Source organism: Lethenteron reissneri, chromosome 21 (assembly GCF_015708825.2).
Source record: "Lethenteron reissneri isolate LAM-NWPU_2019-01 chromosome 21, ASM1570882v1, whole genome shotgun sequence".
Lineage (NCBI taxonomy): Eukaryota > Metazoa > Chordata > Hyperoartia > Petromyzontiformes > Petromyzontidae > Lethenteron > Lethenteron reissneri.
In genome coordinates this window covers 9,261,307-9,405,485 of record NC_083799.1, presented here as the reverse complement: position 1 = coordinate 9,405,485, position 144,179 = coordinate 9,261,307, and the positions used below count along the sequence as shown (strand labels likewise).

Genomic DNA, 144,179 nt, shown 5'->3' with positions numbered 1-144,179 from the left:
GTGTGTCTTTGAGCCCTGCAGTAGAGAAATAAAACACCTCCCATTCCCCCCCCCCACTCCCTCCACCTTCATCCAGACATAGACCGACAACAAGGCTTGTTGTCACATAAAGATCCCCCTGATACAGACTAAATATAATGTTGGGGCAAGGGCTGTTATAACGAGCACCTCCGAAAGGCCGGAACGGTCCATTAGGGAGTGGGTTGGACAGCAGCACGCCCGGCCGCCTTTGGAGACACTCATTTGAGGCCGAGTCGACTTAGGGAAGGCCCAGGACCGGTTCAGATAATCGTCACAGATGGTGTTGGTGGATGTGGTCGGGAATAGAACTCGGATGGCCGGGTTCGTAGCGCAACGCGCTAACCGCTACGAACTCGTTCCCCGTGCGATCCCATCTTCGGACTCACAAATCAGACCGAATCCTTTGGCAAACAGAGGCCTGTGGAATATTATTGCGTGAAGTGCATTCATTGTACATCGTAGCGTAGGAGAGAGAGAGTGAGAGAGTCTCAGGTAAAGTCACCTGCACGCTTGCAAGAGATTGCGTGCACATGGCCACCTGGACTCTGCTGCACACGCGGCACGCATTAGTGCAGTGCGAGTGCAGTGTGTACGTGTGCAGCCAGTACGCGTGCACTATGTATGAGTGCAGTAAGGGGCCATCCATTGAGTACGTACGCAAACATCTGTCAAAACTTGACCCCTCCCCACCTCCCCTACCTGCGTACGTACGCTTGACCACCCCCCCCCCCGAATCCTATAAAACCGCCGATATTTAATCCACGCAGAAACGATAAAGGATTAACAATATTAACGTGTTTAAGCAAACAGACAGTCCACCGCCGGCTGCATTGAAGAATTAAGTTGCGTACCTGTAAAACGTTTGTCTTGTGTCCGCTCGGTTCAAACGCCGACTGAACCCAGTCGGCCAGGTGACGTGTCCTAGGGGTTTCGTCAACACGCGCAGTGTCAGGCTTGAAGCACAGCAGCGTGACAGCTAGCAATCAGGGGCACGGTGGTGGCACACGAGTGACACCTCTCCCACAGTCCCACTTCTCCCGGTAGTACTCGTTGTCTGACAGCTGAAGAAACTGAACTGTGGCTCATTTGAAGGACAATGTAGACAAATTATTATCGAGGCTTCATCCCCACCCCCCCCGTTTCCTATGCTACATACATTGTCAGTAGACCCCCCCATACGCAAGCGTACGCATTTGGGTTAAGCCCCCCTCTCCCCCCCTCCATGCGTACGTACTAAATGGATGGCCCCTAAGTACGCGTGCAGTACAAGGCCGTAATTATAATATATATTGGGGGACAAACATCCCCCCCAATATTCAAATATGCTCAAAATGTGCCCCCCAATATATTGCTATAAAATAAATTTCTGTTTATATTATTGTGGTTATGGTTGTACTTTATTAATCCCTAATCTCTGTCATTACATACAATGAAACAAGAAATGGTAAAAAAAAGAAAAAAACAGAGCAATGTAATACAATACACTCTTAGACATTATTGTTAAAAATAAATAAAAAGTCCATCCTATGTGTTAGGAAATGGCAGGAAATTCATTTTTAAATTTAGATTTTTTTTTTTCTGGGGGGACGACGACCCCCAGACCCCCTGGAAGATGTGGTTCCCCCCAATGTTGACTCCAATGCTACGGCCTTGGTGCAGTATGTACGTGTGCAGTAAGTACATGTGCAGTTTGGACGTGTGCAGTAATTCTGCGTGCAGCATGTACTGCACTCGTGCAGTATATGTGTGCAGTACGGGTGTAAGTATTTGCTTTATGCAAGCTCGCCCGCAAATGTCTTTAAATACACGTTGAATGCATTAATGTTTTAAATAAAGATCCATTAAATACACCATGAAATCAAAATTTACTTCACGTCGCTATATCGTTATCTATATATAATGTTACAATTGCTTCTGCTGCTGTCATATGTACGTATATATATAAAATACAAACACCGGCTATAGAGCTTATCTCAGATAGTCAACGGTAGTCGATAAAGTTTGCTGCCTGCGTCTCCTAAAACCCCGTCCATGTTCAATCCACTGCTAGACGAAAGGCTTCCCCCACGGCTTCCCAGGTCGCTCGGAGTAGATTTCACCACTTGTGTGTCACCGCACCATACTTCGCCACGCGGGCCCGCGCGCGCGCTGGCACGTGCGCATCGCTGTGAGACCTCGCGATTAGTATAATGCTAGAGGAGGAAAGGGGGTTGGGGGGGGGAGACTGGCGCGGGGCCTGGCAAGATCTCACGATTGGTTGGCGAAACATCCCGAGGTGAAATCACCACGGATGGCGAAGAACCGTCTTCTGTAGGCGAAGCATATTTCCTCACTCGCAATTGTTTTGATGTCCGGGACGCGTAACCATCTTTACCAAACGGTCGAAACTAAACCCAGAACCTCCCATTATTGCAGGTGATAGATTATTGCATACTTCTTCGGATTTGTTTTAATGTTTAGTGTGTTTTGGCTCTCCACCGCACCTCCGATTATCACGGTTGGCTACGTACGGTGCGAAAGAAATTCAACATACATACGGTGATCAATTTAGAAACACTGCGCTTAGTGGTACAGAGAGTAATCAACATGTATTAAATGTTAGTATCCTCCAAAGCAAACCTCCGTTCTTATGTATTCTTCACCAATAATGCTTCACAGAAACGAGACCCAAACAATATAACGGATAATATTGGTTTGGAAAGACAATGTCGAGTGAATAAAGCGTAGTTTATTTATATGTGGAGGTACGGAATTGAGTTATGCAAAACATTACACATTATATTTATAAACGTTATATATTCGGAGGAGCTTCCGTGATGTAGTGGTGAGCGCGCTGTACTGGCAATCCAAAGGTTGCCGTTTCAATACCAGCTTCTACTGCGACAGTAGAAATAATAAAATTACTTAAAACACAACACCGTAAAAAAACACTGAGGCCTTAAAAATGAAAAAAATGATAATGATAATAAGTGGAAATTTCGATCAATGACCCTTCTTTGTTGCACATACAATAAGAAATAATAGGCGAGTTCTTCAGCAGAGACCCTTCAACCATGCATCAGCAGCAGCACCGAGCGAATAATCAGCAATGGCAGATTCATCCAGCACGTGCGTAATCGCCGAGCCACGCGGTCGCGTCCTCGCTGGCTGCGTGTAGCTCACTCGGTAGCCATCCGGTGAACCTAATTAGAGGGCCATCATTAACGATATGCCACGTTGCGTGTGTTTTTTTTTTTAACAGAGCCACAACTGCATGTCTGGAGATCGTCATGAAGGCACCAACGGTGAAGGTTGGCCGCACATCGGCCTTGCTCCGTGTCGGGAACCTGTCCAGCAGAGCCCATCGATGACGTGGCAGTGTTGGAACCTGCACGTGGACAGACTTTGACCGTACGATCCGCAATAATGAACTGGCTAGGTGCTGATTCACCCCTCCATTCCTGCGGTCTCTGCCAAGCAGTCCTGGCCGTGGCAGTGGCTGTCGTGATTACGGGAACCGTGTGGTAACCGGTGGACGTCGGGGATATTCGGTGTAGCTGTGAAGGGTTCCGATGGTCGGCGTTGGTCTTCACCGGTGGCTTTTTTTGCTCGTTGACAACTTCCCCGTCGGGACTGAGGGGAGCGGCAGCTGCGAAAACTAGGTCGCGTGATCGACAAGAGAAGAGACGTTTGCGTGACAAGGGAAGGATTTTGCGAATTCGCCGACATCACGTGGAGCGACGCTTCTACAGCCCCGTATACTTTTATATTTATATTTATTTTGACTCGGTAGTTTTTCTCAAAACACATGACTCTGGGCAGCACTTCAAAGCGACCGAAAATTAGAAACAGATTTTCCGGACGAGTTGCCACGTGATGCCGCTACGCGCTCCGTGCTCTCGGTCCGTGCGCGCGCTGTGCCGTGCCGTGCGTGCGTGTTTGCGTGGTGTAAACTACGCACGACCTTCCAGCGGTATCATCGCCGCGTTACGTGCGATGCGCCCAAGTGCGCTCCATTGACATAGGCACGGCTGAAATTGTACACCGCGTGAGATGAGTTTTTTTGTAAAACATATTTTTATATATTTATAAACTATCCGCAAATGTTAATTGTGATAATAAAAACAAAATATTGGAGTGTAAACCCCCTCCCCCCTCATTTTGTAGTCATAATTATGAATCGTAATAACCAACCTTGATGAGTGCATGGATGTCACGTGAGTCGTGCCAACATACGAAAGAACGAATTGTATTAATGTCAGCTCCTTCGTCAATTCACGGACGGGATGAGGACCTCCCTCGTGACGGTTTGCGCTCGGGGGTAATTACGCGAGCGTATGAACGCACGGGGTTCCTGGCGTGGCTAGCACTCCGCCCCAGTTGCTGATGTGTGCACAGAGCACCCGGCACTTAATTTTTTGAAGGCTGTGTCAAATTAGAACCGGTTCAGATAGCACGAGCCACTGATGTTAACCGTGGCCGGGATTCAAACCTAGATGATCGGGTTCACAGTGCGCCGTGCTCACCACCGCGCGTGTAGTAACTACACGCGCATATACAGTATACGTATACTGCATAGTAATAGTAATTCTCTCTCGCAGCGACGGACGGGGCGCGTTGCAGCGACGCGTTAAGTTGGCTCTAGCAACTGCCCAAGCTCTGCGGCGCTCCATATACAGATACGTGTGTACGGCACTATATAGCGTGTAGGCAAGAGGCGGGTGGTATGCAGCAGGAGACAAATGCCAGCTGACATGATTTAAAGAGAGCGCGTATCTTTATTAATGCATCGATTCGTAAATGGTGCAGTCTGTGAGTACATCGACAGGATGTTGCTTCATCGGCAGCAGCAGTAGCAGCAGCTATGTACATCGTAACCGAAGTGACGGGACGCCGCTTCACAAAAAACAAACCAAAATTAATCGGCGAGTTCCGTAACAAAATCAAATCGCGGCGGCACTTAAAAGGAATCAATAAGTTACATGCAAAACATCGTAATGCGCAAAGTGTTGACATTTGTTCCCCCCCTCGTTCAATCTCAACAATTGTTCTCTATGTACATTCTTGTATTTTACAAAAACGATGCGAGTACACGCCGATTAAGTTAGAAATTCCATGTACAACCCAAAAAAGGCACTGCTGGATCATTGTACAAATGAGGCTCCATGCGTCTTTGACACGAGCTCCGCGTAGCCCGCGTGTCTGTGTGTGTGTGCTCCTACAGTCTGTTAAAACACCTTCACGTGGGATCTTTGCCTTTGAGTATGTATGTGCGTGTGAGCTAGGAGCAGCAACAGGCGGTCCATGTGGTGATGATGACGCTGCCTCTGCCAGTTACCTCAGTCAGTCATCCCATAACATCTGGGTCTGGCCTGTGACCCTCTGCCTCTTGACACACTTGACCCCCCCCCCAACGTGCACCTAGCCTGGTGCGGCGAGCACGGAGGTGACGTCGCCACCACTTAGCGGCGAGTCGTATCTACGTGCAGGAGTGGGCTCGTTGTAGAACATCCCTTCCCTGAGGCTAGCAACGCTAATAACCAAGACGGACTCATTAATCCACTCACTCTATAATTATAAACGGGAAAGTCCTGTCCTCAAAGTGAGCACCCTTCCTCTTGAATAAGAACGACGCAGTGGTTGTTCATCTGCCGCGTGGGACAATTGTGGGGGGTTCATGTGGGGGGTTCATGCGGGGGGGCAGGGGGGGGCTCTCGGGATAGGAGAGTTCACCACGCGAGCACCGCGGGTGCTAACACACAGCTCCATGCTGCACACAGCCTCGTGTGCACGTGTATGTGTGTGTGCACATGTGCGTGCGTACGCACACGTGCGTTAGAACACCGCGTTGGTTAAGTTAGTACACTGCCGAAGTGGCGCCACTTACATTCGGCTGCGCTAGCGCCAGCAGTGACGGTGGACTGTGCCTGAACGCGGTGGGACCTCCGCTCTGCTCCTGTTGCTGCTGCTGCTGCTGCTGCTGTTGATGCTGCTGGTGCTGCTGGTGCTGCAGGTACCAGGGCGGCACGGGTGAGTAGGGGTGCTGCGGGAGGTGGTGCGGGGCTTGCAGCGCGGCCGATGGGACCCCTAGACCCCCAGCGGGGCTCAAAGGTGACTCCCAGGGCGCTGGCACTCCGTGCAGGTGTGGGGCGGCAGAGCTGAGTTGCTGGTGTTGTCGACCCGGAGATGCGGGGGAGTTGCAGGCCATCGGATCGCTGCTGCTCGGGCTGGCGTGTGCAGGCGCCACCTCGCCGTTCTTGCCCAGCTTCTTGAACTTGGAGCGCCGGTTCTGGAACCAGATCTTCACCTGTTGCAAGGATGGGATGAATTGGGGGGTGAGGAGAGTGAGATATGAGGATGTTGATGATAATGCTTTGTAAATTCTACATAGTCGTCATTCGTGCCATGATGCATACATCGCCATCATCAATACATGCCATTATTTTCGTCCAAACAGCAATCATCATCATCATCATCATCCATATATCCATCACCATTCATACATCCATCATATATCCATCGTCATCCATACACACGATACATCATCACCACTTCAATTATTATCATCATCAAGCAAACGTCCATCATCGTCATCATCATCATCCATACAACCATTCAACGACCAACACCTTTCATTCATAATGCACAATGCAACATGTACAACACAACGGAGACGCATGCTAGAAGACAAAACAAAGTATGTGTTGAATATAAAAGTTGTGTATCATGTAGGCCGACTGCAAAACTAAGTAACATAAACGGGTACCCAAGTAATATATATGTAGACGGCTATTTCACTAAATGATGTACTGTCTGTGTACAATTTGTATTCATCTCGCATTAAGATAAATGGGAAAAAACTCAATACCTGCGCCATTAACACCATCCGATAACAGAAATTATTTACTAAGCTGACGTTTTGGGGAATGCCCCTTCTGCAGAGCAAATAGAGGCAAGAAGGACTGCGTTTGATTACTCTCCATATTATATTATTTGGGGCCTTGTGAATACTCCTGATACGTTGTGCTATGCTGTCCATTATCTTGCAGGTTTAATGATGATGTGATATTTTTTTTACTTGCACAGTACTTGTACAGCACTGCATGACGAGTCTCCATTGTAAAATTTTCAACAAGTAAATAATTAGTGCAATGAGAGTTTACCGGTCTTTTCTATGGATGGGTTAATAGAGCAGTGCCCTAACCTCACCCACCCCCGAATGTGGTTGCTTGTACGAAATTACAATTACGCTTGGATACAAAAAAAACATTTCAGCACTGTAATTAATACAGCATTGTATACTGTATCTAATGAGCGGGGTTTTAAATGTTGCATGTCCGAGATGATATTCTCGCGTACACACAGTACTTATACAGCACTGCATGACGAGTCTTCTTTGGCGCGAGCACGTTCATTATGCACGTGCGAGTACATTTCAACATTCCAGTTCGTGTGCTCTTGGCGACATTCATATATCTCAACGGAAAACTCGATTGCGTGTCCTCTGGAGTACATCTAAATATGCACGCATAACGCGTTGCTGTCGAGTGTGGAACGATCCCACCATGAATAAATGACACAGCGCGAAGAGAAATTCATTCAGCGGTGGATTTGACAAAGGGTTGAAGAAATTGCAATTGCTATGCTGTACATGTGTGGTATAAATGTGTGTTATAAAGGCGGTCGGGCGTGGTGTTGGCTACCCACCCCCTCGTGCGCCGTTCCGGCCTTTATCAGGTGCTCGTTCACAGCACTTGCCCCAACCGACTTTGTGTGATAGTTGTGTTATTGGTATATATATATTAATTTTGTCCTTAATGTGCAAATACGCGCCATATTTAGTATTCACAATTATTGTTTTGCAGTCTGAAAGTACATTGACATTTTTTAAATACAAATGCACGTTGCAATGTGATACATTTTTCGTCGTTAAATATACATTTATGTAGATAAATTAAATAGTGACCAATGTATAAGCTGGTTAAATTAGGTACGTTCATATATATATATATAAATGCACAGATATACACAACATTAAATCGTCTCGGTCACACATCTTAAAATATTAACATTTCATATCGTATATTTAGAGTTAATTGCGCTGTTATCCACAACATAGAAATATAATATTGAAATACACATTTTTATCGCAATTATTACGCGTGCGTGTAAGTAGTAAGCCTCGCCTGTCCGACAAGTGACGAGTCACGAAAGCACAAACGTGTGAATAAATTACTCCGTGTATTCTAGCGCGGTCCAATTTAAACCGCAAGCATCGCGTTGTCTAATTACGGCGATCTTAATTCAGCGCACGTCTCAACACAGGTGGCATGCCCCGCAAATAAACACGGCTGGAAACTGCAGACGGCTATGCGCAATGTTGCCTACAGCACGCGGTCAGCTATTTACACCCACCACACACACAAAGACCAAGCAGACTGCTGGGGCAAGTGTTGTTGGCGAGCACCTATGAAGGTCGGCAACGCACACACGAGGAGGTGGGTTGGCCAGCATCACATCCGTGCCGCCTTTGCCTCCCCACTGCGCAATGTTTTTGACACACCGCACCAGGTACTCGTCTGATGCTGAGTCGGACTAGGGGAGGCCCAGGACCGGTTGAGATAATCGTCACTGGGTGTTGGTGGACGTGAACGGGAAGTGAATTCGCGAACTCGTCGGGTTCGCAGCGTGGCGCGCTAAGCGCTGCACCACCGCTCCCCCACAACGACGGACAAACAAAGACATACACACAAGCGCGCATATACGGTACATACACACACACACAGCCAAACGTGCACACGGCTAAATCTTAATTTTAAGTCACAACCGTGAGTTTCCTGACTCGTCAAACCCGCGTTCGCGTTGCGCACGAATTGGCCATAAAAGTTCGGCAAAAAACACTTTAAGAGCTGCATCCTCCAACTTGCCCCTGGCAGGCAGCCCGCCTGCTGCTGATGCTGCTGCTGCAGTAACGCACGAGACGAGGCGGGGACCAGGGGCTGAGCAAACGCCGGGAATGAGTAGGAGCAAAAAAAAACAGGTTTCCGAAGGTAACACTGTAGCAGTGCTGGTGATGATGCTAATAATAACAAAACTAATCCGTTTTAATATCGGTACCCGAATGTGCTTGTGTAAGTTGTAAATCAGCACAATCGGTTGGCCCAGGATTTATCTCCGCAAGTAAAAGTGTCCAAAGCGTCTCTCTCCTCGCACGCAAAGCAATGAATGGGGCGCTCGTAAATCGTTGGCGGTCCTGGGTAAATGAGTGGAAATTCCACATTCTCGCGGCGGCGGGGAAATGGGGGGGGATTGCTATTTATTTAATATTCCAAATGTTGAGTTTATTTTCTAGACAGTATGGTAAACTCCACCCGCGGCGTCAATGGCGCTATAGGATGGTGGTGTGTTGGAGTTGCGACGACCGACAGGACCGGGTATTAAACTCATACGAAGCGTCTCGACTGTGTGAGAGTAATGGGCGCGCGTCCCTGACTACACGGCGAAGCTTCCACGGAAACCGCGACACGAAAACCAAACGCGGCCGAGAAGAGACGCCCATCGCGATACGTACCAATGCAACGCGGTACGTAACAATGCAACGAGCTTTAAAATATTGTACGCACACGTAAACGTATTAATCAACACGCAAACAAATCAACACACAAACACACAAAGCAACACACAACACACATACACCAACACGCAAACACATAAACCGACACACTAACACATACACCGGCACGCAAACACATACACCAGCACGTAAACCGACACACAAACACAGAAACCGACACGCTGTCGACCCAGGACACAACCTCGCATGTATACACACAAACGTTACATTGTACGCGTGATTCCTTACGAAGCGACATCACCAATAACCAAACCACCGCTGGATCGATCGTACTTCCCGACATCCGTCTCCATCGAAAAGCGTCGTATCGGCGAATGTATCAATCGTGTATGATGATGATCGCCGACGGTGATGATGATGACGACGTCGGTTTATATATGTGTATATTTAAATCTGTGTGCATTTGTTCATAAATCCCCCCCCCCTCCTCCACCCTCTAAATGCAACAGCTGCCAAGGGGTTCATCAAGACGCCCAGCGAGGATAAATTGAATCAAACAACCTTGAGCCTTGTGTCTCCACTCCCTCCACCACTCGCGACCACCGGGGCCACGGCGCATTTCACAGCGAGTCTCGAGACGCGAGCCACTCAAACTAGCCACGAGGTGGCAGGGCCTGGATTCGACTATTTGAATCAATCTGTGCGGATCTTCGGGTGTTACTGCCCTCCCCTGTGGTGTACCGTGATGGGTGTACCCTCCCCGCGTACACTCCTCCAGTTTCGTCCCGCATGAAGCAAGGCAGCTCATTGCTGGCAATTGCCAAACATCGCGTGAAATATAAAGCCCTCTTTTATAAAAGGTCTTGGTACGACTCAATGACTATTTTTATGAATACATTAATAAATAGCATCGGTGATGTGATCTATATGTATAATATGCGTTCGTCGCTAGACGGCCAATATGCGTTTGTCGCTTCTGGTAGAGATTCTTTTGAATTCTCTTTAACTTGTATTATTGTCCAAAGTTATTCTATTATCACGCACACAAATATCTATTTGGACATAAGCGCTCACGACGTATATATATACGCGCGCAACGTTATGAATACACGCACAGACAAGCATAGGATGGGCACATTTGTGAGTGTCAGAGAGATACAATGCCGTTGATGGAGACTCACGATACAGATTCGTGTGCTTAGGCTTCAGCGTCAATTCCCGAGACTGGGAGTGCCGTGTTAAACCACGAAGCGGTCATTAATTCATTTCGAGTGCTTGGATGCTATCGTTTGCGATAGTCAGCACGCTTCTGAAAGAGAGCTATAGTGGCGAATTGCCCGATGATGCTGGATGCAATTACCAGCGAAACGTCGTACTCATAAATTGTAAATGTTGTGGTTTCACTCTTCAACACACCGGTGGACTAAAGTAGTGAACTATTTGTCTTTTGTCAACGTGACACTTTTTTGCTGATTAGCCGTGTCGGGTGGTGGAGGGTTACGACACATTTATAAATAACGCGATCTAACCCAAACACATTTATTATGAATAATATTGGTCGCGAAAGCCTACGTGTTAAACAGAGCTATAGTATAGCTCAGTGGTGGGCCTTACCTGGTAAAATAAAATACAAATTGTAGTGTCGTTGATTCTCGGCTTAACCTGCTTGCCCAAAAATAACTCTAACCCCCCCACCACCCATATATTACTGGACTTTTACTAATTTCACACAATTATTGCTAACTCTCAAGAAAACAAAACAATAAATGAAGAGGAAGAAAATTTAACATTCGCAAAAAAAATCTCATGGAAGCTATTTTTCATCAACACATTCGTCAATAATACTGTGGCATTAAAAGGAAACACAACTAGCGGCGTTTCGGGCATAGGCCCTTCTTCAGGAGCACATATATTCCCATAAGATCAAGCTGTGGTTAAAATATCTGGCTCACTGTAGTTGTGTTTTTACTTATCGGTCGACGATTATCTGAACCGGTCCTGGGCCTCCCATAGGTGGACTTAATAACCCGTCATCTGTGCCATCGTCCCCTGAGCTCCTTTCACTCGGAATGAGCCCTCGCTCAACTCTGAGTGACATAAACTTAACTGACGGATCGACCGTGACGAATATACACACTCGCAAAGGCGTACAACAGCGAGGCGTCTTGCCAAACAAGAGTACTGTTATCCATAAGCAACGCACACGTTACAAACCAACCATTTAATTTATCAGCCTGTTAGCTTTTCAGATCCAACATCATCAAGCGGAATGTGTACCAGGGAGCAAACTGTACACCGGTTTAGGAAAATCACGGGGGTTCTAATCGGCAAACTCACACTCGTTCAACAGACAAACGCCGTCGGAGTTAGCGGATGTTATTGGCAAGAACTCTCCATATGCTTATACACACACAGCGAGAGCATCCCGATTCACGCATGCAGAAGCGGCAACGCACGGAACGTCGCGGCGCGTTATTGGGGTGCGGGAGGGGTGGTGTTTGGTTGGGGGGTGGCGATGAAACGTTGACATCTTCTTCCCTTCACTCCACCGCGCCGGCAGAAACATAAAGGGGAGAGTCGAACAACTCACTCGTACCGCACCTGAGTCTGCGTGAGTCCCATGGAGGCAGCGAGTTCGGCGCGTTCGGGCAACGCCAGGTACTGCGTCTGCTGGAAGCGGCGCTGCAGCGCGGCGAGCTGGAAGCTCGAGTAGATGGTGCGCGGCTTGCGGATCTTCTTTGGTTTCCCGTTCACCATGCGCACTCCACTCTGCCTCGACTCCTCCTCCTCCTCGTCGTCTTTGTCCGCCGCTGCGCCGAAGGCCACGGCACATCACGCGGGACATGTGAGTTCGAGACCGTGTGCGAGCGCGAGTATGTGCGTGCGTGGCCAACGCCAATGATGATTCTTATCGGAACCGGTCCTGGACATTCCCTAGCTTGACTTAGTCTCAAATGGGCACCTGGTGCGGTGTGCAAACATCGCCACTCGGGAGACAGAGGCGGTTGGGTGTCGTGCTGGTCACCCATCCCCTCGTGTGCCGTTCCGGCCTTTCATAGAACTTGCCCCAAAAGTATGTTGAGGCTATACGGGGGGTCTTTGTATTCTGAGCGTACAATGCGGTGGCGATTAGAGAGATGGCGCGTGCGATTATACTCTTGTTGTTGTTTAGCGTCTTGAAATAAAAAAAAACATTCTGTGCGACCTCTCTCGATTCTAATAATACGTATTAACTATTTTCGACCGCATCTTCTAAAGTTCTTCTTTGTTGCTATCCGCATAGCGTTGTGGGCCTTTGAGCTTGCCCTTCAGCAAATGTGTATTCAATTTGAATGTGCGCGTACCTTCGCGACTTTAAATCACGTTGTTTCGTGGTGAGTTTAATCGTTGCAAATAGGGATTCATAAACACAGTCCGGGTTTCCTGAAGGAGGCCAGTCGACCAAAACGTCGAGATGCAGATTTTCTCTGAGCGGCAGTAAACAAACCTGCTCACTGAAGCGGAGAATGTGCACATATATAGTTGAAAATATACTGCGTGTAATAGACCACACGGGTGTCCACTTAAACAAAAATAAACAAACCAGCATCCCACGCATGGTCATATAAACTGTTGGTGACAGTTAAGTTAGCAAGCACCTATCAAGGCCGGTACGGCGCACAAGCAGTTGCTATTATTCCCACAACAGCACACCGTACCAGATAATTATTTAAAGCTGAGTCGACCTAGGGGAGGCTCAGGACCGCTTCAGACATCACTCATCAGTGATGTTAACCGTGGCCTGGAATTGAACTCATGTCGCCAGATTCGAGGCGCAGCGTCCGATCCACTGCGCCGCCACTCTCTGCATACGGTGCATCTTGCTCGCGCGAACCGCACTTGTCCCAACAGAGCGATGTCGCCTTTACGGGTGATATTTGTCTTTGTGCACACACATGTACGCAAAGTCCTTCATCCAGCAGTGGATCGATCATGCCTGATGACGATGATACACGCAACATACTGTTGGGACAAGTGCTGTCAGCGAGAACACGCGTGCGGGCACACACACACACCGTGACGTAAGCCGAAACACATTTGTCGGAGATGGATGTTAAAGTTCAGATAGCTCTTCAAGTTTAAGAAGCTATTGCGGCTACTGACGTGGGTCTCGCTTTGCGACGAGATGCAGCGTCTCGGCTGAACGCGTGAGTTTGGCGAATTGTGGACAACACCTTGGAATGTTCGGTGGCACAGATGACAACGGGTGCGAACGTTTCAAAGATAAACAACCCCCGTATAGACTGTTGGATCAAGTGCCGTTAGCGAGTAGCAACCTATAATGTACCAAGGCCGGCATGGTATACACGAGGGTGTGGCTGGCCAGCACCACGCCCGAACGCCTTTGTCTCCCCAGTGGCGACGTTTTAGTTGTCCTTCCTCCGATTGGCATGGTTGGCTACGTACGGTGCGAAAGAAGTTCAACATACATATATCGCACAAGCTACTCATTTGAGGCTGAGTCGACCTAGAGGAGGCCCAAGACCGGTTCAGATAATCGTCACTGTTTCTGGCCGCGAGCAGGAATCGAACTCGGGAGGCTGGGTTCGTAGCGCAGCGCGATATCCCCCCCCCCGCCCCCACACAAACAAGATACACGTACACACAGATGCATCGGAATACACAAAGAAGCACGCATCTAAACATGCGGACTCACACAAGCAGACACGGCGACAGACAGAGAAACACATACAGATGGGCATACAACAGACGCAGGCGTGTAGACACACGCGCCGGTAGTATACGACACAGAACGATGCAAATACAAATACCCCCCCCCCCCCCCCCCATATAAAAATTTAACAGACCGTTGGGGAAAGTGCTATGAGTGTATGAGTGGATATGCACGACCAGCATCATCATCACGCGCCCGGCCGTCTTTGCATACCCTAGTCGCACCAGGTACTCAATTAAGGCTGAGCCGACTTAGAGGAGGCCCAAGGACAGCTACCCCTCCCCGCCCCACTACACACACACACAGTGACTGACTGACTGACTCACAGCCCACACACACACAGTGACTGACTGACTGGCTCACAGCCCACACACACACAGTGACTGACTGACTGGCTCACAGCCCACACACACAGAGTGACTGACTGACTGGCTCACAGCCCACACACACACACAGTGACTGACTGACTCACAGCCCACACACACACACAGTGACTGACTGACTCAAAGCCCACACACACACACACAGTGACTGACTGACTGACTCACAGCCCACACACACACAGTGACTGACTGACTGACTCACAACCCACACACACAGTGACTGACTGACTGGCTCACAGCCCACACACACACACAGTGACTGACTGACTGGCTCACAGCCCACACACACACAGTGACTGACTGACTCACAGCCCACACACACACACGCGCGCACCTTCATCATCTTCGCTGGTCTTCCCAGCCGCGTCGTGCGTGAAGCCCTCGTAAGCGTTGCCCCCTCCCACGGCCGCTCCTCCCGCGGCGCCGTAGCCGCGCTGTCCCGGGAACGCCTTGACAGCGCCGTACCCCGCGTGAAGGGCATCCGCGCCGCGCCCCAGCTGGTGGTACGCGTAGGGGCTCAGCGGGGTCTGGTTGTAGGCGGCCGGCGGGCAGTAGGGTCCGTACGCCTGATAGGCGCTCGACGGAGACGGGTGGTAGTAGCAGCCGGAGTCGGTGGAAGACGACTCGGGCAGCGTGGGCGACGATTGCGCCTGCGGGTGATGATGATGGTGATGGCTGTGGTGCTGCGGGTGATGATGATGATGAGGGTGCTGCTGCTGCTGAAGGTGTTGTTGTTGTTGTTGGTGGTGGTGGTGGTGGTTCAGTCCGTACAGGTCGGCGTCCCTCTTCATGAAGTCCGGCCGCGGGTCGGCTGAACTGCACTCGAACACCTCGGTCATTGTGACGACGGCTGGCTTCGCGTGACAGACCGACGGCACAGACTTCGCAGGCAGGCAGACAGGCGCGCCTGTGTCCGTCTCGGTGTCTGTGCGCGCACGCGCGCGCGTGTGTCAATGGAAGAGCGAGCCTCGTGTAAAACAGCGGGGCTGGGCTGTGGCGTGTGGTTCCCGCTCGCTGCTCGGCACGAGAGGGGCCCCGTGGCTCGGACACTGGGGTCTGGGTCGGGGTGTTCGCGCGGCACGGCCCCTTTTATCGGGGGCAGAGCAGAGCGGAGCGCCTCCTCATTGGCCGAGGCGGCGGCGGCGGTGGTGGTGGCGGCGGCACGGCGGCGGCCCCGAGGCTGTGCGCGCTCCCATTACCACACAAAGACAAAGGTCCCCCGTGTCGCCTTAACAGACCGGTGGGGCAAGTGCTGTGAGAGAGCAGCTATGAAAGGGGTTAGGGGGTGGGGCGGACACGAGGCGGGTGGGTGGCTAGCACCACGCCCGGCCGCTTTTGTTTCCAAAAGTTATAATGTGTTTTTTTTTTGCACACCACATTCGGTACTAATTTAAGGCTCAGTCGATCTAGGCGAGAACTACCCAAGACCGGTTTAGATCATTGTCACTGGTTGTGGAACTCGAACGGCCGGGTTCGTGACGCAGCGCTGCACGGCCGCTCCCCACACACATGTTCGCATGTACAAATAAAATACAACAGTTTTTTTCCCTTTTGCCTTTAACAGAACCGTTGGGGCAAGTGTTGTTAGCGAGCACATTTGAAGGCCAACACGGCACACGAGGGGGTGGGTGGTCAGCACCATGCCCGGCCGTCTTTGTATCCCCAGTGCTATTGTGTTTTTTAAACCAGATACTCATTTAAGCTTGAGTCGATATTGGCCCTGAGCCGAAATCGAACTCAGGTCGCCGGGTTCGCTGAGCAGCGCGCTAACCACTACTCTCCCGCACCCCAAACATACTACACATATACATGATACACTTATGCAAACTGTATATACACGCACACACAAAGGCACACGCATACAGTGCGTACATATATGTAAATAACTACACAATACACACATACACACACATATGTACACGTTTGTGACTCAAAAGAAAACGTGTGAGTGTGTGTACGAAGCAGTGTGTTTGTGTGTTTGGGTCAGTGTAAAGTGTGAGTGTGTAAGGAGTGTGAGGTGAGTGTGTGATTGTGTGAGTATAGAGTGGACGCGTGTAATTGTATTCGTGAGTGTAACGAGTGCGTGTGATGTGTGTGTTAGAGTGTGTGTGTAACAGAACTTGCCCCAACAGTCTGTTAAGGCTATACGGGAGGTCTTTGTCTTTGTGTGTAATGGAGCGGTGGCGCCAGTAGTGAGCGCACTGCGCTATGAACCTGGCGACTCGAGTTTAATTTCGACTCATGATCAATAAAAGTGGGGCTCATCTGAACTGGTCATGGGCCTCCTCTAGGTCGACTCAGCCTTAAATTGCAGTGTGTAGTAAACATTGACACTGGGGAGACAAAGGTGGTCGAGCGTGGGGTGCTGGCCACCCACACCCTCGTGTATCGTGCCTATCTCGCTAACAGCACTTGCCCCAAAGGTCTTTGAAGGCTTTAAGGGGGAACTTTGTCTTGTGTAATGGAGAATGTATGTGTATTTCAAAGTTTAAATGAGGTGTCGGAATCAATGTGGATGTGTGTAAAATATAGTGTGACTGCATGTGCATGCGAGTGCAAAACGCGTTTGTGATAGTGTGTACGTGTTTTATAGTGTCGTGTAAGTTTGCGTGAGAAAGAGTGTAAAGGGTTTATTGTATTGCGTGTGTGTAAAGTCATCTCAGTCAATCAACCCATGGCACATGGGTCTGACCCACGACCTCCTGCCAGCGGGCGTTCGATGCACCTAGCCTGGCACTAGTGCCGTGGTGACGTCACCGCCACTTCGTGGCGAATGATTGTTGTTGTTGTTTTTGTTGCGAAGTGAAGAACGGGAGAGAGAGTATGTGTGAGTGTGTAACATCGTGTGTACATGAGTGTATCTGTATACGTGTTTGCGCACTATACGCAAGGTATTCATTGAAGGTCGAGCCGACCTACTGGAGGCCCAAGACAGGTTCAGACACCACTCGCCACTGATGTTACCCACGACCAGGAATCGAACTCAGCGCGGTGCGCGAAACCACTGAACCACCGCGACAAAGACAAATATTGCCCTGTAGGCTCAGCAGACTGTTGGGGCAAGTGCTGTTAGCGAGCACCTATGAAGGCCGGCACGGCACACGAGGGGGTTGGTGGCCAGCATCGCGCCTGGCCGCCTTTGCCTAATGTTTTGTTACACACCACACCAGCTATTCCCACTCACGGCCAACACAGTGACGATTATCTTGTGTTTGGTCTCCCCTAGGTGTACTCAGCCTCAAATGAGTACCTGGTGTGATGTGTAAACATCACCACTGGGGAAACAACGGCGGGCGGGCGTGGTGTTGGCCACCTACCCCATCGTGTGCCGCGCCGGCCTTTATAGGTGCTCGCTAACAGCATTTGCCCCAACAGTCTGTTAAGGCTTTATGGGGGATCTTTGATGTGTATGTGTGGATGTGTGGATGAGAGTGTGTGCACGTGTGTGGGAGAGTTTGTGAGAGTATGTAAGTGGAGTGTCGTGCGTCTCTTCTTTGTTTTCTTGCTCGAGGCTTGTGTGTGCATGCGGGTGGCGTGCGTCGCACACACATCAGTCGGAGACGAGGTGGTCGCAGGAGGCACCGTCCTCCCCTTTTACTGTTGTTGAGTTCACGCCACCAACTCGAGCCCCCTCTCTCTCACGACCACGCTGCCGCACGACCAGTCCCAGACACGACCCTGTCCGCGTTGCACCGACTTCGTCGAACGGGACAGCCAACGACTGTCCGGCCGCGCAATGATCGGGCGAAGGCGGCAGCTACGAAGGTGGTGGCGACGACAGCGACGAAGAGACGAGTCCACTTCCACAACCGACAGCCCAGGGCTCTCACTCTCAGCTGCTTTTATGCCCCTCGGCGTGGCTTGGTTCCGCCCTAGCCTCGCCTCCCTTCTCGAAGCCACCAGAGGGTTCCAGGGGCCTCCCCACGAGGTCTACCATGACCCTTGACCCAGTTCCTCCGCCCTGCCGGCACACACACTGTGTATATGCTCAACGGCGTGTGCGCTAAGTGACCACCTGCAGTTGCAGCTGCTGTACAACAGTCAGTGCTGTGTCACTACATCTGTATGCTAGTATGTGAATATGTCTGTCCGTATGGAAGTATGTACGTGTATGTATTTTTGTATGTTTGTACCTGGGGGATTATTTTCCGACAAACCGATGTAAATTTAAATAGTTTACATTTAACGAGTGTGTATAACCCCTGGTATCAATATACTGTAGGCCTACATGCCCTTCAGTTTCTTGAATTGGCAGGACGCTTGTTAAATAGTCTTGGGACTCACTGAAGACTTCTTGCGTAAACATGCGTCGTTATAATAACAATAATGTTTAGCAATGACGCTAGAGAGAGATAACGAATTTAAAAAGAAAATGTCGAATAAGACTATTTAACTTTTTTAAAACAGGCCACGGTGAGATTGTGGCTATACAACCCAAACTATGGACCGTGTAGTGAACCCATAGAAACACACAGAGATACACAGAGACTCTCATAGAGATACATACACCCCTAGTATAGATACATTGAAGACAGACCACAGTAGTGCGATTGTGGCTATGCAACCTAAACTATGGACGGTAGAGTTAGCCACTGCCACCTGCGCTCCTTCAATAGAGCAGGAACAGATAAACGCAACCAACTTTTTGATTTAAAGCTTTCGTGACTGCAGGGATTCATCTTCTTGGTTCTTTCGGTAAAGTCACGTAGAAGGGAAATAATAAAATAATAAAAATAAAACATCATAAAATAATTCTCACGACGTTTCGGCTACAACGCAAGCAGCCGTCCTCAGGTGAAGAATGAAACACCAGCAGCTTAAATATACGCTCCAAGCTTGGTGGTGTTTCATTTTTCACCTGAGGACGGCTGCTTGCGTTGTAGCCGAAACGTCGTGAGAATTGTTTGATTATGTTTTATTTTTATTATTTTATTACTTCCCTTCCACCAACTTTCTCTCCCTCTCCTGAAGCCCTCTCATCGTGACCAGGAGACCTCGGCATTGGCATTTAGGATTCCGAACATAATTGCTGCCATACACAAGCGTAGAATAAATTGTAACTCTCAAATAACGAGATAAACACGACGTCTGTGTAAGGTATTTCGAGTTTAACGAGTGCAAGTGTTGTTGGTGTATTTGCACACTGCGCCAAGAACCCCGCAAATATTTCCACCCGAGTGCGAGTCCCTGCCACGGCTAACATCAGTCGCGAGTGATGTCCAAGCCGCTCCTGGGGCCCCATCTTCACCAACCCGCACTGACCTCGTAACGGTGGCGGATGGAACCAACAATCCACGTGACCAACTTGACATGGGAGGTGGCCTTCGTTCAGCGTGGGATTGACAAATGGCTTTGAAATTATGATGGTGGTGGTGATTGTTATTATTCACGCGTGTTGACGCAGTACCCGCGTTGTATTAATCAATTGTATCTGGTAAAGGCGTGTCCTTCGCAGCAACATGTGCATTTATAGAATTATAGTAATATTCAGCGTCCGCAGTCCTAATTAACATGTACCCTAAATAAATTATTCAGGGTACATCTTTTTCAGGTCAAGCGGAGGAGCAGGTTGATCGACTAATGTTTTACTGTACAGTGCAGTCTTCAACAATTATCATTATTCATTCTCATGTCCCTGGTATCTTTGTGTCTGTGTGATAGGAAGTAGGGGGATTGCCCGAAACGTCTGTGTTGGGTTTTTGGCGACCGCACATTTATACTGTATACTGTGATTACCTGAGAAATCTGTGGTCAGGGTAAGAGAGTTGACAAAAGTCAGGATTGAGTATCCAGTCACAAACAGACAATGCCAAATATGTAGCATGGACGAGTTGAATCTAAACTCTATTTACGTATCTAATTATCCATCCATGTCTATATATTTCCTGACAGAACACCGTCATCAGCAGCAGCAGCGGCCATGAACAATCCACTGCTGGATGAAGGCCTCCGAAAGCCATCATGATCCTGCGATGCATCAAGCCACTTAGCACTGGTACACGAGCTGATGCCATCGCTCCATCTCCCCGGCATAGAAGAATTCGCAGACGAAGCTCCATTCCTTGACAGCCTCTCCTTCACTATTCCTGACCTCACCATCATCCATAATTCGTGGCCGAGCCGGCTTCTTCTATCTTCACTCACGCGACTGCGCACATTCGTCCGTGTAATTATAATTATAATAATGTACAGCGCCGTTGTCAAATCCACTGCTGGATGAGGGCCTCCGCCTCGAATTCTGTGAAGAAAAATTCAATATTTCAATGCACGTGGTGAATAACGTCCCAGAGAAGGGAGTGATTCAAGAGGCGCGTGCAGTTCTGGTGCTGCACGTTGCCCTCCCGTGGCCATGGGTGGTTTTGTTTGTTTGTTAGCCGTGCTGCAATACGGTGGTCAGTGCCGGTGAGTGAAGGGACGTGCGTATTACGCTGTTTTCGACGCTAAACGTACGAAGAACACAACCGATGCTGCGGCCACATAGCCTCACAACACGATATGACGTCAGGGACGAGATACACACACGCATGTCAATTGGAAATCCAATTAAGTCTATTTTTCCACGTCGGGGCAATTATCTGAGACGAAAGCCCGGCAGCGATTTCATCTGCTGCATTGATGCTTTCAAAACGCATTCTCTCCATCTGTGTGTCAACGCCGGGCCGGCGACTTTAAGCGGCGTGGACCCTTCCCCGCTTGTTCTCCACGCGTGTACACTCATTGTGCGTTGTGGAGGGTGGGGGGGAGGAGATAGGTCCATTATCATCCGTTGAAGGCGCATTCATAATTTTGATATTCTTGCCGTTCCGTTCTCATAGCGGCGTGAAGGCTATCACGAAACAAACCGGGGCTGGTGGATTGAAATGTGTTGTTGTTGCTGTTGTGGTAATTGTGGTTAGTAACATCACTCCGAACGACATTGCAAGGGGCTACGACGCTGGGCAGTGGTGGCTGCGGCTGCAAGTGGCTGCCCTGTGACCCAGCAGAGTTGAAGCGGCCGTGAGGGTTGGTGGATGATCGCGCACACGGATGGGCTGTGAAACTACCTTCAGATGGCAGTGCCGTAACCCTGGCTCGCCAGAAGGCAGTGCAGCGAGTGGACTAATCGCCATCCGTTTCTATCTCTACGGGGATGGAGTGTTGATTCCCCCCCCCCCCACATCTCCTATCGCGCGCGTGGGGTTTTCTCCGGGCGCTCCTGTTTCCTCCGACACGCACAACAATAAAACATCTTCTTGGTTCTTTCCGACAGACCTGTTCTTCACCTGAGGTCGGCTGCTCGCGTTGTGGCCGAAACGTCGTGAGAATTGTATTTTATTATGTTTTATTTTTATTTCCCTTCTACGCGTCTTCACCGAATGAACCAAGAAGATGAATCCCTGCGGTCACGAAAGCTTTAAATCGAAAAATAAAACATTCATCATTAATTGGCTGAAAAGACACGGGAGTCGGTGGCGGTTTGAAGTATAGGGAGGCGGGTGGACGGGTGGCAGAACCGGTTTAGATATCACCAGCCACAGATGCGAGCTGTTGTCGGGAATCGAACTCAGATGACCGGGTCTATGGTGCGATACCCTTACCACTGCACAGTCGCTCCCCGCCACCCCCCCGTAAATATACAGTGCATGCTTTGAAATGTTTCCTTCACACGAGCAATGCGCGACCCTGAAGCCAGTGGATGACCCAACTGGGACCGATGTTCTAAAGAGAGGACCTGCTGTATATTTGGAGTTTGCGGTGTCTCTCTCCCCGTGGTCGCGTGGATATATTTTTTCCGGGTCCTACGGGTTTCCCCTCCACAATTAGAAAAATGCATTGAGATTGTTTAGATTATGTTGGTGCAATAAATGTCCAAATGATGGGCCACTTGTTGACATATCGTTTGTGGCCAGGTCGCTTCTGAAACATAAGTAAATACCTTCAGTGGGCTTTGCCTGCTCGGATGGGGATGGTTTAGTGGTAATTGTATGTTTTTGGGTGATTTGTTTACCTTTCTTGTACTTTACACTCCTGTCATGTTTTTGTAGCGTTTGTTGTTGGAACGTTCTTATTGGACATCTGTGAAAAGTGCTTCATCGTTTATCGGATTCCTCCAGTATGAATGTATCTTCTGATTCTGATGGTGATCTGGCAGTACACCAGAATAGGTAAAAGCAAGCCTGACACTGCTGTTGATGTGACACTGGGTGTTCAGATATGTCCACAGAATCTGCTTACATTGAATCAATTCTGCTGAAATTGTACACTCCAAAAAAGGTCCCGTGATTGAAGTGTAAAGTTTCCTTTTAACATTTACACGAAGGGATATGTGCATATATGAAGGATATATACTGTACAGTCTGCTTATTTACTCGTATCGGTCACGGGGAAGGGGGGGGGGTATTGTTTGACCATAATTCACCGCTCTACGTTGTGTTATCACTTAAACACTATGTGTGTATCTCGGGGCTTCGTCTGAGACAAGGGCTCTTGACGCCTTCGCGTGACTGTACAATATTCGACTGTTGAGCAACAGAGGGGAGTGACGAACCGGCCGCCCGCGGGCAGTAACCCAGGCCCGTAACTTCATTTCACACTCACTCGCGGCCACCTGAGGTCTCTTTGCCTCCTTCGAAAAAGGGACGCCGCACAAAGATGTACAATTACCCGGCGCTTGCGAGCATCTCTCAGTCGCCAATAATAATAATGTCATTGGCGGCGATTATTTGAACCGGTCCTGGGCCTCCCCTAGGTCGACTCAGTCTCACATGAGTACCTGGTGTGTAAAAAATTCCACGGTGGAGACAAAGGCGGTCGGGCGTGGTGCTGGTCACCAACCCCATCGTGTACCGTTCCGGCCTTCATAGGTGGTCACTAACAGCACTTGCCCCTACAGTCTGTTAAGGCTATACGGGGGGATCTTGTTTTATCTTTGTTGGTGTCTGTTCGCCGACCAAAGGACTTGAAAGTCATATTCGGCTATAAGGAAAAGGCTCCCTTCCCCTGATTTAGTTGGAATACATTTCATACAACGGGGACGCTATGGCCAAGTATCCTCGTGGGCCCAAAACCTAAAAAAAACACCGCCCTGGGAGAAATTGGGGAGGGGGAGGGAGATGGATTTTTGAGACGAAAGGTCTGCCTTGCGTATTCATCATACTGATCAGCCATTGTCTATCCATCTCTCCCCACGCTGTCGCCATCTCTCACGTTCCAGTGTTGCTGACCGCGTCTTCCACACCTCCGATAAGCACGGTTGGCTACGTACGGTGTGAAAGAAGTTCAACACACGTACATACTCTATCCCCACAGTGGTCGTCCTCTCGGACGCGTTCTCTCCTTCGGCTGTCGTGGTTAAAAAGTCCATTCCCGAACACCGACTCAATTTAATCTTTGAGAGAGATACTTTGAAAAGCATGTACACACTATAGGGCTGTATGCCTTTATATATGTGTATGTGTAGACACACCGGTGTTGCAGTGACATAGTGAGTCACATACTGCGCTTTGAATCCTGCGATCTGAATTCGAATCCCGGCAACAGCTAACTTGAGTGGTTGAGATATGTCTGAATTGATACTGGGCTCCCCTTTCTCCGTAAATCTGTACTGACCAGCGTGGTGAAGTACGGTCAAAGTAGTCCCCGTGACCGACACCCTGTGAGGACGAACTCACCCACCAATCCCGAAACATGTTTCATTTTCACCGGATTGTAAGACGCTCCGGAAAGTAAGCCGCACCCCAAAGATGTGCCCGGTGTCAATAAACTTTTACATATGTGGTCACGCACACACACGCATACACACGCATACACACGCATACACACGCACACACGCACACACACGCACACACACGCACGCACACACGCACACACACACGCACACACACAGCTACCGTATTATAAAACGCAGCCCCCAAACTTCGCCTTTAAAATACAAAGTGCGTTTTATAATCAGGAGAATATGGTAACGTGTCGCCTTCACATCGCGAAATAAGCAAACCCACTTTGAACTGAACGTCTGGAAACTTGGCGATTTAAATGCCAACTCGTGTTTACTAGGGTTTTGTTACTACTACACGAGCATGTTATGTCGTCTTGAAACCCATTCGTTTATTTATTAATAACTGCTCAAAGTGCCTCGGAGGTTTCTTTTTTACAACGATGCGAAGCGTGGGCACGCTTGGGACACGTGGGCGCCACGGTGCCATGATTCACGATCCACGGCGCCGAACACACACGCTCTGTTTCACGAGTGCGTTATGAGTTTTCCAAATAAACGAGAAATCAAGGGTTTATTCTTCGCGAAAAACTGAAACGCACCCTTCCGTTGGAGTGATGTAATATCAATAATAATGTCATTTATATCCTGAGGAACGCGTCACTGAGTTTCAAGAAAAATATATCAGCAGGGGTTCCTGGTCTCTCTCTCTCAAGCTCCATTTGCGATGTTCGGCCAATGTCATTAATAGGCGTTTGGATTCGTGTCGGGAGGAAACGATCATAGAGAGAAATTCACCAGGCACACGGGGGGATAAAAACTCAACGCTCCGAATCCATTGCTGCCACTGTCATCTTCTGGCCACCCTTGCAGCCCAAGTCCACAATGATTGTGCCAAACTTGAAATGTGTCTTGTAATAATATTAACTGACGAAACCTCACTGAGGTTCAATATTATACATGATCACGTCCTTCACTGGGGAAGTTTGGTCAAATGGCACACAACACTGTGACTCACACAAAAAAATAACAAGTCGTCACTTAAGTAACAGTACCCCAGTGCGCGTGTTGGCGAATATTTCTTTGCGTTTGACTTTGAGAAGGGGGGAAAAAACCTGGCGATATAACCAACACATTGGCAAATCACCCAAGACCGTTCGACGAGTTGGGGGAATCTGGCCAGATGTTTGTGTTTTATCGTTGGTTGTCTGGAGCCGAAGGACATGTGTATTTTATAATCGCACGGGAATCCAATGGGAACTACAAATCTGTCCTGAAAAGTGGCATCCACGACCCATTATGCGTGTTGTTCTTGAGCGTCGATGATTGAACTTATACCGCACGTACGTATGTTGAACTTTTTTCGCACCGTACGTAGCAAACTGCGCTAATCGGAGGTGCCGGGAAAAGACAATAAACTAAACACAAAAAGCAGCTCTAAAAGGAAATTAGTTTAGAATCTAGATTTAAAAGTGCACAGCTCCAGTGGATTCCCAATATCGGAACGAAGAGCGTTCCAGACGACCGGCAGAAGCGCATCTGAAAGCACGCGATGCGGTGACCGCCTTCGTTCGATGGGCAGCCAAGAGCCAGCCATCGGCGTATTTGGATCTGCAGGCCAATCGAGTCCAACAAGCGTTTGCTCTGAACAAAGTCGGCACCGGTTTCGATCAACCACTGCTGGGCTTGCCAGAAATTATTGGCAAGGGCACCTCCCCCTCTCACCCCTCCCGCGTCTCTCAGACAGTGCCCCGCTATTCAACGCAGAAGCTCCGCGTGTGCGGCGGAAAGGGGGGCGGGGGAGAAATGAGAAACAGCCGCACGCACCGCGGGTTCCCTCTGCCCTCTGCTGACACGAGACTGGTACTGAGGGTCTCAGAATCGGGACACGTATTTGTACTGAAGGGAGGAATCCGATGCTTGAAGCGGTTCTGGTGAACTGTCCGATTAGCATCAGAAGATTTGTTTACGCTGGAGGGATCCAATGAGCTATAAAGCTCTTTTTCACAGTTTTCAGAAGGTTACAACAACAGACAATACAAAAACATAACACGAGTGAAAAGCACAGGAAAGGCAAACAGATCACTCACAATATACAAATAAAACGCAACATTTTTTTCCATCCTACCAGGCAAAGCCCACTGAGGTGTTAACCTATTTGTCAGAAGCGACGTGGCCGCAAATGATTACTCATCACGTGGAAATGTCAAGCAGCAAAAATCGTCTCTAACTGTGGAGGGGGGGAAGAATCCCCGGAGAAAAATCCACGCGACTCCGGGGAGAAAATGAAAACTCCAAATATACAGACGTTAGAATCGGGATCGAACCCCCGACCTCATCATCATGTATACCAGACGAGGAAGACGACATCACAGCACCGGTTTAAAGCGCAGTCATAGGAGCTGTAACGATCTAACCACAGCGTGTTTTACTCATTTTCAGAGAGTTTGGAGGGGGGGGTGACACTTTCGCCGATAAGACATCATCAGTGTCAGGGCCGCCACGCCACACATTTGACATCATTTGGGGAAGTTTGTCGGGGGCCGCACTAAAGGCCGCCAGTGGCCCGCGAGCCTTGCAATGAAGAACACTGATTTAGCCTCTCCCGGTATCGCAGCAATTAAATAATCGATTATTTTGTTTAATTATCCGCTTTGCGTCGTTGTCTACACACCGCGCGTCTCGTTGGCACCGCCCGTCCTCTTTTGTTCGGTTCCCTCTCGTTGGTTCCGTCTCGTTCTGTCGCGTGCCTTGCTTTGCTTGACAAACGCAACGATTGTGCTGTTTGACGTGGCGAGCAAATGCCGCGGCACGCGCGGTGGTAGCTGAGTGGAGTATAGTCTGCCCGTTCCACCACAAGAGTCGGCGCGTTCAATACGCCTGGCGCATCTCAACGGCTCCGGACACGCCTGTGGGACGATGTCGCTCGGCTGGGACTGGGACGCCTGGGAATTCCCCAGGAAGAGCTCGAGCCTGTGTATAGGGGCCGTCCATAAATGACGTCACGCAATTTTGGACGATTTTCGACCACCGCCCCCCCCCTCCCTTCGTCACACGGCGTCACAAAAGTCAGACCCCCCCCCCTCAAATATGACGTCACAAAGCTCTGCCCACCCCCACCCCCCCCAAAAAAATAAAGCATGCTTCAAATCGCTTTAAACTATTGCGTATAAAAATCAATTTAAGTGGAACGTGTTGTCTATATTTATTTAAAGTTGCGCATTTTGATGCGACGTCACATTTCTATTTCTCAAACCCCCCCCCCCCCCCATCGTCACACATCGTCACAATTGTCTGACCCCCCCCCCCCTCCCTAGGTGCGTGACGTCATTTATGGACGGCCCCATAGTAGCGTATAGTAATGTCGAGCCATAGAGTCTGTCGCCAGGGAAATGCGAGGTCTGCACCGCCCTACTCAACACGCCCTCCCCAGCGGACTGAAAAACGAACGCACGCGCAGCTTGAAGAGAGTTCTTTGACTGTCTACGTTCATGTTGTCGTACCAATGTTACTCGTCAAACGCGAGTGCTTGTCGCCCTCTAGTCGTGAAAAAGTTTGCTGCGTCGCTGTGACAACTGCCTCCCGACGCGGGGTTGTTCATGATTATTATGCGCAGCCTTTAACAGAGCACCAATGAAGGCCAGCAAGGCATACGAGAGGGGGTGGGCCAGCACCACGCCGCCCGGCCGCCTTTGTCTCCCCAATGCTGATGTTCACACCACCGCGCCAGCCACTAACTTTAAGGCTGAGTCGACCCAGGCGAGACCCAGAACCGGTTCAGATATTCGCCACTGTGATTAGTCGTGAGCCGGAATCGAACTCGTGTTGCCGGTTGCGTAGCGCCGCGCGCTAATCACTGCGCCACCACTCCCCACGATCATTCTCGTGCGCGCACAGCGCAGCTGTTTATGTTGTCATTGCGATTCGCGGCTCAATTGAAGAACGACTTTGTGAACGTTGCAGGGGGTTAGGGCCGTCCATAAATGACGTCACGCGCCTAAGGGGGGGGGGGTCACACATTTGTAACGATGTGTGACGAAGTGGGGGAGGGGGGGTTGAGAAATGTGACGTCACATCAAAATGCGCAAATTTAATGATAGGCAACCCGTTCTACTTAATTAAATATATTTTTTAATAAATGTTTTCTCCTACAACATCAGAGTGCAGCGCCACATTAAATACGCGCAACAATGGCAATAGTTTAAAGCGATTTGAATCATGTTTCATTTTTTAGGGGGGAGGGGGGCAGAGCATTGTGACGTCATATTTGACGGGGGTCTGACTTTTTGTGACGCCGTGTGACGAGGGGGTCAAAAATCGTCAAAAATCGCGTGACGTCATTTATGCACGGCCCCATACATGAATCGCTTCACATTCGGCAATACTAACATAGCAATACTAACATTACAATACTAACATAGCAATACTAACATAGCAATACTAACATTACAATACTAATATAGCAATACTAACATAGCAATACTAACATTACAATACTAACATTACAATACTAATATTACAATACTAACATAGCAATGCTAACATAGCAATACTAACATTACAATACTAACATAGCAATACTAACATTACAATACTAACATAGCAATGCTAACATAGCAATACTAACATAGCAATACTAACATTACAATACTAATATAGCAATACTAACATTACAATACTAACATAGCAATACTAACATTACAATACTAACATAGCAATACTAACATTACAATACTAATATAGCAATACTAACATAGCAATACTAACATTACAATACTAACATAGCAATGCTAACATAGCAATACTAACATTACAATACTAACATAGCAATACTAACATTACAATACTAATATAGCAATACTAACATTACAATACTAACAGAGCAATACTAATGTAGTGGGGTTCTTCAGACGCCGTAGACGGATAGTTGAGGCAACACACTTATTTATTATAACACCAACCCGTGAACACAACACAACACCTTCTAACAGGAAGGGTAACGGCCCCTCCACCCTCTAGCTAAGGGGATACACTTCCCCATGGAACTCGCCCTATCCCTGCGCTAGGGTCTCGGCTAGTCTGACCTGACCCCGCCAAGGTGCAGGTCTCGACCACTGCAGGTTACACGGACCCGGCCCTGACAAGGACTGCGGGTCAGACGAGTCCAGGGTCCTAGGCTAGCCGGCCTTCTGTCTTCAACTGGTTCTTCTGTCTTCGCTGGCAGCACTCCCCGGACCCTCTCGGGGTCCAGCCTTTTATCCCGCTCCCAGGCTTGCTCCGCTCTAGCCACACCTCCCTTCCAGAGCCTTCCACCAGGTTCTGGAAGGGTGACATCATTCCCCCACAGCCCCCCCCACCTGGGGGTTGGCCCATTCGCTCCGGGATCCGATCTGCCGGTTGACTGTTTGTCCCTTGAGCCCTACTCCCCTGGTACTGGCTCAGCCCGTTGACTGCCCCCTATGGGACAGATGTGGGAACCCCCCCTCCGAGATACGGTGTACGTCCGTCCAATAACACCAGTTACATCACCCCCTCCGTCGCAGCACGCAGCCGTCCCAGCTGCAACAATGTTAATAAAAATGTAAACAAACCCGAACTGTGTATGCCTCAATAGCAACAATAACAGTAACACCCCCAATAAATACCCCAACCCACCTGTACAAATGAACACTATGTACAAATATACACATCAACGCCACCAGCCCTGACCGAACGCACCCTGCATAAAATCGACGTATAATCCACAGCGAGAGAAGGAACACGTGAATGGGTAAGTGATCACCACGACGAGCGTGTGGGTGCGATGGTTCCACTAATAAAAACATCATGAAAAACGGTGCAATTTAGCACGAGTCCGAGTGGCTGCTCCATCGTAAGTGGCAGGGCTGGGTCACCCGGTGGCGGATGCGGGCTGCCCCTGAGTGGACGAAGCAGGCTGCCCGGTTGCACCCTCGCCATCGGGATTGGGCGGTGGGGCGTCCGGGGAAGCCGTCAATTCCGAGGCATCTGAAGACAGGACAGTTAGTGGCAGGCGAGGATCAGGCAGCGGCACCACATTCTCAGAGTCAACGGACACATCACATGCTCGGCCCTTGTGATATGTAGTAGAGGTACGTGGCGCGACGAACGGTTTTAGACGCGAAGGGGTGGACATACCAACAACGTTTTCCCCACCTAATCCGGACACATTGCGACAGGCCCCCGCCACGGCCGAAGCAGTTTGGGCGATGTCGCCAATGGCACCTGGGGACAATGTAGCCAGGCCTTGTCTTCCTGCTTCCACCCATGTGTGTGTGACCGGAGCGCGTGCAGACGTTCATTCGCCTTCTGGCGAGAGTTCGAGTTTTGGATGGCGGCCTCCCGTGCCTCAGCCAATTTCAAAACGTTGAATTTAACAGAAACCCGCAGCTGGGCCTCCATGGAGGGGTCAACGTCCCGCCAGTATATCAAAAAGAAAGGGGAGAACCCAGGTGCTGCGTGGGGGGCCATCCTATAGGCGGCCAGAACTCCGGGAATTCGAAGATCCCAATCGATTTGTGAGTCGCACACCTGGTGGCATAACATGGACGTGAGTGTCCTGTGGAGCCGCCCCACCATCCCGTCAGTCTGTGGGTGGTATGGAGAGATACAAACCTTTTTAGTACCCAGGAGGTCACATACCTCACGCAGCAGGGAGCTAGAGAAATTCTGTCCCTGGTCGTTCAGCAGCTGCTCCGGAGCACCCTTGTCCAGGACATAGCCGTGGACGAAGGCCTCGGTAATGGCTGTGGTCAACTGGTTGGCGAGCGGACAGGCCATGGGCCATCGAGTGAAATATTCTATGCCAACCAGTAGGTACTTATTACCCCTATAGGTGTCGCGGGAAACGGCCCTAAAATGTCGAGCGCGACGAGCTCATTGACGCGGGTGACCCGAATTAATTGCAGAAGCAGGACTGGACGCCTTCGGTGGCAGCTTCCGTTGGGCGCACTGAGTACAGCCCATAAGGATGTCTGCCACATCCCTTGCCATGCTCAGCCAAAATAAATGAAGCTGGAGCATAGCAAGGGTCTTGTGAGTTCCCAGATGCAGGAGTCACTCGAGCACAGCCAGAACAGCCCTACCCCGCAGAGCCGAGGGCACAACGATTTTATAACGGAAGGACCTACCGTCCCATTGCATGAGAAGGCCACCACGCAAAACCAGAGAGTCAATCCCTACCACGTCCTCAGTGGATCCACTCCCCCGACGACGCAACGCAAGTAGGGACACGTCCTCCATTTGGAGGCGGCCCCATTCGGCAAGGGTCAAATCGAGCAATGAATCCCTGCCTTCTAGCACGATAGGGACCTCAGGAGGCGGCACATCAGCAACAGCAGCCAGCACTGTGGACGAGTTATCACCCTGCGGTTTGCAATGTCTTGACCCAAGGAAATAGGCACACTCAGTGCCGGGTGCCAAACGTGACAAGGCATCCACGTTCTTGTGACGAATGCCCTTACTGGTAGGTGGTCGTAAAATTGAAGTCTTGGAGAACTTCCAGCCACCGAGACAATTGGCTCGATGGATGGTCAACACGAAGGACATATTGTAGTACCGCATGGTCCGTACGGATGGTGAAATGCCGGCCATATAGGTATGGCCGATATTGTTGAATAAAAAAGAACGATGGCTAACCGCTCGTGCGGGTGACACAGTAGCGCTGCTCTGCTGAGGATAACACCCTACTGCCATAGGCGACGACGCGTTCGACTCCCCCAATGACCTGCGAGAGCACTCCACCAATGCCGGTGTTACTGGCATCTGTGTCGAGCGCAAAGGGCTCAGTGAAATCAGGGTAACTTAGAGGCGGAGCACTCACCAGGGCATCGCGAAGGGAGTGAAAAGCAGCCTCCTCCTCTCCTCCTGACCCCAATAGAATTTTACACCTTTTGCCATCAAGGTGTGTAAGGGTTTGGCAATGGTGGCAATGTCGGCGACGAACCGTCGATAATATGAGGCAAACCCAATGAAACTACGGACTTCACTGACCGAAGTGGGAGTAGGCCAAGAACTGACACACTGCATCTTAGCAGGATCTGTGGAGATACCCGACCGACTTACTATGTGTCCCAAGTAACGCACAGACTACCGGAGGAGGTTGCATTTCTGCGGCTTAAACTTTAAATTAGCGGACCTCATCTTCAGGAATACAGCCCTCAGACATTCCAGGTGTTCCTCGAACGTCCTGCTGAAGACAATGACATCATCTAAGTAAATCAAGCAGGCGTCCAATTGGAGCCCAGCTAAAACCAATTCCATTAATCGCTGGAACGTCGCAAGAGCTGAGTGAAGGCCCATGGGCAACCTGTTAAAGTGGAACAGGCCCTGTGGCATTCGGAAAGCGGTCTTGGGTTTTGATTTGTCATCAAGAGGGAGCTGCCCAAAGCCAGATAGCAGGTCCAATGTGGAAAAGAACCGTGCCCCTGCCAGAGCATCCAGTGACTCATCCATTCTAGGAAGAGGGTAAGCGTCAGCCACAGAAATTTTATTAAGACAACGGAAATCTACACAAAACCGCAAGGACCCATCGTGCTTTTTCACGAGCACGATGGATGCTCCCTAGGGGCTGGTGGAAGGAGAGAAAATATAAGCAGCTAACATGTCATTAACATCCAATTTGACATGATCCTTTTTGGCGGGACTAAGCCGAAACGGATTCTGGCGGAGGCAAGGTCGAAGCGTATGAGTTATGATCTGAACAGAGGAGCCAGGGTCGGAGTGGAGGAACCAGGGTCCGAGTGGAGGAGCCAGGGTCCGAGTGGGGAGCCAGGGTCCGAGTGGAGGAGCCAGGGTCCGAGTGGGGGAGTCAGGGTCCGAGTGGGGGAGCCAGGGTCCGAGTGGGGGAGCCATGGTCCGAGTGGCGGAGTCAGGGTCCGAGTGGGGGAGCCAGGGTCCGAGTGGGGGAGCCAGGGTCCGAGTGGCGGAGTCAGGGTCCGAGGGGGAGCCAGGGTCCGAGTGGGGGAGCCAGGGTCCGAGTGGCGGAGTCAGGGTCCGAGTGGGGGAGCCAGGGTCCGAGTGGGGGAGCCAGGGTCCGAGTGGGGGAGCCAGGGTCCGAGTGGGGGAGCTAGGGTCCGAGTGGCGGAGTCAGGGTCCGAGTGGGGGAGCCAGGGTCCGAGTGGGGGAGCCAGGGTCCGAGTGGGGGAGCCAGGGTCCGAGTGGGGGAGCCAGGGTCCGAGTGGGGGAGCCAGGGTCCGAGTGGGGGAGCCAGGGTCCGAGTGGGGGAGCCAGGGTCCAAGTGGGGGAGCCAGGGTCCGAGTGGAGCCGCATTCCACTCTGCCTGGAATAGTCTGTCTGTTTTCATTTTCCCAGCCCGTGTCTCCAGAGTGTAACGTAAACAGATTAATCACACAGAACCAATCATACTCCGTTTCAGGGTTTTTCTTTTTGCTCACTCTCCAGGTCAGGTCATGAGCCCCAAAAATATGTAGAAATGCATTAAAAAGAGGAATTCATTCGGTTTTAAAAGTGTTGGTGCATCAGTCACCCTTGTCCTACTTTACGTGCTGGAGCTATAAACGGAACGACGGACTATAAATAAATTCGTGTCACTGATAGCGTCTTCGACGACACGGACATCCATGACGTGACCTCATGCCTCACCTCCAATGGCACTTGGTCAGAGTTGGCAGCGCTATTGCACCTTTGCCCAGCTGGCTGAGATTACTGTCTGCAGTAAATAATGTAGTTCGTGCTTAAGGCACACGCACACAGATATGTTTTTTTTTACTTTAATTAAATAATTTATTTGTCTAACATTGCTAATATTGCAATTTTTTTTTCAGATTCAGCATAATTACTTAAGGTACGGTTTACGTGATACGTAATGGCCGTGTCACGCAACGTGACGTCATGCGCGCTGGGCGGCTCGATGACGTCATGTCTCCTCGAGTACTTAAGGGGGACCCAGTGACGAAAGCGGGGTCACTGTGGGAACGGGTAAGAGTAGAAGAGTGAAGAGGGAACCAGCGGTCGAGGAATCGAGTAGTGAGTCTGGAGAGAAGCCGGTGGTAGCTGATAGAGGTGCTTCTCTTTCCAGTCGGTGGAGTTGGCAGAGTCCCCGATCGGACACGAGAGAGACCGGAGCTAGCCGGGCAGGGACCAGGACTCAGTGTAGGACCCCTAACCCCTGGGAGTTGTTACACCCTTGTGCTATTTGGAATATCTTTAATAAACCTTTGGCGAAAGCTCTTAACCTTCAAGCCATCTCCGAGTCATCGTCGACTAGTTCTCAGCACATGCAACAATCCATCTCGCTCCTGCATTGGAGTTGAACTTATCGCTCCGTCTCTAGCGGCGGACGTCCTCTTCTCAGTCGTATTTCCACTCCTTTGTCTGCCACTCTGTTGTTAGTCTCGACCACCGGCCTATCATCCCTTACCTCTGATAACACTTTGAATGATGTCATTGACCGGTGTATGTTCTGTAATGCACGTATTCCTCTTTCTGTGTCTCGGTAATAATTCCAAGTGCGCACCTCTGCACGCTTCTATGCACACTTTTCAGCTCACGTTCCATTTTCTTTGTCCGTATTTCTCAACCCATTCAGCCCATAATCCCCCATGTGGTCAATACAATAGGCCCCACTTCGTGGGGAACTTACCAGTGGTTGCCCTGAGAGTCGACTGGCCCCCACCATAGGAATATGGAATTTCCACCACTGGCTCGCGGCTGCAAACAGGAGCCGAGCACCGCGTCAATAGCCATTTGAGCAGGGAATCACTTTGACTTGACTGATCACACGTCACAGGAGGTAATAGGCACTTGTTAAAAAAAAAAGTTACTTTGCCACATTGGCATGTTGCTGTTCGTTATTAAGTTGTACTCACCACGTGGTTGAGTACAACCACGTGGTGAGTACAACTTAATAATAACGAACAGGGCGTCATGTGTTGTTTTGTTCTTTGGCAACGTCACGAACTCATCACACGCCGCACCACGCCGCAAACACGACGCAGCCCGTGGACCAACCAACGGCAGCTGAGGGGGGACACTGTGACGGTGTGGCTCGTGGGAACATATCTCCTTACCATACGAGCGCGTCATGAATTAACGAGACGAGAGTGAGGGGTGGGGGGGCGCGGGGGAGCTTGAGGTGGGGGTGTGGGGGGGGGTCAAGGCTAAATTTAGTGAGGCACTGGTCGCGTGCACTTGAAGCACAACCGACCGTGCGGCACGTTACGTGGCCACGTCCCTCAAAAAATGTGCTTACCGCTGCGTCGGTGACCAGCCACGTGGAAAGAGGAAGAATGGAGCAAAGTTGTTGTCCTCGTGTCTATGTGTGTGTGTTGTTTTTCGTCCGTGGTTAATTAGAACAAATATTTTAAAAACTTTCTTTTACCAGGTAAGCGCCATTGAGCTACACAGCTCTTTTTCAGAAGCGACCTGGCCACAAATTATATCCCAACGAAGTGGCTTATCGCGTGATAAGCCAAATATTCTAAACACACGTCGATTCTCTAAATGTGGAGGGAAAACCGGAGAAAATATAAATTCCGTCAGTCCATACCAATGTAAGAGACAAAGCCAGAGAGACAGACACATGCAGCCGAAGACATCCGCAGAGAGACAAAGATGCCCCGTATAGCCTGTAACAGACTGTTGGGGCAAGTGCTGTTAGCGAGCACCTATGATGGCCAGCACGGCACGTGTGTTACACGTGTGTCTGTGCACACTCGTGTCATCTCAGTCGACCCGTGGCACCTGGGTCTGCCCCGTGACCTCCTGCCAGCGGGCGTTCGACACTTCACGTGGCCTCAAGGTGCACATGGCCTGGCACAAGCGTCGTGGTGACGTCACCGCCACTTAGTGGCGAATGGCGGTTGTTGTTGTTACATGTGTGTGTGCTCACACTCGTGTGTTACACGTGTGTCTGTGCAACACTCGTGTGTTACACGTGTGTCTGTGCAACACTCGTGTGTTACTGGTGTGTCTGTGCACACACTCGTGTGTTACTCGTGTGTCTGCGCACACACTCGTGTGTTACACGTGTGTCTGTGCAACACTCGTGTTACACGTGTGTCTGTGCACACACTCGTGTGTTACTCGTGTGTCTGTGCACACACTCGTGTGTTACTCTTGTGTCTGCGCACACACACTCGTGTTACACGTGTGTGTGCACACACTCACTCGTGTTACATGTGTGTGTGCACACACTCGTGTGTTACACGTGTGTCTGTGCACACACTCGTGTGTTACACGTGTGTCTGTGCACACACTCGTGTGTTACTCGTGTGTCTGTGCACACACTCGTGTGTTACAAGTGTGTCTGTGCACACACTCGTGTGTTACACGTGTGTCTGTGCACACACTCGTGTGTTACACGTGTCTGTGCACACACTCGTGTGTTACTCGTGTGTCTGCGCACACACACTCGTGTGTTACACGTGTGTCTGTGCACACACTCGTGTGTTACACGTGTGTCTGCACACACTCGTGTGTTATAAGTGTGTCTGTGCACACACTCGTGTGTTACTCGTGTGTCTGCGCACACACACTCGTGTTACACGTGTGTGTGTGCACACACTCGTGTGTTACACGTGTGTCTGTGCGCACACTCGTGTTTACTCGTGTGTGTGTGTGTGTGCGCACGCGTAGAAAGGCATCGCTTGAGCCGGGGCGCGGGCGCTACGTGCTGCAGATGTCCCACTGACCCCCCCACTCATCTGTGTCCCCGCCTTACACCACGTAGCCAACACTCCGCGAAAACAACTCCCGTGACGTCAGTGCAAACGCCAGCTGATGTTGATGCGAGACAGCGCGCGTGGTGCTGAGTGCACTGCAAGCTGCCCATTGTCGTCGTCAACAACCACGTCCTGGCCACTGCTGGATGAACGCCTCCCCCCAAGCCGTCGCTATGTCTTACGGTCATTCGTCATCTGTGAACTATCCACTGCTCGATGGACGCATATCTCCAATCCGTCATTATCCCTTAAGGCCATCGTACTGATTAGAATCAACCACGTTCTATACTCTGCTGGACGAACGCCTCTCCCAAATCCGTTGCTATCCATTGGGGTCATCCTCGTCATCCGTGAACTATCCACTGCTCGATGAAGACCTCTCCCAAAGCCGTCAATTGCAATCGCGGTCATCATCAATCACGAGAACGTAATAGCCATGAAACTCTCCGCCTAAGTGCAAACGAGACAATGTGTGTCGCTGTTGTGAGCTCGGACTCGGATCCATCGCACCGTGTCCCAGAGTGACTCTTTGCAGCACAGCAATTGAGAATGTTTCATTATTTGGTTCTTTCGGTTAAGTCACGTCTAAAGATAAAATAATAAATTAAATAATAGCATACGACGTTTCGACCACTCATTGATATGCAAATGTTTTCTCTAACCCCCTCCCTCTCTGCCTCCTCCCTCCTCTGTCTATTTAAGGCCACCCCACAGAGATGATCACCCCTCTCTGGTTCCTGTGTTGCTCCCTCTATGTATCTTGGTGATATCTGTCTGCTAATATGTCTGTCTATAGTTTTCTGGTTAGATTTTATGTCGCTATTTCATTATACCTGATGATGATTGCTTGTGTTGCAATCGAAACGTCGTATGCTATTATTTAATTTAATTTATTATTTTATCTTTAGACGTGACTTAACCGAAAGAACCAAATAATAATTCCTGCAGTCACGAAAGTTCTAAAATTAAGATTGAGAATGTTTCCTCGAGCGAGAAACTTGGCATCATCATCATCAGCGCGGTTGGCTACGTACGGTGCGAAACAAGTGCAACACGCATACATCCGGCCCGATTCCCATTCGAACGTCAAACTTTATTTCGAAATAATTTGAGTACAACATTAAGAATCACCCGTATGCCGAACGTAGACTCTGCTGACATCAAACAACCCGTAAAACCACGTTGAATTTTCCGCATTGCATACCTTTAATTCCACGCTATACGCTTTATCTTACAAATGAACTGTTCCACTGATCATCGCCACGATCTCATTAACTCGGCATGTTGGGACAAGCAGGCACAGTGGGCATGGAATTGTTTGTTGAAGTTGCGTTTGTCAGTAGTGTATCACCACGTGAAATAAAACAACTGAACACGTTCGTGGATAAAAACATGTTTTTTTATTATTTTATTGTTTCCCTTCTACGTGACTTTACCGAAAGAACCAAGAATATGAATCCCTGCAGTCACGAAAGCTTTAAATAAAAAAAACACTGTGGCCTTTCAAAAAACATCAAAGGTGGCGTTTCTTCATAACACACTGTCCCTCTTCCATTTCTTCATATGCAACTAAACTGAAACATTTAAATACAATATTTCGCTAGGTAAGGCCCACTGAGCTATGTAGATCTTTTTCAGAAGCGACCTGGCCACAAATGAAAGCTCAACGAAGTGGCTTATGATGTGGACGTTTATAGCCGTCAAATACTCTAAACGCACGTTTTTAAATGTGTAGGGAAAAACCGGACGACCCGGAGAAAAATCCACGCGACCACGGGGGAGAGAGAGACACGCAAACTCATACCTGTCAACCCCTTATCGGTGCCTACCTTATTAGAGACCAATTCAGACTTTATTGCTCACCCCGTGCCCCTTATAAGTCTCAACGTTCACCCTACAAAGACCCATCCCAACGGAGAAACACAAACAAATAGACACAATTTTTTTTTCTCCGTATTGAAACGGCTGTACGCCGTATGGACCCGCCGATAAGAAGGGCCAGTGGACCCGAAACGTCGCCTAGTGTATCCAATTTTTCATGATCGTTGCAGCTCGCGGTGACGACCCATGCTGATTGGCCCCAGGCTCCACTCGTGGGCGGAGCTTTGCGCATAAAAGCTCGCGATGACCACGCCGCTGTTGACACGGACCGGGAGGCGAGAGAGCGAATAGACTTGAACCGTGGCTTGTAACTCGCTCTCGCCCGACACCCTGCCTGGCTCGGGGTCCATCGTTCACTCCGTTTTAACTTTTAAAATCCAACCCGAACTGGCCTCCTGGAGCCGAGCGACGAGAGCACATCGCTGCGTCCGTCTCTCGCCGCGAGCCGTTTAAAGGGAGGAGGGGGGCGGTCCACGTTGTGGATTCGCGAAGTGGTAACAGATTGAACCCTCGGGGTCGTTTTGTGTTCCTAGCTTTGGTGGGAGGCACAGTAGTGGGGGGGCGGCGGAGTTGAGGGGAGCTTTGTCGGTTACTTAACGGGGGAAGGGGGTCAAGCTCCTTAATCCGACGCCACCATGAAACTCGTTCGGTTCCTGATGAAGAACGCGGGGCTTGTGCACCTGCCCCGGCAACTGGAGCACTACTCAAAGTTTTCTCCTTCGCCGCTCTCAATCAAGCAGTTCATCGACTTCGGTAAGACAGACGTCACCCGCGCCGAGGCGCTCTACACGTTTGCGGCTGAGTCGACCTAGGGGTGGGTGGGGTCCACGAGTGGTTCAGATAATCGTCGCTGGTGTTGGCCGTGAGCGAGAATCGAACTCGCGCTGACCACTACGTTACCGTTCCCCGTGCACCGTAGCGGCCCCATTAATAACAGCGTGTTAACGACGACACTATGCCCCGACAGTCCCATGAAGGCTTTAAAGGGGGCTGGGGGTGGGGCAGGAGTCTCTGCGCAACGAAAGTGTGGCAGTGCTCTGTGCGGAATGGCAGTCGGTGGTGATTGCCGCTGATGCTCATGGTTGTGGCTGCCGCTACTTGGGTAGCGTTGATGTTTGATGACAGAGAGAGATGAACGTCACGTGTTTATCCTGGTGCTGCTGGTGGTGGTTGGTGGGTGTTGGTGGGCACCGCTGTGGCTATGAGATGTTAACTACCTCGCCTGATATGCAGGAGGACGTGGGTTCAATCCCGACCCTGATGCCTTCTGCAGTATATTTGGAGTTTGCGTGTCTCTATCTCTCATCATCATCACGGTGGCTAGGGGATGTTAAATACATCGCCTGATATGCAGGAGGTCGTGGGTTCGATCCCAACCCTGATGCCTGCTGCTGTATATTTAGAGTTTGCGTGTCTCTCTCTCTCATCATCATCACGGTGGCTAGGAGATGTTAACTCCCTCGCCTGATATGCAGGAGGACGTGGGTTCGATCCCGACCCTGACGCCTGCTGCTGTATATTTAGAGTTTGCGTGTCTCTCTCTCTCATCATCATCACGGTGGCTAGGAGATGTTAACTCCCTCGCCTGATATGCAGGAGTACGTGGGTTCGATCCCGACCCTGATGCCTGCTGCTGTATATTTGGAGTTTGCGTTTCTCTCTCTCTCTCATCATCATCACGGTGGCTAGGAGATGTTAACTCCCTCGCCTGATATGCAGGAGGACGTGGGTTCGATCCCGACCCTGACGCCTGCTGCTGTATATTTGGAGTTTGCGTGTCTCTCTCTCTCTCATCATCATCACGGTGGCTAGGAGATGTTAACTCCCTCGCCTGATATGCAGGAGGACGTGGGTTCGATCCCGACCCTGACGCCTGCTGCTGTATATTTGGAGTTTGCGTGTCTCTCTCTCTCATCATCATCACGGTGGCTAGGAGATGTTAACTCCCTCGCCTGATATGCAGGAGGACGTGGGTTCGATCCCGACCCTGACGCCTGCTGCTGTATATTTGGATTTTGCGTGTCTCTCTCTCTCATCATCATCACGGTGGCTAGGAGATGTTAACTCCCTCGCCTGATATGCAGGAGGACGTGGGTTCGATCCCGACCCTGACGCCTGCTGCTGTTTATTTGGAGTTTGCGTTTCTCTCTCCCCGTGGATTTTTCTCCGGGTACTTTTTCTCCACATTTAGAAACACGCGTTCCACGTGATAAGCCACTTCGTTGAGTTGTCATTTGTGGCCAGGTCGTTTCTGAAAAAGAGCTACGTAGCTCAGTGGGCCTTAACTGGTAAAATAAAAACAATAGTTTAGTTTAAATAGTTTAGTTTGGTGGGGGAGCAGCACCGTGGTTGCAACTCGGATGGATGGTGATGGTATCGCTGGTGGCTGTTGAAATCCGTTTGGATTTTGCTGTAGCTGAAGGCAATTGACGCTGATGCTGAAAGTGGTGTTGATCGTCGGATGTAACGTAATGACAAAAACACCGTGGCCTTGGAACGTATTTTACAAAGTAATATTTGTTCTGTACACAGTACATATTTGCCTTTTAAAGCCGCAGTGTCATTGATGAATGTGTTGAGGTTTTTTGTTGTTGTTACTCGCACGTGTGCAAGCAACACTTGCGAACGCAGCAGTGTCACCAGATCATTTGTCGAATCGGATATCATGGGGGGGAGGGGGCCTTCTACTCACGCTAGCAGACTCGAGAGCGTCGACCTCCATCCATCCACTTTGTGAAAAGTTCGTGGCGACATTACATGTCGAATCAAAGATTAAGTCGACCCAGCGTACCCATGGCAGTGGGCTCAGTGTTGGCTGATGACGATATTGTGATCTTACTGTTGCTGCTGATGACGGTGGCTTGTTCTTGGTAAGACGTCATGGTGGATTTCGCATGGGTTGTGGTCGTCGTGGTGGTGGTGATATGCTTTTTAATGTTGAGTGTGTTGTCCTTCCCCCGCACCTCCGATTAGCACGGTTGGCAGCGTACCGTGCAAAAGAAGTTCAACGTACAGCACACACATCGATTTGTTTGCTATACAAGTAAGATCCCGCTGAGACATTCAGTCTTTTTGCAAGGGCGAGATGGATGAATCAGGTCACGGGCAGTGCAAAATTAGCTGGTGAGACAACTCGATGCAAAGAAATTAAAATAAAGCATTGCTGGATGAGGACCGCTTCACGCCATGTGGATCATAGGGTTTGTTCGGCCATACTTCACCACGCCGGCCAGTGCAAGTCGCTGGAGGAGTGCGAGAGGGAATGGCCCAGGACCAGTTTATAAATCGCATGCCACTAAATGTTTGCCGTGGCCGGTAATCGAACTTGGGTCGCAGGCGCGCTCACCACCGTGCCTGCCACCGCTGCATCAGTTGAGAAGTCATCAAAACGAAATGGCGAGCACATTTCAAGCAATGCTGGCGGAACACAAAGAGGGAAAATGGTTAGAATCTTTATTTGGACTGAAGGAGGAATCCGATGAGCTATGAAGCTCTTTTTCACAGATGTCCGGTATAGGCGGGTCAGCAGGTTGCAACAGCAAACAATACAAAAAACGATAGCGCAGAATAGAGAAAATGGTTAGCAAGTCACTAAAAAATAATAATTCTATAAGTCCGATCCATCAAGATTGGGCAAGGCAGCAAAAACCACCACCAAACAGTCCCAGACCACACCGAGATAACGCACAGTAGTCCTCAATAGAATGGCACATTCACGTGAAAACTATCCATACACAGGTAATGATCAAAGTTACAAGTCACAATTAACGCAGGCAATGCAGATAACGCGAATTAAAACGCACTCGGTACAACGACTGCAGCCAAGTTGCCATGCACAAGGAACCAACCACCGAGCAAAGGTGTGAAACGCATGACGCAGGACCTTCATGTGAGAGTTGGGAATGGGGCAAGGTGGTGATGCCATTACGGGCAGCTGTGTCGACAAGAGTGACATCGTGATGGAATCTTTTGCACGTTCCCTAACCTCCACGTTACCTATCCCCTTTATTTCATTGTTACAATTGTAGTTAATAATGTATTATTTTTCATATAACCGTTTTGAAATATATATGCCTCTCGTGACTGGAGGTGCGGGGTCACAGTGTAATTGTCAGCTTGCGATTAGATGCATCGGTGTGGTACGTGTGCGATGTGAATGTGTAGTCGATTTAGACGTTATTCACACGGGAGCGCCATGGTGGCGAGATGTTCACTCCCTCGCCTGGTATGCAAGGGTTCATAGGTTCGAGCTCGACCCTGACGCCTGTTGTGTATTTGGAGTTTCCATGTTCTCCCCGTGGTCGAGTGGATTTTTCTCCGGTTCCTCAGCTTTTGCCCCTCCACATTTACAATCAACGTGCGTTTATAGTATTTGAGTGCTGTTAATTTCCACTTGATGAGCCACTTCTTTCAGCTATTAAACGTGGCCAGGTCGCTTCTGAAAATTTGCAATATAGCTCAGTGGGTCTTACCTGGTCAAGTAAAAATTGTTTATAGTTCAGTTTTAGCATGCATGGGGCATGTGTAAGTGTGGTGGTTTTACGCTTTCACAAACAAGTGAGAATACAGAGGAACCATCAAGCCGTGTTGACTAAACGGATTACTCATATTTCACGGTCAATACAGCACATCAAATACGCATTGTTTCAAGTGGCAAGACGGTACTGAAACGTACAAATATTTGCCCCGGTTTGCACTTTTCCGAACGCGAGAGTGCAGAAATGTGGCTTTATTCACGAACTCCTGTTGTAATGGTGTTCTGTGTAACCGTTTACATCCGCCTGTGTAGTGGATTAGTGTGAGTTAATGCATTGTGTGTGTGTGTGTACCATGACTGCATTGCTATGTTGTGGTTGGTCGCGAATCATATTACTTCATTAGCATGTACAATAAATATGCGGTTGTTGTTTAGGATTTTTATTTCATTTTGCCACTATAGCACGTTGGCCAAACACGGGCATGAATGTTTCCGTGACATTTCAAGTGCGTGGCGTAAGTGCCCTTGACCAATCTTTGTGCATGGCGTAATAAAATGCCCTTTTGTGTTATCGTAAGCTTGTCGCGGATGGTCTGTTTACACGGAATACTCATACAGGATTATATTTTATGAATAGCCATGTTATCACACGCTCATTGGCAGTTTGCTTTTATTTAATTAGAAAATAATTCATCACTAATCAATTAAAGATGGCTCGCTCGCGTTCAAATATATAATCACTTTGCAAATAACAGCGCGACCCGGTTGGTGTTTTTTTCCATCCCTTTGTCTGCCGCGTTTTCAGGATCGCGAAATGCGTGCGAGCGGACCTCGTACGTGTTCCTGCGGCAGGAGCTGCCCGTCCGGCTCGCCAACATAATGAAGGAGATCAACCTTCTCCCCGACAACCTCCTGAGCACGCCCTCTGTGCAACTCGTGCAGAGCTGGTGAGCCGCTCGCTCGCGCGTGCGTCTTTGCGGGGAGCGGCAGTGCAGCGGTTAGCGCACTGCGCTACGAACCCGGCGACCCGGGTTCGATTCCCGCTCACTGGTCAACACCAGTGACGATTTTCTGAACTGATACTGGGCCTCCCATAGGTCGACTCAGCCTCCAATGACTACCTGGTACGGTGTGTTAACATCGCCACTGGGGAGATGAAGGCGACCGAGCGTGGTGCTGGCAAGCCACCTCCTCGTGTGCCGTGCAGGCCTTTATAGGAGCTTGCTAACAGCACTTGCCCCAAGAGTCCGTGAAGACTATATGGGGGATCTTTATCTTTTGTGGCCGCTCTTGCCCCAACGGCCTATGTAAGCTACTTGGGGATGGCCTTTGTCTTTATTTTACATGCTTAATTTCTGCTGGGTCTGTATGCCGCTGTGTCGGCAAACACCCCAACATTGCGGTGTTACTCTCGCTATGGCTGTGGATCCTGGTTACTTGCCACCTACTCCAGTCTACCAGCCACGTGGGAAATATTCGGCGAGACAAGAATCTTGATTTAGACCAGATTGAACTATGAAGCTCTTTTGCACAGATGTCCAGTCGGGGTGGGTCAGTAAGTTACAAGACATTCGGTCCCTGCCTACAACCAGCCTGTTTACAGGCCCGAGCCAGTGGTAGAAATTCCGCATTCCTATGACGGGAGCGAGTCTATCCATTGGACAATCACTGATGAAAAAGAAGAATTGGTTTTATTCTTTCTGGCAATAAAACAGGTGCTAAGATGTTCAAACACCAAAATAGAAACCTTTTGCAAGGCATCAAGTCTGCATTAACCACACGAACTTCTGGTAAAACATGCAACTAAACATGCTTTGATAATGCATGCATTGTCCTTGAAACTAATTGGGTTATTCCACTATACTTCAACACTATGGTCAGGTTCCCAACAGGCTGTCTACTGCTGCAAAGTAAAGACATATTTCAATTCTTCGATAGCAGTAGGATTGCCATCCACCATCTGCACACAGGTGTTGCATGGCACATGAGGATGGGGGAGCGAGGGGTAGGGTCTAGCATTCCACATTGCCACCTTTGTTTCCCCAATGCAAATGTGTACACACCACACCCATGTTACTCATTGAAGCTTCAGTCGACTTAAGAGAGAGAGAGAGCCTTGCTGCTGATGTTGTTGTCCTTAGCCAAGAATCAAACTCAGGCCATAAGGTATTTGTGGTGCAGTGCGCTAACCACTGTCCACCACCGCAAAGACGAAGATCCCTCTTATAGCTTTACTAGACTGTTGGGGCACGGCACCCGAGTGGGTGGGTGGGCCAGCACCACGCCCGGCCGCCTGTCTCCCCAGTTGCTATGTTTACGTATCACACCACACACGGACATGCATACACGCATCAGCCAATCTGACAGCTGGCATGTGAAGGGTGTTACAACAATTGGAGATGTATTTTCCAAGCATCGTTGAAAGGCGAGGCTATTTTTAACAGTGCGGTCAGTTCAGGGCCGATTCATAATGAGCGCGAGTTGTTAAATTACCTCCTGCCCACATCCATTTGTAGTTGTGCTGCTGCTGTTGTGGGATCTACCTGTGAAATGGACATGCAATAATTCACCCATATGAATTGTCATGCTTTACGGCTTGCGGTTCAGCAAACAACAAATCCTAGCTAGCCGTGGAACAAAGACGCTCATTTCATCGAGCGCTTTCAGATGCACTTCTGCGGCCATCTGGATTGCTCTTCTTTCTGATATTAGGAAGCCACTGGAGCTACACACTTTCATATCTAGATCGAAAACTCGTTTCTAATGAACTTATTTTAATGTTTAGTTCGTTGCCCTTCCCCGCACTTTCGATTAGCATGTTTGGCTACATACGGTGCGAAAGCAGTTCAACATACTCTCTGTTGTCTCGTTTTATCCGTCTCGTTTGTAGAGTCTTGTTCACTTCGTTTGAGATGCACGCATCACATTGCTCCTGTAAGAATTGCTGTTTTTCTATTCGTACGTCCGATGTGATGGGTTCATTTGTCTCTCTGGCCATTGGAGGCCGCTGCATACGACACAATGTTCAAATTGAAGCGTGGCCATTCATTGAATCGCGAAATGGGGGCGAATCGTTAGGCCCATAATTTTTTTTTAACTCAACGAGCTTGCAGAGATGACCTCACTTGACATGCACTTTATGCCCGGACAAGTCCAAGTATCCTCCCACGTTTTCTCACAAAAATGTTTTCTAAATCTCACCGCCAGATAAATGAGATCATACATTAAAAAAGGAAGAACCTTATGACAGGAGTTAAAATAAACCTCACACTTTGAATGACTAGTTTTCAAGTACAGAGTTCAGCTGAAGTGGAAATAGTGAAGCACATCTTCCTTCAATCCCTCTGTGCTGATAAGGTTTGGGTGCCTTTGTTCAGTTTCTTTATCGGCAAGTTTCGTCCCCTTATTCGAATCAATGTGGATTGCCTTAATTAGTTACAGTGTACAGCTCTTTGTCGATCCAATGCTGGATAGAGAAGGACCACCCCATGCCATGTCAACCATGGGAATTGTGTGACCATACTTCACCGCGCTGGTCTGCCCAGATTGGCGAGATCAGGCCCAGCACCGGTTCAGATACCATTCACCACTGATGTTTTTATTTTATCACGGCTATGGTACTCTTCTTATGAAGAAGAGCCATTACCCAAAACGTCGCCCATTGTATACTTTTGACTCTTTTTTAAAGGCCGTGCTATGGACGCTGTTTTGTTTCAACGGTGCTATTTTTGTTTTTGAAGGCTGCCGGTAAGGTCAGCCACCGCGGGGTCAGGAAACGCGAAGCGGTTTTTTTATAACTGAAAAATGCAACACGGGGACTTTTTGGTTTGCGCGCGAAGATAACCTCAATCGATTCTACCACCACCATGCACGCACGCTCGTTTAAACCCTCAGCTTACAAGACAACAACAATAACTACTGCTACTACAGCTGCATCCCCTCTGTGCTATAATTTAGCATCTTAACCTGATGCTTTATACGTCCAGTGTACGGGTCTCGAGGGCTCATGGTCAGCCGCTGGCTAAATGCCCTCCTCTGGTGACCATGATCTTTGTCCCAGTTAGCCGGGACGAGTGGGGGATGGGTGGGGGAAGCTGGGCACGTGACCCCCCTCAACGCACACACCGCAACACACCCCTCCCCCCCCCCCCCCGTTTTTGCAGGGCTGTGCATTTTTGTGAAGGTGTTGCCAGACCCGAGGTTTAAACCTCTGGGTCAGATGAGAGATTTAACCTCTGGATCAGATGCGAGGTTTAAACTCTGGGTCAGATGCGAGGTTTAACCTCCGGTTCAAATGCGAGGTTAAAACATCCGGGTCAGACGCAAGGTTTAAAGCTCTGGATCAGATGCGAGGTTAAAACCTCTGGATCCGATCAGAGGTTTTCATCTCAGAATCATATGCGAGGCTTAAACTCTGGTTCAGATGCGAGGTTTAACCCTCTGGGTCAGATGCAAGATTTGACCTCTGGACCTAGAACTGAAATACATACGGTATTCAGTACTGAACTGGACTTTGGGAAAGTTTCGGGTTTTTTTCTCAGGTTGTATGGGAATAACAACCTTCCCAGTCTCCCACATGAGCTTTGAAGCTTGGTTAATGAGGAAAGGAAATACTTCAAAGTTGCAGTCAAGTAATATTTCAACCAGTACTGCCTCATTTTCACCAGTCCAGTATCCTGTTCACACTCCAAACTGTTTGCGTATGTAGCCAACTGCACGGGAGAAGGATAACGAACTAAACACAAAAGGCCATTTCTGAAGAAATTAGTATTCAATGTAGATGATTTAAAAGTGCATAGCTCCAGTGGCTGTCTAATATCGGAAGGAAGAGCGTTCCAGACGGCCGCAGAAGCGCATCTGAAAGGGCGCAATGCGATGACCGTCTTTGTTCGCGAGTTAGCCAGAAGCCGCTGTTGCGAGGAATGATGACCGGAGTTTGCGTGATGGTCTATGTTTGGCGATGCTGCTGCATTGGCACTGGTGCACAGCCACAGGGAACAAAAAGACTCAACACTTTCGTCATTAACACTGCCCTTGAACGTTAATAATTGGCGACGTTTTGGGTAATGAACCTTCTTCATAGTGCATAAATGTAGCCACTCGGTCATTCTTAGTACCGCCTGCTTCACCTTCCCAACCGATGCCACAGCTGGAGGAAGCACAGCTGCTGGGGCCTGGGGGAGTTGTGATCTTTGTGAAATATACGTTGCGGTCGTTTGACCATACTTCACCATGCTGGTCAGTGCAGGTGGGTAGGTGAATGCCTCACCTCCCACTGATTACCTGAATGGTAGTGGGCGTCCAGATGTCCAGTTAAGCTACTCGAGTCTAAAATGCATCTCCAATCAGCAAGGTTGGCTACGTAAGGTGCGAATAATGTTCAAAATATATCCTCTCGAGCCTCAACTAACCAATTGCTTATTTTTATTTTACCAGGCAAAGCTCATTGAGTTTTTTTTCAGAAGCGACCTGGCTACAAACGATAGCCGAATGAAGTGACATCATGTGCAGATCTATAGCAGTCAAATGCTCTAAACACATGTTGATTCTAAATGTGGAGGGAAAAACCGAAGGACCCGGATAAAAATCCACAGCGACCACGGGGAGGATAATGCAAACTCCAAATATACAGCAGCAGTCGTCAGGGTCGGGATCGAACCCGCGACCTCGTGTATACCAGGCGAGGTAGTTAACATCCCGCCACTGCGGCACACTCTCTTGCCACCTGCGTCAAGAACGTGCCGTTCCAGTCAACATGGAACGTTGTGGGCCAACGTTAGTCCAACGCTTCCAACCACGTGCAAACGTTGGCCCAATGTTGGCGCATTTTTGCTGGGTCGTTGAAGAACACCGCATTTATATACGGGGCGTTACTGAAATAATAATAAGAAAAACAAACGCTCAACACTGCTCATTTGTGGTGTGCGCAGACACAAACTGCTTACTCCCATCACACAATAATGTGTGCTGTTGGCGCTGCAGTACTGTATTATGTAATGTTCAGTCGACAACAAGATCCGTTTTGAGCTTGTGCGTCAAGGGGAAATCGGTGTCACGATCGCTTGAGAAGTGACGACTTGGGAAGTGTTTACGCGGCGAGCTGAGTGGGTTTCGGCGATGCGTGAGCAACAACAGCAGCAGCTGCTGCTGCGTATCCGTCGCCTTGGCCGTGTAAGAACTGAGAACGTCAAACAGCTGAGTCTTCTTGGTCGTGCTAACGTCGTTTGAGCTTGTTGGATTTTTTGCTCCGGTCCCCCCCCCCCCACCAACCTCCGCCGCCACATTTAGAAAGATGCGTTGAGATTAATTTGGCTACTTTAAATTTCGGCGTGATAAGCCACTTCGTGGAACTATCAACTTTTGCCAGGTCGCTTCTGAAAAAGAACGATAAACTCAGTGGGCCTTTCCTGGTCAATACAAATTGTGTGGTTTTGTTTATTGAATTATTTTGGTGATTTTCTTCCCTTTCACTCCTATCATTTTTGTTGTGTTGTTTGCTGTTGTAACTTTCTCACCCGCCCCAACTGGACATCTGTGAATAAGATCTTCATAGCTTATCAGATTACTCCAGGATAAATGCACATTTTGATCTTGACATACATTCCTATTCGCACTGCTGGAAATAAATCAACTATATCGTGCAAATCAGGCACTTGCTCTCATCACTTATCATGAGCCATGATGATTCCACTGTCGCCACCTCTCAAAGGTGCTGTGATGAACTTGTTATAAATTGTGGGTAAAGCAAACGTAAATCAATGTTACATTATAAAATTCCTGTGACGCAAGTCGGCTCGGGCAGATAATTTTTAGGCTGATCGGAGGAGATTATAAATAACAAAATGAATATGCAGAAAATGTGTGTCCTTTACAAATTCGTCTCTCCAAATAAAAGCAATTATATAAAACAAATATTACACAACCCATCAACCTTTTGGGAGTGCATCATATCAGCAGCATTAATTCAAGACAAACAAAACTCTGGGCCGGTTTCGACACGGTGTTTCATCAGCAAATTCAGGGCGTGCTTGAATCAATGTTAGTGAACTGCTGATCGATGCAGGCAAGGACCCAATTACAGTTAAGTTAGACATGACACATTCAACTCGGGAGCTTGCAGGGAGCATAGCACGAGCGAACCCATGTGTTGTTTTTCCTTGCTTGTTGATCCCGACCCTGACGCCTGTTGTATATTTGGAGCTTGCATGTTCTTCCCGTGGTCGCGTGGATTTTTTCTCCGAGTCCTCCAGGTTTTCCCTCCATATGTATAATCAACGTGCATTTATAGTATTTGGCTGGTATACATTTCAACATAATGAGCCACTTCGCTGAGCTATAATTTGTGGCCAGGTCGCTTCTGAAAAAGAGCCTAATCGCTCAGTTGGGCCTTACCTGGTAAAATAATAAAAAGTTTCGTTTCGTTTTTAGTACGGTGCGAAAATACATTCCAACATACAGCGAATGGCATCAACAACAACCACCGCCATGACCACCAACCACCACTTGCCCGCCCATGGGGCTCCGTGAACGTGTGAGCCTCGGAACACATTACCCCGAGGTTGACCCGTGTTGGTGTGGAAAACGTCGAGCCCCCGGCATCTGCGCCTTCCCATTCGTCGGTGGAATGTGAAAGCGCGCATCGCTGTTGGTCGGTTATCCGGGGACCCGGGGCGCTGCCTCGTTTGCCCTCTTCTCCGCGCCTCTTGCGGAGGAGGAGTGGGGTGGGTGGCGGTGGGATGGAAATGTGGCAAGAGGCGTGTACAGGGAAGGGGTGGTCTCAGGACTTGTCAAGCATGGGTGGAGGAGAAAGCGAGGTGGTGTATGGGGGTGGGGAGCATCAGATTAGCACGGTTGGCTACATATGGTGCGAAAGAAGTTCGACATAGGGCATTACTTAGCAGACGCGTTTGAAATTCAACCAAAGCGGCGGCGGATTTCGTTGGTTCTGCTTACTGCTGCTCTACGCGTGCTGTTGAGTCGTTATGCAGGCTGCTGCGGGGCTACCTTGTGGGGGTAGTAGAGAGGGGGGGGGGTGCTAGCGTGCAGCAAAATCCATTATTGTACAGTACTTGTGTGCTCCCTCCCTTCACAAAATGTTCACGGAGGTACGGTGAAATAACAGCCCACAACCTGTACAACGTGCACTTCCGAGACCACGAAGCATGCCAGTCGCACGGTCATGCATGTACTGTGGGTATGGATGTCACGTTCGGGAGGAGTGTATTGTGGAAGTGCTGTGTTTGTGTGTGCACGCGCGCGCATTTGCAATGCGTGAATCCAGTTTGAGTAGCTCCGAAATAAAAATCTGCCTCGGTTTGTCCACTCTCAGCTGATGCGTGAAGGTAAATTCATTGAGTTGAAGCTGTGGCATGAGCTAGCAGAGTGGCCTTATCATTTCTAGATTTGAAGCTTTCGTGACTGCAAGGATTCATATTCTTAGGTTTTTTCAGAAAAATGTCACGTAGGTAAAAATAATTTAAATTAATAAAAGTAAAATAAAACAAAAATCACGACGTTTCGGAGGCAACACGAAGACCGAAGCTTGTGTTGCCTCCGAAACGTCGTGATTTTTATTTTATTTTACTTTTATTAATTTAAATTTTTTTTCCTACGTAACTTTACCGAGAAAACCTAAGAATATGGCCTTATCATCATCGGCGCTTCCACGCAGCCCACGCAAGCTCGCCAGGAGGACTGGTCTGGTGGGAGCCCAGCACTTTTGTCTGGCCATCGAAACAAAGATGATCACTGCGTAGCGCGCGTTCAGATGCGCTACTGCGGCCGGCTGGAACGCTCTTTCGATATTAGCCACTGGAGTCGTGCACTTTTACATCGTCGAGATTGGAAACTCATTTCTTCAGAACTGCCTTTTGTATTTACTTTGTTTCCCCCCCAATACCGCACCACGTTACGTTTGTGTTCAGCAAAAGTCCGGCGACACTGGGAAACCTGGGCCGGAGTTTGAAGCAGTCTCTAATTAGAGCCACATGTCATCGTTGTGTGTGTGTGTGTTTCATCTCCCAAGTCATCTCAGTTATAACCCATAACACCTGAGTCTGTCCCGTGACCTTCCTGCCAGCAGCGAGTCATCCACGCTTCACGTGGCGTCAAAGCGCACCTAGCCTGGCACAGTGGTGGTGACATCACCATCACTTAGTTTCTGTCGGCTCTTGCTATTGTTTGTTCGGTTGCGTTGTTTTTATTATTATCGCAAGTGCTTGCGAACACAAACTTGCCCAGAATACTATCCAAGCAGTATTGCAAATCTTTATATTTATTTGTGTATTCCATTTTTAGTGAAATTATTTTAAACAAAAAAAATACAGTTTTCACATCGGTATCTGTTTCGTTCTCCATGTTCCCATTACTCATTTGCAGTTCTCGTCCTGTCTTGTGCGCAAAGTACAGCGATGTCGTGACCGCTTGTAAACGTGGACTTGGTGGTGTCCCCAACATCACAACTTCCAGTGTTGGAGGGTTCGGCTCGAGCTGTCTCGGTTGGGGGAAGGGTTGGTGTTGGTGGTGGGTGGGGATGGTTGCGGGGTCACGTGATGTTTTTCTGGACATTCGCAAGTGTGCGTGCCGTGGTGGTGCTGCTGCTGCTGCATCCGCTGCTGCTACCCACACAATCCGCCTGTCCAGTTTTCTTAGATTACGTGCGAGTTCAACTGTAAACACTGACCCCTCTCTTCCCCCGACAACTCAACAGAACACCGCGTCCCCTTTACTTATTTAGAGCTTGCGTTCTTTAATTATTTCTCAGAGTAAGAGCCCTGTTTTTTTGCCCGTTTCAATACGAGGAAATTTTTTTTATTGTCTATTTGTTTGTGTTTCTTCCGTTGGGATGGGACTTTGCAGGATGAACGTTGAGATTTTGTAAGGGCACGGGGCGACCAGTAAAAGGTCTGAATTGGTATGTAACAAGGTAGGGCACTGATACGGGGTTGACAGGTATGGAGGTACAGAAATTACAGCGCAACATGAATAACATTTGAAAATAACATCTTGTCCCTGGTGGTGCAAGATTTATCGATACATATCGATTCTTACGCTTCTGATACGTGCATTGAATCGTGTGCATGAGAATCTACATATATCGATTGTGCATATTGTACGTGCAGTGACACTAAGTACACTGATCCGCACTCCGAAAATCATATAATTTGCGGGGGTGGAAATCCTAAATTCCACAAGTTTCCACAATTTATTTGGAGCATTTAGCCGAGCAGTTAAATGCTCGTAAAAAGAATACAAACAAAAACCTCGTAAAATCCGTGAATTTCCGTAGATTTTTCCCAACAATTTTTTTAGGAGTTAAAATCGCATGCATAAATCTGGATAATGATGACTTTGCATCCCACTTTCGAGTTAATTCTCTTACACACGTACAAGTGGATTCCTGTTATCCACAATTCTGCGGATAATAGGGAGGTCTGCGGATCTATTCTTAGAAATATCGCTGAGATGTTAACGTAAGCAGCAGCATGCAATTCTAATAATACAACTTTCTCAGGCATTCACAGTGATGTGTCAGAATAATGTTAAGCAAGTTTGAAACGGACATGTACAAATAATGTCAATATCATGCATTTGTCATTCCCACCAGGTATGTGCAGAGCTTCATGGACATTTTGAAATATGAAGGCAAAGATCCGGAGAGTGATGTCCTTTCAGGGTAAGAAATGCACGCGTGCAGTGTACACGTTTGCTGTACTCAAGCATTACGCTTTACCAACGTATATGTTTTCTTCAGTGATCAGTTAGTATTTACAGCGACATTTATCCATTAACAACACGCTTGGTTGTGGAGCGAGCGGTGGCAAAGCAGTTAGCACACACCGCTATGAACGCTGGTGAGATGTTAACTACCTCGACTTGTATACAGGAGGTCGTAGGTTCGATCCAGACCCTGACACCTGCATATTTGGAGTTTGTATGTTCTCCCTATTGTTGCGTACATTTCTCTCCAGTTTTTCCCTCTACATTTAGAAACTTCCGTTTAGAGTATTTGGCTGCTATAAATTTCCAAGTGATAAGCCATTTCGTTCGGCTATTATTTGTGGCCAAGTCGCTTCTGAAAAAGAGCTACATAGCTCAATGGGCCTTGTCTGTTAAAATAATGATAGTTTCGTTTATAGTTTAGTTTAGAACACTTGGGGTGACCCGCGTTCAATTCACGGCCACGGCTAACATCGGTGGCGAGTGAGATCCGAACCGGTCATTGTGTGATCTCCCCTCTCACCCTCCACTTGACAAACCCATATTGTTGCATCAGAGGGACCGTGAGAGTAATTGTGACCACTTGGGGAGGCCTTCATCTTGCAGTTGATCGATCATGGCTGACTTTGCCTTTTCGGTCGACACACAAAGTGCTTGCCACAAATGAAATACAATACCTTGCTGACCTCGTCACGGAACATAAACCATCATGCAAACTCCGGTGATCGTCACTGCAGCGGCTTTTAGCTAACCACCCAACAAAGGGGGTCACTGCATCGCGCGCTTTCAGAAGCGCTTCTGCGGCCCTCTTGGGTACGCTCCTCCTTCCAATATTAGGAAGCCACTGGAGCTATACACTTTCAAATCGAGATTGAAAACGTATTTCTTTAGAACAGTTTCTTGCGTTTAGTTTGTCGTCCTTACTCCACACATCCGATGAGCGCGGTTGGCTACGTACGAAAGATGTTCACCGTACATGCGTACATTGTTGCTGTGGTGGATTTAGATTCATGGAGACGCTGGTGAATATCCGGAACCGGCACAACGACGTGGTGCCCACGGTGGCGCAGGGCGTCATCGAGTACAAAGAGACATACGGAGTGGACCCGGTGACCAGCCAGAATGTGCAGTACTTCCTCGACCGCTTCTACATGAGCCGAATATCCATCCGCATGATCATCAACCAGCACAGTAGGTGGCCTCGGTGACTCGGATGGAGGCGGGGGAGTGGGGCGGGGGGGTGTTCATCATGGCCGTGTCAGAGTCGCTGAGCCGAGGCACCTACGTGGTACCCGAGTGCAAACCCGCATTTAAGCTGCCCGTGCTTGCATTGTGTTGTCGTATTGTATTGTGTTGACCAACGAATACAATTGCCATAGAGTGCCAATGTGCTCTCAACGTGCGGAGGAAAATACACCGATGAATGGACGCGTTACAGATGAGCCAACGTGGGAGCACCGAGCCGGCGCTGTGATTGGGCACCAACGGCTCCATGGACCGCGTTTAGATTTGAATTGTCACCTCACTTCGACGTACTGTCGCCCGGTATTGCAGTCAACGTTGCTCGCATTTTGGGCACACGTTAGCCTATCGCCCCCCGGCTTGGGCGGCCCAAGATTAGGTTTATTTGCCGAGAGCCAACCGAGGACGTAGCTCCACGCTTTATGGATCCCAAGCGTCACGGCGTCATTATGCGGCAAGGCAGGGGAGTTGTGCTGACAGCAATGGAAACTTTGCCACGTAAATAAAAACCAAAAGTCTCCTCGTCGTAGGAGGAGCAAACAAGTTCAAAGTTCAATGTTTATAGACGGGCGCGTGGCATTGAGCCGTGGTTAAATTTGGAGCATTTCGCCGATACGATCGCCACGGAGGCGTCTGCTTTTGCCATGACCACCTGCCACAATTTAAAGGGACCGATGCCCTAATGGCACCGGCGGTTGTCGCGGAGAGGCAATCTAAACAATCTGACTAAACGCCCGTGCCTGGAAATGAAGCGGCTGGTCTCACTAAGTGGCGCACGCGCGGACGTTTGAACGCGCGCGCACCCGTGAGTGCCTCGTTACTCCGCCTTATCGGTTCCGCGCCATTTAGCCAGAGCCCTCGCCCCAGAGTCGGTCGTGCTCACCGATCGCGGGAGCGCTGTTCCCACTGTGTCACGTGCGCGGACCGGCCGCACCCTGATCCCCAGATACCGACCTTGCGGCTGCGACGCGGTTTCTCGCCCGACGTCGTAATCCCCGTCGGCGTCATCAGCGTCGTCGCGCTTGCGATCTTTTGGTAAATTATGAGCAGCTCTGGTCAACGGTTACAGACGCATGGATGCAATGTTGATGACGGAATTCACATGAATGGAGCGGCGGTGGCAGGGAGGAGAGACGTAACTCATCACACACAAAGTTCTTGCCGCAAATGAACCGCAATACCTTACTAATCTCTTCAAGGAGCATAAACCATCACGCAAACTCCGGTCATCCACGTAGCAGTGGCGTTTACCTGACCATTGAACAAAGACAGTCACCGCATTGCACGCTTTCAGATGTGCTTCTGCAGCCGTCTGGAATGCTCTTCGTTCCGATATTAGGAAACGACAGGGGGCTACGCACTTTTAAATCTAGATTGAAAACTCATTTCTTTAGAACTGCTTTTTGTATTAAATTTGTTGCCCTACCCCCACACCTCCAACTAGTATGGCTGGCTACGTACGGTGCGAAAGAAGTTCAACATACTTACCAACTCACATACAGACATTGGCGCGGCGTTCCGCTGTCCCCCTGTTCCTCTCTCTGCCGTCCCTCATCCTCCCGCTTTGCCCATTGTTCGCCCGCTGCAGCGCTGCTCTTCAACGGGGGCTTGAACCCTGCCCACCCCAAGCACATTGGCAGCATCGACCCCAACTGCAACGCCGTTGAGGTCGTCAAAGGTGGGCCTGCAGCACCAGCACTTTCCACGGGGGCATTGTAGGCACCGAGAGTGCGAGGACGCGAGTGCTGACAGTGCTGACAGGGAGTGGCGTTGCAATTGCATCGCGGGATACAAAGAGTGGGGTAGAATATTCTTGGGTTTTCTTCCGGTAAAGTCACGTAGGTAAAAAATTAATTAAAATTAATAAAAGTAAAATAAAATAAAATTAAAATCACAACGTTTCGGAGGCAACACAAGCTTCCGTCTTCAAGTGGGGTAGAAATTTGACGGACGTTGGAATTTGACGGGTGGTGGAGGTGGGTCGGGGGTGCCCATTACGTTCCTGGCACGCCTGCACCGGGGCCCGTGCCGACCGTGCACCGACGGCGCCCTCGCTACAACCACGAGGCCATCGACCGGCGCGCTCGCTCGCTTCCTCGCCTCGGAGCGAGGATCGTTTGGGAGTACGCGGATCCAACTTCTCAGCCACAACACACAAACGCCTACTGCTTTGCAATGGCCCACAAATTGGATGAGTAAATTACTCGTCACGAGAAGCATCTCAGCCTGGTCCGACAGCGGATCATATTCTGGACCTGGCAACACAGTTTCTAATTTTAACGCGCTCCGTCACCTCTGTCGCTTCACGGTCCTCTTACAGCGGATAGCAGGAAACTTGAGAAGTGCGTGTGTGTTCACGTGCGGTTGCCCGCCAGAGGGATTGGTGCGATTCTAACCGAATGGTATTTTACAGTTGGTGATAAAATCAGACAAAAATTAAACGGTGTTCACAATAAGAAAAAAAATATTCTAACACTCTGATGAATGTAATTATCCTTTTTACCAGATGCCTTTGAAAATGCCAAAATGCTGTGTTACCAGTACTACCTGGGCTGCCCCGAACTGGAAGTGTCGCAGTTCAACAGTACGTAAGCAAACAGCACGGCCTCACGGGCACGTGACAGCTGCACTGCCCCACGCGCGAACACAAAGATCTCCCCTGTAGCCTTAACACACCGTTGGGAGAAGTGCCGTTTGCAAGTAGCACCTATGAAGGCCTCGCATGGCACACGTGGAGAGTTGAGTGGCCAGCATCACTCTCGGCTGCCTTTGTCTCCCCAAGCGTATATACACCACACCAATTGCTTATTTAAGGTATGAGTTGGTCTCAGAGAGACCCAGGAACCGCTTCATATGTCCGCCACTGTTATTGTTCATGAGTGGGAATCGGATTCGTGTCACCGGGTTAGCAGTGCAGTGCGCCAATCGCTACACTAGCGTTTCCCACGTGAGCGCATGGAGGTGTGCGTGCACACACACATGCACAACATGGCATGTTGGCTGGGTTGTATGAGGAACGATCTGGACAGGGTACAGTCTGGATATATTGACAGTGTTTTGTAATAACAAGGCAAGTAACACTGCATTGATTCCATCGATTAAAACTGATTCTCGTGCCCATCGTGCGTGAATGGAATGCTGCGTGTGACATCGGATTATTTCAAACTAAACTCTTTTACAGCTATTAGCTATTTTTGAGAAGCGATTTGGCCACAAATGATAGCTCAACGAAGTGGCTTACATTGTGGAAATGTATAGCAGCCAAATACTGTCAACGCTTGTTTCTAAATGTGGAGGTAAAAACCGGAGGACCCGGAGAAAAATCCACGCGACCACTGAGAGAGAGACACGCAAACTCCAATTATACAGCAGCAGGCGTCAGAGTCGGGATTGAACACACGGTCACCTTGGCGACTTCTGAAAACGAAATGCTAGCTATAAGCTCACGTTGACACTTGTGAACAAGAAATGAGAAACAGACGCAAACGAGGTGGTAAAAAGAAACGAGACGGAGAAATTTGGCTTATCGATGCACAATTGACACTCCCCTGGGGGAGGCCTGCATCCAGCAGTGGATTGTCACTTGGCTGTGAATTATTATTATTTAGGAGAAAGTTAAGACCATCAGCCACGTTTTGGAGCTTGAACCTGGGTTTAAATACGTTGAGCGAAACAGCAACGGCAAAGAAAGTTCCACCGTTGACTCAAACACACCGTTCGATTCATGTCGAGCAACGCACGTTTAGGTTGCATAATGCAATTCTCAAACTTTACACAGCAGAAGAATGTGCTTAACTGCGTTACGACAGTCGGTTCTCCCCTGATTGCCAATGTGGGGAGAAACATTTTTGAAGTTTCTGGAGGTTGTGGTGGTGACAAAACAACAGTTTTGGTGCCAGCTATGGAAACAAACAGCCCCTCACTTGGACCCTGTGTGTGGGTCCATCACAACCGAGATGACAATGCACAGCCATAAAACCCCGCAGATTATTCCCCATGCGGCCACTTTGTTTTAGACTTTCAACGTGGAGCTCGATGTACAATGGGGACATAAAAAAAAAATTATGAAACAAATAAAACGATGCCGGGGCCGTTGTTTTATCGACCCCCTCCGGGCAAATGTACGCGAGTGTTTTCTTTCCTCCCCGATTAGCCGCTGTTGACACAGCGAGCCTCGCGGAACACACAGCCTGCTTGCGGTACATTTGACAGCGTGAATATGACAGTGTAAATTCGACCGCAGAGCACCTGGATTTTTGTTTGGTGGCACACACGAGCAGCCTGCCACTCTGTGCACATGCGCAGGGCTTTGCCGTGTGTACGTTGAACTTCTTTCGCACCGTACATAGCCAGTCGTGCTCATCGAATGTACCGACCCGCTTCTGGATGAGGACCTTTCCCCGTATAGTACGGATTGCGGGGGTTAGCGTACCGAACTTCAGCACACTGGTCGGTCCGGGGTTGGTGGAGGCAGGGAGCGTAGGAGTACAGTACAATAGATTTTTCCGCACTGCCCTATCCTGTCCACCACATAGCCCCCGCGATCCGCCTATGACAACCTGGTGTGCATCGTGGTCGCCCATCCCTGCAACTATCCAGGCTCAAGCCTGCTCGGCTTTTGAGCTGTCATGAGATCAGGCTCATGTCAGTGGCGAGATGGTAACTACCTTACCTGGTAACCAGGAGGTCGTAGATTTCATCCTGACCATGACACCTGCAGTATATGTTCTTCCCGTGGTCGCGTGGATTTTTCTGCCGATCCTCCGGTTTTTCCCTCCACATTTAGAAACATGCGTGACCGCTATAAATGTCCACGTGATAAGCCACTTCATTGGGCTACCATTTGTGGCCCAGGTCGCTTCTGAAAAATAACTTATACAGCTCAGTGGGCCTTACCTGGTAAAATAAACATAGTTTAGTTTCGTATTTAGATATGATCAGAGGCGTTGCTCACATTAACACAAAGTGTTTCTTCAGCCCAGCGGCCTGCCGCTCTTCCAGACTTTGTATGGTAAAGTAAACCTCATGACCCACACAGACATTGGGGAACCCTCATCCAGCAGTGGACTGACAAACGTGGGGCTGAATTTGAAAAACACAATAACTGTACATTTTATGTATTGAGTCAACTATTCCCACTTAGTGCATGGCATGAAGCAACCACACTTTGTAGGTAGGGCATCATCTCCTGAAGAAAACCTATGCAGGGATGATGTCATCATTCGCAAGAACTGGGGACTCTCGCTTAGATTTTGTTTTGGTGAAAGTTGAATATAAGAAAAGGTACCCAGTGGCCTATAAAGTTCAGCAGGGCACCAGAACCCTTCTTTGTTTTGTTTTATGACCAACAATTATTGAACAGAGCGGTAATCATGGATGAGAGATATAGCCATGGTGAAAATGTGTTCTGGCCTCGCTTAGTTCATTCTGTTCTCGTGATTGACAATATGGAGCTACACGTCAATGTCAAAATCTGCTGGTCATGACGAGTGCTTTGGGACAGAGGGAGTTGATGTCATTTTGCTGTTTCTCTTCTATTGAAGGAGCGCAGGCTACAGTGGTTTACTATACGGTCCATAGTTTGGGTTGCATTGCCACAACCGTCGCTAATGCGCAAGGAGGAGTTGATGACGATGATGATGATGGTGATGATCCAGAATGCTCCACTGGAGCGCCTGCCGAGCTCTCGTATCCTGACCCTGGAGTGACGGCCGCGTTGCGCGTGTGCGTCTGTGTGTGTGTGCATCTGTGTGTGTGTGTGCATCTGTGTGTGTGTGCGTCTGTGTGTGTGTGCGTCTGTGTGTGTGTGTGCGTCTGTGTGTGTGTGCGTCTGTGTGTGTGTGTGTGTGCGTCTGTGTGTGTGTGCGTCTGTGTGTGTGTGCGTCTGTGTGTGTGTGCGTCTGTGTGTGTGTGCGTCTGTGTGTGTGTGCGTTTGTGTGTGTGTGTGCGTCTGTGTGTGTGTGCGTCTGTGTGTGTGTGTGCGTCTGTGTGTGTGTGCGTGCGTCTGTGTGTGTGCGTCTGTGTGTGTGTGCGTCTGTGTGTGTGTGCGTCTGTGTGTGTGTGCGTCTGTGTGTGTGTGTATGCGTCTGTGTGTGTGTGCGTCTGTGTGTGTGTGTGCGTCTGTATGTGTGTGTGCGTCTGTGTGTGTGTGTGCGTCTGTGTGTGTGAGCGTCTGTGTGTGTGTGTGTGCGTCTGTGTGTGTGTGCGTCTGTGTGTGTGTGTGCGTCTGTGTGTGTGTGCGTCTGTGTGTGTGTGTGTCTGTGTGTGTGTGTGCATGCGTGCGTCTGTGTGTGTGTGCGTCTCGTGGGGAGCAGTAGTGTAGCGGGTAGCGTGCCACGCTACAAACCCGGCAACCCGAGTTCGATTCCTGCTCACGGCCAACACCATCGACGATTCTCTGAGCTGGTCCGGGGGCCTCCTCCCCTAGGTTGACTCAGCCTTAAATGAGTACCTGGTGCGGTGTGTAAACATCGCCACTCGGGAGACAAGGGCGGTCGGGCGTGGTGCTGGCCATCCATCCCCTCGTGTGCCATGTCAGCCTTCATAGGTGATCGCTAACAGCACTTGCCCCAACGGTCTGTTAAAGGCTACACGTGTGATGTTTTTTTTTATGTCTCTTGCAGTACAAGGAGCAGAGGAGGAGGTGCACATGGTCTACATCCCATCCCACCTCTACCACGTGCTCTTTGAGCTCTTCAAGGCAAGCGCCGCCGTCCTGCTCCGAATTGGACGCTCGTGTGCCGGCTGCCCAGTGCTCGGCGCTTGCATTGCAACCGGTTCTCTGTCCCAGGAAATAAATATAAGGGGACGCCACGGTGGCGAGATGTTAATTGCCTCGCCTGGTATGCAGGAGGCCGTGGGTTCAATCCCGACCCTGACGCTTGTACATGTGGAGTCTGCATTGTTCTCTTCGTGGTCGCGTGGATTGTTCTCCGGGTCCTCTGTTTTTTCCCTCCGCATTTGGAATCAACATCACGCGTTTAAAGCATCCCACTTCGCCACATCCAGTATAGCCTCCCGCCGAGGCGGTGGCTTTTAATTGACGTGCCACCCACTCCGGTGTCAACCGGCCGCCTGGAAAATATTCGGGAGGAGAAACTAAGCACTGCCCACAACCGTGGCTACTCGCACGCCATGGGTGCGGGAAGCGGGGGGGTAGGAAGTGCAGAGCTATCCATGTGGTGTGTGCCCCCTCCGATTAGCACGGTTGGCTACGTACGGTGCAAAAGTAGTTCAACATACATACGTGCAAGGAATGTATGTGTCCAACCCTTTAGTCAGTGCACTGCTGGATAAAAGCCTCCCTGTACCTTTGAGGGTCGTGGGATGTTATTGGAACGTGCTTCAACACACGCCCGGCATGCCTCATTCCAGTGTTCCTCTCTTCGTGGCTCTGGCTACTTCGTAACGCGCCGCCTATTCCGGCGTCGACCGGCGACCCAGAAACCATTCGGTGAAGAAAATGAATCCCCCATTTTCGCGTTGCTTCACGTGCGCGGAGGCGCGGAAACGTTTAACCCTTCACCCACTGCCATTCCTAACCGCAGCGGGAGAACGCAGCCCTAATTATAGAGCCGGGCGACGGGTGAGACGTGTGTGTGTGTGCGTAAGCGCGTGTTTTGCGTGCATGTGTGCCACTGAGGCATGCGCCCGTGGTGGCAAGGTCACAGAGGCTGCTGGCTGCTTGGCTCGCCCGGGTTGTTACGCCTTTGGCAGACGACGAGTTTTATTTGTTTGTGCGAGGGCCGTCTGTGCCCTTTACGACGGCTGGGAGGGTGGCCGGGCGGGGCAAGCAGGCTTGACGTCGCTGGTGCCGTTCTCTGGGTTTGCAATCGAGTTCGATTTGGGTTGCGAGTAATCTCGACGGGGATTCCATGACGCAGCGGAGGGGACGCGTGCTGGACGAGAGAGATTGTTGATCCACGAGAGCTCCTTACTTATTTGCTCGGGGATCACTGTTGTGAAATGTCCGTCCTGCAGAGTCATAGGTTGACGGACTCGAGTACTGTATTTTTTTACGTGTAGAGGTGAACTTTTGTCAAATTTTTTCTTGAGGTTATAGACGTGGAGTAGTGGCCACGGCTAACATCAGTGGCGAGTGATATGCCAAAGTCGCATGGTCTATCCACTGCTGGATGAAGGTCTCCCCAAATCCACTGCCTTTCCCCACGGTCCGGCGATGCAGCCATCTATGTGGCCACCGCACACGAGCCGATTTCTCTGCTCCATCTCCATGGCGGACGCTCCTCTTGGGAGCGTTTCCTCATTTGGCCGTGCGCTCCGTTATTAGTCCGGCCTCCATCCTTTCCAGCGACGTATCCCACCCCGAAGTCTACTCACTTTTCTTAAGCCAGTGTGATATCTCTCCATGTATGCATGCATGTTGAACATGTTTCACACCGTGCATAGCCAACCGTGCTACGTAGGTATGCCGAACTTCTTTCGCACCGTGCGTCACCAACCGTGCCAATCAGAGGTGCGATTAGCACGGTTGGCTACGCAACGCTCGTCCTCTGTGGTCCTCGCTTTGCCCCCTCTTCCATCGTTGTCGCCGGGTGTGATTCCACGCTTAAGATCTTTTCCCCGCCGTGAATTGAACGTCTCCTCGCCCTCACGTTTTGTTGGACAGAACTCGATGCGGGCGACGGTGGAGCACCACGACGCTCTGGGCACTGCGTACCCGACCATCAAAGTGATGGTCTCTCTCGGCAAGGAGGACCTCAGCATCAAGGTAACGGCGGCAACGCAATGCGTGACAGTTGCCACAACCGCGATTGCAACATGCAAGCGCCCGCAACTCTTATGGCCATGTTAACGGCTGCACCAACATCAACAGCCACCACCACAGCAACCACAGCAATAAAAACCATAGCAACGTGAACCACCACGACAACAAGTACCACGGCAACAACAGCAATAACAACCACAGCAACATCAATTGCAACAACAACCACGACAACAAACAACCATGACAGCAGCCACGATAACAACCCACCACGGCGACCAACACAACAGCAACAGCGGACCAACTGAGTCTGTCCCCGCATTCCCCTTCATCACTGGTGCACTGGTTATGAGGCCGAATCTGTTTAACACGTAGCATGGCTTTCGCGACCATCGTTATTCATTCATAATGTAGGTTTTTTTGGATTAGATCGCGTAAATATTAATGTGTCGTTAAACCCGCCACCACCCGACACAGCCAATTAAGTCAGGTTTGTCACGTAAACAGAACACGCCAATTCGTTACTAGTACAACACACCAGTGTGTGTTGTTATTTTGAATGTTATTCATAAGAAAGTCTTTTTGGGTTTGATCGCATAAATATAAATTGTAAAGTTTGTCACTTAAACAAAACCTGCAAATTAGTTCAGTAGTTGGAGAGCAAACCCATGACATCTAGACCAAGTCTGAATGGCGGCTGGGGGTCGATGCGCTGTTCCTCAAGAAGCCCCCCTCGACGTTTGCCCCGGCGCGCCAGGCGGGTCGGCTCTGGCAGGTCGAGGTTGCAACGGATCGAGGTCGTTGAGGGTCAGGCCATGACGTTGAGGCGTGCATTCTGTGCTGTGGCCGTGCGGGCGAGCAGGTGAGCGACCGGGGCGGCGGAGTCCCGCTGCGCAAGATCGAGCGTCTCTTCAACTACATGTACTCGACGGCGCCGCGGCCCCACATCGACACGGCGCGCGCCGCGCCCCTCGTGAGTACCGCCTCCCGCCACGCGATGTGCTCTGTCCTCTGCTGCTGTGGGCGGACACCCCAGCCCTGCCGTCGCGTCGCCCGCGAGCCGCCGGCGCCGGCGGTGCGATTGTCGTTCGCTACCCGGTGGAACTCGCTTGACCTCCGTCGCTCCATGTGTTTTCGTCGTCGTTAACCGTGGTCTGTCCCGCTGCCGGGTGAACGATTGCTTCCCCCGTGTCGCTACCGCCGCCGCCTGTTCGCGGCATCACGATAGTCGGCCATGATTAATCCACTGCTGGATGAAGGGCAGCCTAAGCCAAGGCCATCCCTCGTATGTATGCATGTTGAATTTATTTCCGCCATGTAACAATACATCTGGCTCCTGTGTACAAGCTCAGATCTCATTCCAGCTGTCCTTTGGCTGTCAATAGTCTCGACACAACGGATGTGATCGCTATCAGCGATGGTGGCGTGTCATGCCCGGGCCTGGTCAATGTGACCTTCCTCTCGAACGTTGCGTTTAACTTCTCAACGTTGTCAGCATCCGGGTTTCTCATCCGCTTGTCATGGAAAGGCAACGTGCACCTCCTGTTATTCCGGGCCGGGGATTACTCGCCGAGAGACCATTCTCGGAAAGTGTTCACCTTGGCAGTAGATAGATCACGCCTGTCAATGGTTACGCTTGGAGTATTTGGCCTGCTATGAATGTCCACGCGATAAGCCACTTCGTTAAGTTATCATTTTTGACAGGCAGGTCGCTTCTGAAAAAGAGCCGTATAGCTCAGTGGGCTTTGCCTGGTAAAATAAAAAATAGTTCGTAAACAAAAATGGCAATGATGGTGAACGAGCGGCACCGACACTCCGTTAAACACGCCAACGCTACCAGGGCAACGTTGGACCGCGATCAGAACCGATGTTTACCGAGTTAGCGTGGCGGGGGTAGGGAGGGAGGGGAGGTGGACAAGCGTTACCCCACCTCCCATTGCTGGCACTCGAGCTCAGTATTGGGGTTACTTACAAGGCCCTTATCAGCATTAAGCGGTAGAGGTTTTATCAGTTTCTTTTTTAAGCTAACATTTCAGCGGGCCAATTACAGAGTGGGTGGGGGGCGTTGTTCGTTGGCCTTGTTGTTGTCGTAGTCGAGTCACAGTCGGTGCCTGCTCAGCAAACGCCGATTCATCGGCGTAGGATTACTGCACACCTGTGGTGATGTGTGGGCCAAGGTTCAAGAGGTAAAGTTCTCCTGGCAGCTGTCGGCGTTTGCCTAGCACGGCACGTAAACAGGTTCTGGGGTAAACAGTATAAAAAAAGCCCAAATGTGGGCGGCGTATGTGCGTATGTATGTATGTATGCTAACATCTTTCGCACCGTACGGAGCCAACTGTGCTAATCGCAGGTGACGATGTCGCAGCCGATTTCACTGGTCAAGAACCGATCACGTGACATGTGACAGGCGCGCTGACTCTCCGCGACATTACAAGCAACAACGGACATCCCAACGAGATTATATTCCATTCGTTTTTCACAATTGGAGATCCGATTTGTGATTCGAGTAGAAAGAAGTTGTTGATTAATTTCTTTTACGCCTCGTTTTTACTGCATCAGTTTTTCTGGTTTTTTTTGCCCCCCTTGTATTGCCTTGTTCGTTCCATTAATATAATCGTGACGACCAATTGCAATTAACGTGAACTTGTAAACAGTCCGTTCATAACCCTTTGCGATTCGACGCACACGGGCTTGTGAGCGCAGGAATTCGATTTCAGTCGATGCACCATCAAACGGCCAGTGTCCAGCAGAGTGTGTGACCTCTGATTGTGGTGTGGCCAACGTGCGGTGCAGGCCGGCTTTGGCTACGGGCTGCCTATCTCGCGCCTCTACGCGCGATACTTCCAGGGTGACATTCAGCTCTACTCCATGGAGGGCTACGGCACGGACGCCGTAATATACCTCAAGGTTTGCGCCCCCCCCCCCCACCATCATAAATATCTTCATCATCGAAGCCGTGACCATCACCATTAGGGCCATCACCAGCATCATCACCATCATTACCATGATTGTCATTATTAGCACCACTGCCATCTTCAAAGCCACCACCATAATGTCCATTACCACCACCTCCCACCGCTACCATAACCACAACTGCTATCAATCGCCAGCAATGTCTCCACAACCATCACTACCACCATAACCATCATCCCCATCACCAGCCCCCCCGCCATCACTCCCACTACGGCTATCGCCACCACCGTCATCACCACCATCGTCGCCACTATCATCACTACCTACCATCATTATCCCCATGACCATCACGGCCGCCACCACCATCAACATCACCATTGTCGCCCCCCTCCCCCCACACCACCACCATGACCATTGTCCATAGCAAATCCCTGGTAGCTGTGTTGGCGCAGGTGGCAACGGTCGACAGTGTTGCAGGCTCACTCGCTCGCCCGTTCACCTCAGCTCACGGAGCTCCCACTTTGTTTGCGTGCACCTCTGGAGAGTTTAAAGTTCGCTCGGAGTCAATGATCCAATTAACTTGCGGTTAATATGACCCCAGACTTATTAACTCAATGGAGAATTCTGCTGTGCGTGCTTTAAAGAATAATTCCGCTGCTATTTATTGAAGAAGACGAAGAAGAGTGGTGCATTTGGGTGCGTGTGTGTGTGCATGTGCACGTGTGTGTGTGCGTGCGTGTGTGCGCGTACATGTGTGTGCATATGTGTGCATGTGTACGTACGCATGTGTGCACGTGTGCGTGTGTGAGAGCGTTGTTGAAACTTGGAATAGAGCAGAGGGAGCAACGCCAGGGTACAGCCCAGGCTGCAGTAACCACTGCTGTTTGGTTTTCACCAATTTGTACAAAGTTCCCATTCGCATCCTTCTTCCCACGTTCCTCTGTCAATCCAAATAATAGTTCCTAAGCGCTGTGTTACATTGCCTACTACGCCCTGACAAACGAGACTCAATGGGCTCTCACCTGCTTGCAGACGACACAAATGAACCTTTGCGGTCAAAGTGAGCCAATGGTGAGGCGGCAGTATGGGTTGGTACCAGAGGACTCAGCCAGAAATGCTGAGTTCTGACAAATAAAAATGTATTAGAAATTGACAGTTTGACGGCGTTGGAATAAGCATGTCTGTTATGGCAGGCAGCATGGGAAAGTACAATGCCCCAAATGTGGATAAGAGGCAATTGGAAACAATCTCGGCAGTAAATTTCGATTTAAAGCTTTCGTGACTGCAGGGATTCATCTTCTTGGTTATTTTGGTAAAGTCACGTAGAAGGGAAGTAATAAAATAATACATAATAAAACATAATAAAATAATTCTCACGACGTTTCGGCCACAACGCAAGCAGCCGTCCTCAGGTGAAGAACAGGTCTGTCGAGAAGACAGATTCTAAATGACAACCCCAGGCTTGGAGCGTCTTTTTTAAGCTGGGTTGGAGGGGGGGAGAGCAGCCTTGACAAAATAATTTGTATATCAAGAGGAATTTAGCATATATATAAGCTGGGTTGGAGGTGTAAGAAGAGCGCCTTGACAAAATAATTTACATATCAAGAGGAATTTTGCATATTTATGGGAAATGCGTAGGAGGTGGGCTGGGGGGTTTCAAAGTCATATTATGTCCATGCATTATGCAGGATTAGCAGCATCAAAGGGAGGGGGTAGGGGGTATGCAATTTATTTTGTCAAGGCGCTCTCCCCCCCTCCAACCCAGCTTAAAAAAGACGCTCCAAGCCTGGGGTTGTCATTCAGACTCTGTCTTCTCGACAGACCTGTTCTTCACCTGAGGACGGCTGCTTGCGTTGTGGCCGAAACGTCGTGAGAATTATTTTATCATGTTTTATTTTTTATTATTTTATTACTTCCCTTCTACTTGACTTTACCGAAAGAACCAAGGAGATGAATCTCGGCAGAAGTTCTGCGTTGTCATCTTTCGCAGGCCTTTCTCTAACACTGCGATCCGCCACCCTGCGAGGGGTTCTGAATGGACTCGAAACTCCTCCCATGACGCCGATGGAACAGTTAGAATAAAATCGGGGGATAAAAAAAAATCAGTTCATTATTTTACATTTTTACAGAAAAGTATCAGTAATAAGAATCGATTACTCTGCCCCGTTCCACAGGCCCTGTCGAGCGAGTCGGTGGAGCGACTGCCGGTCTTCAACAAATCCGTGTTCAAGCACTACCAGGTGAACCAGGAGGCGGACGACTGGTGCGTGCCTAGCAGCGAGCCCCGCAACCTCGCCACGTACCGCTCGTAATCGCGAGCCGCGAGCCGATCGTGACCCACCCGCCGATCGTGAGCCGCCCACACGCTGCCCTGCTGCTCCTCTCTGCCACGCGCCGACGACGACCCCCTGCCTGACCCCATCCACAGTTCTCAATCCAGGATTGCAAACCTGCCGATTTTCTAAGCGCGTTGGGCTCTGAGAGGGAGTCCGGTTCTGTTTTTGTTTTCAACACACTGCAGTGAAGCAAAGCCGTACCCATTGGTTCGCTTCGGTAGCCCCGATGAGAGTGGTGCCATCGGTGGAGGACCTCGCCCGCAGGCCTTAAAATGCCCAGTGCCGTGCCTATTCCGCCCAGAAATGTTTGGTCGCTTTTTACTTGAAATTGTCACTGAGTGATGCTCTACTTACAGATTTCCACTCCGTGTGGAATCCAGTCGGGACGCGATTCAATTCAGGGGGTTTAAAATCCAGAGACTCTTTTCCTTTTTCAAAAAAGGCAGCTGTGTTTTGCGAACCTAGGGAAGCCGAGTTCCGTCATCGGTCATGGCCAACATCAGTGGTGAGCGACGCCTTAACCGGTCCTGGAGCTCCTGCCCCCTGCCTGCTCACCATCACCAGCGCAGTGAAGTGCGATCAAAACGAGCGCAAGGAAGGACGCGGCGCCAAAGGGGAGCAAGCTGTCATACGGCGATGTGGCGCTCCAGGGTGAAGTCGACGAAGCGTGCCGCTTTAAGGATTCGTAATAATCAGGCATTTACTTGTGTAGTTTTCATCGCGTTTTTTTTTCAGGATTACGCGTCGCGCGGCGCTGCGCTCGAGTTATGAAACTAGTTTTATTCAGTGTGAGCAAATTGGAACTCAAAAGGAGTTCCGTGGAATTGTGCCAGTAAATATATATTCCTGTACAATGTGACTCTCAATGGGAGTGCAACCTAGACTCACCAGACAAAGGGACTAGGAGCTCCGTTGTTAATTTGACATTTCTAGCTTGATGCTGTCGTCCGCTCTGAGGCAGTCAGATAACGACGCCTGTGCTCTGAAAATGGTAAAGCTGCTGCCTGGCTCGGCACAATCGCACCCACGCTAATTGAAGCGATACGTACAGGCTTACCGGTACGTATCGAGTTCTCAGTGGAGAGATGACAAACCTACGGCCCGTGGGCTGGATGCAACCCGCTATTTCCTATCGTACTGCCCGTGGCTAAAAGCATCTTAGCCGCACTGATCAGGTACTTGCTAATGTTAGTGCACTGCGCTACAAATCCGGTGACTCCAGTTCAATTCTCGCTCACGGCCAACACCAGTGACGATTATATAAACCAGTCTTGGACCTCCACCAGGTCGACTTAGCCTCGAAGGAGTCCCTGGTGCAGTATGCAAACAATCGCCACTCGGGAGACGAAGGCGGCCGGGCGTGGTGCTGGCCACCCACCTCCTTCGTGTGCCATGCGCAACTTCGTAGGTGCTCGCTCACAGGACTTGCCCCAAAAGTCTGTTGTTTGTATTTTGTTAACATGCGGCCGCAAAATATATATATATTTTAAAAGGCTTCCTGGCCCTGCTCTTGCAGCTCCTGCTTGAGTGTGATGTTGCCGGGTCGCCAGCCCAATGAATGAATGCCCTCATGCTGAGAGGGCTGCGCAAGGTGCAATGTCAAGCCACGCTCGGGTTACCAAGAGACGCCGCAGAGTTAGTGACTGAACCCAGGAGGCATGTGCATCTCTCGAGACACGGTCAATGTCTCCTGTGAACTTGTAAACTGGACTGTTAAAGGTGTTTTTTATTTCAGTGGTACATTTCTGCTCGAAGTTGTCCTTCCACGTTTGGGCCGTGTCACCGTTTCTCGTCAATGACATGACTACGATTATCTATCTCTAAACCGCTTAGGGAAGTGAGGGTGCCACTGTTTATATCGAGGAGCAATAAGGTATTTTTGAATCTTCACTTGCTTTGGATTTTTTTTGGGACAAGCTCGGTTGCTGCCCGTGTCACCGTCATCAGTTGCTAAGCGAGGCCACGAAGAAGTTTGGAGATCGGGACACCACCTGGGCTTCCCAGTTTCTTTCGACAAACTTCACACTACAGCCGCATACGAAAAATGCTTTGAAACTACATTCGAGCAATTGTTGTACGGTAGTCGTCGCAGGCAATTAGTTTGCTGCACATTTTCTTTTTTTTCTGCTCGGTTACTCCATGGCAAGGTTGGTGGCGGGCCACCCAATTAAATGAGGCACGTGCCACTGACGTCATAGTGTTACTCGTACAGAAAATGACGTCATAGTGTCACCCGTACAGACAATGACGTCACAGCACCACGGGTACAGACATTGACGTAAACAGCTGGAGGGGAGTTGCTAGTTGAAGAGCCACACTCGATTCCAGTTCCATACAAGTTGCCAAAGGCGGCTGTAGTAAATCCATTGTGAGTTAAAATTGCCGATGATAAAATTGTCACCCCTGATGTATCTGGACGTAACGGCCCGTCGCATTTGGTTGATATTTGAAATCCACGTGGCCTTCATCCAAAAGTGTGTCCTTTCTCTGTGAGAAATAGCGGACGCCCCTTCGAATGGTTTCACTTGAGTTTGGATTTTAAGTTTGAATTTTATTTGCCGTGATGTAGAGAAGCCACATATGATGGGCAGTGGAGCGAGCGGGGCGAGTGGTCTTAGCCTCGGGTAGTCGTCCGTCGATGCCCTTTGACCCTAGAATGTCGGAACAGCAGCAGGAAAGGGGCGATCCACCGGGGAAAAAATAAGCTGCTACATCCGTTTGAAAGATGAGGATGTGCAGGATTCCGGATCAATGATTGGTTTTCATTGTTTGTGAAAATTTCTCGAACGTTTTCTAAGACTTCAGTGGTGGCAGTAAGTTGAGAAATGGTTTTTAATTCAAAGAGGTTTTTATGTAAACATTTCATGTGCTTACATTATGCACAGGAATGTGCACTCGAATATTTTTACAGCAACCGGGTAAAAAAAACAATAGTTGTTTTGTTTAAAAAATAAATGCAATTAAATAAAAATCTATTGTAATTTGTAAATAATAAAAATGTAATTCTAGAGTGTGAAAATATATATGCACGCTTCAGCGGGTGCGCTGGAACACGTTTAATTCAGTACATATGTATTCAAACCGTGATGATATCGCAACAACCAATGGCTTGTTGTTTGCTCGGGGTATAAGGATACCGGAGCCATAAGCTAAAGCATCGAATCGTGCATGTAGCAATCGGCATGTGCTTCCGATGCTGTGCGTAATGTGCTCACCCCCTTCCAGCCACCAGATGCTGCTCCATTCACGAAAATGTATTTAAAAACATCGTCAAAATCCATATTTAATTTGACCGAGTCGCGCCAATTCACCGCATCACGAGGAAGGGTTGGTGGGTGAGTTAGTTGCGGGGGGGGGTGATCCGTTACATTTCTGTTGACCTTTGGGACTTCATGCCAGTATGTTGTGATTGTTGGACTGCCGTGCTCTGACCTCTCTGTACATATGATTACGTGTGCTTGGAGTTTTAAACTGCGTCGCTATTCATAGGGCATGCGTAACGTTCAATACGAATACAATCCTGTTATTCATGTGTATGTGTTTGAAAACTCTCATAGCTCACCACGTGACTTGTGACATTAACGTATTGTCCATCAATAATAAAAGCATTGTTTTTGCACCCACTTGACATTATTTTCACATTTACACAGTGCATGGATGGGCGTCGTGAGTGTTGAGCAATGACCTAGGTACGTTGAACTTATTTCATACCGTACATGGACAACCGTGCCAATCAAAGGTGCGGGGTAAAGAACAAACTAAACACAAAAAGCAGTTCGAAATAAAAAATGTCAATCTAGACTTTAAAGTGCAAGGCTTTAGTGGCTTCCTAATATTGGAAGGAACAGCGTTCCAGACGGCCGCAGAAGCGCATCTGAAAGCGCACGATGTGGTGACCATCTTTGTTCGATGGCTAGCCAAAAGGCGATGCTGCGAGGATGATGACCGGAGTTTGCGTGATCCGCCCATACGTGGACTGTGACACTGCATCGGGGTCGTGCGAGGAAGATAGATGTGGGTAAATATTAGTCCGTGGGCCCAGATTTCATTCCATGCCCCAGGGCCCATGCCCAACCATACACTACACCACTGGGGCTCCGTGTGTTCAGTAATAGACACTTCGTGTGCCTGTGTTTGAGGCTGGAATTGGGGGAGGGGGACTGGAGCAGAGTCCGACCTTGCGTTGGCCGTCCAATGCTGAGGTCGCCGCCTTCGTGTTTGCCTGGGCGATCACCCGTGGTCACCCGAGCAGTGAAAAACAACACTGAAAAGTGTCGCACTGTGGAAAGGGGGCCTGGCGATACGCCGGAGTTGGATTCGTGGGTTAGAGACACGGTCATTGTGAGGGCTAAACACGAGTGTCTGATTGCCTGGTCAACTAGGGTCAGTCAGGTGGCTAGTTCCAGAGACTGGTGGGTTAGGGCCAGTGCAAGAGTTGGAGCGCGTGACCGGTTGCCTAGTTGGTTAGGGTTATAGCATTGGGGCTCGAATTTAGACGGCTAAAAAGCTCCTAAATTGCCTGCCCCACTTGCCATTGCAACTCAGCGCCTTGGAAAAAAATTAAGCCAAGCTAACATTTCATTTACGGTGCTCACATCGACTTGGCACGGCGGCGTAGCTATCGAGCGCGCAGGCGGTGCAACCGCACCGGACCCACGGATTGGAGGGGCCCAGGCGTCGGGTTACGAAGAGGAGGTACATTGGACGTGGGTGGTAGAGTGGGTTACTATTGCATTCCTTGCACCAGGACCCACGGCCAAGCACGCTACGCCACTGACTCAGCGCTTTTATCCGCAATAATGCCCAGGCCATTATTTAATTCCGACCGCGTGCTCGCCCTCAGCAGGGGGGTCTCGTTGATTGTGCAACTGGGTCCGTGGCAAAATGACAGAACTGCTTTGTGTCTACACGCGCTGTGTGTGCAGAGCAACGTGACGAGATGGGAGCGCCACTTGGCAGGGGCGTAGAAGCGTGATTTGCATGGGCCCTGCTGCAAAGGATCAAATGTCAAAATCAGAATCTTTATTTCGACTGCAGGAGGAGGAATTCAATGAGCTATGACGCTCTTTTTTCCCCCACAGATGTATAGTGTGGGCACGGGGGTCAGCAAGTTACGACAGCAAACAATAATAACATAAACGATAGCAGTGCAAAATAGATAACATGGTGAAGCAAGTCACTAAATACAAATGTCCTCTACGCCCACTCTCCTCGGAGTAAGCCGGTGCCTGGGCCCCGGTTCAGCTGCACTGCCTGCAACCTCGATGGCTATGCCCACTGTCAGTAACCTCAGCTGCCCCAGATGCCTCTGAGCGACTCTCATTCACGAACGCGTTGCGTAACTAGGCGAGCCGGAGCACGTGGGTGACCTGGTATTGCGCGAGTTACCAATCGATCATTCGATTCACAGACTCGTCGTTTACGAATTTCACCCCATCGTTTTTCGCGTTGCCTCTCGCATTAATTTGATTTTGAATTTTAGCCAAAAACAGATGCAATGTCTCCAAAGACAAAGATCCCCCGTACAGCCTTTAACAGATTGTGTCTCTTGGTAGATGGAAGGGGGATGGAGGTGGGCGGGGGGATATAGGGGGCGTGGGTCCATCAGTCAAGTTTATTTTGTGTGCGTGTCACAGGTGCATCTTTGACTTTATCTTTGAGTTATATTTGAGTTAATGTGTACTGGGAATTGGGGGAGTGCGGTAAGGGAGGTGAGTGAGGTGTATACAATGTGGGAGAAGGCGGGATGGGGGAGGGGGGCGGTCATCCCAGGCCACAGCGCCAGCTGATGTCGTTAAAATGTGCCACGAAAACAACAAGTGGCCACGAATCGGAACAAGCGTGGTAGGCCGTGGGTGAGTCACTGCACGTGGAACCGAGCGAGGGTTGGTGCCTATAGGCACAGGTCAGCGTCCCACAATGATGGCAGCAACGCACACGAACAAGATGGCTGTGCTAAGATTACGTTCATTAACAGCCTTGATATGTGATGGCTTCCCACATGCTGTACTCACCACCAAACAAGCTGTCCGGAAAGAACTCACCATTACCTTGCGACAATTTAGGCAGATGTAGAGATCTAATAGCAAACGTAATTAATTGGGTAATGATGGGCTGGGGTTGGAGCGTAGTCTGCATCCGCATACACAGTGAGCAAGAGGTGTACAGGTCGCCACGGTGGCGGGATGTTACCTACCTCGCCTGGTATACAGGGGGTCGTGGGTTCGATCCTGACCCTGACGCCTGTTGTATATTTGGAGTTTCCATGTCTCTCTCCCCGTGGTCGCGTGCATTTACTCCGATTTTTCCGTCCACATTTAGAAACACGCGTTCATAGTATTTGGCTGCCATACATTTCCACAATGTAAGCCACCTTCGTTGAGCTATCATTCGTGTCCAGGTCGCTTCGATAGGTCAGTGGGCCTTACCTGGTAAAATAATTGAAAGCAATAATTTGATAGGTGGATAGGCTAATTGGGAATTCACCGAGGGTACTGGAACTGGATTGGGGACAAGGACAGAGCACGGGGTCTTCGGATGCCGGGGCTGGAGCTGTCGTGGCTGTTTATTATGGTGGCTGAAACACATTCCTGCGGAGGGAGCTGGTAGGAACGTTTGGTTGCTCGGTCAATGGCCAGGGTCAACGGCGGCGTGGTGTATTCCGCAAATATGGCCGACTGTGAGGGTGGGCACAAGCCGGCATGAGTAGGTTAAACGTTGAGTTTTATAAGGGCACCACGGGGTGACCAGCCCCTCCCCACCCAGCCCCACCCCTCCCACCCCCCACCCAGCCCCACCCTCCCCACCCAGCCCCTCCCCACCCTCCCCTCCCCACCGGCCCCTCCCCACTCTCCCCTCCTCACCCAGCCGCTCCCTTCACGATGGACGGACGGACACAATAATCCCCTGTGGGCTGGTGTAACCAGGATGTTCCTACCAGTATTAAAGAATAGAGTCTGGAATCTAGACTTGGTGAAGTCCTTTCACAAGCAACAGATCTAACGGGGCACCGTACACTGCCGCTGAAGTGAAGGCGCCCTCAGGGCCATAACGTTCAACAAGGCACTGGGATTTGATGGCAATGTCAGTTCCTAAGGAACCTGTCCCTATAATTATTTACGTTTATAAGGCGCAATTCACACTGGGATCTCAGTGCGCCATGCTACTACAAAGTCCTGAGTCCACTGGTCATACATGGGAAGTGTAGGCCAGCGAAATAGGTGAGTATTTAGAGAAGACCGAAACAGGGCGAGTAAGCTCACATGTCGAACCACTGGTGGGAAGGCATTCCGTCGTCTTGGCACAGCAACATGCAAAGCCTCGGTCACCCCAGGTGCAGTGCCTAGTTCTCGGCACATGGAGCAGATGTAAAATATATCGACACAAAATACGGCTCCCAAACATCTTCAATCCCACACACAGGACAGGCAAATAATAAATACACAATCAATGGGACACGTTGCATGGATGGACCCTTTGTGGCTAACGGGGGAAGCATGTGCTATATCACTGGTAGCAGCAGAACCCCTAGAGAGAACACGAGGAACTGATGGGACCCATTGTGGCACGAGCAAACAGCGTACGCCCAATCTCGCGAGTATATATCGCGAGCATGAGAATCAACCAGTGGCGGCTCCTGCAAAATCTCTCAGGGGGGGCAAATGTCTGGATGATTGATAAGGATAAGGTCCACCCATGCAATGGATAAATTAACAGCTTAAGCATGTAAAGGCAACTTCACTTCTTTAATATTAATGAAAAATAAAGTGACTCTTACAATACATCTTGTTTGTTTCTATACTCACTATTAAAACAAACCACTCAAGTTTATTTTATTAAAGATTCCAGTAGATTTTGATTTAAAACTTTCGTGACTGCAGGGATTCATCTTCTTGGTTCTTTCGGTAAAGTCACGTAGAAGGGAAGTAATAAAATAATACAAATAAAACATAATAAAATTATTCTCACGACGTTTCGGCCACAACGCAAGCAGCCGTCCTCAGGTGAAAACCAGGTCCGTCGAGGCGACAGAGTCTGAATGAAACAGCACACGAGCTTGGAGCATATATATAAGCTGGGCGCCTTGACAAAGGAATTTGCATCTCAAGATGAATTTAGCATATTTATGGGAAATGCAGGAATGTGATTAGTACTGCATATGCATGTGCATTATGCAGGATTAACAGCATCAAAGGGAGCTGCAGTTGCTGCTGCTGCAGTTGCTGCTGCTGCTGCAGTTGCTGCTGCTGCTGCTGCAGTTGCTGCTGCTGCTGCAGTTGCTGCCTTATCCATTTTAATATAACACTATGTATTATTCTACCCACCCTAATGTGTATCACACTGCTATATATTTACTATACAATTACGACACCATACATTACTCTGCACACTGCACCATGCCAGTGAGTGGAACGTTGTGGCCGAAACGTCGTTAGAATAACTTGCGTTGTGGCCGAAACGTCGTGAGAATAAATTTATTATGTTTTATTTTTATTATTTTATTACTTCCCTTCTACGTGACTTTACCGAAAGAACCAAGAAGAAGATTCCACTAGGTGGCGATAAATTATATTGTTGGATGAAACGTGCTTACGTATGATGACGTTAGCACGTATGATGATGTAAGCACGTTAGGGCTTGCCCTCCCGGAAGCCATAGAGAATGCATTGGAGCGCCCGCCGTTCGAAAAAAACATCTTTCAATGTAAGTCTATGGGGCCACTCGGGGCGATTCTCAGCCGGAGTGAAATCGCCCAAAAAGAGGCGGTACTCCACAGAACGTGACATGACGCTGATTGGACTATATCCAGAGGCTGACAGTGACGGCTAGCGTGACTCTGTGGTTCAATGACATTGGTGGTGCGTCGCCCAATCGCCCTAATGAAGAAACCGCCCCTGGAATCAACGTCACTCGATTCAGCAACACAGTCGATTGGCGGTGGTGGGGTAAAGTGTGGGTAAACAGCCACCTTGCTAATCTCGTCAAGACGCATGAGCCATCATGCGAACTCCGATCATCATTCACGTAGCAGCGGCTTTTGGCTAACCATCGAACAAAGACGGTCACCGGATCGCGCGTTTTCAGATGCGCTTCTGTTGCCGTCAGGAACGCTCTTCCTTCCGATAATAGGAAGCCACTGGAGCTATGCACTATTAGATCATATAGATTTAAAACGTATTTCTTTAAAACTGCTTTTTTGTTTAGTGTTATTGTCCTTCCCCCACACCTCTATTAAGCACAGTTAGCTACGTTCCATACGAAATAAATTCAAGATACATACCGTACACGTCTTCAAAGACGTCTGGCCAGCTTTGGAAGAATACGCAAAGTACCCTGTTAGATTGTTAGATGGGCTCTTTAGAGTTGCCCCGAGTGGAGGAATTTATGGCAGTGGTGGGTGGCGTGATGAGAGGACATTCAGCGTGCGGCGGAACAGCGGGTCCGACAGGGGGCACTGCTGTCCCGTGTTTGGAAGGACAAAGCAGCAGGAGGAGGCCGTTGAACAGCGGCTCCCAAGTGTAAATGAATGACAGTTCAGAGTCCCCAAGTTTCCAACGCAATGTTCGTTCAGTAAAGATGGGGGGGGGGGGGGATTTACTGATGGAATAAATATATATTTGTGTCTCGTTATATTTACCGTCTCGTTTGTATTGTTTTTTTTTGGCGGGGGGGTTTCTCTCTCTCTCTCTGCCTCGTTTATACATTTCGCTACATTAGCCTAATGGATAATCTTTGCAAATCGCATTCGCATAGTACAGTATTTGCCGTGCATCGACAAACCTTGATTCGTGCTCACGCGATGCAATTCGACGGATCGCGAGCCTTAGGAATCGATGTTCATCGACGTAATGATGAATAGGTGCACTTCCCGTGGCTATATTCATTTCATCCACGTGAGAAATACAATGATGTGGCGATGCTGCTGCGTTGGTAGCGGTGCACAGATAACAACACGCTCATACACGTTCCTCAATAGCATGGCAATAGGGCGACGTTCCGGGCAGTTGCCCTTCTCCACAGAGCTATGAAGAAGGGTCATGAACCCGAAACGTCGCCTCTTATATATTTTTATTTAGACGGCAATGTTGTTATCGAACAATGTTGAGTTGTTTCTTTCACCCAACCATTACGTGAATCAGACAAAACGGCAACACCAGTGTAAGAGGAGCGATAACGACAATGAAAGTGAATTGTCGCGGTCATCACGGTGGAGGGTCGGGGAGGGCAAAGGGGGGTGGGGGTCTCAATCCAGTGGTTACCCGCGGCACACGCCTGATGATTGCGAAGCACGTGCCACGTGATGTGGGCACAGCGCTGATGAATGCGTGATCGGTCTGGCCACGTCACACCCGATTAGCGTTGTTGGCTACGTCCGAACGAAATTTGGTTTTAAACAAAAGAGAAATGCAGTTTGAGATAGTAGCTCTCCCGTTATTCGGGATGCCATCTGTTCCGGTTTATTTAGGGGTCAGTCCTCCGTTTTGGGATAGCCGTCTTGAAAATCACGTGTGTCTTCAACGGGACATTGAAGGTCGCCGTTTCTAATGTACGTACTATTTTGAACTTCTTTCGCACCGTACGTAGCCAACCGTGCTAACCGACATCGCGAGGTAATCTCCTTACCGTAACGCTTGCCGGTTGCATTGTTCAGTTTCAAGATTTGGCACCGAATGCGTGTGGCAAAGCCCGAACGCAGCCACGCGAAACGAGTGGTTTGCGGTCAGGCGAACAAACACGAAGCCCTACCCCCTAAGCGGGTCTCACTAAGCGGCCAAAATATTGACACTGCCCACGTTGCTCGTGCATGCAATCCGCGCTGATGCAGACGTGATCCAATTACATTCCGCACAGCCTACAAGCCCTGCCGCGACCATTACAACCCGTGCCCGCCCTGCCCCCACTCTCTCCATATGCCCCACTGGGCACGTGACCATGATGCATCGATTTACGGTGCTGAAAGTCAAAGGTAGATCCCCGCAATCGCGTGCTCGCGGCCACTGTTGGTGAAAGGACCTCCACAAGTGGGAGACCCTGAGCGCACGTCGGTACTCACATTTTTTTTATATATCACCACACGCGACCTGCTGCCGATCGACCAACTGTGGTGAACCTTTCTAAATTGGTGGGTGGACAAGAAACGGACGGGGGGGCTGCAATCTTCCTCCCTAACACGCTCTTGGGAATGCGCAATGCAGTACAACCTGAGTTCATTCGATGAGCAAACAGGCTTTACCCTTTCCGGCAATAATGCAGGTGTTCACATGTTCAAACACCAAGCAGACACCTATTGATATCCATAGTGACTTGTTACACGGAACAACCCGTTGTAGCCAGTTACCCAGCTAGTTTCGGTGGCCCGCAGCAGCCACTAACAACAGAGCTAATCATTGGGGGGTGGTGAGGAGCCCAGTCAGCAGCCAGCCGGGAAACTCCAGGCCATGGATTATTTTCAATCGTAGTACGATGACACAATCCGTCAGTCCACCTACAAATGAATGGATTTTCCAGATGGGCTTCTCATCCGGTAGGCTATGATCAGTCCCGATATCATGGACCTTCCAGAACTGAAAAAAACATCCCATTGTTCTTTCTCCTTTGTTTTTCTTTTGAATTGAGTAACCTCCCCCCACCCACCCCCCGCATAATTTCAAGAGCCGTAATGAGATGTGGTGAATAAGAGACGGTCATGAAATCAACAAAGGTCACGAAGCAGTCCTTAAAGAGCCACGTGGCTGGCTCCGGAGACGCAGGGAGCCGACCCCAGTCAGAGAGGCTGTACTGCTCCTACCGCATTATAGATCTCGGCCTTAATGCAATTATCCTGTTCCATCTTACCTATAAAAGTCATTTTTTTGTCTGTGTGTCCGTCTGTCCCTCTGTCCGTCTGTCCATCTGTTTGTCTCTGTGTTTGTGTGCACGCAACTTGCGAAGGATTTGACTCGCGAACCGTGGGGTTTTCGTAAAAAAAAAGGAGCCGGGTACCACGCCGTAAGCCCCGTGGTGTGCCAGCGCTATTCCGTTATCCCATCCGTCAACTTTAAAGTAGTTAAATTAGCAATTTAATGTGATTATTATTTAATAATTTCATCGCCCCTAGCAACGCACATGCGTCATCGGTGGAGGGGGGGGGGGGGTTTCTCATTCGCGTTCAAAATACAAAAAAAAATACACAACGCTGAGATAAATTAATCAAAGTGTCATGTCCTCGCCCCCCCCTGTGTGCACTTACTACTATAGAGTCGGTAGATACTAATATTATAGAGCTTAGTGTTATTCTACCGTGGGCGGGGGATGGTGGGGAAGGATAGCAGGCCCAGCACTAGCCTGCCAAGGTGCCACCTCGGCAGGCTGGGTAATCTAGGCGAGGCCGGGTGCTCTGCACGGGACTAGGCCTCACTCTGTCAGGTGAGTACTTTGTGCTATAGAGTCGATAAATACTGCTATAGAGTCAGCATGTACTACTGTAGTGATAGTCAGTATGCACTCCTGTAATCATAGCAGGTACCACCACAGTCAGTATGCACTGCTGTAATCATAGCTGTAATCATAATTATGTCAGTGCGAATTATCGATTGAAAGTGAGGTGGAGTCAATAATCTGAATTGACGAATGGGTGGTTGGGTGAATTTTCACACTGGAACATTGAGAAGAAAAAAACGAATGAAGTTACAATGCTCCTGAATTTATGTTGCAGTTGTTTTCGAACATGTGTTCTTCCAAAAAAAATGCTGTTATGACAAGATTTATAAACCCAGTGTGTACAGGAAATTGCCTGAAAATATATAAATTGTATATCACAATTGTTACCTTCGCGATAGACGACGATGTATAATAGCATCGCCTGTTATATATTTTGTCTTGTAAGGCAGTGTTGTCGACGAGTGTGTTGAGTTTGTTACTTCTGCAGTATTTATGCATCAGCGATGCTGAGACATAAGACAGGCCCCGCAGGCTTCCACAAAAAACATTTAAAACGAACATTTAGAAAGCAACTTTTGAAAAGCCTTTGTTTGGACGAAACGAATTGTGTTTTACACTTAACCACGATTCATGTTTTATTATTGTTTACGTCGTGACAATTCTAATATGTGTGCATAGCTGCACTTTGTTTTCGCTTGGCACTGCGGATCGTTGTTTTGCCATCTCTCGCGGTCTCGTGATTTCACGATCCATCTCACTCCTGCGCAATGAATTGAGCTCAGTGTTACATCTCCACTGTGATCCTCCTCTCTTGTACGTATGTTGAACTGCTTTTGCACTATACGTAACCAACCGTGCTAATATGATGTGGGGGGGGGGGGGATAACAAAGCATTTCTAAATAAATTAGTTTTCTAAATCTAGATTTAAAAGTACATTGCTGTCGAAAAAATGGATACAGCGATGACGAAATAAAAAGGATTCGCTGGGATAATGGAACGTGAATTTGACATTGCTATGAACACGAAAATTGAGGTATATACGAAACAGCAACGATTGTACCGACAATTTTATACCCATCAGAATGTTGTATTTCGAGGACGGCAGATGAAGGAAAACGAACCGCCTGCAGACATGTGACCAGCAGAAGTGAATCATGGGAGTTATGGGGGCTTCGAAAAACAACAAAAGAAAATTACAAAATGACTAGGACGAGGATAAACACTGTTACGAAAGATCCCAGTGCACACCAGACTGCAGTCGTGTGTTTGGACCCGTCTCAAGAATGTATCCTGATAATTGTTTTTTTACCCTTTTATCTGGCAACAAACCTGACACCTTTTTTACAAGGAGTCATGTTTGCATTGACCACAATACCTGCAGTCATAATGCAACCAAAAAACATAACTCTGATAATGTATGCACTGTCCTTGAAGTTGATTGGTCCACACCCGAGACAGCTTTCCTTAGAGCCTAGTCTCACATGGTGTTGGACCAGATGACGCCAAAAGGCGCACTTATAAAAGGTGTCAGTTTTGTTGCCAGATAAAAGGGTAAAAAAACAATTATCATATTTTTACTGGCAAATGAGGTTCCAATGGAATGTATCCTGACTTTACCAAAGACGCGTGGCGATGCACACCGGAAGCCGCGCGTTGAGAAGCAAGAGACCGTCGACGGAGACTGCGTTGGATCGATGTAGTTGAGGGAAGAACAGGAGGCGACCTGCGGTGGCCCACTTTACTCGAGTGACCCGGGTGCTGCTGCGGGGTCCACTTTCTGCCTATATAACCTCGTGCCACGGCAGATCTCTCGCCTACTTCAGCAGTTGTTTCTTGCTGTGGTTGTCCCACCTGATGACGATTGCTTGTGTTGCGATCGAAACGTCGTGATTTGTTTCATTTGATGTCTAACTACGTCAAATAAGCAAGTTTAATATTTTAAAAAAAAGTGCAATAAAAAGGTTCACATCTGAATACAATGGTGTTGCATGCAATCACTGATTTTGTGTGAAATTTAAAATGGAACACTCCAAGTGTAAAGTCGAAGAAGGGAGAGAGAGGGCACTGGCAATCAATTTCATGAGGTGGGGTAGGGGGGACAAGGGCGTGCGTAGACTCGTACAGCCGCCATGTCAGTGCACCCACCGTGGGTCGTGGGCGAGTGGTTTGACCGTTCTTCACCAAGCAAGTCAGTGTTGGGAGGTGGAGGCGGCCGGCATGCACGTTGCAGTAGAGTTACGACACGGCTATGGATGTTACTGCAATGCCCCCCCCCCCTTCCCATGCATGTGCCCCCCCGCCCTCCCTCTCCCATTATTAGCTTTACTTTCCATAAAGAAAGGTCAAAATTAAAGATATTTTGCCTCAACAATTTTTTGTTTCCGCTTCATCTTCTTCATGCGGAGTGACGTCACCCGTTCATGGTTATTAATGATGGGGGGGGGGGGTCCATGTGGAGGACCCCTCCTGTTCATGCTTATTAATGAGGGGGGCTGCTCGACGTGGAGTGACGTTACACACAGACATTCTTGGCTCATTATATTAGTGATAGCAGGCATGAGTGTTGTATTTTTTTTTAATACGGTCCTTTCCACTCTCTTCAAATATGTCCGTGTTTAATTTGCACAAGGTTATGCTGAATTCACGTGACATCCGTGGACAAACATCTCAATATTTAAAACCGCGGAGTGCATTATTCAAAAGCTGACATTGCTATAGCGCTTAGCTTCAATCGATATATACAAAGTATAAATATACACTTGCATCCTAGGCCATCGAAGTTTGCTTAAACTTCGCGACCAAAACCATCACCCTGACGAATCGCCTTCACGTGCATCCGCCAACGCTGCAAAAACACGTGTAATAAATAACAGAGGGTGCACATATAAATCACTTGCCAGTGTGGCAGAAATATAGGCTCAAGATCCATAAATACCTTTCAAAAAACGCCGATAGCCATGGCTTTACTGTGCAAACATCACGCTCGTGGCAAACACGAGCCCGGCAGAGCCGAGATCTCGTGGTGACAACGGCATGACCCGACGGGGGTCCGATTCGGGGACGCGAAGATAACTTGCACGCTGTTTAAACGTGCGTGTGGAATGTGGGGAAAGAGCACTGTGACGCTTTAATTGAAAACATGAAGACGCCAATGCGGTGTCGATGACCGTTTGTGGAAACGTGTAACCCAACGAGCTCGCTTATTGTTCGTGAGGGCACTTTAGGTCGATCCACTGCTGAATGGAAGCTCTCCCACGCCACGTCGCTTATTGGAATGATTATTGTTGTTGTTTCTGCTGCCCTAAATTTCGATTTAAAGCTTTCATGACTGCAGGGATTCATCTTCTTGGTTCTTTCGGTAAAGTCACGTAGAAGGGAAGTAATAAAATAATAAAAAATAAAACATAATAAAATAATTCTCACGACGTTTCGGCCACAACGCAAGCAGCCGTCCTCCGGTGAAAAACATGTCTGTCGATAAGACAGATTCTAAATGACACGTCTTAGGCTTGGAGTGTCTATTTAAGCTGTGAGGGAGGAGGAAGAGAGCCTTGACAAAATAATTTGCATTTGAAGAGGAATTTAGCATATTTATGGGAAATGCAGGAATGCGAATAGTGGTAATTGTGAAATGCGTGGGAGGCAATTAGCACTATTCGCATTCCTGCATTTCCCATAAATATGCAAAATTCCTCTTCAAATGCAAATTCTTTTGTCAAGGCTCTCTTCCTCCCTCACAGCTTAAATAGACACTCCAAGCCTAAGACGTGTCATTTAGACTCTGTCTTATCGACAGACATGTTCTTCACCTGAGGACGGCTGCTTGCGTTGTGGCCGAAACGTCGTGAGAATTATTTTATTGTTTTATTTTTTATTATTGTATTACTTCCCTTCTACGTGACTTTACCGAAATAACCAAGAAGCTGCTGCCCTAGTTTACCCAGGAAAGTCCAAATCTCATGCATATTTTTCAGGAGGGTCCTGCGAAGTTTTACGCAATAAGGGGGCGGAGGCAATGTTGCTGCTCCGAAATAGGACCTTTTTTCCCCAGTATCAAAGTATGAAAAAATAAGATTAGGTTTTGCTGCTCCTGTATGTATTTGTAATAAACGACTCTGTCAGGCTCTCTTGGTCTCTGTTGTCGTTTATTTTAGGTTCTTCGTATCTCACCCCGCTGGTTCTCGTCCGAACTTGCGCAGATCCCCGCGCGCCCCGCGCACGCTCCGTGTGGCCGCTCCGCTCTCTCCGTGTGCCCCGCACACGCCGCCAGCCACACCGCTCGCTCCGTGTGCCCCGCACATTCCGCTAGTCACCCACTAGCTACGTGTGCCCCGCACACTCTGCTAGCCCCTCACACACCGCTAGCCCCGTCTACCTCACGCACACCGCTGGCCGACGGTGTGCATAGGTCTACGACCACGTGGCAGATGGCGCCGCTCCTCCACACTGCCCAGCGTGGCCTCCCCTATTCTCGCTCAGTTCCCACTCCCCGATCTCTTCCGACTCTCTCCCTATATCCTCCCCATCACGTGACCCTGACTCCTCCTTCTCGTACTGCCCCCGTCTCCGCCCCCCATTCACCTCGTCTCCCATTGGAGCCGAGGTGAGCAGTTGCTCCTCCCACACGCTCCGGTGTGAGTGGCGCGGAGGCCAGCAACCACCCTGTTTATGCTCGCATTACATATTTTAAATTGGGCAATTCGCGGGTGATTTTTTTTAACTCTCCAAATTTGGACCATGATGCCAGCACACAACGGATATTGAACGTTCACTGTGAAGCATAAGAGGTGCATCGTTATAGCTAATACAATTCTAGATTTGAAGCTTTCATGACTGCAAGGATTCATACTCTTAGTTCTTTCGGTAAAGTCGCATAGGTAAAAAATGAAATTAAAATGAATGAAACGTCGTGATTTTATTGTTTTCTTCATATTAATTTTTATTTCATTTTTTACCTACGTGACTTTACCGAAATAACTAAGAGTATGGCTAATACACCCGTAGCAACATCCAGGGTAAGGCTGCCGACTCGGAACCGCTGGGGCTCTGCAACAAGCGGTTAGTGCGCTACCACGAGGCCATGCCACCAGTTGACCATTACCTTGCCACGCTTGCTAGTGAGGGTCACTGAAAGGGGTGAACCCAGGAACCGGTTCGGATATCACTCGGCAACGATGCTTGCCTTTGCCGGGAATCTCAAGTCAAGGTCGCCGGGCGGCAAGCATAGTGCGCCAACACTCTATCCACGAATGTTGGTTTGTATGTTGAGCTTCTTTTGCACGATACCTAGCCAACTGTACTCATCGGAGGTGTGGGAAATTACCCCCGTGATTACTCAATAGAGCTCAATTCTCACAAGACTTTTCTCCTTCGCTTCAGAAACTATGACTTGCATCCCACGGGATTTTTGCACAGAGCGTTGGTGTACGGTGCTTTTTTGTGGAAGATTTTTTGCAGTTTTTTCCTGGATTTTTCTGTTTGCGCATAGTCACTTTAAGATGTTTTCTTGTTCATGTTTTGAATTTTGTTTGTTGTGATTGCACCTGTTTTAAGAGCCGAATGGCTCACAGGGCTATAGCAAATAAATGAAACTGAAACGAAAAAACTGAAAAGAAAAACCAATCTCACTGACCAGTATTGGTCTTTGTCGCTGCACTCGAGAATGCATCAGCTAAATTGAGAAGAACTTCGACCAGACGGAATAAACCCAAACAAAACAAAAGCCACGTCCGACAAGTACGCTCAACATTTGGAGGCATCTGCCAAAAGGCAATACGAGTGGGGAACAGCAGAGTGCGTCTACTTTAGATGGCAAATGAAGGCAGACCGGGGGAACTAAGAGACAGACTAAAAGTAAGCTCGGAGTCCTTTTCTAAATTCGAGATTTAAAGTTATAATGACACCGAGTGGCAGCCAAGGAATGGGACGCACGCAAGAGGGCATCTACGATGGCGACGGAGCGGCGTAATTGCGCATCGTGCGGGCACTGGGTGGATTGTTTGTTTCCCGCACTTCCAATGTCCCTGCACCTCCGATTAGCACGGTGGGCTACGTGCGGTGCGACAGACGTTCAACATACATACACTTCAGAGTCAATGGTTCACGTTGGGTGGTAAAGTGGTGCAGTGGTAAAAGCAAGAGGCGCCTGGGTTCGATTTCTGACCCGGTCGCCTTTTGTATTGCCCACCGGACATGTTTCTGTTCTAAGTGTGTTTTCTAATTTCTGTTTCCCAGTGTAATTCCAAGCATGCACCTCCATGCTTCTTTGCACATTTTACAGCTGCTGCTACATCGTGTCGAGTTCATTTCCATGTTTCTTAAACCACAATCCTGAGCAGGTAAACTGTATAATGGACTATGCGTGTTGGACTTTTTTCGCCGCATCGTACGTAGCCAACCATGCTAATCGGAGGTGCGTTCTAAAGAAATTCTTTTCAAACGACAGTATATTTAAAAGTGCATAGCTCCAGTGGCTTCTTAATATCGGAAATAAGAGCTTTGCAGATGGCCGCAGAAGCGCATCTGAAAGCGCCGTGCTGTGAACACCGCCTTTGTTTGATGGTTCGCGTGATGATGGTTTATGCTCCTTGACGAGATCGGCAGGGTATTGTGGTTCATTCGTGGCAAGCACTTTGTGTGTAATGAGTGCAACCGCACAATGTACTTGTTCGGCAACCAGAAGGCAATGCAGCTCGGCGAGCACTGGACTGGGGGGGGGGGGGGGGGAGAGCAGCTCCCCAGTGGTTCGTGCAGTGAATTTTGAACCTAGCCAACTTTGGTTTGATGCCTCGCCATGACTAACATAAGTCTGCGAGTGATATCTTAACCGGTTCTGGGCGCCCACCTCATCAACTGACATCGACCGGTGTGGTGAAGTATGGTCATAAAAACCCTCACGACCTACACTGACGTTAGGGAGGCCATCAACCAGCAGTGGATTGACAAACAAGGATGTACTGTACGTTGTTATCATGGGCGTCTACGTGACTAAAGTCCTATACCAACCTGCTCCTGGGAAACCCTACCCTGAGCCAACCATGTTTGTCAATGGGCAAAAACTTTCAGCCGTTGACAAGTTTACTTACCTTGGTAGTACACTGTCTCGCGCTGTGCACATAGATGATGAAGTTAACATCAGGATTGTCAAGGCCAGTGCAGCCTTTGGGCGTCTACGTGACTCGGTATGGGAAAGGAATGGCATCAAGCAGGAGACAAAACTAAAGGTCTACCGGGCTGTTGTCTTACCAACTCTTCTGTATGGGTGCGAAGCCTGGACAATTTACCAGCGCCATGCCAAGAAATTAAATCATCTCCACTTGAGCTGTCTGAGGAAACTGCTGAGGATCAAGTGGCAAGACAGAATCCCTGACACGGAAGTCCTCAGCAAGGCAAATATCCCAAGCATCTACACCTTGCTTGCGAAGGAACAGCTTAGATGGACTGGCCACGTGACCAGAATGCCCTACGCGAGACTTCCAAAACAAGTCTTCTTTGGCGAGCTGAAGAATGGCAAGCGAGCACAAGTGGCCCCAAAAAGCGCTACAAGGACACCCTTATTTGGATTCGACCTGGAAAGCTGGCAATCCCTAGCACAGGACCGACCTGCCTGGAGAAGAAAAGTACAGGACGGTGCAGTCCTCAGTGAGAGTAGGAGAAGCTCCTGTGCTATCTTGAAGAGGCAGCAGCGCAAATCTACCAAGGAAGGACTTGTGGCTGCACCTCAGAGCTCTACATCCTCCCTGACCTGTCCAGTGTGCCACAGAGAATTCCGGGCTCGGATTGGCCTGTTCAGCCATCTGCGCACTCATCAAAACCCAAAAAAATGACAAACGTGCCATGGTCACCATCAACTTTGATGGGCGAACAAGAAGAAGAAGATCATGTTGCCTGGCAGTGTCCATTAGTCATTCACGCACCGATTTCTCTGGCGTGTACCATCTTAGCATGCATCTAAGATTTTTTTTATATTTTAATTTTTATTTGAAGCAGGTAATATTAGTCTTGTGTGCTCACCTAGAAAGCCGTGCCTTTGTCCCGGTCGGATTTTTCGGTCACTTGAAGCGTTGTTAAGGGCCAATGATGCACGCTCTGTGAAAAAAATTTACGTGTAAATTTGTTTCACAGCACGTGCGTCAACCATGCTGCACCTCGTTACAGGTTTAAACAAACATTCTAATATATCCGATTCTGAGCTACGTTCGTTCACCACGGCCGGCGGCGGCGACGACGATGGCTAATTAACAATCAATTAATTCTCGGATTGAATCGCGACGCTGAAAATTCGTGAACGCTTCGAATGTCCCATTGGTACCGGTAAGCACCACGAGGCTTCGCACACACCAAACAAAGACAAAGATGCTCCGTATAGCCTGAACAGACTGTTGGAGCAAGTGCTGTTAGCAAGCACCTATGAAGGCCGGCAGGGCACACGAGGGGGTGGGTGGCCAACACCACGTCCAGCCGCCTTTGTCTCCCGAGTGGCGATGTTTACACACTGCACCAGGTGCGTCGACCTCGGGGAGGCCAAGGACTGGTTCAGACAGTCGTCACTGGTGTTGGCCGTGAGCAGGAATCAAACTTGGGTCGCCGGATTCGTAGCGCAGCGCGCTAACCATTACACTACCGCTCCCCACCACTACCACCAGCACCACCACAACCACCACCGCAACCACCAGTACCACCACAACCATCACCACCGCAAACAACGATTCATTCATCCCGCAGGCTTGTCGCGGCTTTGCTCCGTTAAAGCTCCGATTCGAGTTTTTGGGCCGTGCCCGCGTCTGTTGTTTGGGCGTTTCGTTTCCATAGACTGGCAACTGGAAGGGCTCCCCGCACGTGGAGCGAAAAGTTGGACACCATGACCGAACAACGCTCGGTCCAACTCCAAAGCACTTCGAGGCACTGTGTTAACGCACGTCCTCCGGACCCAGCAGTCCGCCTTTCCGTATTTACCAATCTTCTCCGATCAAATGCAAATTAAGTTGTTACACGCACTGCACACGCCCGATGATGGAGAAACATGTCATCAAGTGGGAGCACGCACGTACACACGCACAATGATATCTGCATCTTAAATTGAATCATGTCCCTCTGCGTCACTTGGGATGAAGACAAATATCTCTCGTATAGCCTTAATAGGGCTCTTGTGGCAAGTGCTGTTAGTGAGCACCTATGAAGGTCGGAAGGATATACACAAGGGGGTGAGTAGTCCGCGCTACACATGGCCGTCTTTGTCTCCCCAATGGTGATGTACTCATTGAAGGCTGAGTCGACGTACTGGAGGCCGAGGACTGTTTGAGATATTCATCACCGATGTTGACCGTGAGCGAGAAATGAACTCGGGTCGCCGGGTTCGAGTAGCGCAGTGCGCCGCTAGCCACTGCACTACCGCTCCCCTCCGCATGGGAACACACGTGTTCATGCACACAGAATCTCATCGCGAATTCGAATCGTCCCTCCCCAGACCACACAAGCCGCGTTTCACCAATGGCAGAATCCTGACCCACGTGGCGACTTGGCTTTGACACCCCGAAACGAAGGAGGTTGTCGAACGAGCGAGGAGGACCGGGGAGCTTTGACCTCGTGGGTCACAGGCTGATGAATGGTGGTCAGTAAAGCGAGTGCAAAACCAACACTGGCACTGGCATTGAGGTCCATTCTAAAAGTAAACTTTTTATTTTACCAGGTAAGGCCCACCGATCTATATGTTTTCAGAAGTGATCTGGCCACAAATGATAGCTCAACGAAGTGGCTTATCACGTGGAAATCTATAGCAGCCAAATAATCTAAACGCGTGATGTTGATTCTAAATGTGGAGGGAAAACCCGGAGGACCTGGAGAAAAATCCACGCGATCACGGGAAAAGAAAGAACATGCAAACTGCAAATATACAGGCGTCAGGGTCGGTATCGAACTCGCGATCTCCTGTATACCAGGCGAAGCAGTTTACATCTCGCGTAAACACTGGGTCAATAACCTTATGTAATACTGATTCATAATAACGATCCATAGAGTTTTCTGAATACATTGAGGGCAGATTGGAATATCAATACAGCAGTCATGGGAACCAGTTCTGGTTGACGATGACTGCTGGATGAGGCAAATCTGTTCATTGATCAATATCGATCGTTAAGCTCACGATACACCCAACGAATCACTTACACAGGAATATGTTTTTAAGTTCGCATACAATGCACTCGCATCGTCCCCCCAGCAACTCAAGAGGTGTGAGCATTCGCTGCTACACTGGACAAAAAAAATTAAAGTTCTTGAATCGATCTGACTAAAGACAGTGATGATCTCTGTTTGCTGTGACGTGAGGCCATCTCGGCTGTTAAGTAGACCGCTGATGCGAGTGCACAATTCGCATGGTTGGTACGCTACGAAAGAAGTTCAACGTAGTACAAACATCGAGATTGTCTGTCGCCCATGCACCCACGGCACCACACGTAATACAACAATACACGCTCTAAAACGGTCTTAAGAGTGGCAGATTACAAATACATACCTTACTGACGTATTTTCAGCGCATTGCACGTGTGCTTAGCTGAGCTATGTAAACAAAAACAAAGCGATGCTTCAAATAATTACGCTGCCTATGAAACGAATTGCCAAAATTTCTGCAAAAATGACCAGGCGAGAGGAACCGAGCTGAGCCCAGACCAGGGTCGCATCAGAGCCCCTTGTGAGCTGTGCCCAACCCTAACACCACTGGTGCCGAGACTCCTCCTCACAGGAACACACAACCACAGAAAACCACAAAAAACGGCTCTGACCATGCAGCTACGCTACGTTGGCCCGTGTGTCCTGCACGGGCTGTGTCCCGCACGAGTTTGAAGCTCCGTTGAAGGTCATCGGGGGGAAACTCGTGCGTCCGCGTGGATTCCGTTAACGGTTCCCAGGTGCGGTTTGTGCTCGGAGATATAACATGAGCAATAATGACCTCACGATGACATGAGGTGACACGAAATGACGTCGTGAAGTATTAGGCAATGGTTTGATCGTTGTGAGAGGTTTTTCTTTGGCTTAATAGTAACGCAACTTAATTCTCAAAAGGATGTGCATATTGGATCATCCTTACGAGAATTATCACGAATCCCTCCGTTACATACAGGCAGACGAACAGAGCTGATGCGTGAATACCTCCAACCTTAGTTGGAATGCATTCTAAAAAAACAACAACTTGTTTTAAAGATCGTAACGCTCTGCAGGCAACGCTTTCGTGGTGGGACCACTCGGTTGACGAGACGCAATAAACCACGTGGGAGCAATGTTGCCAGACATGGATAATCACGTCCTTTCTTGTCAACATGCTCGACAGCACCCCCGCCTGCAGAAGACGGAGCGATGGAATGAGCTCATGTGCAGGAACAGGGTGGGGTTTTTGTTTTGTTTTACACCACGAGGCTGTGACTGCGAGGAATAACAACGGTTCGGGGAGGCTGTCATCCAGCAGCGGATGAATCGTGACTGATTATGACGATGATGATAACGAACCTTAATCACTTGTTGAACATCCTAAGATGCACAGCCGAAGTAGGTACAGTGATAGGCATGTAAAGATTCTCCCCCAACTCCCCTGTAGTGGTTGCAAGGAGGTAATGGGGACACAATTCGACGAATAGCTGCACGGTGCAGCCCTCTACACGTCCAACATCACGGATTATCATGCACATAACTCGACGCTCGTATTGCGAGCGTGAGAGTCGTATGCGATCGATGCGTCATTACATGCGTCGGGCGCACGCGCGCACGTGACAGTAGACCACGCGGGGTGGCTGGGCAGCGTCAAGAAGGGCAGCCAAGATAAAGTTAAGTGTGAAGAAAAGCAGCACATGTACAAGGGGCAGCATGAAGGACTGAGAGAAGAAGTGAGAACGTAAGCAGGGCGGTACGAAGTGCAACAAGGATATTGTGAAGAAGAGCATTCTGGGAAGAGCAGTGAGAAGAAGGGCAGCAAGGATAGAGTGAAGACGAAGAATAGCATTCTGGGAAGAGCAGCGAGAAGAAGGCCAGCGCAATGGGCCCCTGGCTCAGGGTAGCGGGGAGCCGAACACCTCGACGAGAAGGGGCGTGAGGTCGTCAACGGCGCCCTCCTTGCGAGAGATCTCCAGGTACTGCTTGGAGTGCTCCTCGTTCAGGTTGCGAAGGTCAGTCAGCTTCTGCACCATCTTGGGGTAGAGGAGGTGGCCGCCCGGCGGCGGGTGGTGGCACGAGATGTAGGTGCGCAGCGTCTCCGACAGCCGCTCCTGGCAAGCCTCCACGCGGTCACGATCCGTCACGCCTGGACGGTCTGGGTTGACGGGTGATGGAGGCAGGAGCAGAGAGAAAGGTCAGTGGTCACAGGGTGATTTGTACGAAGGTCTTGTGAAAAGTGCAGTTGTACCACCGCATGGTATACCCTTTGAGATTGAAAACTAATTTCTTCAGAGCTGCTTTTTTTGTGTTTGGTTTGTCGTCCCTACCCCCCAAACCTCCGATTCGCGCGGTCGGCTACGTACGGTGCGAAAGCAGTTCAACATACATGTATACAAATATACAGATTGCCGTTGGAGGATTTGGAGTGCCAACCGCTCCCATGTCACCTCCCCCACACCCCCCCAACCCCCCCCCCCCCATGCGTTTGATGCCACCACACACTCTGCCAGATCCCACTCCAGTTGCACAGTCAACACGTGACCTCCTAACCCTGTACTTGTGATGCGATCCACTCCGATCAACACGATTGATGGCTCACGTTGGTCGGCAAAGTCAGAATCAGAATATTTATTTAGACTGAAGGAATCCAATGAGCTATGAAGCTCTTTTTCACATGTGTCCCCCACAGATGTCAAAAGTGGTGCAGTGGTAATGGCAAGAAGGTCGTGGGTTCGAGTCCCGACTCGGGTGCCTTTCTGCGTGGAGTGTGTATGTTCTCCCCCATATTCTGCTAACATGACCTGCACATAACTCAATTGGGATTAGACGTAGAGACGTCACCACCCTCCTACTACAAAAAAAAACTTGGCAGGATCTTTATAAATATGAGTCGGTGCGGCATTCGTGGGTAAACAAGTGGAATTAAACAAATTATTATCTTCGACTAGTGGACTAATATAGCTATAAAAAAATCCATAAATGTATTTTCGCTGAGAATTATCAACACAAAGACCTCCCGTGTAGCTGACAATGTCGGCTACACAGGAGATCTTTGCTTCACGAATGTTGCAAATCCGAACTCAGTGGAAAGTTTTTTTTTATCAAATGGTTAATCGGTACCGAACCATTTCAAAATAACATGCAACTTGCATGCAGTGTTATCCAGTTTCACTCGTGCCCAAACACATCGCAGTTCGTTTCTGGCGCTGGCAGTTCACGTGACTTTCAGTGCACGCAAAACGCCCCTGTTTGGTTTCGAGCGAAATGCCAGTGCCCATCTGTGGTGCACCGCTCATCGAGGCCACAGCCGTGCCCTCTCCACTTTAACACTGTCCAGACGATGTCCATGCATTTGTAGTGACATTGGGGATGTCACTAAAAGGTGCCGGCCTGGAAGGGTCTTACCGTTCGATGTTTCTACATCGTGGACAGCACCGTGTGGGTGGCTGTGTGTGACACCAGCCCTAGCGGGGCTTGGCGAGCACTGGGATCGTGAGGGCACCACGCATAGCGTGTGGTGGGGGCTTCCCCGAGGGGGAGGGGGTGAGTGTCTGCCCAGGGGCAGGGTTGCCCCGGGCCATGGCACTCTGGTTGACCCTGTAGACACGTGATCGGGACTGTCCACACAGGTCGCCCCAGGTGGGGGGACTAGGGGGTGATCACGTGTCCGGAGAGAGCTCTTGAGAAGGATCGAGAGGGAACGAGAATGTTCAGGAAGGCAGGCAGGGCCGAGGGCGGAGCGGCCCCGACCGGAGAAGGATATAAGGCGGGTCCCTGGGAGGGACTGGGGTCTCTCTTCGTTCTACAAGCTGGAAGCTCTGCATCTCAAGCTGGAAGCGCCTCGTCCTACGGGGGACCACGTGGTCGGAGACCCGAGCAAGGGTCCGACCCTTCGTAGCTGTAACTCCCCTGTATAGGGTAGTTAGATGGGTGGTCTCCTACCTAGGCTGTATCTGGTAAAGGGACAGTTACCCCTTTCTGTTACGGTGTTACAAATAAAAGTGTTGCCTCTAAAAGGAACAATGTCTGCGACTCAGTTGGACTCACTACACGTTGATTGGTAAACGTCCCATTTGGATGCACACCACAGTTTTGTTTAGTCAAAGTGAACTTCTGCGCGGGTGACCGTAATGAAAGGGGCTTGTTTTTTAAAACAAGAGTGATGTGCATATTTGCTAAATATAAAAGGAGATAACTCACGTGATGAATATGATTAACGGTTCGTACTAAGTCTGACTCGGGGGCTGTGCCTTCACGGTGACCTGTGTTTGACAGCATACCCCCCCCCCCCCCCCCCTAGCCACTGCGATAAGTGCATCCAACAGCAACAGGAAACACATTCAGGGTCAATTATCGAGGTTTTATTAATAATCCAACACAACAGCTGTGTCAAATATAGGATCAGAGGCAGGTCGTTCCGGAAATGTTGAGGATGCCGTTCGGAGATTTTATAAATTTGAAAGCGTGCCCACTCCTGCACGCATGGTATTTGCATGCGTTGTCTTTCAGTTGAAAGTCGACGCGGTTTTATTTGCCACACGGGGGGCGTGCTGTTGTGCGCAACGACGGTCTGAATTGTGAATGCTGCTATTGGTGCCACTTTTTGAGAGGGCAGGACTCTCCGTTATAGGAATGCTCACACTGGGCAAGTGACGTTACCCTGTGTCGGTGATCGACCCCAGAAGGTTGCAGAACAACTTCTGAGGTCGGTTTTCTCGACCTCTTTGTCTCCACGGTAGGGGGCACACATTTTCGAGCCCTGCAAAAAGTGTTCATTGTTTTGTCGGTCAAACACTAACATATGAATTCTCAGGACTGACTTTCTGAGTAAAGTGTGCGATTAAATATACATGATTGGTATATCAGCTCGCTATGCCCGAGTACAGGGCCGTCCAAGATGTGGCAGCAAAAAGGGGAAAATGCAAACCAGGGTGGACACAAAATAGAGGGCCCCATAGCGGGCCTCGGTTTTTTGGTCGCCAATGAACAAGGCCCCCCCCCCCCACCCACGTGGCATTTGGGCCCAGGTCTCTGGCCCCATAGCCACCTCTAGGAATGTTTGTGTGGCCGTGCAGAGGACCCGTATTAATCACTGGCTCCTGGCTGAATTTTTCCCCAAGATCTCGGCTATGCCAGCTCAGCTGTCTGACCTCGTGAGGCCCGACTGATCCATTTCCACAGAAAATTGTCGAATGCATTAGGTCATTGATGCTTAGCACTCTGCCAGAATTAGTGTCGCATTGGTCAATGTAGGTGTAATGGGTTCCGGAGACACTTGTAGAGGTAACTTCTTTATTACAATACAACACTCCATTCAGTCCTCATACTCTGTTACAGCCTAGGTACACAGCCTAGGTACACAGCCTAGATACACTACTCTGGCTACGCTCTGGGGTCCTCCGGCTACAACTACCCTGGGAGAGGCTATCTGACACGACCGAGCCAAGGTGCGGGTCTGGACTCTGTCTTCCTGGGAACTCGCCCTTACAAGGACGTTGAGCCGGGAGTTCCAGAGTCCCACCACTGACTCTCACAGCATCCCGGCCCTTACAAGGACAAGCGGGACGAGGGGGTCAAGGGTCCTAAGATGGCTGGTCTTGGGTCTTGAGCTACAACTGGCCCCGTCCGGCCAGGGAGCTGCCCTTTTATGCCTCGTCCCCAACGAGGGGTGGGGTTGTGTGCGCCCCCAGATATCCCACAGAGCACACACAGGCCCCCCCCCCCCCCCCCCCGTTGGTGGCGCCAAGGGGCTTAACTGGCTGGGGTGCCTGGGATCCCAGCGCCTGGCGCCAAGGCTTATCCGCCGAGGATACCAGAGCCCCCAGCAGCCCCTCCCCTCTTATGGCACTACATAGGCAAGGTGCTGTGACAAAATGTAACATGATTCAGATGCAGTATGAATGGGTACACCAGAGTTAAGTCAATTGGCAGGTCACGTGCGGTGAATTAAAGTGTGGGTACTCCCACCTCCTCCAAGACATTTCACCATTGTGAAAGAGTAGGCCAAACATTCCGTGCAGAGGAGCTCTCTGTGGAGGCCCTTATCCGCTAGCAATAACCAAGACATTGGACCCTCTAGTTGGGCCCTGTCTGTTCCCCCCAGAGCTCATCTTACCTCCCGCGTATTCCAGCAGTGAAGAGGCAGGCCAAGCCTATGTTTTTAATAATAGTTTTATTTTACCAGGTAAGGACCACTGAGTTATATAGCTATTTTCTAGAAGCAACCTGGCCACAAATGATAGCTCAATTAAGTGGTTTATCATTTATACATTTATAGTAGCCAAATACTCTAAACGCATGTTTCTAAATATGGAGAAAAAAAAACGGAGGACCTGGAGAAAAATCCACACGACCACGGTGAGAGAGACATGCAAATTCCAAATAAACAGGTATCAGGGTCGGCATCGAACCCCCGACCTCCTTTATACCGGGTGAGGTCAACATCTTGCCTCCATGGCACCTACCTGGAGAGAAGATGCAGATGGCCATGAGCAGCACATGCTCCGCTTCATGGAGATTCAGCTTCTTGAGGGCAACCTGGAACTTCACCAGGGGCTCCATGAGCTCCATGGAGTGGCCTGCTGTGGGAAGCAGGAACGCATATCTATATTTGCTATTTGTGTTTAATTTGGTGTCCTTCTCCCGCATCTCCAATTAACGTATGTTTGGCTACATACGGTGTGAAAGATCATCATCATCATCATCATCGTCGTCGTCGTCACCACCAACATCGTCATCGCCAGGTGAAGGCCTCTCCAAGCTGTCACGAATAATCCCACATAGCTGATTTCGTCGCTCCGTCTCCTTTGGTGGACGACCCCTCTGATGTGTTTGGATTCCCCGGCCGCCGCTCCATCTCATTAGTCTGGAGCGGTTAGCTAGCGACACGTCCTGCCAAGGGCCCACCTTACTCTTCTCTACAGTTTTACTCCTCCACGCCTTTGCAGGAGGCAAAATTGGAATCCATCCGACGACCCTGAACGCCGTCGAATGGCGGTCCAATCATAACGCAGCCGAATGGAAGAGAGAAGAGAGGTGTTCAATGCGTTTGTTTGCCAAAGAAGGTCCACCACCCATTCCAAAACCTCCATGTCTGTGCTCTGCCTTCCACCAACTAGCACTCACCAGCGTAAAGTACGGTCAAATCGCCCCCACGACCCGCACGGTGTACGTGGGCCCTCTCTCAGCAGTGGACTGAGAAGCAGGCCGTATGTGTGCACGATGTTTGCATGGTGGGAGGAAACCAGCGTGCCCATTAAAAGTCCGGTACAATGCGTACAAGGGAGATAGTACTCACCTTGGGTGACGTCCGTGATGCAGTACTTGAACTCGTTGCTGCCGCACGTCCAGGAGTTGTCCTCCAAGGAGAAGGACTGGTTGGAGCGCAAGATGATGATCTCGATCACACTCGACTTGAGCAGCGCGATCTGGTCTTCGGTGTGGAGTTCCCTGCGGTGTACAAACAGCAAACACGGCACGCAGAGATAACGATCACCGGCGTCCGCAGCAGCAGCAGCGATGATGATCATCAGTCCATTCCCAAATGAAGGCCTCTCTAAACCCCTGCCATGTCTGAAGGTAAAGACGGTCACTGCATCGCGTGTTTTCAGATGCGCTCCTGTGGCCGTCTGGAACGTTCAACCTTCCAATATTAGGAAGCCTTTGGAGCTATGCACTTTTACATCTAAATAGAAAACTAGCTTGTTGTCCTTCCCCCCCACACCTCTGCTTAGCACGGTTGGCTATGTATAGTACGGTGAAACAAGTTCAACATACATACGTATGTATTGCGATGCAACAATCCGTTGGGCTCCTGTGCGCTCGCACGCCGATTCCGCTACGCCATCAGACGCGTTCCCCTCTTTGGCTACCCCTCCGCGGTTGGCCTCAACTCTCGGCCACCGTAACTTCCGGCGCTGCGTCCGACTCAAGCCCCGCTCAACTTTTCCAAGCAGCCAAGAACGACGCCTCTAACTCGGGCATCATTCTCCAATTGACGTGCTACTATTCCTGTCTCAGCGGTGTATTTCACATTGCACGCACCTCTCGAATCCACGCTTCTTTTTGCAGGTGATTCAACTCGTAAATATTTTGTCTTTATTCACGTTTCTAAATCTGCGAGTCGCAGCAGGTGACATGCACAGGTTAAAAAAAGTGTTCTTCTACAGCCACGTTGGTACGTTGCTCTTCGTTCTCGAGTTCAGCGTTTTCAATCAACACTCCTCCAACACTCTCCTGTCCACCTCTTTATGTCATCAGTTTGATCGTTATCCACTATCCGCAGTGATCCCCGCCCTCGGTGTCATACGTGAGATGTATTTTCTACATGTGCCCTCCCGACGGATGAATGTTCAACAAACTTGTTGTACGTGACTTTTGTTTCGCTGGCACTAACTTATTCTTTTGTCAGCGATGTTTTTTCCCCATCATCTGTATACGTGTACGTTGATCTTCTTTCACACAGTACGTAGCCAACCGTCCTAATCGGAGGTGCTGGAGAAGGACAACAAATTAAGGGGGAAGGACAGAAAACTAGGACAACAAAGACAACACCCCCCCCCCCCGCTTCATCGATCCTCGTATATCATGATGCCCGCAAGTTAAGTTGCTACGCCGCCATCGCCGCCACCGCGCGAGAGCTGACAGGCTGCGTACTTGAACTCGGGGAGGATCTTGGCGAAGCCGATGATCTTCTGGATGCTGTAGCTGACGAGGTCGGCGAGGTGCGGCAGCATGGTCAAGGGCGGATTGGCCGTGACCTCGTCGCTCCCATCGTCCGTGCACATGGGCAGGATGCTGAAGATGTTCCCCAAGCTCATGCCCACGCTCAGGGCAGCTTGGATCCACGGAGATGCCCCCACGCACGCACGCATGCACGAACAGCACGGCGCGTGTCACACGAGTTAACCCACCCAGTGACCCCACCAACTAACCCCACCCACTGACCCCACCCACTGACCCCACCCACTGACTCCACCCACAAACCCCACCCACTGACCTCACACACTGAGCCGACCCACTGACCCAACCCAATGACCCCACCCAATGACCCCACCCACTGACCCCACCCACTGACCCAACCCAATGACCCTACCCAATGACCCCACCCAATGACCCCTGCTCTATCAGCGATTGACCGATTTGCTGGACTGACGAGAAGGGCCGCGTGACCTCTGTCAGTCGGTCGGTGGGTCGGTCGGCATGACGCGTACTCAAGCACGGCGAGCAGCTTACCGGGGTGGGGTTGGCGGTACGTGTCCTCCACTTACAGGTCGGGGACGAGCAGGTGGAGTTGCTTTTCTCGAGATGTAAGCCCATTGGTGACAAGCAGAACCCCTCCTCTGAGCTTTTGTCACTCTTCCGAACCGGCGGCTGCACGGGGGGGGGGGGGGGGGGGGGGGGGGGACACGCGGTGCATTGTATCGGATGGAACGATACAGCCCCTTTTCCACTGCCGCACCCGAGCTGAGCCAGTGCCGGGTGACCCTCACAATCGCGGGTGGTTTTCCCCTACTGGCCCGTTTTCCGTGGCCGAGCCGCAGCAGCAGACCGCTGGGTTTGAACTTCCACAAAGCTCATGCTCCACCTTAAACTGCATCCATTGCACAATCCATTACAGTCCATGCGGATACCTGATGCACAAATGTAAAGTTAAAAACTCTCCAGTGTGCAGCTGTGGTCATCAAGAACAGACTGTACAATATATAACGACGAAATGCCCGATCCACTAGCACGAAGGAGACAACACAGTGATGCTCTCCGCTGCTCCTAATGCGGTTGGCTGGCTTGACCACCTGAATGTGAAATCATAGCTGTTGCTCTGCATCTAGACGAGGCGTACGAAAAAAGATGTAGAAGAAGTAGAAGAAGATCCCCTCTCACTCGGAACTCCGAGAAGTCGGAGTAGGTGTCGTCGTAAGTCTTGCGGTGACCCTCGATGAGGTCCGTGATGAGCCGGTCCTGCTCGTCGCTGAGCTGCAGCCGCACCCTCTCGCTGCCGTCACACTCCATTTTCCGCTTGATCATCATCTCCTTCTTGCGTTGCATCTCCTCCTCCGTCATTATCACTGCCGACACACATGGTGGGGGACAGGTGGGAGGGGGGGGGGGGAGTTAGGCACGGTGGAACGTCAAGAGCTATGGTCGCACGTCCACATGCACGGCAGCGTTGGTTTCCTCTAGTCTGCCACCATCGCAATAAAAAAGCTTTTGTTGAGAGAAGCTTTAGAAGACCACGATCACGCTGGGGCCTCTTTAAGGGTAGAGTTAGCTCTGTACGGGAGGCGGGGATGGATAACAGAATATCAGTTTGAGTTGCCGGATACTTCCATTCCAGGGTGTCACGGCACGGGTGGTTTTACACCGCTGAGCCAGAACAAAAAGGGTGAATCTCTGGCTTCACAAACATCTTAATCTGGCTTGGGGCCCAGCAGGGCCAGGAGATAAACATTTTAATCACTGAGTGTGATGTCAGCGGTGGTGGAAAAACATGGCAGGCAGGCTCGATCGACACAGCTGGCTCGATCGGTACGCCTGGCTCGGTCGACACGGTCAGCTTAATCGACACGGCTGCCTCGATCAACAAGGCCCCAGCATGGCTCGGGTAGGGAGCAGTGGTCGGTCCCTCTGGTTCCCTTGTAACAGGTCCCCCGCCTATCTGACCCAGGAGCCCGTGTGCAGGTGCACCACCTGGACCCTCGATTACTAAGCTGTTGATTATCGGCATGCAATGATTCACCCTCCCAGCGACTGGTTGAAACCATAAATCGGGGTGAATGTTCTATTTTTTTCTAACGTCTCGTTTTATGCAGTCTCGTTTGTATCGTTTCTCATTTGTAGAGTTTTGTTCGCTCCATTACCCTAAACGCAGTCAGCATGTGGCTTGTAAGCAATGCGGACAGATCCCAAATCACCGATTTCCCGCACGTACAATTTGTCGCGTGTATCGTGAGGCTGAAACTCAATCGACGAGTCAGTTGGAAAAGCCTGGTGATCAATGAGGGTCAGTTGGTACAAGCTTGGAAATATACAGAGAGAGAGAGAGATGTAAACCCATGGATTAGAGAACATACAGCAAGGGAAAAAAGTATTTGATCCCCTGCTGATTTTGAACGTTTGCCCACTGACAAAGAAATGATCAATCTAGAATTTTAATGGTAGGTTTATTTGAACAGTGAGAGACAGAATAATAACCAAAAAATCCAGAAAAACGCATGTCAAAAATGTTATAAATTGATTTGCATTTTAATGAGGGAAATAAGTATTTGACCCCCTCTCAATCAGAAAAATGTCTGGCTCCCAGGTGTCTTTCATACATGTAACGAGCTGAGATTAGGAGCACACTCTTAAAGGGAGTGCTCCTAATCTCAGCTTGTTACCTGAATAAAAGACACCTGTTCACAGAAGCAATCAATCAATCATATTTCAAACTCTCCACCATGGCCAAGACCAAAGAGCTCTCCAAGGATGTCAGGGACAAGATTTTAGACCTACACAAGGCTGGAATGGGCTACAAGACCATCGCCAAGCAGCTTGGTGAGAAGGTGACACCAGTTGATGTGATTATTCGCAAATGGAAGAAACACAAAAGAACTGTCAATCTCCCTCGGCCTGGGGCTCCATGCAAGATCTCACCTCGTAGAGTTGCAATGATCATTAGAACGGTAGGGAAACAGCCCAGAACTACACGGGAGGATCTTGTCAATGATCTCAAGGCAGCTGGGACCATAGTCACCAAGAAAACAGTTGATAACACACTACACCGTGAAGGACTGAAATCCTGCAGCACCTGCAAGGTCCCCCTGCTCAAGAAAGCAGTTTGCCAATGAACATCCTAATGATTCAGAGGAAAACTGGGTGAAAGTGTTGTGGTCAGATGAGACCAAAATGGAGCTCTTTGGCATCAACTCAACTCGCCGTGTTTGGAAGAGGAATGCTGCCTATGACCCCAAGAACACCATCCCCACCGTCAAACATGGAGGTGGAAACATTATGTTTTGGGGGTGTTTTTCTGCTAAGGGGACAGGACAACTTCACCGCATCAAAAGGACGATGGACGGGGCCATGTACCGTCAAATCTTGGGTGAGAACCTCCTTCCCTCAGCCAGGGCATTGAAAATGGGTCGTGGATGGGTATTCCAGCATGACAATGCCCCAAAACACACGGCCAAAGCAACAAAGGAGTGGCTCAAGAAGAAGCACATTAAGGTACTGGAGTGGCCTAGCCAGTCTCCAGACCTTAATTCCATAAAAAGTCTGTGGAGGGAGCTGAAGGTTCGAGTTGCCAAACGTCAGCCTCGAAACCTTAATGACTTGGACAAGATTTGCAAAAAGGAGTGAGACAAAATTCCTCCTGAAATGTGTGCAAACCTGGTGGCCAACTACAAGAAACGTCTGACCTCTGTGATTGTACTAAGTCATGTTTTGCAGAGGGGCGCTCTTGGGAATTCTGAACTTGAAAATGAAAGCAAGTAGCCGCCAAGGAGTGGAACGCATCCAAGGGGACCTTCACCTAGGCCAGTGGGTCGGCAACCTGCAGCTCCAGAGCCTAGTGCGGCTCTTTAGACTGATGGCCTTAATCTAAGTTGTCTTGTGGTTGTTGTTGTTGTTTGACTTGCATCCCACTGGGATTTTTGCACACAGCGTTGGTGTACGGTTTTATTTTCTGCAATATTTTGCTGTCTTTTCTTGGATTTTCTGTTTGCACTTAGTCACATATTCACTTTAAGATGTTTTTTGTTTATGTTTTTTGTTTGTTGCGGTTGCACCCGATTCAAGAGCCGAATGGCTCACAGGGCTATACCTAATAAATTAACTTGAAACTTGAAACTTTAAGGAATGCTGCTTCGTGACAGTTATTTATTTAAGACCACCATCCCGTATTCCCCACGTGCATTGCGGCTCTTGAATTATTGAGTTTTCTTTCACTGAATTCGAACAAAAATGGCTCTTCTTGTTATTTTGGTTGGCGACCCTTGACCTTGGTGATGGAGCATTGGTATCGGACCATGTGCCAGTAGGTGCCAAATGGATTGTTGCATCCCAAGACCCTGAGAAGCTCGAAACTAATCTTTCACATGATGATGGCAGAAATATGTTGAGTTTTGCTATGTTTGTGTTGAGTTCGTTGTCCTTTTATTGCACCTCTGATTAGCATGGTTGGCTACGCACGGTGCGAAACAAGTTCAACATGCATATATAGACTTCTCCTCCATCGAAGGCAGCAAACGACAGCGGTTTGCTATATGGTCCACAGTTTGGGTTGCCTGGCCACAATCACACCAACCTGTGTTGTCTTTCATTTTCCATTCACGAATGAGATATGCGCATCTTAAACACAACTAATAGCGTCGTCAAAGACGACATGGGTATAGTTAATTCAAATCCAGAATATCACCAGCTGAGCTAAAAGATCATGAGAGGTTACCGGTTGCGCAACTGGACGGCTTGGAGAGGCCATCATGCTGAGGTGAATAGATCGCAGATAATGTTGATGGTGACGTGCGGAAGGGATGGCTTTGAAGCTGGGGAGTGCAACTGCAGTTGCGCAACTATTCACACCACCGCGATTGTTGTCGTGGTCACGGTTATTATTATCATCGTCCCATGCTTTTGTAATGTAACGACTTCAGAGACACAACTGTAGAGGGCTTCTTTATTATTTATCGTCGGCATACAGCTACGACTTAAGGACACAGTCACAGGTTATTTAGCGCTGACTGACTATATAGCTGGTTGACTATATAGCGACGACGGCGATGTCAAACTATATAGCAGGTTGACTACATGGCGGCAATGGCGACGAAGAGACGACAGCGCTGACCACCAGGACCCCGAACCCCACGGCGCCCAAAACCCCGTTACTCTCTGCTGTTTATCCCCCCAGTATGGCCATGCCCCGCTCCTGGCCACGACTCTCTTCTCGAACACTCCTGCGGGTTTTGGGAGCATCCCGATAGATCCCCTCTTTGACCCTTGGCCTAGTTTCCCCCCCCCCTTGTGGTCGCTCGCGTGCATACTCCCTTCTGTAGTCTGTGTGCTGTTCTCCCACCCGTAATTAGCCCTTACGGCCGCCAGTTGTCTCTACATTTCGGATAATTTGTTATTCTGTAACAGTCGCATATTTGTCTGCAGCTCAAATGCTGTTGTGTGGTGGTTTTGATGCTCGTGTGCGCTCCCTCTCTCTCTCTCACTCTGTCCATTGTATATTCCCTCCCCAACTTCATATACTCACTGCTGGTGTCGGAATTCGATGCTCACACATAACCCAAACGTTTTTGTCACCCCTACCATAATTTTCGACGATTTCCAAATCATTAGTTTTAGTTGGCACAAGACGGCGAATCAAGTACGCAAGCAATTTGAACAATTGTATGCAACTGGAAGGAGTATGTTATGCAAAGTTCTCGAGTCATTTTCAGGGACACAGCTAAAAGGAAAGAAGGCCATGATCGCTGGCGTCTTTGAGAAAGGACCTTTAGTGGCAGACGTCTTCATTGTGTCTACAACCAAATCACATGGAAGTGTCCCCAATCACATCAGATCTCAAAAAGCTAAGCAAATACACCATTGGCACCTCATTTGCCAGTAAAAAAATAATGATAATTGGTTTTTCACCCTTTAATCTGGCAACAAAACTGACACCTTTTTTACAAAGAGTAATGTTTGCATAGACCACAATACCTACGACATGGTTTTTCAGCAGCGTCTTCCCGCGTTGACGGCCTTCAAAGCTCAAGGGGGTGACTGGGGCGCATTCCAGCGGAGATTCCTCGCCCATCAAGAAATGTCGGGCTGATCCGACGCTACGCCGCTACGGGCACTGCCTGCGATGCTGGACGACAACGCACTCGCGGCCTTCAGGTCCGCCCCGAGATCGGCCTGCTCCACTCTCAAGGCCGCGCTGGGCCTCATGGCCAAGGTGTACGGACCACCTTCGGCATGCCGCCACCAATTCTACGAGCGACGGAAGGGAGACACGGAGACCGCGCTCGCCTACCGCACGGCGTTGCTGGCTCTCGCGGAAGCCGCATTCCCTCATATGGACGAGGAGGGGCAGGACGCCATGGTTTTGGAACAGCTGCTGAAGTTGGCTCAGGACCTGGGGGTCCCCATCAACACAGCCGACGAGGTTGACATATGTTCGTTGCGTGTTGCGACGAGCATCCAGGCGCATGAGGTCCTGAAGTGAAAACAGGCGGTCGTCTGCGCTTCTGCCGCGGTCTCAGCTCCGGCCCCGGTGGACACCGAACCTCAAGTCATTCGCCCACGGGAGGAGGCATTCGCTACAGCACGACCAGGGGATTGGAGGTCGGGGGGTCGTTCGCCTCTGCGATCGACCCGCAAGCTGGAGCAACCGATACCTGCGACGTCCCTCGTCACGTGCTACAACTGCGGCCTTCGCGGCCACGTGGCGTCCGGGTGCCGCGCTCCACGTCAGCGCGCCACGGGACCTCGGCTAGACGACGACCAAGGCCCCAAGTCGTCCCAACTACCCCCAGCAAGTCGCGGCACTACACATGCTCGGTCCACATACACGACACACATGGGCCGCCGCTTCGCGGCGGAGGAGGTGCGATTGGGGGCCGGGGATTCGGTTCGGAAGGGGGGTTTGTACGAGGGCCGGGAGAAATTAAATGGTCCGAGTTGGGCCACAGAATGGTGGCTGCGTCGGCCGGGTCGTCTGTCGTTACGGGATTCATAGACGGTATCGAGGTCAGGGTGTTGGTGGACACGGGAGCGTCAGCGACTATCATTTCCGATCTCATTTATAACATTCTCCCCATCCAATGTCGGCCTCTGCTCCCGGTGGACGTGCCATGTTACGCGGCGAATGTGGGCTCGTTGGGCATTGTCGGTCAGATTCGGGCGAGCATTTGCATAGGGGATATTAAATTGGCGGGACCTGTTTTGGTCTCTTCTTCCCTAGTGGTTCCATGTCTGTTGGGTACAGACTTGTTGGCTAAGATGCCGATTAAAATTCTTGTTGATCAAGGTTGTATTGAGCTGCCATCGGGTCGCCGTATTTCCTTTTTGTCTAACCCTACTAAGCTGCGGACGGCTTGTGCGACGATCCAAGCGCTAGCGACCCATACGGTGTACGTGCCCCCGGGTTCGCAGATGTTGGTACCCCTCCGGTTGCGGAAGCCATTGGGTGGGGAGACTGCGGGACAAGGCGTGCTTTTGGGTCCGTAGAATAGAGCTGTTGGGGGTCTGGACTTGGCGGTGGCTCAGACGTTGCTTCGGGCTGACGTGGACCCGTTCGTCATGTTTTGAACGCTGGTTCGCGACCGGCCGTTATTCCGCAGGGCACCGTGCTTGCTCACGCGGCACCGGTCCCTACGGAAGAGCGGCTTATTGCGCATGTTGATCCCGTCCCGGCGCAGAAAATTCAATCAGGTGAGGACCTGCAATGGTTGGACTCGCTGTGTGCGGGCTCCAGTAATTTGTCGAGGGTGCAATTGGGTGCGCTGCGCGCTCTGCTGATCGAATTCTCCGATGTGTTCAGCAAGCACAAATATGATATTGGGTGCACAGACCTGTTTCGCCACCACATTGAAACAGGTGATGCAGCACCAGTCCGGCAGAATCCCTTCCGGCTGAGTCCTACCGAGAAGGAATACGTTCAATCGGCCGTCAATGACATGCTAACCGCCGACATCATTTCGCCCTCATCCAGTCCATGGGGAGCACCCATCATTCTGGTTAAGAAACAAGACGGGTCCTTGCGGTTTTGTGTAGACTTCCGTTGCCTTAATAAGATCTCCGTGGCTGACGCGTATCCGCTCCCCAGAATGGATGAGTCTCTGGACGCATTATCCGGGGCGCGGTATTTTTCTACACTTGACTTACTGTCGGGATTCTGGCAATTACCACTCGACGATGAGTCTAAACCTAAGACCGCATTCCGGACCGCAGGGGACCTGTTCCAGTTTAATCGGTTGCCCATGGGACTCCATTCCGCTCCCGCGACGTTTCAGCACCTTATGGAATTGGTTTTTCCGGGTCTGCAATGGGATACTTGCTTGATTTACCTTGACGATGTCATCATTTTCAGTATAACTTTCGAGGAACACCTCCAACGATTAAGGGGGGTGTTCTTGCGGATGCGATCGACTAAGTTGAAGTTTAAACCGGCTAAATGCCACCTGCTTCAGCAATCCGTACGGTACTTGGGCCACGTTGTCGACTCTTCGGTGATCTCCACCGATCCCGCGAAGACGAACTGCGTCAGTTCATGGCCAACGCCCACGTCGGTTTCTGAGGTCCGCAGTTTCATTGGATTTGCTTCCTACTACCGCCGATTCGTTGAGCATTTCGCCACCATTGCCAAACCCTTGCATGCTCTGACAGCCAAAGGGGTCAGGTTTCGCTGGGGGCCAGAGGAGGAGGCCGCGTTCTGCTCCCTTCGGGACGCCTTGGTGGGTGCCCCGCCTTTGTGTTACTCTGATTTTACGAGACCCTTCTTGCTGGATACTGATGCTAGTAACACGGGCATTGGGGGGGTGCTCTCACAGGTGGTTGGGGGAGTCGAACGGGTGGTCGCCTATGGTAGCAGGGTTTTATCACCAGCGGAACAGCGCTACTGTGTGACCCGTCGCGAGTTGCTGGCTATTGTTTTTTTTTGTACAGAAATTTAGACCGTATCTCTATGGCCGTGATTTTACGGTCCGTACAGACCACGCGGCGCTTCAGTACGCATTGCGGGTCGCCCAACCCTCGGGCCAATTATCACGGTGGTTGGAGGTCCTCCAGGACTATCAATTTACGGCCACTTACCGTAAGGGGTTACGCCACACCAACGCGGATGCCCTGTCGCGGTTGTCACCTCGTCCCGAATGTGCGTGCTTGATGGGGTCGGCGCGTTGTAAACCGCATGTCGCTGTCCCCGAGGGTGAGTTGGTCGCGGCCGCGAATGCACCATTGGTCGATGTTCCCGCTACTCCTGTGGGCGGGGACTCGCTACTCTCACTGTCTCTCGTTTCGTTGAGTGGGGCCGACTCCAGATGGCTGACAGCTCCCTGCTTGCATTGCGTCGCAGGGCGGGGGGTCCCGAGGAAGGTCAGAAGGGAGCCGGCTCCTGGCTGCTTAAACAGGGCCTGCTAATGAGATGGGACAATATGTCCCGGCGGCACACACTCGTCGTGCCTTCCACTATGCGGGGCAAAGTTGTTCTGGCCGCACACGAACCCCTCTTGCATCTGGGAGTAAACAAAACGCTCGCTCTGCTCCAGCGTGACTATTATTGGCCGGGGATGGGGAGTGATGTGGTCAACATACTGAAGGGGTGTGTGGATTGCGTGCAACGGAAACCATCGCCCGTTGCGCCAAATCCACCACTGCAGTCCATTCAGGTCTCGCGCACGAACGAGCTCGTTTTGCTGGATATCTTGGGGCCTTTTCCTGTCACGCCTAGGGGTAACAAGTACCTGCTGGTTGGTGTGGAATACTTCACTCGATGGCCTATGGCGTGGCCACTCGCCAACCAGTCAGCGGCGGCCGTGGCAGACGCCTTTGTCCAGGGCTACGTCTTGGACAAAGGGGCTCCCGAACGCTTGCTGACCGACCAGGGGAGGAATTTTTCGAGCAAATTGCTGCATGAGGTGTGCGACCTTTTGGGTACAAAAAAGGTGCGTACCTCCCCGTACCACCCACAGACTGACGGGATGGTGGAGCGACTCCACAGAACTTTAACTTCCATGTTGTGCCAGCAGGTGTGCGAGGCACAGGTTGACTGGGACTTGCAGGTCCCGGGGGTCCTCGCCGCGTACAGGATGGCCCCCCATGCAGCTACGGGATTTTCCCCATTTTATCTGATGTACGGTCGGGAGGCCGATCCGCCCATGGAGGCTCAGCTGGGACTTTCCGTGCCACGGCCTAATTCCAAGTTGGCCGACTATATCAAATTTAACATTGCAAAACTGGCCGAGGCATGGGAGGCCGCACGGCTAAATTCAAGGTCTCGCCAAATCGCTAATGAGCGCTTGCGTGCACGGAAGGTGTCCGTGCACGATTGGAAACCGGGCGATAGGGCCTGGCTGCACTGCCCTCATGCGCCTTTGGCTACGTCGCCTAAATTATTGAGGCCATGGCAGGGACCCGTGGAGGTCGTGCGGGTTGCACAACCCCAGTGTGTTCAGATAAAATGTAGAAAGCGCCATTGGTACGTTCATCCCTCCCGGCTGAAACCATTCTCGCCACCATATGGCCTTCCTTTATGTCATGAGGACCGAGCATGTGATGTGACCGGCGACCCGGGGAGAGAAATGTCTCCGCCTGATCCTCACATGTTTTCGCCTGATCCGCTCCCAGGTGTCTCGGAACTGAAGGCTGCCGACCACCGGCGACCGGATCCCCGAGTCACGGGCGGTTCTTCCAGGCCCGCTCCGTGCCTCCCTGGGCTGCCGGATCCACCGGATGGTCGACAGCGTCCCGTCCCGTACGACGGACCGGCCAGGCAGACTCGCGCTAGATCGCGCCACTTTTCCTGACCGAATAAATGAGGTGAAGGTGCGGGAAGAGTCGGCCGGATCGTCTCGTCACAGCGTTCCCCGTCCGTTCGACCGCTCTATCGTTTCGTTCAAGAGGCGAGCGGGAGGGGGATCAGGGGGTCGAGGAGACACTGGACACATCGGTCTCTTGAAAATAACTTTTATTGTGTTACTCGTCGGTTTGTACATAGTTCGTTGTTGTTACTGGTTAACGTCCGGGGTTGTGTTGTTGTGTTGCGTTGTTTATGTTACGGGGCACACTTGTGGAGTGGGGTTTTTTTTTTGCAGCCGGGCCAGCTGCGAGTTATGTGGGAGGGGGTGATGTAGTGGTGATACGCGCTGGCAGTAGGAATCATGTGGCAGCGCGTGGTGATTGGCTATGTATTGGTGATACGCGCTGGCAGTAAGGGATCGTGTGGCAGCGCGTGGTGATTGGCTATGTAGTGGTGACACGCGCTGGCAAAAGGGATCGTGTGGCAGGGCGTGGTGATTGGTCAACTAGAGTGGGTGCTCACATCGCGGTCCACATAGGCTCCGCCCCCTCGGGAGCAGAGGACTATGAAAGGCAATGCGCGCGGGCGCTCGGGGAGTTGGTGACCAGTGAAGACAGAAGACGGAGGAGGAAGAGATAGGGCCCTGAGACCCCTAGCCCCACTGTCCTTGTAAGGGCCGGGACCCTGTGTGGCTCAGAGGCGGGACCTTGGGACCCGCGGCCGGATGTCCTTGTGAGGGCCGGGCTGCGGGACCCAGTGGTCGTGACCCATACCCCAGCCGGGTGGGTCTGTGAGTTCCCCTGGAAGCTACGGGGCTGGAGAGCCCGTGTGTGTGTTGCCGGGTGGAACGCGTAGTGTAGGCTGTAGTTGGCCACCCGTGTTATTGTGGCTAAAAGTGTTAATAAAGTGTGCTACCCGTCAAGTGGACTCCCGCCGTAATTTACAATATTACAAATACATTAAATTTCGATTTAAAGCTTTCGTGACTGCAGGGATTCATCTTCTTAGTTGTGTCAGTGAGTGGGTCGGTGGGTGTTCTGGCTGGTCGGCGGATGGGTGGGTGTGTGGATAAGTATGTGGTTGTGTGGATGGGTGGTTGAGCATATGGGTGGGTGGGTGGATTAGTCGGTGGATCTGGGTGGCGGTACGCACGCTCCTTCATCATGCCGATCTCCGTGCAGCGTTTGAGCCGGCATGCTTGGCAGTGACGCCGGTTGTCCTTGGTAATGGTGCAGTGGCCACCCAGCGGGCAGGTGTAGGTCGCATCACGCTTCATGCTCCTCCTACCCGCGCACAACGACGGCAGGGAGTCATTCAGAGTCGGGACATCTCGTAACTTAACTGGTTGATCAAATATCAGCTTCATTACCCAATTATTCGGTTCGCACAAAATAGTTGGGGGGGGGCAAGAAAAAAATCCCAGTGTGCTACTGTACAGGCGATGATGGGTGGGGGGCTCATGACATCTTTAGCGGCGTCGCGCTGGGTGTGGCTTGAAGAGGGTTGCCAGCCTTTAGAAGGCAGGATGTGGAAGCGACATCCAATTTTAAAGGGGCCCGAGTGATTGACCACAATGAAAGTAGCCGGTCACAATTCGAATTCGATTCATCGATGTAGTCGACCGATCGTCGCTGCCCCATATTGAATGGGGTGGGTCGGGTGTTTGCAGGAGAAGACAAGTGGCTAAACCTTAGCCGGGTCTGTCCGGGTCAATGACCACATCCATTTTCCAATTAGCACGGTGGTTTATGTATGGTGCGATAGAAGTTCAACATACATAGATCAATTATACCCTTGCCGTTGCTATGGCTGCGGGAAAATGTCAACTACAACCCAGTGCTAGTCCTGGGAGTAGAACGGTGGCGTAGCATGGCTTGGCGTCGGCCGTGCTGCAAGGAATGAAGTGGGGCCCCTTTGTCCAATATCCCGTACCTCCCCCCCCACCTCTTCGTCGTCCGGTGTTTTGGCCCCGTCCCAGCTGTGAGGCCCGGTGCAGTTGCACCGCCTGCACACCAGAAAGCTGCGCCACTGTGCGGCATGTGAGCACTCCAGCACCGCCTGTGATGCACCACCTCGTGTACGTGAGGTCTCGCAAGGTAAGAAGGGTTTCCAGCCTGGACAGCTCTTTGGTAAGCGACCACCATTCAAGATCCACCACCATTACCACCTCCCAACTCACGGTCTCACGATGCTACATTCACGTTAAAACACGTTCCTTCGGAGTGGGCAGGTAGGAACTTGGTTGGACAGCGCATTCGTGCACGACAGACAAATAATCCCTGGTGGGCAGTGTGGAACCTGTTGTTCCTACCTGTATAAAAGAAATCTTGACTTTAGGTATCCAGGAAGCCAGCCAGGTAGCCAGCCCCCTTAACTATCGGCCCCTCCCCCTTGCTTAGGCACCTCCCCTTACCCCCCTCCCTCAGGCCCCTCCACTGACCCCCCTCCCTTAGGCCCCTCCCCTGACCACCCCCCATATCCTTAGGCCCCTCCCCTGACCACAACCCCCCCATATCCTTAGGCCCCTCCCCTGACCCCCTTCCCTTAGGCCCCTCCCCTCTCCATACCCGGCAGTAGGTCTCCACCAATCGAAGAGCTGTTTATATTATTTATATATTTATGCGCTACAGACAAAAAAATCCCTGGTGGGCAGTGTGGAACATTGTTTCTACCTGTATTAAGTGTAGTTCATATATCACAGTGACGAAATGCAATTGATTATATTTTCGCAGTCCATCCAAACGTTTTTCTCGACCAATTTGCTCGTACGAAATGCGCTCATTTGAGCCCCAGAGTGGGTAGGCGACACCATGAGTGCAATTAAACCCACGTAGACACGTCCTCCACCAAGGCCTTCAATGTAGGGGCTTGGCTGTGCAGTACGATGTGACTCAAAAACTGAGAATTGTGGGGAAAGTAGGACTGCGTGTAAGCAGTTTGTCAAAGAGATAGTGTGATGTCATGAAGAAGTACGGAAATGAACGGGGATCTCTGATGCTGTCCTTATAGTAAAGGACATGAAGTGAGAATGGAGGAGGAATGAGGAGAGATGCGAGTCAGAGTGAACTCTGGGGTGAAGACCGCGAGAAGGCAAAAGAAGCAGATGATGACGGCGAGAGATGAGAGTGAGACGACGTCACGGACATGACGTTGACTCCTTCCACGTTTCAAGTTTATTTCGCTTAAACAGAGTCTAGGATGAGTTACATTTGGAAGTCTTGACCTGGGGCAACGATCTGTCAGTAGGGGTGAGGGAGGTGTGGGCAATGATTGATGTGTAGAATGCCACCTGAGTAATTTGGACAGGAGTAATAAAGGAAAGAAGGGGGAATGATGGGGGTCGCCTCTCCTCAGCAGTGGGAAGTTGCAGGCTAATGATCACAACAAAAACAACAGCAGCAGTCACCACTGTGAGACAAGAATGGGTTTTTTTCATTCTGAATGAACATTCATCATGGGGCTGAAGCGGTAGTAGTCGTGCTGCACTATGAATCCGGGTGAGCTGAGTTTGTCGTCCAACGGACCTGGGCTGCCCACCCCACCAACGCCCTTCTTCTCATCCCCCCCCGCCCCACTGACCAGCGTGGTGAAGTATGGTCAAACAACCCCCATGACGGACCTTGCCCGGGAGAAGGCTTCACCAAGAAATGGATTGACAAAGGGGCTGTACAGAACAACCAAAACAACAACAACCTGTTGGCAACTTGAAAACGCGTCTGCTCTGCCGCTATGCTAATAATCCAAAAGGTCAACGCGGACTGTTTTCACGTTGGAAAAAAAAAACTTTCGTGTCACCGAGATATTTTATTCACCACTGAAATATGAATTAGGCAACGTCCACCTTGGATGAATAAGTAAGTTATCACTTAATCCACTATTGCGAGCGATGAAGAGAGTAACTGGTAGCCCTACACATTTGCCAATGTCCGTGATGACCGCTAATTAATTATCACAAGCAACACGTCGCGAGCGATTCACTCGTTCTTCAATCACAGCCGCTGCACAGACGATCCCAATTTAGTAGCGGGGAGGGTTATTTATATTTTTTGTGCATTGTTAATTCACTTATTCATATATGTGCGGAGTGGAAAGTGGACGGTGAGATTTCTGGGTTTTAAACCCTATTTTTTTCCACAACGCTGTTCGGCTGGCTATGCAGTTCGGATGAATTATACACTGTGTAACAGGACAGGGATATTTTGAAATGATCCTATTTTCAATGAGAAAACGTGTGCATTTGTGTCATTACTTCACGTAAAGTACTGGTCACAAAAGCAAAGTTTGTGGGGAATTATAGCCATCTAACCTATATAATTCATTTTTTGTCTGTCTGTCTGTCCGTCTGTCTGCGTACGCTCCCTTCTGGGGGATGTAGCTCTCGGACCGTGGGGTTCGCCGAGATTAAATTTTGCAAGTGGGCACGCCCCCGGCCCCGCGGTAAACTTAGGCATTTCCGATTTTTCGTCTCTAAACTTTAAATCGGACCGATTATCGATTTAGTGCGATTTCTCTATATTTATTTATTTAATTCTTTATTTGTTTATTTAATATTGCCGACCGGCGCGGACCACGGCAGTTGCCCCTGGCAACGGGTAGCAACGCCATTTTTAATTCCCGTTAAAAATATGCGCACACATTAACACGCGACTCTGAGGTAATTACTATTATACTACTATTATAGGGTCGGTAGATAATAAAATTATAGTGATTAGACAGTATTATTGTAGCGCGGGGGGGGGGGGGCGTAACGGCCCCGGTACCCACCCTCAGCCGGGTGGGCAATCTAGGCGAGGCCGGAGGCTCTGCACGGTACTTGGCCTCGACACCCCACACGTGTCAGGTGACGACTTTGTGGTATAAACTCGATATACCCAGCTTTGCCCGGGGGAAAATACATTTAAAATCTTCTGAAAACTTTAAAACATAACATACCAATGAAAATACGACTGTGTAATTAAAATTCTAAACCCGACCGCGCCAAGAATCGATTCTCTGAATCGCGAAAAGGAATCGAAGGTTGTAGATTCATTTAGAATCGCCCTATTTACGTTTAATATAAGTTTGTTATAGAGTCGATGTAAACTGCTACGAATGGGAAATATCCGGCGTTGACCAGGGCAAAAATATAATTAAAAACTCCTGAAAACTTTAAAACATAACATACCAATGAAAATAAAACTCTGTAATTAAATATGGAAACCTCCTACGTGCCAGGAATCGATTCTTTGAATCGCGCAAAGGAATCATCGAAGGTTGTAGATTCCTTTAGAATCGCCCTATTCCTGCCACGTTTGCTTAACATTTCCCACGCACACATTCACACATTTAGCTTTTACATTTAACATACAAAACGTCAGCATGTACTGCTGTCATCATTGGTAAAAATATATACACCTTCACCAGTCTCCCTCACCACTCTCCCTCACTCACCATCACCACTCACCCTCAACACTCACTATCACTCACCACTCACTATCACTGACCACTCACCACTCACACTCACCCTCACCACTTACCCTCACAACTCACCCTCACCACTATTCCTCACTACTTACCCTCACCACGCTCCCTCACCAATCACCAATCACCCTCAAGCATACTTGGCGACACGTAAGTAAGTTTTTAAAACGGGAATAGGGTGAGTGGTGGTGGTGAGGGTGAGTGTTGAGGGTGAGTGGTGAGTGGTTAGGGTGAGTAGTGAGGATGAGTGGTGAGCGTGAGTGGTGAGCGTGACTGGTGAGGGTGAGTGGTGAGGAAGAGTGGTGAGGGAGAGTGGTGAGGGAGAGTGGTGAGGGAGAGTGGTGATTGGTGAGGGTGAGTGGTGAGGGTGTGATTGGTGAGGATGAGTGGTGAGGGTGAGTAGTGAGGGTGAGTGGTTGTTGTGAGGGTGAGTGGTTATTGTGAGGGTGAGTGGTGAGGGTGAGTGGTAAGAGTGAGTGGTGAGGGTGAGTGACGGTTGTGAGAGGTGATTAGTGAGTGGGGAGGGTGAGTGGTGATTGTTGAGGGTGTGATTGGTGAGAATGAGTGGTGAGGGTGAGTGGTGAGGGTGAGTGGCGGTTGTGAGTGGTGATTAGTGAAGGGTGAGTGGTGAGGGTGAGCATGAGTGGTGAGGGTGAGTTGTGAGGGTGAGCAGTGAGGGTGAGCAGTGAGGGTGAGTGGTGATTGGTGAGGGTGTGATTGTTGAGGATGAGTGGTGAGTGGTCAGGGTGAGTGGTGAGGGTGAGTGGTGAGCGGTGAGGGTGAGTGTTGAGGGTGAGTGGTGAGTAGTAAGAGTGAGTGGTGAGCGTGACTGGTTAGTGGTGAGGGTGAGTGGTGAGGGAGAGTGGTGAGGGAGAGTGGTGAGGGAGAGTGGTGAGGGTGAATGGTGAGGGTGAGTGGTGAGGGTGAATGGTGAGGGTGAGTGGTGAGGGTGAGTAGTGAGTGGTGAGGGTGAGTGGTGAGGGTGAGTGATGAGGGTGAGTGGCGGTTGTGAGTGGTGATTAGTGAGGGATGAGTGGTGAGGGTGAGCGTGAGTGGTGAGGATGAGTGGTGAGGGTGAGCAGTGAGGGTGAGCAGTGAGGGTGAGTGGTGATTGGTGAGGGTGTGATTGGTGAGGATGAGTGGTGAGTGGTCAGGGTGAGTGGTGAGGGTGAGTGGTGAGCGGTGAGGGTGAGTGTTGAGGGTGAGTGGTGAGTAGTGATGGTGAGTGGTGAGCATGACTGGTGAGTGGTGAGGGAGAGTGGTGAGGGAGAGTGGTGATTGTGAATGGTGAGGGTGAATGGTGAGTGGTGAGGGTGAGTGGCAAGTGGTGAGGGTGAGTGGTGATTGGTGAGGGTGTGATTGGTGAGGATGAGTGGTGAGTAGTGAGGGTAAGTGGGGAGGGTGAGTGGCGGTTGTGAGTGGTGATTAGTGAGGGGTGAGTGGTGAGGGTGAGGTTGAGTGGTGAGGGGAGGTTGAGTGGTGAGGGTGAGTGGTGATTGTTGAGGGTGTGATTGGTGAGGATGAGTGGTGAGTAGTGAGGGTGAGTGGTGAGGGTGAGTGGTGAGGGTGAGTGGCGGTTATGAGTGGTGATTAGTGAGGGGTGAGTCGTGAGGATGAGCGTGAGTGGTGAGTGGTGAGGGTGAGCAGTGCGAGTGAGTGGTGATTGGTGAGGGTGTGATTGGTGAGGATGAGTGGTGAGTGGTCAGGGTGAGTGGTGAGCGGTGAGGGTGAGTGGTTGTTGTGAGGGTGAGGGTGAGTGGAGAGTGGTGAGTGGTGATTGGTCAGTGGTGATTGGTGAGGATGAATGGTGAGTAGTGAGGGTGAGGTTGTGTGGTGAGGGTGAGTGGTGGTTGTGACGGTGAGTGGTGAGGGTGAGTGGTGAGGCTGAATGGTGAGGGTGAATGGTGAGAGTGAGTGGTGAGTGGTGAGGGAGAGTGGTGAGGGTTAGTGGTGAGGGTGAGTGGTGAGGGAGATTGGTGAGGGAGATTGGTGAGTGGTGAGTTGTGAGGGTGAATGGTGAAGTGAGTGGGAGTGGTGAGTGGTGAGGATGAGTGGTAAGGGTGAGTTGTGAGTGGTGAATGGTGAGGGTGAATGATGAGTACAGTCAATATGCACTGCTGTAATCATAGCAGGTACCACCACCACAGAATGTACTGCTGTCATCATAGCAGGTACCACCACAGTATGTACTGCTATCGTCATAGCAGGTGCCACCACACTCGGTATGTACTGCTGTTATCATACCAGGTACCACCACCACAATATGTACTCCTCTCATCATAGCAGATACCACCACAGCAGTATGCACTGCTGTAATCATAGCAGGTTCCACCACAATATGCACTGATGTCATCATAACAGGTACCAACACAGCAGTATGCACTGCTGTAGTGATAGCAGGTACGACCTCAGTCGGTATACACTGCTGTAGTGATGGTAGATACTGCTATCGAGTTGGTAGATACCGCTATAGTAAATACTAAAACAGTCAGTATATACCGCTACAGTCAGTCAATACTGCTACAGTCAGTATATACTACTATAGAGTCAGTACATACTACCACGGTGAGTAGCTACTAGAGTCAGTAGATACTATTATAGAGTGAGTAGATACTGCTATAGATTTTGTAGTTACTACTATAGTCAGTGAATACAACTATAGAGTCAGCAGATACTATACAGTTAGTCGTTACGAGTATATAGTCGGTAGATACTACTGTAGGCCCAGTAAATACTACTATGGTCAGTAGTTATTACAGTCACTAAATACTACTACACAGTCAGTAGCTACTACTGGCTCAGTAGATACTACGGTACAGTCAGTAGATACTACTACAGAGTCAATAGATACCACTTCCTCTGTTGTATGTAAGGTGTTGTTAGTATATATACCTACGAGGGGTAAAGATATTTTTTGAGGGGGGGGGGAGACCACAATTTTCGGAAACCTTTTGACATCAACTATTTACCCCACACTTTCTAAAACTTTTTGGACTTGTAAAAGCCTCTTATATATTTGTTGGTGGAGAAATGTACAAACAGTCCACCGGGCTTTGACAATACCTTAGTATCTGTGTATATATATGTAAGCTTTTTAAGAAATATATTTTTCACCCGGGCAAAGCCGGGTAACTTCCGCTAGTTTTCTATACTTTTGCAGTATAAGCAATTAAAAAATAACACTTACTACCCAGGAACAGAAATCGTGTTACATAGTGTAATATTATCGACGTAAGACATTACCTACCACCCGGGTACAAGGTACACCGAGCCATAACAATCACATGTTTTTGTGCCCTATATCCCTATAAGCCTTGGAACAGCTTCATGAACTTCAAATGCAGATGCTATAAGGGCTGCAACGATCAGATAATCGACTCGAGATGTTTCGTGCTGGCCCAAGTCCGGCAAACCACGAGTAATGGAAACGCAAAAAAAAATACAAATACTGTCGATGCGAATTGAACAACCGGCCGACGCTCTATTAACACGACAGAAACCTCACGACGTTCATCAAACATTCGTGAAAAGGAAGACGCGGCCAGCTCCTCTCGCCGTGCCAGACCTCGTCGCCGGGCTGGGCGCACTCTCGGCCGCGGTCTGTGTGACGCAAAGTAAAACAAAAAATCGTTGACTAATAGACGTCGTAAGAAATCGCTCGCTCGCTCACTCGCGCACTCACTCCTTCATTCTGTGCTGCTGCTGCTGCCGCATTGGCCATGTCGCACGAGTACAATGAACAAAACAACAACAAAACTCAATACATCCGTCAACAACAACAACAACACTGCCCATAGAAGAGATAACTATGTACAACAGGAGACGCGTCGGGCAAGGTACACGTATATATCCATTATAAAAGCTAACAGCAGCACCAAAGAGATGGGGAGAGTGCTCGCGGAGGGGGAAACGCACGAACAATATCTTGGGGGTCCTTCAGTCGGGTTCTCCGTGTAAGCGTGGTGCGAGGCATCCCGTCTCGGTGCCGTGAGTCATCGCCATGGCACCCCCCTCACCCCTCCGACGTTGCCATGGAAACGTCGAGCCTCGTCCAGGTCACGGTGTCGCGTCGACGCACCAACAGGAGTCATTTGCATTCATTCTCGATTTGAAGCTTTCGTGACTGCAATGACTCATATTCTTAGGTTTTTTTCGGTAAAGTCACGTAGGTAAAAACATTAAGAAGTAAAATAAAATAATCATTGGAAAGATGTGATTAACCATGCAAAAAAGATTTAACTACACTTATTTGCCAATCTTATTTGACAGACAACCATCACAGTTGTACCATGCTTAGTGGTGGTCTCCCTGTTACAGGTTGAGTCACAAACCGCACCTCTCCATAACAAAGGCTCAGCCTTTGCTACAACTCGGTGGGCTCAGCCTTTGTTATGCAGTCTATTCTTAGTCTTAAGCCTCACCTTACCATATTAATAAAAAGTATGCGGCCCTTGCCCCACCACCTTCTCCGACCATTATATAAACGGAGTGGTAGCTCCTACAATCTCTCATTTACTTGATACAGCCGTCGTGGCTGTGACGGTACCACCTGAAGACGGAAGCTTGTGTTGCCTCCGAAACGTCGTGATTTTTATTTTATTTTACTTTTTAATGTTTTTACCTACGTGACTTTACCGAAAAAAACTAAGAATAGGAGTCATGCACCCGGCGCTGTTTTCGGCACTCGGGCGCCGCCGATGAGAATTGACGACGGTGGCACGCGTGGTGTTCGCGCGCGTCGTCGATTCAGAGGGTTGAACCGAAACCGAAATTAGCATTAATTCTAGATTTGAAGCTTTCGTGACTGCAATTATTCATATTCTTAGGTTTTTTTCGGTAAATTCACGTAGGTAAAAAAAACATTAAAAAGTAAAATAAAATAAAAAACACGACGTTTCGGAGGCAACACAAGCTTCCGTCTTCAGGTGGTACCGTCACAGCCACGACAGCTGTATCAAGTAAATGAGAGATTGCAGAAGCTACCACTCCGTTTATATAATGGTTGGAGAAGGTGGTGGGGCAAGGGCCGCATACTTTTATTAATATGGTAAGGTGAGGCTTAAGACTAAGAATAGACTGCATAACAAAGGCTGAGCCTTTGTTATGGAGAGGTGCGGTTTGTGACTCAACCTGTAACAGGGAGACCACCACTAGACATGGTAAAACTGTGATGGTTGTCTTTCAAATAAGATTGGCGAATAAGTGTAGTTAAATCTTTTTTGCATGGTTAATCACATCTTTCCAATGATTACTCAGTTTGTAACCGTCATCACGGTTGGAATTATATCTGTGTTTGTATATTTGTATGGCTTCGTGTACAAACCTTTGATGGTAGCCAGGAGGTTTGCAGATAACCTTGGTCTCGGAAAATACAATTTCATGAGAGCCCACTGAGTTGTAGCAACGAAATTAGCATGTAACTGTAGAAAAGAAGAAGAGCGGCCTCCTCGACATGCTAATTTCTCACATTAACATCACTAGCCCCGGCCACTTCTTTATGACCCTTGAGCTACACCCATTTTAAACCTTTTAAAACAGTCTGCCTCAGCAGCAGACCATGCTTTCCCACCTGATGACGGACGCTTGTGTTGCGCCCGAAACGTCGTTATTTATGTTATACCTACGTGACTTTAACCAAAAGAACCAAAGAGTTTACCTTCACTTGATCCCCTTCTCCCACCGTTCAATCTCCCCCATCATTTCTTTGCTGATGACACCCACATGTGTCTCGCTTTCTCCTCCTTCACTGTGGACCTTGCTCTGCACATTTACTCTTGTCTGATCGCCATCCAGGCTTGGGATGACCCACCACTTTGTCTCCATCAACCCTTCAAAAACAGAAATCATCTTCTTCCCAGTTTCATGTTCTCTTCCTCCCTGTCCCACTACCCCCTTTCCCCCCATTTTCTCTTACTCCGGAAGAGTCTGCCCGGAACCTCGGTGTAACTTTAGACTCATAAATCTCTCTAATTAACCATATAAACGCCACTACTCATTCCTACCGTTTTCATCTCTACAACATTCGTAAAATCCGCCGTGTCATCACAATCACTGCCACCAAACTACTTATTCACTCCCTCATCTTCACTGGACCCGACTATTGCAATTTTCTAACGATCGGTTTACCATCCTACGCGTTCAAACCACGCCAACAAATTTTAAACGCCTCTGCCCGTATAATATTTAATCTCCCCTTACATTCTCACACATTGCCCCTCCTAATTTAGCTACAATGGCTTCCTGTTTATTATCGTTGCCTCTTTAAATTCCTTACATTAGTTAATACATCTCTCAACTGCTTAGCCCCTCCTTTACCTCTCTTCTCTCATCTCACTTTACGTTCCTGCCCGCTTTCTGGGTTCTAGATCTTTGCCGTCTACAGTATGTTCCTCATTCTCTGTGCGCACAGTCTCGTTTTCGCTCATTATCTCTCCTAGTACCTCTTCACTTGAATCAACTGCCCTTGCACGTCAAACAATTACCCTCTTTCACTCCCTTCCACTCTTCTCATATGGATCCACGTATTCTCTCTTGCCAACCCTTCTCCCCTTGTTGTCTTCCCCACTCCTTCCTAGTGCCCAACTCTCCATGGTCACCCATCATCAATCCACCCGTCTCATTTCCATCTTCGTTGATTACACCCATCGCCACCCTACCACCTAATTTTACACAAATTCCGTCCACTCATCTCGCCGACAATCTTGTACCATAGTTAGTTTACTGTACAGCGCCTTGGTTAAGGCACTATATACATGTATGATAAGATAATATAGTTTAGGATCCAATTAACACAGGGTTTTTAGACTAACCCTACTGCCTGGGAGGGGTTCTGAAAGAAACATTGCAATTTGAAACGTCTTTACAACGATTAAAATGCAATACTGTAGCCTATGATAAATCCTGTAAGCATGTATGATCTGAATTATGTTCCGTGTCTCCACACGTTAATATATTATTTAGTTCAACAGCCAATTGGCTTTCCAGAACAATACTATCAGGCACTCAGTACATATGTCAATGTTGGCACATAGTTGGAACCGATTGGCCCAACGTTTCCCCAACGTTGCACGTTTACTGGGGACGTTTGTGCACGCTAAATCACATAGGTGATTTGGTCATTAAAGCATCACGATGCGTATTGCTGCCAGCTATGTGGCGATGTGGAACTAGTTTGGTCCAACTTACCGCGTAGGACTTCACAGCGAATGTTATGATTCGTCGGACTGAATCATAGTTTCGTCCGATGTGGCTTTGGGTTTTTTTTACCGACAATTCGTGTATCACATGATTCCAAAGGTATAAGTTAAACAACCAAGGTGAAGAACAATGGATAGTTGACATAGGGCACGTGGGCCGGTGGTAAAACTGTGAAGGGAAGCAATTGAATAAACAATGACCCCCTCCCCCAACACCAAACTTAATCTGACCGTGCGTGCGTACAACGTACGTACAACCGCTGAGGATGGGATCGTTAACACAACCGAATAAACATTTATACTTGTTTGCATGGAACATTTTACATTGCTTTTGGGCGCTGCCAACTGCCGCTGCTGTGACGGGGTGAACAACGGAAGCCGACAGACCGGAGTGAAATGGCACACTTGGCTGTGGAATTTTAGTGGTGCTCAGGGTTTCTTTGATTATGTAGGTTGTGTGGGACAAAATAATGGAAGATACTTAGAAATCAGATCTAATTTCTTTACTTTATGAGCACGTGTGTTTCGTTACTGACCTACTTTTTTATCAAATGGAAACTTAAGGAAGCCTTGGGGTGGAAGTGTTACGTAGCAACAAAGGATCAGTCTCTTCCAGCCCACAGTACCCGACGAAGCCCCCCCCCCCCCCCTTGCAATGGTCCCACCCCCCTCCAACGAGCGAGACAGCTTGTCAGCAATCACGTGCAGTAGCAGATCCAGGGACAGTGGCCCAAATTCCACGTTCCTATGGCAAGCATTGGTGACTCGCCTCAAAGTTATAGGCTAATACTGTTTTGTTTATCGACACCATCGATATAAAGTGTGAAGTAGATTATTACCCGCCGTCCCCCCACAGGATTTGAACTCATTGTGCCGAGCACTCTGACCGCAGCTCTACCTGGTCAGAACACGGTTCAGTTGAACTTATTTCAATTCTCTGCTCTACGGGACGTCTGCCAAAAACATTAGCAAACTGCAGCGTGTATGAAATACCTTGGCACGTGTCGTGGCTGGTACTGCAAGATCCGACCATATCTGTCCAGTGCTCGCTGAGCTGCTTTGGCTTCTATTTTCCGAACAAATTCATTTTATGGTCGCAATCATTACACACAAAGTGCTTGTTGCGAATGAACCAAAAGGAGTATAGACCATCATCGCAGCGGTGGCTTTTGGTTAACTAATCGAACAAAAACACGTCTCGTGCTTTTAGATGCGCTTCAGCGGCCGTCTGGAACTCTGGAACGTTCTTCCTTCCGAAATCAGGAAGCCACTTGGAGCTATTCACTTTTAAATCTATACCAGGGACGGTTTCTTCATTAGGGCGATTGGGCGACGCACCACCAATGTCATTCAACCACAGAGTCACGCTAGCCGTCACCGTGCCTCTGGATATAGTCCAATCAGCGTCATGTCACGTTCTGTGGAGTACCGCCTCTTTTTGGGCGATTTCACTCCGGCTGAGAATCGCCCCGAGTGGCCCCGTAGACTTACATTCAAAGATGTTTTTTTTCGAACGGGGGGCGCTGCAATGCATTCTCTATGGCTTCTGGGAGGGCTCGCACTAACGTGCTTACGTCATCATACGTAAGCACGTTTCATCCAACAATATAACTTGTCGCCACCTAGTGGAATCTTTAATAAAAGCAACTTGAGTGGATTGTATTAAAAGTGAGTATAGAAACAAACAAGATGTATTGTAAGAGTCACTTTATTTTTCATTAATATTAAAGAAGTGAAGTTGCCTTTACATGCTTAAGCTGTTAATTTATCCATTGCATGGGTGGACCTTATCCTTATCAATCATCCAGACATTTGCCCCCCCCCCCCTGAGAGATTTAGCAGGAGCCGCCACTGATCTAGACTGAAAACTACTTTTTTTAGAACTGCTTTTTTGTTCTGTTACGTTTGTTGTCCATTCCCCCAACCCGCACCTCCAATTAGCACGGTTGTCTACGTACGGTGTGAAAGAAGTTCAACATACGCTACACACATACATACCGACTCGCCGCAGTCAGACAGCCTGGGCACAGACGAGTGTGGCTGCTGCTGCTGCTGCTGCTACTGCTGTCGTGCGTCCTCACCTGAAGAAGCCCTTGCAGCCCTCGCAGGTCATCGCGTTGAAGTGGTAGCCCGTGGCGTGGTCGCCGCACACGCCGCACACGCGCACGCCCTCCCTGCTCAGGTCCTGCGTGTACGCGTCGACGCAGAACGCGCTGCTGCTGCTGCTTGCTGACGGGGATGTCCATGCGTGCGTCCGTCATGCCTCCTCCTCCCCCCGGCGGAGCAGCTGGCGGCGCCTTGTCGGGGAGAGGCGCGCGCGCGTGCTACAAAAGGCGACATCGTTCTAAGTTACTGGTGGTGGTAGTGGTGGTGGTGAAATGAAACGACGCACGAAGAAGCCAGGAGGCGCGCCGTGTGTGTGTGGTGGGTTTTTTTTTTGGAGTCTCGGGAAAGAAACGCGTGCACCCCTTTTTGTCGATCCGCGAGCCCAAGGGGGGGGGGGGGGGGGGGGGGGGGGGTGGTCGGGCAACCTGCGACTCCGGAGCCGCACGCGGCTCTTTAAGGACTTGCCCCGTGACGTTGTTTATTGAGGACCGCCACCGCCGTCGTCTGGCATTCACCACAAGCATTGCGGCTTTTTAAATATTGAGGAATTTTCCCAAAAATAATAATTCTCTTCTCTTCTTGGTTCTTTCGGTAAAGTCACGTAGAAGGGAAGTAATAAAATAATAAAAATAAAACATAATAAAATAATTCTCACGACGTTTCGGCCACAACGCAAGCAGCCGTCTTCAGGTGGAGAACAGGTCTGTCAAGTAGACAGAGTCTGAATGGCACGCTCCAGCCTGGAAGACGGCTGCTTGCGTTGTGGCCGAAACGTCGTGAGAGTTATTTTATTATGTTTATTTTTATTATTTTATTACTTCCCTTCTACGTGACTTTCCCGAAAGAACCAAGAAGATGAATCCCTGCAGTCACGAAAGCTTTAAATCGAAATTCTCTTCTCGTTATTTTGGTTGCCAACCATTGTGCCAGCCGCAATTCCTTCCATGCCATCCAACTCCCCATCCCCCCTCGCCCCCCTCCTCACCCCCCGAAGAAAACACAAGTTCGCACTCATTATACACAGTACTTGCCACTAATGAACAGCAATACCATGCTAATATCGTCAAGGAGCATAAACCACAACACAAACTCCGGTCATCCTCGCAGCAGCAGCTTTTGGCAAACCATCGAACAAAGACGGTCACCGCATCTTGTGCTTCCAGATGCGCTTCTGCGGCCGTCTGGAACGCTCTTCCTTCCAATATTAGGAAGCCACTGAAGCTATGCACTTTTCAATCACCTAGATTGAAAACGCATTTCTTGAGAACTGCTTTTTGTGTTTAGTTTATTGTCCTTCTGCCGCAACTCCGATTAGCACGGTTGACTACGTACGGTGCGAAAGAAGTTCAACATACATCCCTCTTCACCCTCACAGTCACCACGTGGTACACGGGGCTTCCTGAACTGTGACCACGTGGTTTCCCCCGTGCCTGCCTCCGCCATTGTGTGCAGATTAACATCATAGCAGGGGCGTGGTCACGTTTCGAATCTGCTGTGAAGTTCGTCGCAGGTACCCCGGCAGCAGTCAATGCCGAGGTGTAGAATACTTAGTGGGAGGTTTCTCATTCCCCTCTGCTGCTCCCATTGTCTGGAACTACCTACAGTGCTTCCAGCCATGCGTGCTGCCGACTCCATTCCCCCAAGTCCACGATCTTCCTTTATGGCCTACGACTGTCTGCCTCTCTTCCAAGTGTATATCCACTAATTCTAGATTTGAAGCTTTCGTGACTGCAAGGAACCATACCTTTTGTTTTTTTCGGTAAAGTCACGTAGGTTAAAAAACGAAAACAAATAAATTAAATCACGACGTTTCAGAGGCAACACAAGCCTCCGTCTTCAGGAGGAACCGTCACAGCAAAACTTGCTCTAACAGCAGAAGCGAGCTCCAAGAGACGCGACCTTAAATACCGGTGAAGGGAAAAGGAGGAGGAGCCAGGATGGGCTGTGGAGAGGGGGGGGGGGAAGTCCGAGGTGGAGGCGAGTGCTGCAGCCACAACTTGGGCTACAGCCGAGGCATTGTGATATAGATGGCGTAGGTAGATAAGCGAGCAGGGATTATGCAGCCTTTTGTCATGTACGCCGGCGGGTTGTACGCAGTCAGGATGGCTACGTATTTGTTTTCCTTTTTTAATCTACGTGACTTTACCGAAAAAAACAAAGAGTATGTATAGCCACTGTTCATTTACAGAGTCTTGCGATGCAGTCGAATTTAGATGCTATACAAATCCAACTGAACTGCCCATCACTTTGGTATTGTCCACATGTCTTCAGCCATCCTCGCTCCGAGGGTTTGCTGCACTATGGACAATCCTTCACCACTGACTTTGGTCTTCTGCTATCCACACTGTCTATTCCAGCGTGAGCCTCGTCCATGCTTTGATGTTATCTAACCACGTAATCGTTGCTCATCTTCGCGCACGTAAACCGGGTATTGTGCCTTCCATGATCTGCTTTCAGCGTCTGATGGAGTTGGTTTTAGCGAGCCTCCAGTGGGATTCGTGCCTAATGTAATTGGACGACGTGATTGATTTCGGTCGCATGTTTGATGAGCATTTGGATTGCCTGTGGGCTGTTTTCGTTAAGGGGCGTGCGACCGACCTGAAATTCAAGCCCCAGAAATGTCACCTACTCCAAAAATCGATTCGATACTTGGACCATATAGTTAGCTAATCGGGCATCGTGACAGACCCCGAGAAAACTGCTTGCATTCCTACGTGGCCGACCCCCATCTCGGCCAGTGAGATGCGCAGTTTTATCGGCTTTGCCTCTTACTATCGCTGATTTGTCGCGGGTTTCTCATCTATTGCGAAACCTCTCCATGCATTGACAGCTAAGGGCCAAACATTTCATTGGGGGGAGGAGGAGGGAGCTGCGTTTCGCTCCATTCGTGATGGGCTGGTTAACGCCCCTCCCCTGCGTTATCCCGACTTTTCGTTGCCATTCGTGTTGGACACGGACGCCAGTAATAGCTATCGTGCTGTGACGGTTCCACCTGAAGACGGAAGCTTGTGTTGCCTCCGAAACGTCGTGATTTTTGTTTTATTTTTATTTTACTTTTAGTAATTTTAGTTTTAATTTTTTTACCTACGTGACTTTACCAAAAAAACCCAAGAATATGAATCATTGCAGTCACGAAAGCTTCAAATCTAGAACAAATCTAGAATACCAACATTGGTGCGGTGTTATCCCAGGTTGTCACTGGCGTGGAACACGTGGTCGCGTATGGTAGCAGGGTGCTGTCTCCTGCCGAGCAGCGGTACTGCGTAACACGCCGGGAACTATTGACCATTGTGGTTTTTGTGCAACAATATCGGCCCTACTTGTACGGGAGACATTTCTAGGTGCGCTCCGATCATACGGTGCTCCAGTACGTGCTGAGTGTGGATCAGCCCTCAGGTCAATTGTCACGCTGGCTTGAAATCCTGCAAAAAATTTCGTTCCAAGTTACATATCGCGGACACGATGGGCGGGACGGGCGACGTCCCTGCCGCACGGGATGTGGTTATCGGGTTGGACTACGAGGTGTGGGGACGCCTGCAGGCGGAGGACGCGTCTCTCTTTAAGTTGCACCGGCGTGTGAGGGATACCGCTGGTGGCACGGCTCCGCGGGGTGTCACCTCGTTTGTCCTGCGGGGCAGGTTGCTCATGTATTGGGACAGGGGATTGCGCCGTTATGCTAGTTGTCCCTACCGCCCTGCGTGGCGAGGTTGTATGGGTTGTGCATTAACGATTGTTGCATCCCGGATTGCAAAAGACGCTGGCCGCTCTTAAATTGGATTTTTATTGACCGGCCATGGCCTCCGACGTCGAGGATCTGCTTAAGGGCTTCGTGCAATGTGACCGGCGGAAGCCGCCACCGAGATCCTGTTGCCCTCCACTGCAATCCATCCAGGTGTCGCTTCTTAACGAAATTGTTGCCCTCGATATTCCCGGGACGTTTCCTACTTTTGCGCGTGGAAATAGGTACTTGCTCGTGGGCGTTGAGTATTTATTATGCTGGCCTATGGCCTGGCCGCTCCCGAATCAATTGGCTGTGACTATTACCGAGGCATTCCTCAATAGCTATGTTCTGGATAAGGGTGCCCCCAAGCGCCTCTTGAGTGATCAAGGTCAAAAAAATGTGTCTAAGCTGCTGCGTGAAGTTTCCGATTTGCTGGGAACGAAAAAGGTACGCACGTCACCGTACCACCCGCAAACAGATGGCATGGTCGAATGCCTACATCAGACTCTGATCTCCATGTTGAGTCACTTGGTCAGCGAGTCACAGGTCGATTGGGACTTGCATATTCCAGCGGTTCTCGCCACTTATAGGATGACCCCTCACACGTCCATCGGCTACTCTCCCTTCTTTTTGATGTATGGGAGGGAGTATGATCCTCCTATCGATGTGCAGTTACAAGCCACGCCTGCTGCGCAAGTGTTCAAAATTTCTGATTCGGTTCATTTCACTCTTGCCAAACTTTCCGAGGTGCTGAAAGTTGCCAGTGTTAACTCCCGGGCCAAACAGTTGGCCAACGAGCGGCTCAAGGAAGCCCGTGTTTCCTTGTGCGATTGGTCACCGGGGGACAGGGCCTGGTTGCATTGTCCGCAGGTGCCGGTGGGCACATCTCCCAAATTGCTGCAACCATGGAGAGGGCCGGTTGATGTGGTTCGGGTCGTGCAGCCGCAATGTGTCGAGATTCGATTTGGTAAGTAGAGTAGAGTTTGTTTCATCTCCATATCCCAGGAGTCAAGTGTCGGGTGTGCCTGATGAGCTGGGACGTGAAGATAGAAGCTAGAATAAGTCTACATTATAGAGCAGCAGTACACACACTTAAGTTAATAAGCAGGCTAGAGTCTAGATTATAGACTGGCAGTATGCTGACTCAATGACCTAAGCATTGCTACAGTCGACGTAAGAAGCTGGCAATATGGTCAGCAGCTTAAAAAGCAGGATACAGTCGACATGAACGACTGGCAGTACACTGAGCGAGGTAAAGAAGCAGGCAACAGGTCATAGACTGGCATACACTCACCCTGGCCAGTAGCAATGTTAACAGTGTAGATAATACACTGCCAGTGCACTGACTTTAATTAATAAGCAGGCAACAGGCCACATGACAGACTGCCAGTAGACTGGCGCAGCTTCATAAAAACACACATTCATATTTTAATATTTTGCAACTTAATTTTGAAATATTGGTTGTCTACACACAAATATAATTATTATAATATTTCCAAAATTATGTTTATAATAATAGTGTTTCTATGTACATGAGTTTAGCGCAAGAAGCAAGAAATTAGTACCTAACATTGCCTTGGTGAGGCCTAGTCCCGTGCAGAGCCCCCAGCCTCGCCTAGATTGCCCAGCCGGCCGAGATAGCACATTGGCCGGCTGGGGTCTGGGCCGGTACCCCCCCCCCACCATCCCCCTGCCTGCGCTACAATAATACTATCTAAGCACTATGATATGAATATCTACGGACTCTTTAGTAGTAAGTGCACACATTGGGTGGGGGGTGGGACATGAAACTTTGAATAATTTACTTCAGCGTTTTTTGCATTATGAAGGCGAAAGAGAAATCCCCCCTCTCCACCGATGACGCGTGTGCATTGCCAGGGACAACCCCCGTCAGCCGAGTGGCATATTAAATAATTAAATATAGATACATCGCACTAAATAGCTAATTTAACTAATTAAAAGTTGAGAGACGTGGAAAACAATTAGCGCTTGCCCACCGCGGGGCTTACAGCGTGATATCTGGCTATTTTTACGTACCCCACTGTTTGAGAGACAAATCCTTCGCAAGTGTGCGAACACACACACATACAGACAGACGAACAGAAAGACAGACAAAAAAATGCCTTTTATAGGTAAGATTGTTCCGCCAATTATGCAAAATTGCATCAGACTCGGCCCGGCTCCACGGACTGGATAGCAAATCGTTTGGCACACACATCGCCGAGGGCTCGACCCGTTTAACCAACGCGTGGGGCCCGTGGCGTAGTAACTTTCTACATTATCAGTGCAGGGGGTGCGGGCAATCGTCACGGTGGCGAGATGTTAACTGCCTCGCCTGGTATATACAGGAGGTCATGGGTTCGATCCCGACCCTGACCCTGCTCGAGGTAGCCGGGACTGATCCGGCTCGAGGTGCCTTTGGGGTTTCCCCCCCCCCCCCCCCTAGCGTTCGTGGTGGAGGAAGTCGGTGAAGCCGTGGTCGTGGGCTTGTATGATGGTGTTGGTTATGTTTTTGCGCGGGTCATTTGAGTTGGTATAGTGCAGGGGTCGGGAACCTTTTTGACTGGGAGAGCCATAAAAGCCAAATATTTCTAAATATCTTTCATTGACAGCCATATAGTATTTTTAACGTATAATAAATTAAATATGTCTTACTTTTAATGCGACTTCTGGTCACTGGACCCGTGACCCGTGACCCGTGAAATTTATCTTCAAAACTAATTTCTGTTTACTTTAAAATGGCACAGTATTATTAAGCAATATCACAAGTATTTTAAAATCAGTTCCAAACTGATTTTTTTTTCAACTCAAAATTGTCTGGGAGCCATATGCGTCACCGGAAGAGCCATATATGGCTCGCGAGCCATAGGTTCCCGACCGCTGGTATAGTGGCTTGTGATACGTGCACTCCTCCGCGGAAGTAGTAAGCCTGTTGCCCTTTGACAATGTAATATTTGTGTAGACATTTAATTCTAAGTAAACCATATACATTTGGAATATACCGGCCGTGGTCTTGGTTATATTCCGCACACGGTCATTTGGGGCGTCGCGTGAAATAGAGGCATTACCATAATTTAAATAACGGCGATGCTAGCTAGGGTTGTGGGTACAAACTGAAACCCACTAAAGCATGTCCCAAAATGACTCGCCGTTACAGGGGGGTGGCCAAGGCATCCCCTGCCTACCCCCACGCTCTCGTTCGCGTGACTGCGTGGCGCCCTTGTGTGTGACACCGCGTGCTTCGTCGTCAACCCACGTGGACTGAGACCTGGCTGTGACTCGCCCGCTCAGCAGCACCCCCCCACCCCGCCAGGCTCATACGACTTAACAGGGAGTGGATAATGACGGGGGGTGGGGACGCACACGGGGAGAGAAGGTGAGACATTGAGCAGGGGGTAGGGCAGCAGGGGTGGTGGTGGTGGGGGTGATCTGTGGGAGACGAGAGGCCCTTTGAGCGCGCAAGTGGAAAGCTCATAACCAGATCTGTGTAGGTTGGAGTCCCCACACAGGGTGACGATTGTGAGTTGCGCGCGCTATCAGCGATGGGTGGCTGTGGCAAAGTCACGGTGACTGAAAAAAAAGGCAGAGGTGCAGCCCTGCAACTGCTTGCCCACATCACTGTAGGCAGATGGCCCTCCACTGGATGGAGCTCTCGATGGTATTTTAGTCTACTCGGTCCTCGATGAAGACTTTCCATGGCACGGTGGTCAGCCGGCTGTCGGCCCATACATCACCGCACCGGTCAACTGTTTGTTTTTAGATGTCACTCGACTGGGCCGGCCGGCAATCGAACGCACGTCAGTGGGTTCACAGTTCCGAGTGGTTATTCATGGCCATCGTTCGATGAGATGCGTTAAACCGTCTCCTGAACAGCTTCTGCTGTTCAGGAGACGGCATCCCGGCGAACGGAGCGAAATGTGAGAAATCGCACGGAAGATCGCGTGCGCAGCGCAACCCAAATTACACATTGGGAGCTGCTATGGACCCCCCCCCCCCGGACCCCACTGGTTTAGCTGCACGGCAGAACTGGCTGAATCCTGTTGAGCACGATGTCTGCATTTGGATGTTTGACCAACGTCACTCACCGTGTGTGTTTGCTTTGCGGAAGGCAGCTGGAGCGCTCGGGACACACACACATGAATCCGAAGAAGGGATAACGCTCCACGCTCCGCGCAGATACATTTAGTTCGAGATCCGTTGTTGCCCTACCAGCCTCCTCTACAGTCATCTTGCAGCCAAAAAAAGCCTATAACACCTGGTGTTTCCACGCAGTGGATGAACAGGCTAAACCCTGCTTAGCTGTCGATCTGACGAGACGGGGCACGTTCAGAATGATTTACTGTCAGCATCTGAATTGAGCATACCCCCCCGCCCCCCAGGTCAACTCGACAAGGTGGGTGGTTTTGACCATACTTTATCATGCTGGCCAAATGCCGGTTGGTGAAGAGAGGGTGGGGGGCGGGAGGGGTTTTGAGGACCATGGCCGTGGTCAGGAATTGAACTCGAATTAGCCGGCTTCAGAGCGCGGTGCGCTAACCACGGCGCCACCGCTCCACGCCGCATCAGTGGTCTACGTACCAAGATGCAAATAGAAAAGAAAGCCACGCGATTTACCGCCACTTTAGACGAGAGGATTACTGTATCGACGGTGTCGAAATAGAAAGTGACAAAACAGCCCGAGTGGAGAGACATTGTAACCAGACTATGAAACTCTCACGAAAGCATCACAACACAAGCCTTTTTGCTTCTAAAACGAATCTCTGAAACAAAAAAAAAAACGTCGGCGACGCGTTCAACAAGCAGCGAATGAAACCGCGACTGACTCTCTGTCAAGACGTCTCACTGCCTCGTCCTGGCGACGCATCTCACCTCCATCCGCCGCCAGCGGTGGGAATTCCCCATTCCTACGACGGCGAGCAAGTTGTGGCATCCTTTAAGACCTCAGAGGGCATCGGCAAGCCCGAGCGCGACCCGCCACCGACACGTGCATAGAGGTCATGGAGCCGCAGCAGCGAGCATCGTCAACAACAGCATGAGCAGGGCAACCGAGGCGCGCGTTACATAACGTGCGCACCAGCGCGCACACTGCAGCGACGAGCGGAATGTTTAAGCGGTCGTGCCAACAGCGGCGTGACCTACCGCGAGCAGCACCCACGCGCTGTGCCACAAACCTCCCGCGGTGCTGTCCCTGCCCTCGTTCCCCTTGAGACGCGTCGACCGCCTCCCCGTTTGTCACGAACCCACTCGGCGGGCAGCAAAGCAGTGGGGCCGTCCGCTGTGGCGGCGAGAGAGATGCGGTCTCTGCTGCCCGAGGATCACCCCCCCACCGTCCCTCCTCCTCCTCACCCTCGCCTCTACCCCCACCGAGGAACCCCCCGACTTAAACTCGTGCCTCTGTTAGGTTCCTCGAAGAATCTGCTCGTGGTCGCGATGACGTTACGGAGGCTTCCCATCCGCAGCTCCGGCTTGGGAACGGCGAATCCCGCCGGGTCTTAATTCCTGCCGTCCGTCGCGTGTGCCTCGACTGCGACGAGTCGACGCGAATCGCCGAATCTGGAGTTGACGTGGGAGGGAGGCGGCTGTTGAGTTGCGCACGCGGACGCGAGCTCCCTCCTTTCTCTCTAGCGCGCTCTCTTTCCCCTCTCTCTCTCGTTCACTTTCTACATTGGTGAATCCCCCAGCTCCCACCCAGCCCGAATGGGTACGCGTGTCAATCTCTCGCTCTCTATCCTTATGTGTGAGCGTGTCTCTTCCTCTGTGTGTGTCTCTTCCTCTGTGTGTGTCCCTCTCCCCGTGTGTCCCTCTCCCCGTGTGTCTCTCTCCCGTGTGTGTGCGCGCGCGTGTCCCTTCCCTCTGTGTGTGCCGCCCCCTAGTGTGTGCGTGACTCTCTATGCCTCTCTGTGTTCCTATCTCTTTGCGTCTGTGAAGTCCCTCTTGGTCTGTGCGTGTCTCGATCTCTCCCTGTGCGTGTGTGTGTGTTGGTTGTGACTCTGTGCGTCACTCTCCGACCACGCGTGGCTGGCTACTGGCTTGCGGCCCGGCTGCAGTTATTGGTCAAGGGAGGAGGGTGGGCTGTTTTCATGTTGCTCCTCGCACGCCACCTCCCATCGCTGCTTTCTCGTGGCACGTTTGTAGAGAAGCACTTCGCCCGCAGCTAAAACTCTCGCAATGCAACTGCTGACGTTGGGCACGACGACGATGCTGATGACAATGCTGATACCCATTATGATAACGACGATGAAGCTATCGCTTCTCATATCTGCATCATCTTTACACAAGGCTATGTATATATAGGTGTTGATCTATATCATTGCTCAAGGTGAAAAGATAAAGGTGGAGCCCTGTAAGTGCTCGCTCACCCCACTGCCTGCGGAAGGGCCTCCGCCCGTAGCGAGAGCTCTAGACAATCTCTCTAAGGTGGTGTTTTTGGCCTACTCTTCCGCGCTGTTTTGGAAGACGTGGGAGTGCCTTTCCCATACGTTGCACTCGTATCGTGTAATTGTATTGTTTGTTCTAACGATTTGACCCGCCCACTACTGGACATCTGCGCAAAAAAGCTGTATATCTCATTGGATTCCTCCAGTCTAAATACAATTATTGTTTCCGAGTACCCACGCTTTACCCCAGCACACGCGCCCTGCGGATCGATTAGCTAGCGGGTACCAATTTATACTGCTGGGCGGGGGCTTTGTGGGGGGGTACATATTCTTGGTTCTTTCGGTAAAGTCACGTAGATAGACTCAAAAAGAATACAATTAAAATTGAAAATAAATTAAAAATAAAAGCAAAAAAAACACTTTACCGAAATAACCAAGAATGTCGTTTTAGAAACATGGACATTGTTTAACCTGCCTTGAGATCGCTTGAGCGACCTCTGGATTGCCCAGCCAGTGCGCTCATGTCTGTCTGCCCGTTGAACTTCTTTCGCACCCTACGCACCCAACCGTGCTAATCGGAGGTGCGGGGGAAAGGCAACAAACTAAAGACAAAAAGGGGTTCTAAGGATGTGAATTTACAAGCTAGATTATTTTAAACTGCATAGTTCCACGTGTTATTCCTAATAAAGCGCCAGGATGCGCGTCTGCATTGCTCTCGGAGTAAGCGTGTGACAAACACTATCGAGCGACGTATTGTTGGATTATGAACGATACGTTTTAAAATAACCACGTGGACATTCAACTCGGGTCAGGAATATAAAACCCTCCAGCCCCCCCCTCCCCGTCCTTTCTCCCTTGGCAAAAGCCGTCGGAAGAATGCGCTTGAATCATTTAATCGATTCGAAGAATCCACTCATCGGCAGTCGTACGTGTTCGGTATGTTAAACTTCTTTCGCACCGTACGGATCCAACCGTACGAGTCGGAGGTACGGGGAGAAAGACCAAGCAACAGCAAAAAACGAAACGCAAAAAGAACCACCAAATTGTCATATATCGGAGTTCGCATTGGACATTCGTGATGCGCGCTGCACTGTGAACCTGGACGCCCTCGAGTTCGATTCTCGGCCACTGGTGCCAACGGTGGGATCCCTCCCGCACGACACCTCCACGTCCGCTCTGCGATGCCGCAGTCATCTCGCTGCCGCCGGCACGTCCAATGATCGCGTCGCCACATCTCCCTTCTCCGCTGCAGTCGTTCTCTCGGGCGCGTGCTCTTCTTTCCGTCGGCTGCCATTCCCTTCACTAGCCCAGTCACTCATTCATCAGCCTAGAAGAGATACAGTCGGGCAACATGCCCTGCCCAAACTCGCACGTCTAAACGCGTGTAAATGTAATTGGCCAAACATCCAATTCTGGGTCCCTACTGACAAATAGGCGTCATACTCAGTGAGGCTTTCCGATTAGCACGGCTGGCTACGTACGGTGCGAAAAAGAAATTCAACGTACATATCGTTCGAAACGGTGGCACAGTGGTTAGAGCACTGCGTTCGATTTATGACCACGGCTAACATCAAGTGGCGAGAGATATCTCAAACAGTCCCGGGCTCCCCCCCCCCTCTTCACCAACCAGCACTGACCAATGTGGTGAAGTATGGTCCTATAACGTCCATGACAGATCGGCAACCGGCGTGGGGAGGCCTTCATCCTGAGCAGTGAATTACCTAAGTGCTGTACACATATTATTGTTGATACCAGCATTGTAAGACTCGGTGATGTTCATTCATAAAAGTGGCATGGCTTTAACCGAGTACTCGGTGTGTCGACTGAAAACGAGCTACGGAGTGAAATTGCTCCAGGACGCACGACGGCATTACAGTATTCTACTTTGAAATGTGTTAAGTATTCTTGGAAGCGCTGTTAAGTAGACTGTTAATTTATCACGTTCGTGGCTGATGTCGAGCAGCAATGAGTCACATTTATGTAATTGAAAATCCACATACCGTCTAATTAAAGTAAAATTCGCTTGGTCAGTTATCACCACCACCATCATCATAGATCACCATCCATTATCAACATCATCCGTTGTCATCGATGTCTCAGGGCCACGTCCAGATGAGCCTTTGTCTCGCTCCCCGGCTCACTCGCTCACATGCCACCTCATCGCTTCATCGTCACCAGGAAATTTCCTTTACTCCCCGCAAGTGTGTTTGCTGCTGGAGAGCCATGTGGAAGGCACTGGCAAGCCAGGGTTTGACGAGGATTCTTTTCTCTATATCTATTCCGGCTATAGTCGTATATTTCTGACATTTTTCATTGCATCTGTATTTTGGGAATCTCGAATACCCGGGGAAAACATCAACGTGACCCACCAACCCTCGCCTCCAAATAGCGTTGTGTTAGAGGTGTGCGCCACCAACACTAACTATAATCACCTCCACCACAGCCACCACCATCACTAAAACCACCACCGCCACCACTAACATAGCCCCAACCACCACCACCAACCAATATCACCTCCAACACAGCCACCACCATCACCACCGTCACCACAACCTCCACGACTAAAAATAACCACCACCACCACCAAGAACAATCATCGTAACCTTCAACGCAGCCACCACCATCACCAAAACCGCCAACACGAAGATCACCCCTCCCACCAAAACCACCATTAATACCAGTACCAAAACCACCGCCACCACCACGACACCCACAACCACCACGAAAACCAAATTCACCACCACAAAAACCACCGCCACAAAAACCACTATGTGTGTATGCATGTTGAACTTCATTCGCATCGTGCGGAGCCGACACACCATCGCTACATTAATAAACACACGTTCAGCAATACCATTGGACTGTGCCTTAACAAGGTAAATTGCTTAACTTAATTATATAATAGGCTACGTCAGAGGCAACGGCCCTTCTTCTTTTGCGCATCAAATGAAATCATCACGACAACCGCCGCTACGCAGCCGGCTTTGCCGCCTTACGTAACTCGCGACCACGTGCCGCAAGCCGCATCAGGAGCATATTAATCACGCGCTAAACGCGACTTGATCGCCTGCTAGAGCTGCCCGCGACCGACGAGGCGATCATTTGCCGCAAAGCGCATTACGAATATTTGCAACGTCACGCACATTTGGAGCGTCCACACGCGCAGCGTCTCTCAATGCAACGCGTGGATTGTTGCACCACCGCGAGACCGCGAGAAATTGGCATAGGATTGGGGTTGCCTTCATCCAGCAGTGTATGGGGAAATGGCTTATTATGATGACGACGATGATGTTGATCATGACGATCAAATGTATCATCAATGAACATCCCTTGTTTGTTTTTATTTACTTAACGCTGTACAAAAAGCGGTGATGAGGGTGAGGTGAGTTGATGACCGCATCGAGACAAAATGACCTAATGTGCAGTCATTTTAAGATGAGTGCCGAATGAGTACCCTAACACCCACAATCCCTCCCACCCCGTCCCTACCCAACCCCACCGATTAACGCAGACCGAGAAGCGGAATTTTAACTACGATCGCCCGCTGCTGCCCGGTTTGAAGCGTCCATGGATAACCCCTCCACCCACGCACACCCCTCCCTCGCAAACCAATGTCGAAACAACTGCCACGTGCCAATCCTGGCGACACGGCCGTAATCGCACTGACCAACCAAAGCCCGATCCGCTCCGACCTAAAGCTGTTCGCTGATGACATGGCTGCGATGGTGTTTAGCAGGTCCTGAGATGACCCTGTGTGCCAAGTTGAAACAAGATTTTGGCTTACTCCGAATGCAACTAAATTATCTCAAACGTGTCCTTAATGAAAAGAAGACCAAAAACAATCTAATCCGAGCTTGTTCCACTTCAAATCGCATTTGAACCTCATAATTTGTGTTCAAGTGTACGCGCAGTTGATCGCTCTAATTTGCACACCGAAAGTCATTCATGTTTTGTGCGCGTGCGTGATGCGTTCTACTGCTATTATCTGTACCGGTTGTGCCGTGACGTTGATGAAGGACCTTGCCATTCATAACTTGACCTTGTACACAGTTGTTTCTGGATTGTTTTGTTTATGTATTATTTGTCTTGCTCTAGTAACCAGGTTTCCATGGTGTCGCCAGGTCCCCAATCGAAAATGAGCATTTATTGTCCGATAGGTTTTATCTGTGCCAAAATAAACCTAAACCGCAGCCTTACTCCCTCACCCTATAACGACAGCACTCTAGACATATATCTGTCCGCTTCAAGGTGCCAATTATCTCATGAAGCGTTACTTAGACGCATCGCTAGAAGGGATGAGGCGGAGGAGGGGGTCTTGAGTTGCATGCAACGCAACGCTCCCTTGCGGGTCGATTCCTCTACAGAATCGCGCGGAAAGTGGTGATCATCACTGGGCGAGCTAAGCCTTAAATTTGCGACCCGCACACCGCAAAAAAATAATAATTGCGGGCGCTGTTGTTTCCGGCGCGATGGAGGGGTTGAAAACGCTCCCTCGTTATGTAACAGCGCTGGGCAGCCCGTTCTACGGTTGGGGGTGACGTCACCCTCGTGCGGCATTCCACTGCACGTGCTGCGCTCGCCACTCAACCGGTTGATTGGACTATACCGGGAAGGCCGTCCTACAGACGGGGTCACGTGACGCTCGCCTGACCCTCGTCGGCCATCAACTCACATTGACCCTCACCACTCACCAGCCATCAACTCACCTCACCCTCACCACTCACCAGGCATCAACTCACCTCACCCTCACCACTCACCAGGCATCAACTCACCTCACCACTCACCGGTCATCAACTCACCTCACCCTCACCACTCACCACTCACCCATCATCAACTCACCTCATCCTCACCACTCACCAACTCACCTCACCCTCACCACTCACCAGCCATCAACTCACCTCACCCTCACCACTCACCACTCACCAACTCACCTCACCCTCACCACTCACCTCACCCTCACCACTCACCAGCCATCAACTCACCTCACCACTCACCGGTCATCAACTCACCTCACCCTCACCACTCACCACTCACCCATCATCAACTCACCTCACCACTCACCAACTCACCTCACCCTCACCACTCACCAGTCATCAACTCACCTCACCCTCACCACTCACCGGTCATCAACTCACCTCACCACTCACCACTCACCAACTCACCTCACCCTCACCACTCACCTCACCCTCACCACTCACCAGCCATCAACTCACCTCACCCTCACCACTCACCACTCACCCATCATCAACTCACCTCACCACTCACCAACTCACCTCACCCTCACCACTCACCAGCCATCAACTCACCTCACCCTCACCACTCACCGGTCATCAACTCACCTCACCCTCACCACTCACCACTCACCCATCATCAACTCACCTCACCACTCACCAACTCACCTCACCCTCACCACTCACCAGTCATCAACTCACCTCACCCTCACCAACTCACCTCACCCTCACCACTCACCGGTCATCAACTCACCTCACCCTCACCACTCACCTCACCCTCACCACTCACCAACTCATCTCACCCTCACCACTCACCACTCACCAACTCACCTCACCCTCACCACTCACCACTCACCAACTCACCTCACCACTCACCACTCACCACTCACCAACTCACCTCACCCTCACCACTCACCTCACCCTCACCACTCACCACTCACCGGTCATCAACTCACCTCACCTCACCACTCACCACTCACCTCACCACTCACCACTCACCACTCACCTCACCACTCACCACTCACCACTCACCTCACCACTCACCACTCACCACTCACCTCACCACTCACCACTCACCAGCCATCAACTCACCTCACCCTCACCACTCACCAGCCATCAACTCACCTCACCCTCACCACTCACCAGCCATCAACTCACCTCACCCTCACCACCCACCACTCACCTCACCACTCACCACTCACCAGGCATCAACTCACCTCACCCTCACCACTCACCTCACCCTCACCACTCACCAACTCACCTCACCACTCACCCGCCATCAACTCACCTCATCCTCACCACTCACCAACTCACCTCACCACTCACCAGTCATCAACTCACCTCACCCTCACCACTCACCACTCACCAACTCACCTCACCCTCACCACTCACCAGTCATCAACTCACTTCACCCTCACCACTCACCAGGCATCAACTCACCTCACCACTCACCACTCACCACTCACCTCACCCTCACCCTCACCACTCACCAGCCATCAACTCACCTCACCCTCACCACTCACCACTCACCCATCATCAACTCACCTCACCACTCACCAACTCACCTCACCCTCACCACTCACCAGCCATCAACTCACCTCACCCTCACCACTCACCGGTCATCAACTCACCTCACCCTCACCACTCACCACTCACCCATCATCAACTCACCTCACCACTCACCAACTCACCTCACCCTCACCACTCACCAGTCATCAACTCACCTCACCCTCACCAACTCACCTCACCCTCACCACTCACCGGTCATCAACTCACCTCACCCTCACCACTCACCTCACCCTCACCACTCACCAACTCATCTCACCCTCACCACTCACCACTCACCAACTCACCTCACCCTCACCACTCACCACTCACCAACTCACCTCACCACTCACCACTCACCACTCACCAACTCACCTCACCCTCACCACTCACCTCACCCTCACCACTCACCACTCACCGGTCATCAACTCACCTCACCCTCACCACTCACCACTCACCTCACCACTCACCACTCACCAGCCATCAACTCACCTCACCCTCACCACTCACCGGTCATCAACTCACCTCACCCTCACCACTCACCACTCACCTCACCACTCACCACTCACCAGCCATCAACTCACCTCACCCTCACCACTCACCAGCCATCAACTCACCTCACCCTCACCACTCACCAGCCATCAACTCACCTCACCCTCACCACTCACCACTCACCTCACCACTCACCACTCACCAGGCATCAACTCACCTCACCCTCACCACTCACCTCACCCTCACCACTCACCAACTCACCTCACCACTCACCCGTCATCAACTCACCTCATCCTCACCACTCACCAACTCACCTCACCACTCACCAGTCATCAACTCACCTCACCCTCACCACTCACCACTCACCAACTCACCTCACCCTCACCACTCACCAGTCATCAACTCACTTCACCCTCACCACTCACCAGGCATCAACTCACCTCACCACTCACCACTCACCACTCACCTCACCCTCACCACTCACCAGGCATCAACTCACCTCACCACTCACCAGTCATCAACTCACCTCACCCTCACCACTCACCACTCACCAACTCACCTCACCCTCACCATTCACCAACTCACCTCACCACTCACCGACCATCAACTCGCCTGATGAGCCAATGAATGTGGTATCCTGTGCAGGAGTTTTTGCCTCGTGTTGAACCGATGCAGCTCTCGACATAGAAGATCCAATTGTGAACGACACTCGAGGGGAGAATAGTGTTCGGTTCTTACCCGACGGACAATTCACCAGACAAATTGGTGAAAATGGTGGCCCAAAAATCTTGAGAACCAATGCAGAGCGAAACGCTATTTGCAAATATATGCAGAGTGCCACTGCAGATTAACATCGCGTGCCAGGCCGCTACTTCGAACGCGCACTTTGTTGGATGTCGTTACATAATCGGTGTGTGTGCATGCATTTGTTTCCCTCCCCTACTGCCTTTTTTCAAGACGGATCACGAGAAATCTCAGCTGTGAGGAACGATCGACGTGTGCGAGGATTTGCATCTCCTGTTCAATGGACACGAGCCGTTCTGAGGATTTTCCACGTTCCTATGGTGGGGGGGACAAGTTTATCCACAGGCCAACCACGTTTGACTTCCCCGTCAAAAGTGGTACTTGTTGTAATGTTCCTGGAGGAAG

At 49.9% G+C, this 144,179-nt stretch overlaps 3 protein-coding genes across 4 annotated transcripts; 1 reads left to right on the top strand and 2 right to left on the bottom strand.

Annotated features, from left to right (window-relative positions):
- Window positions 1–2,998: 2,998 nt before the first annotated feature.
- LOC133345193 (homeobox protein DLX-5-like) lies at window positions 2,999–15,914 on the bottom strand. Its single transcript, XM_061555737.1, has 3 exons — window positions 15,006–15,914; window positions 12,176–12,384; window positions 2,999–6,307 (listed from the first exon to the last, which is right to left on the bottom strand). The coding sequence occupies exons 1-3, from the start codon at window positions 15,508–15,510 to the stop codon at window positions 5,858–5,860; spliced, it is 1,164 nt and encodes a 387-aa protein (XP_061411721.1). The 5' UTR covers window positions 15,511–15,914; the 3' UTR covers window positions 2,999–5,857.
- Window positions 15,915–39,221: 23,307 nt separating this feature from the next.
- Window positions 39,222–72,987, top strand: LOC133345192 (pyruvate dehydrogenase (acetyl-transferring) kinase isozyme 2, mitochondrial-like). 2 transcript variants are annotated; one of them, XM_061555736.1, is made up of 11 exons: window positions 39,222–39,700; window positions 44,230–44,371; window positions 54,031–54,099; window positions 55,150–55,334; window positions 56,974–57,063; window positions 57,892–57,969; window positions 62,009–62,085; window positions 64,015–64,116; window positions 64,973–65,083; window positions 66,904–67,017; window positions 69,198–72,987. In XM_061555736.1, the coding sequence occupies exons 1-11, from the start codon at window positions 39,583–39,585 to the stop codon at window positions 69,333–69,335; spliced, it is 1,224 nt and encodes a 407-aa protein (XP_061411720.1). In that variant the 5' UTR covers window positions 39,222–39,582; the 3' UTR covers window positions 69,336–72,987. The 2 variants fall into 2 exon arrangements, 1 of the variants encoding a protein (XP_061411720.1); XR_009755419.1 differs by lacking the exons at window positions 66,904–67,017; window positions 69,198–72,987 and having other exon boundaries at window positions 57,892–57,973; window positions 64,973–65,039.
- A 12,535-nt stretch (window positions 72,988–85,522) lies between these two features.
- On the bottom strand, window positions 85,523–134,910 carry LOC133345191 (vitamin D3 receptor-like). The gene is given in 10 exon segments (XM_061555735.1): window positions 85,523–94,075; window positions 98,385–98,501; window positions 99,218–99,369; window positions 100,576–100,756; window positions 101,190–101,292; window positions 101,803–101,987; window positions 112,556–112,686; window positions 126,141–126,287; window positions 126,289–126,383; window positions 134,756–134,910. Coding segments are annotated over 10 exon segments (1,404 nt in total). The 5' UTR covers window positions 134,789–134,910; the 3' UTR covers window positions 85,523–93,815.
- Window positions 134,911–144,179: the final 9,269 nt, after the last annotated feature.

Coding starts and splice junctions, on each gene's coding strand:
- LOC133345193 (XM_061555737.1), bottom strand. CDS start 15,510: ATGACCGAGGTGTTCGAGTGCAGTTCAGCCGACCCGCGGCCGGACTTC. Junction 12,385..15,005: donor GACCAGCGAAGATGATGAAG/GTGCGCGCGTGT, acceptor CCTTCGGCGCAG/CGGCGGACAAAGACGACGAG. Junction 6,308..12,175: donor TGGGACTCACGCAGACTCAG/GTGCGGTACGAG, acceptor TCCTTGCAACAG/GTGAAGATCTGGTTCCAGAA.
- LOC133345192 (XM_061555736.1), top strand. CDS start 39,583: ATGAAACTCGTTCGGTTCCTGATGAAGAACGCGGGGCTTGTGCACCTG. Junction 65,084..66,903: donor CGGCGCGCGCCGCGCCCCTC/GTGAGTACCGCC, acceptor CGTGCGGTGCAG/GCCGGCTTTGGCTACGGGCT. Junction 67,018..69,197: donor ACGCCGTAATATACCTCAAG/GTTTGCGCCCCC, acceptor CCCGTTCCACAG/GCCCTGTCGAGCGAGTCGGT.